The sequence below is a fragment of the Salmo trutta genome, chromosome 32 (assembly GCF_901001165.1).
Source record: "Salmo trutta chromosome 32, fSalTru1.1, whole genome shotgun sequence".
NCBI lineage: Eukaryota > Metazoa > Chordata > Actinopteri > Salmoniformes > Salmonidae > Salmo > Salmo trutta.
The window spans coordinates 10053408-10197586 of record NC_042988.1 but is presented as its reverse complement, the minus strand read 5'-3'; the positions used below and the strand labels follow the sequence as shown (position 1 = coordinate 10197586).

General features: G+C 44.1%; 2 protein-coding genes across 2 annotated transcripts; both read left to right on the top strand.

The window, feature by feature from the left end:
* Window positions 1–58629: 58629 nt before the first annotated feature.
* On the top strand, window positions 58630–125258 carry LOC115171029 (junction plakoglobin). Its single transcript, XM_029727482.1, has 16 exons — window positions 58630–58760; window positions 101459–101513; window positions 101905–102069; window positions 102522–102775; window positions 106646–106884; window positions 108043–108244; window positions 108923–109067; window positions 109203–109306; window positions 109986–110324; window positions 116446–116598; window positions 117546–117665; window positions 117834–117984; window positions 120532–120653; window positions 121392–121434; window positions 123361–123510; window positions 124039–125258. Exons 2-15 carry the CDS (start codon window positions 101498–101500, stop codon window positions 123495–123497), a joined length of 2190 nt encoding a protein of 729 aa, XP_029583342.1. The 5' UTR covers window positions 58630–58760; window positions 101459–101497; the 3' UTR covers window positions 123498–123510; window positions 124039–125258.
* Window positions 125259–130013: 4755 nt separating this feature from the next.
* Window positions 130014–138040, top strand: LOC115171028 (WAS/WASL-interacting protein family member 2). The gene is made up of 8 exons (XM_029727481.1): window positions 130014–130273; window positions 131072–131184; window positions 132618–132750; window positions 133002–133130; window positions 133695–134369; window positions 134794–134991; window positions 135407–135508; window positions 135691–138040. The coding sequence occupies exons 2-8, from the start codon at window positions 131119–131121 to the stop codon at window positions 135729–135731; spliced, it is 1344 nt and encodes a 447-aa protein (XP_029583341.1). The 5' UTR covers window positions 130014–130273; window positions 131072–131118; the 3' UTR covers window positions 135732–138040.
* The last annotated feature ends 6139 nt before the right edge of the window (window positions 138041–144179 follow it).

Genomic DNA, 144179 nt, shown 5'->3' with positions numbered 1-144179 from the left:
TACCCAATCTGTCCTTACCTCGCACCATATGGGTAATTCTTTTGAAAGTGTACCAACCCAGTTATTCTATTAGCACTGCTTTAAATCAACCATTTGTTTCCTGCATGTTTTCTCAGTACTTTGTCTTTTTTTACAATGGGAAGACCCATGGGAGACATTTTGGTCCAGGTGGTTTTCTCAGATTTAGGCCTTTAATATATGTGTAAAAACAGTTAAGACAATGGGAAGAAATCCTAATGGTGCAGTTTCAAACACTGCACACAGCTTGGTAAATAGTGAACACTATATTTTTGTCTTCGTGATGCTGTTTGGACCTGCCAGCGCCAGACTGCATGACGCAGCTCAAATACGCCAAACCAATGTACTGTTATACTATGCATTCTCACTTGGGGGCACTATAACAGCAGAGTTTCAATCTTTTGTTTTTAAAATGGACTTTAATCAATGCCAGCTTCAGTACTCGGTGTTACAAATAGTCTTGAATTGCTGTAGCTGTATATTTCCAAATTTCCCCTAGCCATAATTTTTATCTGCTTTTGGTTTCACATTTTCTACACTTAGTCAAATTGCAGACTCCAGGGCCTTTCCAGTGTATTATGCTGCATTCGTAACCAGGTGGGAATTCAACTGTTGGGAAGTCATAAATACCAGTTGGATGCATTCATGTGCTTTGAACTCATTGAGAAACACAGATTGACTAATGGCTAACAAGCTGTGTAAACCATGAACTGAAAGTACATCTATCTCACTTGTAAACAAATTATAGTGTTAAAAAACCTAATGAATTGCTTTTTATAAATAATGTTTTGTTGCATTTGCTGAAAATGCTGTTATCGAGGTCATTTCCTTTGTAGGTGATGTCAGAGAGCAGCATGGGGAAGCTCAGGATGATGGACGAGTTTCCCACTGGTAATTACCAGTTGGAGGGTTGTTCAAGTAGATTTTTCCCAGTTGTACATTGTGGTAAATTGCCACTTGGTTACGAACGCAGCGTTGGGTAGGAGGAGGGGGGCAATTCCACGGTAACAGAGTGATGCTGAGACTCACTTTAAAATGTAAAACAAGCAAAAACCATTGATTGCAAAGTTTAACAAACCATACACCTATATGCAGAAGTAAACTTTTAACAATTGCCTCTGAAAATTGTACTAAAACACATTAACTTGATGAACAGTGCAGATGCAAAGTTTGGTAACAGAATGACTGTAAAATCTCCCTCAGTTTTTATGTGACCACGTTTTCCAAAAATGGTGTAACATCTAATCCGAATTAAGATTCAAACATGTTTGCAGAAAGAATGGGGTGTCAGCTGTGATATAACATGGGGGGCTCTGTTTTAACAAATCTAACGCAATGGTAAATCTTAGCACTGGCGATCTTGCTATAGGTTAATAGGTTCGGGGTGTGTCAGAAATATTTTTGCTACTTTCACAACCGGAATTATGGGCGCAGTAGCTGGCGGTGGTTGTGGGTATGTCAAGGCTTGACACCTCAGTGGCCAATCAGAACGTGCTCCATGGATAAATATAGTTGTGTTAAGTTGTGTATTTACAGTCTTTTATGTATTGCATTGTCATCAATTCCAATTTGAATGTTAGTTTGTTAGCCTGCCCCATGCATTGCTTCAATATGGAAATGCTGTATATTGTTAAACATAGACGCTAGACGACGGGAAAAACTCCCTTTAACATGCATTGATGGATCAAAATCTAATCTGATAGCATTCACACTGATATAGGGCCTAGGCCTACTGTAAATTGCAGTCTGGACATGAACATGTTAAACATAATCAATAAGCAAGATTACATTCACTAGGCTATTGATGAGGCCTAAGAAGAGAGTGTATAATTCGAATCAAATTCGAATAAAAATGAAGCAACATGTCTTAATACAGTTACAGGCACCATAATTACTCCCTGTGGGCATATAATACAGACAAGGCAACTTAGGCTATGGGGGGTTTTACGCACATCCAAACATTTCACAGGAGCTGGACCAAGATCCAATATAAAGAGAAACCTCATGGAACCAATTTACAGATCATATTTGCACTTCTCCAGAAATAGCAGACAAAATTGCATTGCATTCGAGCCATGTACGTTTTCAACACAAGCCCACGGATGGGGAATCTTTCAAATTACAAAAAAAAAAAAAAAAGATCAAATTAAACAAAAACAATCATCTGTTAAATAAATAGGATCAGGTCAGAAGTATGATATCATAATTCGCGGCTCTCGTCCCATGAGCATAAGTCAATGTGTGCACACAGTCCTAAAGGCGTCTGCATACATAGGTTCAGTTTGCTCCTAGTAGAACTCAGCTTGGCGAATATTCCCTAAAGACCTGCTCTTGAAAAACAAGAAAAAGGCGCCAATATTACTGTTCTTTGTCCCTCTTCAGCCACTGTAGCAACAACATAGCCAGAAACACTTCCTCAAAAAAGTCAGAATTAATCTAAGATAAATCAAGAAAACTGTCATTAATTTTGACATTTTTTCCTAGGAGGTCTTAGTCGCGCAATTTTACATCTAGGTAAGATGTTTGGTGCAGTATTTCTTCATTGAAAAAATGTGCATGAAAACTATCTCTCTCGTTGAATGACAAGAAACACTTTTTTGAATAATCCCGTACATAATTCCCGCTCTTACTAGGACCAGTCACCGATGGAGGGGCATAGACTTTGGCTACTGAACTTCGACTTACCTCAAGAAAGAATGTTGTGTGCAAGGAATAGCCACAAAAACCGCTGCTAAATTCCAAAACGAAGAAAAACCTCACAAAATGTTACCATTATATATGCGCAAACTGTTTTGACTGGGAAGCATGCCACTATCCAAATCTTATGCCATTAGTAACCCTAACATGTAATCCACATTGCTTAAAAATACGTTTTTAAAGTATGTACATAAAAGTGTTTTATATGTTTTATTCTTGGTCATGATCTTCAATCAAAACCTAATATTAGATCAAGTGAAAGTCCAGACCTAATCCCAGTTGAGATGTAGTGGCAGGACTTGAACCGTAGCAGTTCATGCTTGAAAACCTATAAATGTTGCTGAGTTAAACCCGTTCTGCATGCAAAAGTGGGCCAAAATTCCTCCACAGCGATGTGAGAGACTGATCAACAACTACAGGAAGCATTTAGTTGCAGCCATTTCAGCTAAAGGTGGCACAACCAGTTATTGAGTGTAAGGGGGCAATGACTTTTTCACACAGTGGCATTGGATGTTGCATCAATTTGTTAATTAAATAAATAAAATATGTATCATTTTTTTGTTGTTGTTATTTTTAAACTCTGGTTCCCATTATCTAATATCAGGTTTTAGTTGAAGATCATTCAATATCAAAAATAGAGAAAATCAGAAAGGGGGCAAATTGTTTTTCACAGCACTGTATACCACAGCACTGTTACTTACCCACACACCTAAACCCAATTACTCACACACCCCAGCCCTGTCACCCTATGCCCTAACCCTAACACCCATATGCCAATACCCTAATATTGATACAATCATGTACAGATACACCCATATCCTAGCTCTAAATGCCCTATTTGTTACTCTGTTCCTTTGCCAATATACCTCATCCCTGTTACTTGCCAATCTCAGCCCTCTTACCCACTTTCTTTAGGCCTGTATTCCCCAAGTCACCAACAGTAACCTACAGTGCATTAGGAAAGTATTCAGACCCCTTGCCTTTTTCCACATTTGGTTACCTTATAGCCTTATTTTAAAATGGATTTAAAAAAAAATCCTCATCAATCTAAACACTATACCCCATAATGACCAAGTGAAAACTTCAGCTCCAATTTACATACCCACAAAGTCTGCGCCTGTGCTTGAACACAATTAGTCAACTAAGCCAGGTCTAAATGTGCTGAAGCCTGAATACTCCTAAACTGTTAACCAGGTCTACCCCCTGCACCTCAGCTCCAGTACTCCTACAAACCTGGTCTACACCTTTGACTGAGTCCTAATACTAACATAAACCAGATTTGCACCTGCATATCTCAGCCCAAATACCCATACCAACCAGGTTTATTCCTGTGTCTATGTCCCAATACTCTGATAAACCAGGTCTACCCTTGTGACTATTTAACAAAACTCACATAAACCATGTTGTGCAAGAGAAACTAAACAAACCTATTGACATTAAATATTTGTTAAGTTATTACACTAATTCAGTTTATGGGTCTATACATGGCCAATTCCCCCTGAAAATATAGAAATATGTCGTTTTTTTTTCAAACTCCCTGATTTGAGCATATGTAAAGGCTAATGGATAATGGAACATCATTTGTAAAATCATCATGATCAAATATATCCATAACCAAACTCAACTTCAATCTACTGAAAAAAGAAATAATCTGTACTGAACTCTACTCTACTTTTTTTTTTTACTTTACTTTACTGTACTTTACTTTACTGTACTCTACTTTACTGTACTCTACTTTACTGTGCTCTACTGTACTGTGCTCTACTTTACTGTGCTCTACTTTACTGTGCTCTACTGTACTGTACTCTACTTTACTGTGCTCTACTGTACTGTGCTCTACTGTACTGTGCTGTGCTCTACTGCAAATGTGATTTGTGACTATTATGATTTCCCATTGTGGCCAATTCAATCGCAATCATTCTATTACTCATTTTTCGGTCACTCTGTTACAGATTTGGTTATCACTTAATAATTATATAACAAAATTGTTATCAGTTAAAACACAAATTAATTGGTAGGTCTACCTTTACTTGTTACTTCTGTGAACTTTCATCATCCTCCCTCCTCATCAGATAGAAATGTGAAAATATATTAAAGATATGTGAGTTTTTGGTAACAGAAAGACAACACATTAGGTAATAGTTCTTAAACTTACAAAAGGAAAATAATCTCTGCTAAACTAAATTTAAATATGAATATTGGCATGGGTTTTTCTTCAACATTATTCTGTTTTGATGTATTTCTAATACCCTTTAAGACTTTTTCTAGTAGATAAAAAAATAAAAAATAAATTCTATCTTTGAAATCAAAAGCTTCTGCTTATTCCTCATTTTTTGGATGGAAAAATGTTGAAAAACATATTTATGCCTTAAATTCCCTTAAATATAGATTCTTGTCTTTCATTTGACACCAAATTTCATATGCTCCTATGAACTTCACATGTTGGTGCTCATGGGTCCTTTACATGGAAATGACCAGGAGGAGAAGAGAGCAGATCTCGGTCAGAGATAGCTACACTTTGAATTGACAGTGATAGGTGAATGCTTCCATATAGCCGTTACCCAGTACCCTCTTAGAAAAAAGGGTTCCAAAGGGGTACTTCGGTTGTCCGCATAGGAGAACCCTTTTTGGTCCCAGGTAGAACTTTCTGTGGAAAGGGTTCTACATGGAATGCAAAAGGGTTCTACCTGAAACCAAAAAGGGTTCTTCAAAGGGTTCTCCTATGGGGACAGCCGAAGAACCCTTTGAGGTTCTAGATAGAACCTTTTTTTCTAAGAGTGTAGGTAGTATAAAGTATAGCACAGAGAATTTTCGACCAACCTTTACTTGGCGATACTTCCTCAATTCCCGACTGGAAAGACAACACATATCTTCTAAACTTCCATGTCTAGTTGCAGGGGGTTCGTACGAATTTATAAAATGCTCCATTAATAAATTAAATATATGTTTTGCTCCATGAAGTAATCCAGCAATGTGTATGCCGCCATCTTGTCTATTTCAAATCTTCTCAATGATCGAGAAAGGTGAGTGTCATCATGATATGCATCACTTTGGGGTGGACACCCACCTGTCTCAATCAATGAGAGAAGATTAGGAATGCACATATCACCAACTGTCCCTTCCCTTACATTTAATGTGACACCATGTTCTAACAACATGGTGGATGTCCGCGCCTCAAAACAAATCACCCAGCTCAAGGACCAGCTTGTTTTGCTAGCTCTGGGGTTATTGACTGCTACAAAGTGTTTGTGTGAGCTATTAAGAATTTTTCTGAAAACTGCTTGACCAGGACACTTTTTGATGTGGAGAGAGGTAGTTTGTCACAGGAGAGTGACACATACCAGTGATTTGGCTGGTTTCCTAGGGCCACTACCAGTCATAGGGTGCTTGCTGCTATGTTGAGGGCCCAGGGCCTCAACCCTCTGTTCAGAGAGTGCCACGAGTTGGGTGAGCAGGCTCGCCTCTAGCTGTAAGGGAGTGGCAGGAAGTCTGAAGGAGGGGGACCTAACTGTTGTGACAATATACACATTGACGTAGTTTGGTCAGTATCGCCAATATTCAAGCATTAAAAAACACTCACCAAGTGACTTGCTATTAGTCTTGTTTTGGCACTGTAGATGTATAATCTGGTCTCGTCATCTAGTAGGGTATCTCTATAATACTTACACTATCAAATCCAGTATATGGTCACGATATGCACATACAGTGTATTTGATTTGCGTTCTGAAGTCCTCCGGATACAGATCCTAGTTCTGATAAATGATAAATAGTTCTGCTAAATGACATTAAGCGTGAAAGGCTGGTTGGCTATCGAGCTGGGAAGGTAGTAGCAGTCCCAGCAGCTTTTCATCTAGGTATTATCAGTGTTCGGTACACTACACAGCCATGGCCTCTGGGTTCAAACCAAAAGTAATTGGCTTGAAAAAGATAAAGCCATCTGATATTTAATTGTCACTGATAAAATGTGTCCTTTTAAGTGGCTTACGCCTGTGATCTCTGCTGTGTGATCCAGAGTGTGTCTGATTTACTTTGAGCAGTGTATCATCTATCTAATATATGATCTGCAAGAACGCATAAATAGTGTAGATTCTACTATATTAAGAATACAAATACACATTGTATACATTAATGCCATCATTACGATGATACTGCTGATGAGGATGCATTGTTGATGACGACGATGATAACCCAATGGTGCAGCGGCTTCAGATAAGTTAACTCTCTGGTCAACAGGGTTGGGGTGAAAAACAGATGCTTCTCACCAGCTCTGCTCTGCTCCCATCCTTCACGTCTCATGATGATATATAGGGATGGGAAAAGATCTTCTATCTGTAGCTTTTGCCAGGCAAAGACAAAAGGGAGAGAGTGTGAGAAACGCCAGAGGAGTCCAGGGAGTCCAGGGACACCGAGATCAGAGTGGTTGTACTCTTTCATGTCTTGCCTTATTTTCCCCTCCAAGTTCATTTGATTCTTTTCTCAAAGAAAAAGCATTTGGCATCTTATGCATGATCTTGTCATCACAATAAAGCTGTTCCTCTGTTGGGACTGTTGTGGCCTGGCCAAACTGCCCGCCACATTCAGAATTCCCTAACATCACCGTGCAAAGCCTCTTAGTGCCATGGCAACACAAGAGACTGTGATTTGGACTGAGTTCGATATGTGGATGTGCTTTGTAGCCACTCCGTTGATGAATGGGATCATCTCCTGAAAGGTCTTACAAAGTTGTGTAACATTCTCTGTTGCTGGCTGAGTGCTTGAGTCAAAAAGTCTGTGCTGGCTATTTTAACTTGATCGTTTTGCGGAGGAAGCATAGACGGGCTGACAGACAGACAGCTACATACATGGAAGCGCATGCACATAAATACTCCCATGAGTATTAACAACTACTGTGCCGCACGCACGCACGCACACGCACACACACACACACACACACACACACACACACACACACACACACACACACACACACACACACACACACACACACACACACACACACACACACAAAAAAAAAAAAATGAGGCTGAACTGAGGTTTGGCCAGAACAGGTGTCTGTTCCATTTGTTTCAGGGAACGCCAGACAAGGGGTGATGAGTCCAGACAGGGTTCCACATGTAGCCCTCCTCAGAGATTCCTAATGAAATCCCCAAGGTAACAGTTAGGCCCAACTCCTTTGCCCTCCCCTCCCTCTATCCTCTCCACTGGCCCTATTCCCTGGGGGACAGGTGACAGCAACACCTGGGTTTTGATGGGTGCAAGGTAGAGCCAGAAAAATAGTCTCTTACTCTCCTCTCCACTGTCATAGCAGAAGGCAGAGGTGAGCATTGTGACACAAAATGGCTGCCGTGTATCATTCAGCTGGGTGCTAGAGATGGATGATGGATGTGGGAAGTTACCCCACAGTGAAAACCAGTGTATCCCCCAGAATAAAGTGCCTTTGACATATAGTGAGAAGACCTAACCTAATGCAACCCATTCTCACTGTTATTTGTTATTAAGTGTGCGTGAGTTCAAGGGGAGGAATTGGGTAGGAAAGAGAGGTTGAAGGGCATCAAATGTATATTTATTTTATTTTTATTTCACCTTTATTTAACAAGGTAGGCTAGTTGAGAACAAGTTCTCATTTACAACTGCGACCTGGCCAAGATAAAGCAAAGCAGTGCGACACAAACAACAACACAGAGTTACACATGGAATAACAAGCATACAGTCAATAATACAATAGAAAAAGTATATATACAGTGTGTGCAAATGAGGTAGGATAAGGGAGGTAAGGCAATGAATAGGCTAGAGTGGTTAAATAATTACAATATAGCAATTAAACACTGGAGTGATAAATGAGCAAAAGATGAGTGTACAAGTAGAGATACTGGGGTGCAAAGGAGCAAAATAAATAACGGTATGGGGATGAGGTAGTTGGATGGGCTATTTACAGATGGGCTATGTACAGGTGCAGTGATCTGTGAGCTGCTCTGACAGCTGGTGCTTAAAGCTAGTGAGGGAGATATGAGTCTCCAGCTTCAGTGATTTTTGAAGTTCGTTCCAGTCATTGGCAGCAGAGAACTGGAAGGAAGGGCGGCCGAAGGAGGAATTGGTTTTGGGGGTGACCAGTGAAATATACCTGCTGGAGTGCGTGCTATGAGTGGGTGCTGCTATGGTGACCAGTGAGCTGAGATAAGGCGGGGCTTTACCTAGCAAAGACTTATAGATGACCTGGAGCCAGTGGGTTTGGCAATGAATATGAAGCGAGGGCCAGCCAACGAGAGCATACAGGTCGCTGTCACGCCCTGGCCATAGAGAGGGTTTTGTTCTCTATTTTGGTTAGGCCAGGGTGTGACTGGGGTGGGCGTTCTATGTTCCTTTTTCTATGTTTTTGTATTTCTTTGTTTTGGGCCGAGTAGGGTTCCTAATCAGAGGCAGCTGTCTATCGTTGTCTCTGATTAGGAATCATACTTAGGCAGCCTTTTCCCACCTGTGCTTTGTGGGATCTTGTGTTTGTGTAGCTGCCTGTGAGCAGCCCAGAACGTCATGCTTCGTTTTCATTTGTATTGTTTGGTGAGTTTCATATTTATTAAACATGTGGAACTCTAAGCACGCTGCGCCTTGGTCTACTCCTTTAGACGATCGTGACAGAAGATCCCACCAAAGAAGGACCAAGCAGCATGCCCAGGAGGAGCAAGGATCCTGGGCCAGGGAGAGAAAGGACTGGACATGTGAGGACATCCTGGACGGCAAGGGATCCTACACTTGGGAAGAGATCCTGGTCGGAAGGGATCGCCTCCCATGGGAACAGGTAGAGGCACTCAGAAGAGCGGAGGCAGCAGGAAAGAAGGACCAACGGCAACGGTATGAGGGAACACGGCTGGCAAAGAAGCCCGAGAGGCAGCCCCAAAACATTTTTTGGGGGGGCACACGGGGAGTGTGGCAGAGTCAGGTTGGAGACCTGAGCCAGCTCCCCGTCTTACCGGAAGCAGCGTGGTACTGGTCAGGCACCGTGTTATGCTGTGAAGTGCACGGTGTCACCAGTGCGCGCACATAGCCCAGTGCGCTATAGGCCAGCCCCCCGCAAGTGCCATACTAGAGTGGGCATCGAGCCAGGATGGGTTGTGCAGGCCGTGCGCTCCAGACCTCCAGTGCATCTCCAGGACTCGGTCTATCCTGTGCTTGCGCCCAGAGCCAGGCCTCCTGCATGTCTCCCCAGCCTGGTGAATCCTGTGCCTGCGCCCAGAGCCAGTCCGGAGCCGCCAGAGCCGCCCGCCAGTCCGGAGCCGCCAGAGCCGCCCGCCTGTCCGGAGCCGCCAGAGCCGCCCGCCTGTCCGGAGCCGCCAGAGCCGCCCGCCTGTCCGGCGCCGCCAGAGCCGCCCGCCTCTCCGGCGCCGCCAGAGCCGCCCGCCGGCCGGGCGCCGCCAGAGTCGCCGCCAGTCCGGGACCCACTGCGAGGATCCCCAGTCCGTGGTCGGCGGCATGAGATCACGCTCTAGGGGAGCCATCTAAGTGGGCCAAGCCAAAGGTGGAGCGGGGTCCACGTCCCGCACCAGAGCCGCCACCGTGGAGGGCCCACCCGGACCCTCCACTTTAGAGTCAGGTTTTGCGGCCGGAGTCCGCACCTTTGGGGGGGGTACTGTCACGCCCTGGCCATAGAGAGGGTTTTGTTCTCTATTTTGGTTAGGCCAGGGTGTGACTGGGGTGGGCATTCTATGTTCCTTTTTCTATGTTTTTGTATTTCTTTGTTTTGGGCCGAGTAGGGTTCCTAATCAGAGGCAGCTGTGTATCGTTGTCTCTGATTAGGAATCATACTTAGGCAGCCTTTTCCCACCTGTGCTTTGTGGGATCTTGTGTTTGTGTAGCTGCCTGTGAGCAGCCCAGAACGTCACGCTTCGTTTTCATTTGTATTGTTTGGTGAGTTTCATATTTATTAAACATGTGGAACTCTAAGCACGCTGCGCCTTGGTCTACTCCTTTAGACGATCGTGACAGTCACAGTGGTGGGTGGTATATGGGGCTTTGGTGACAAAACGGATGGCACTGTGATAGACTGCATCCAATTTGCTGAGTAGAGTGTTGAAGGCTATTTTGTAAATTACATCGCCGAAGTCAAGGATTGGTAGGATAGTCAGTTTTACGAGGGTATGTTTGGCAGCATGAGTGACGGCTGCTTTGTTGCAAAATAGGAAGCCGATTCTAGATTTAATTTTGGATTGGAGATGCTTAATGTGAGTCTGGAATGAGAGTTTACAGTCTAGCCAGACACCTAGGTATTTGTAGTTGTCCACATATTCTAAGTCAGAACCGTCCAGAGTAGTGATGCTGGACGGGCGGGCAGGTGTGGGCAGCGATCAGTTGAAGAGCATGCATTTAGTTTTACTTGCATTTAAGAGCAGTTGGAGGCCACGGAAGGAGAGTTCTATGGCATTGAAGCTCGTCTGGAGGTTAGTTAGCACAGTGTCCAAAGAAGTATACAGAATGGTGTTGTCTGCGTAGAGGTGGATCAGAGAATCACCCGCAGCAAGAACGACATCATTGATGTATAAGACTGAAAAGAGTCGGCCCGAGGATTGAACCCTGTGGCAGCCCCATAGAGACTGCCAGAGGTCCAGACAACAGGCCCTCCAATTTGACACACTGAAGTCTGTCTGATAAGTAGTTGATGAACCAGGCGAGGCAGTCATTTGAGAAACCAAGGCTGTTGAGCCTGCCGATAAGAATGTGGTGATTGACAGAGTCAAAAGCCTTGGCCAGGTCGATGAATACAGCTGCACAGTATTGTCTCTTATCGATGGCGGTTATGATATCGTTTAGGACCTTGAGCGTGGCTGAGGTGCACCCATGACCAGCTTGGAAACCAGATTGCATAGCGGAGAAGGTACGGTGGGATTCGAAATGGTCAGTGATTTTTTTTGTTAACTTGGCTTTCGAAGACCTTAGAAAGGCAGGGTAGGATAGATATAGGTCTGTAACAGTTTGAGTCTAGAGTGTCTCCCCCTTTGAAGAGGGGGATGACCGCGGCAGCTTTCCAATCTTTGGGGATCTCAGACGATACGAAAGAGAGGTTGAACAGGCTAGTAATAAGGCTTGCAACAATTTTGGCGGATAATTTTAGAAAGAGAGGGTCCAGATTGTCTAGCCCGGCTGATTTGTAGGGGTCCAGATTTTGCAGCTCTTTCAGAACATCAGCTATCTGGATTTGGGTGAAGGAGAAATGGGGGAGGCTTGGGCAAGTTGCTGTGGGGGGCGCAGGGCTGTTGACCGGGGTAGGGGTAGCCAGGTGGAAAGCATGGCCAGCCGTAGAAAAATGCTTATTGGAATTCTCAATTATCGCAGATTTATTGGTGGTGACAGTGTTTCCTAACCTCAGTGCAGTGGGCAGCTGGGAGGAGGTGTTCTTATTCTCCATGGACTTTACAGTGTCACCGAACCCAGAAATATACTCCCCCGGGGTGCGATTTGAAAAGGACTGGATATTTCCCGGACAGTGAGAGAAACACATTCAGTCAATTTGTAAATTCACACGCAGGACATGGTTTGTGCTAGTGCCTGTGCTTTTTTTCTGGAGGCTCGTGAGGGCCAATGCCAGGACAGTTCCAACCTGGCAGCTTGATGGAGTTCAAATACGCCTCCAGAGTTTTTACAGTTTTGCAGCTTTTCTGGGTTTGTGACCCATTAATACATTGGCACGGCCATGTATCACTTTGCAGTGGAATGCTGGCGAGCCAGAATGGTGGATTTATACATACCTCACTAATTGGTTCTAATGGAACGTAATCACAACAACAGTGATATGACTCACAACTCACCTCTGACACGCAGGGAAAACGACTGTTGTGGTACATATTGTGGTAGAGATTAGGGTACAGCTGAAATCTCTTCAACAGGGATGAATCTGTTGCAATAGCAGTATTTCAAAGTTGAAGTCACAAAGGTAAGGGGACTTTAGTGTGACCGTTAAAGTTACAGCAGAATGTGTGGTGTCACTAAAGAGGTATTAATTCAAGGCGACGGAGGCCAAGTTGAGATTCTGCTACAGGGTTGAACAGTATGCTAGACTGAAAATGGCATGTTAAAATCATAAGTGGCCATTTTGCGATATAATCTTACAAAAAAAGCACTTAATCGAGCCATGTCTTAGAACAAATTACTACAATTTATGGCCAAATTAAATGTCTCAGAAGGAAATGATGGGAAATATTTATTATGGGCTGAAGTGGATGAGGTAATAAACTAAGAGGGATTATGAAGAAACATCACATCTTGTCTGCAGCGGCTTCCCCAACATAGAGATAACAGTGCAGATAATGAGGGATTCAGAAAACAAGCGACTAAAATGTGTTCTAAACCAACAAAGTACACACAGTGGCAACAGTGTCTTTGATTGTAGAGTTGACCTTATTGTTCAGTTGCTGTGTCTTCGGCCAACATTATGGTCATCCTTGGCCTCCTTTTTAAAGTGCTTGCCGAGATAACAAAGTCAGAGCTTCAATATCGCTATCTATGTAGCAGAACGACTTGTTTTGTGACAGAACAATTTGTCCGGGAGGTTTTTCTTTCCTGTGGGACAAATACAGTATATCTAAGTGTTTCACCATTAGACCTTAACAAAAAGGCTTGCTCACTGCAACAGCGTAAATTGGTAGACCATTGCTAATCTGAGTTGAAAGTCTTTTTTCATTGAAAGTATAATATTATTTAACTCCTCTCTATCTCTTTCTGAAGCCGTTATTAGCCTAAATCTGCTCTGCATGGTGTCTCTTGCCATATTCATCTATGTCTATTAGTTAGGATTATGGTCTGCAAGAACTTTGCACTTAGAGGTCAATTGCCACAAACTATACTTTATTGAAATACTGTGTTCTATAACTACTTCTACAAGCAAGAAGGATACACATACTAATTTCCAAGAGACCATAACAGCACAACAGCATAGCAGACCATAAGAAAATGTGAAACAAATGCACAGGATAGAAAAAGATCCATTGTCCTACTTTGAATAAAACAACAAGCTCCATTAGAAAGGAACAAATAAAACACTCACAGCCTCATCTGATCCTGTCCCTCCACACTGTTTCCCCACCACACACACACACACACACACACACACACACACACACACACACACACACACACCCCAAACCCCCTGCAGCCAACGAGCTGTTTTAGCAGGAACAAGCTAAAGCCCACCGAGGCGGGCCACTTCTCTGACCCAGAAAGGAGCTGCAGGCACCGGGTCCGGAGAGGGCCCAGGCTACCTGCTACTTTCTCTCTCTCTCATATAACAGACTACACATCAGCATCCCCTGCATAAGCCACGAGTGTTTAGGGAGTGGCAGTGGTTTCCATACTAATGTTTTTCTTGGTTAAATTATGTTAATGGTCACGAAGAGGAAGATTTTAGAGATGCAAGGTTAGGAGGATGTAATGCCAGATGGAATGACAATGGAGTTGTCCCTGCATTTTGCATCAGTGTAGTGCAGCAGCAACTTTAGCTGACTGCTACAGAGTGTCTATTTGGAACAAGAAGCTTCCCAGCTAACAACAAACGTTCCCACAACTTTAGAGAACGTTCTCTTAAGAGTCTCATTAGGTTATTTTTAACTAGCATTAATGAACGATAAGGAATGTTCCCATGATGTGCAAGGAATATTTCCAAGAGACAATTCCCTTAAAACTGGAAATCTAATTAACATAATAAAAACATCCCCATCAAAATCTGTCTGTTTAAGCTAGAGATATCTGTTTTTTGCATGGGCTGCATCTCAATCCACCACATCCGCTGATATCGCCCTTCCGCATCTGCAGAGCTAGAGAGGTGTTTGTCAGACCATGAGACATCCCAAAAATTCATCTTCTCACAAAAATGTCTGTAGCATAACAAACACTGTTTTGCTCTAGGATGCCCACAAGCCGCGTCTGAAGTTGATACAGCCTCTTCTGCCAACTTCCATCTGTAGCGTCCGAACGGTTGAGGATACAAACTAATATGACCCCTCTGTGGACAACTGAGACTCTAACAAACACGATGGTGTTCTCTGTTTTGCTCACAAGACTTGTCTGAAGGTCCCCGGTACCAATTTAAAAAATATATGGAGATAGTTTGGTGCCAAAAATAAGGGGAAAAATACATTAAATAAAAAAAAAATGTTTCCTGATCTTTCTTATATCTATCAGATATAGGACAGACACTTCAGAACAAACTTCTTTTAGATATTTTGGGGGGACTATCCATGTAGTTGTTCCATGTAGTGAATATGTTATTCAATGTGTTTTTGGTTGGTTAATAGCAATAATAGCAAATTCAATGTTTCATCCAATCATTTTTTTCATATCGTTTTTTGATACCTTAAGGGGTCTTAAAATTCAACATCAAATAGCTAAATGATCCTTGGTATGACCATCTTAAAACAATCCCATATGTTAGCTTATCTTTATTATTGTCCCACCAAACATACACAGAACATGGTTGCCATGTTCTCAGAATATAAGATATAAGATAGCATGTTCTAGACACGTTTCAAGGGAACATTTCTGTGTATCAGAGGGGTCATAAACGTTCTCCCCCCCCCCCCCCCCCCCCAGAAAAGTTACTTTACACATCAGACCTTGTTACCGTGCCAATCAAGGCACTGATCCATTGTCTGTTGGCAAGGTTAGGAACACTCACACAGAGTGCTTTTAACATAGTGTTTTTAATTGACATATTTGACTATATTGTGCATGTTCATTTAAACAGTAATTCATATTCAACGTGTCCTCACAGCCTCTTGGTTTACAGTACTCCAATCTTCCCGCTACGCCACTATGTCAGTGTCAGGTATCGCTTAATCTGACTATTCTCATCATTGATTTGATTGACTTATTTAATCAATTTAAGAGTTTTCTGTATAGTTGTCTAACGTTAGTGGGGCATGCTAACCTGTTTTAATGATACTCCTGAATCACTATGACAAATAAAATCGTTTTTTCTTGAATGTACTTTTAACAGAGCTGAGATTTATTTCAAAGTGCATTCACCCTATCGCTTACACCTATCACGTTTTTTCAGATCTACATACGTGAGAGGAGGGGTTAGGGTTTCTTCTGGACAGGGCCTAACTATACTGGCCCAATAAGCACATGTTCTAGAAACATCCCTTATTGGGACAGTGGTTAGGGCGTTCGCCATTGGTGCTGGTGACCTGGATATGAGATCCTAGTCTAGGGCTTAAGGCCTAACCTAGCCTCACATTCTTAGCAATATATGTTCGTCATTATTTGGCAACAGTTACAACACACCTAGCTGATCTAACAAAACATTTAAGTGAGTTTTTAGCTGGGTTACCGCAGCACTATCATCCCAATCTCAAATAAGATATTTAACAATTGGGAGGGAAAATTGGCGACTGTATGGCAGGAACCTAGTCTGCAAATGCACCATTTTAGCTTGTTCACAAAGCCTTATGCTAGCATAATAATTATGGGGGGGATTTATCTTCTGTTTGTGCTCATATTAATTAAACAATAGAGAAACTGGGGATTCTTGATGCAGCAAAGGGACTCTTCTGCACAGTTTAAACCTACAAACCAGTGGCAGTGTCACTGTTGTCGCGCCATCCGGGTCTCCATGGACACTGCGAGAGTCACTCATGCATCACCTTTTCTGTTATTTCCATTTAATCCCAATTAATTCGCCTCTCTTTGAATACCTTTTTCAATGATAGACAGCAATTCCCAGGGAACAGCAGCAGCCTCCATCTCATGAATCAGAACTAATGTATAGGAGGCGGCGTGGGGGACATTGTATGGGTGTATAACTGGAAATACCATACATTACGCATCAAAGCGACCATTATTGGATCACCTGTATAATATAAAGCAAAGATAATTTGTGTTAATCTGAAGAGTTACCATCCCTTGGCCTACACCAGTATAGATATTTAGTGAATGTATTGTACTTAAATACGTTCTCAGATTATATATATATATATTTTGGGGTGTCCATTTGTCTCAATAATAATGTTGGATATCTTCCTCTCATCCTCTTCCTCTCTTTCTCTCTCCTTATTTCTCTCTCGCTGTTTAGCTTTTTTGTGCTTATAAGCAGTATACTCTGAGTCACTAGTACCATCCAGGTGTTGATTGGGTGGGCACAGTTCCTAGAGTCTTGCCAAGCAATGTGGCCAGCATCTAAATATTGGAGCTGTCATGCAGGAAGAGGGATGTAATGTAACAATATGACAGGCAGCTTGGAGGCATCCCTCAAAATTGACAGAAATGTGGATGGGGCTTGGGTTGACAGTGGGCTGGGCTAGCCTCAAGGCGGTAGGGCCTAACATGAATATACAGCATCTTTGTAGCCTATAAACTGTACATTAGAACTGCCGTAATGTATCTGTCATATAAGAAACAAAGTTAGTCTCTCTTCATAAAAACATGTTCTCAGCTAATGAATAATATAGCCAAAGTAACATTATTTCACCCGTCTAATGTGGTTTACATGTGAGCCTAGAGTTAACATTGAATTTCCACCCATGATTCTCAAATACATTTTGAATGACTGTCGTCAGGTCAAGTATCAATAATCCTTTTTTTGTTGTTGACAACCTCGGCTCGCTTCACGGAAGCGTTGCCAATCTTAAATGGTCCTCATGGGAGTCGGTCGTTGGTCGAACAAGGCCTCATCTGATTGGTGGATGGGCGGTTTCCGCTATCTGACAGCATGCTAATGTTGAATAATAGATATGCGTGAGCAAGAGCCAAGCTGCATTTGAATCAATTATTCAAACTGCCTCCATGCTCTCCTCCTCCTTCTCCTCCTCCCTTCCTCCTCCTCTTCTTCTCACCCTCCTCCCCTGCCAGCTCTATTATGCCCGCCAGTTTATTTATTTAATTCTCGACACGTTTGTCGCTTCTGCATGAGCAATAGCAGGGACACGGCCCTGCGGAAGAATTTGAATATGAGCTTTCTTATCGAACGATGAGGGAGCCTGTCATTATTTTTCTCCCTTTCTCCTCCAGTTCGCCCCCATCTCGCTTATCTGGGGCTCCCACACGCCGAACTGTGTGGACGTGCACTCTCTCCGAGACACGCTCGCACTGACTCTTCTGTTTCACACTCACTCACTCTCTCCCTCTCCCTCTCCTTCTCCTTCTCTCTCTCAACCTCTCACTCTCATTCTCTCTTCCTTCTCTCTGTTCGCTTGTCCTACATCCCTCTTTTTTTCTCTCTCTCCCTATTGTAACTGTCTCTTGATATGTATCCATCTGTTTATCCCTTGTTCACTGTCAGTTTTGGCCCCGTATCTCCGCGTCCATCCCCATGTTCCCATTATATTTCTCTTGCTCATTTTGTAGCTATATCTCTGTGACATCCCCTGTGCCTCCCAATATGACTGTGTAGTGTCACCATGTGAGTGATGTACAGTAAGTCCCAGTGAATTTTCCCTATAGGTTCTATAAAGCTTTTTCCAACAGCTTTCACTTTCACTCAGCAGACGACCCTCCCACTCTGTCTGCTGTATTTTCTCTCTTTGCTCTTGTTTCCTTATTAGGATGCCGGTGGGCGGAATTGGGAGGGTCGTCAGCTACATGGGAGACACCTGGGCCCGGGTGTGTCCCAGGATAAATAGACCTCTTCCACAGTGATTGGGGAGACTCTCTGCATGCAGACACCTTGTTGATTTTGGTTGTAGTATTTTTGTGGCTTTTTGCTTTGGCACCTTTCAACACTCTGCACTATTACATTCAGGCATGCAAAACGCTCACTTACACTACTGATTACTGATTACACGCACCATTGTTCATTGTTTTTAGTTACTTTACTTAATAAATATATATTTTGATATTCCTTGTCTCCACATTGTCTCCCTTTTGTTGCGAACTCTGAGCCGGTTCGTAACACTGTACACAGACAAATTTACATGAAGACTCATACCAGCTGCAGTAATAAAAAGGTGACTAATGGGAATAATCTGTCAGAAGTTTCACTCTGCTTGAGGCTGATCAGGTGATTTGATGATGGGAGCCATCCCTTCCCTGTGAAATGTATTAGATCATATTGAAAACTGCTCAAATCCATCAGAAGCCTCCTTCTACAGGTATTTCATTACACTATTGCGACCAATCGTTTCTATATTGAATCAAGAGATGCGACACAGTTTCAGTGATGCCCTTGAAATTACATTTTTGTTCAGTAGCTCTTGCTTAACGCGCCATCAGTGTTTGTTCACAACGCTCAAACCTTTGGTTGAAAAATAAATATATTGATGGAGTCTGAATGGCTTCAGAAATCCAAGTTTAACAACTTAGTCATTACATTAGCCTTACATGTCAAAGTGAAATGGAAATGGTTTGATGGCCCTGCAATAGGAGGCTAAAGGAGATGAATAGATAGACAGTTTTAGAATGGAGAAGTAAAGGGAGAGTCTTTACCCTTGGAGCTCTCTCTCACTCACTCTCTCACACACTCTCTCTCTCACACACACACACACACACACACACACACACACACACACACACACACACACACACACACACACACACACACACACACACACACACACACACACACACACACACACACACACACACACACACACACACAGAGGGCCGAAGGCAATAACAGGGCTTTATGATCCGTGAAAGAGGCCTTATCACCAGGTGAGTTATCACCCCCAGGACTAGGCCGTGTCCTGGAAGACGCCCCTCCCCCATTCCCTCCCTGTCCTTCCCAGTGTCCCCAACCCGCTGAACAGCCTGGAAAACAGACCCAGGTTAGGGGTCACCTCCATGTGTAATGCCTGCCAAGGTGCACTGTTATTGGGCAGTGGTTGACAAATGACGACCCTAAGTCTCGTTGGACACTGGATGACTGAGTCAAATCTTCCCACTGGTTTCATTTCAGATTGTTAAATGTTATGGAAGACACTGTTCACTTCACCTGTCCTACGTGTCATTGCATACAGCTAGTGTGGCATTAAAGGAGAATCATAGATAGTTTTATTTAATAAATGTAACGAACAGGAACAATAACGGTTGCATGGGCAGAAATGGGTAGTATTTCTGTTACATGTATTTGAAATACGTATTTCAATTACTTTGAGTATTTTGTAATTTGTATTTCACTGGCCTGAACTACAATCCAATGTATTTTGCAACAAGATACTTTTGAGACCTGTAATATGTATTTTTTTTGTGTGTATCGGTATCAGATGTCTGATGGTAGTATGGTGTGATAAGAGTGTCTGATAAATGACCAAAATATAAATGTTAAAATGAACACTTGCAAAGCATGGGCATTATTGTAATGAGCCCTACTCACGAAACAAGGCCAATAATAATTTTTGCAATTGTACATTTTTACATAAACATTTACATTTTGGTCTTTTAGCATACACTCTTATCCAGAGCAACTTACAGTCAGTTCAACTAATGTAGATAAACAACCACATGTCACAATCATAACAAGTAAGACTTTTTTTTTGTTACTGTTGCTGAGAATGTTGTTGTAGTGAAGGATTGTACTTGCAAACAAATTACAGTATTTTGATTAAATACAATACTTTGCAAAATATTTTTTGATTTTATTATGATTTTATTTTATTTATTTCACCTTTATTTAACCAGGTAGGATAGTTCAGAACAAGTTCTCATTTACAACTGCGACCTGGCCAAGATAAAGCAAAGCAGTGCGACACAAACAACAACACAGAGTTACACATGGAATAAACAAGCGTACAGTCAATAACACAATAGAAAAAAATAAAGTGTATATACAGTGTGTGCAAATGGCGTGAGGAGGTAAGGCAATAAATAGGCCATAGTAGCCAAGTAATTACAATTTAGCAAATTAACACTGGAGTGATAGATGAGCAGATGGTGATGTGCAAGTAGAAATACTGGTGTGCAAAAGAGCAGAAAAGTAAATAAAAACAATATGGGGATGAGGTAGGTTGATTGGATTGGATGGGCTATTTACAGATGCGTTATGTACAGCTGCAGCGATCGGTAAGCTGCTCAGATAGCTGATATTTAAAGTTAGTGAGGGAAATATAAGTCTCCAGCTTCAGCGACTTTTGCAATTCGTTCCAGTCATTGGCAGCAGAGAACTGGAATGAAAGGCGGCCAAAGCAGGTGTTGGCTTTGGGGATGACCAGTGAGATGTACCTGCTGGAGTGCGTGCTATGGGTGGGTATTCTTATTGTGACCAGTGAGCTGAGATAAGGCAGAGCTTTACCTAGCATAGATTTATAGATGACCTGTAGCCAGTGGGTTTGGCGACGAATATGAAGCGAGGGCCAGCCGACGAGAGCATACAGGTCGCAGTGGTGGGTGGTATATGGGGCTTTGGTGACAAAATGGATGGCACTGTGATAGACTGCACCCAGTTTGCTGAGTAGAGTGTTGGAGGCTATTTTGTAAATGACATTGCCGAAGTCGAGGATTGGTAGGATAGTCAGTTTTACGAGGGTATGTTTGGCAGCGTGAGTAAAGAATGCTTTGTCGCGAAATAGGAAGCCGATTCTAGATTTTATTTTGGATTGGAGATGTTTAATATGAGTCTGGAAGGAGAGTTTACGGTCTAGCCAGACACTTAGAATATGTGGACAACTACAAATACCTAAGTCAGAACCGTCCAGAGTAGTGATGCTGGACGGGCGAGCAGGTGTGGGCAGCGATCGGTTGAAGAGCATGCATTTAGTTTTACTAGCGTTTAAGAGCAGTTGGAGGCCACGGAAGGAGTGTTGTATGGCATTGAAGCTCGTTTGGAGGTTTGTTAACACAGTGTCCAAAGAAGGGCCAGATGTATACAGAATGGTGTCGTCTGCATAGAGGTGGATCAGGGAATCACCCGCAGCAGGTGCAACATCGTTGATATATACAGAGAAAAGAGTCGGCCTGAGAATTTTACCCTGTGGTACCCCCATAGAGACTTCCAGAGGTCCGGACAACAGGCCCTCCGATTTGACACACTGAACTCTGTCTGAGAAGTAGTTGGTAAACCAGGCGAGGCAGTCATTTGAAAAACCAAGGCTGTTGAGTCTGCTGATAAGAATGTGGTGATTGACACAGTCGAAAGCCTTTGCCAGGTCGATGAAGACGGCTGCACAGTACTGTATTTTATCGATGACGGTTATGATATCGTTTAGTACCTTGAGTGTGGCTGAGGTGCACCTGTGACCAGCTTGGAAGCCGGATTGCACAGCGGAGAAGGTACGGTGGGATTCGAAATGGTTAGTGATCTGTTTATTAACTTGGCTTTCGAAGACTTTACAAAGGCAGGGCAGGATGGATATAGGTCTAAACAGTTTGGGTCTAGAGTGTCACCCCCTTTGAAGAGGGGGAGGACTGCGGCTGCTTTTCAATGTTTAGGGATCTCGGACTATACGAAAGAGAGGTTGAACAGACTGGTAATAGGGGTTGCAACAATGGCGGCGGATCATTTTAGAAAGAGAGGGTCCAGGTTGTCTAGCCCAGCTGATTTGTAGGGGTCCAGGTTTTGCAGCTCTTTCAGAACATCTGCTATCTGGATTTGGGTGAAGGAGAAGCTGGGGAGGCTTGGGCAAGTAGCTGCGGGGGGTGCAGAGCTGTTGGCCGGGGTTGGGGTAACCAGGAGGAAAGCATGGCCAGCCGTAGAGAAATGCTTATTGAAATTCTCAATTATCGTGGATTTATCGGTGGTGACAGTGTTACCTAGCCTCAGTGCAGTGGGCAGCTGAGAGGAGGTGCTCTTATTCTCCATGGACTTTACAGTGTCCCAAAACTTTTTGGAGTTAGAGCTACAGGATGCAAATTTCTGTTTGAAAAAGCTAGCCTTTGCTTTCCTGACTGACTGCGTGTATTGGTTCCTGACTTCCCTGAAAAGTTCCATATCGCGGGGACTATTTGATGCTAGTGCAGTCCGCCACAGGATGTTTTTGTGCTGGTCGAGGGCAGTCAGGTCTGGAGTGAACCAAGGGCTATATCTGTTCTTAGTTCTACATTTTTTGAAAGGGGCATGCTTATTTATGGTGAGGAAATTACTTTTAAAGAATGACCAGGCGTCCTCGACTGACGGGATGAGGTCAATATCCTTCCAGGATACCCGGGCCAGGTCGATTAGAAAGGCCTGCTCGCAGAAGTGTTTTAGGGAGTGTTGGACAGTGATGAGGGGTTGTCGTTTGACAGCGGACCCATAGCGGATGCAGGCAATGAGGCAGTGATCGCTGAGATCCTGATTGAAAACAGCAGAGGTGTATTTGGAGGGCAAGTTGGTCAGGATAATATCTATGAGGGTGCCCATGTTTACGGACTTAGAGTTGTACCTGGTGGGTTCGTTGATTTTTTGTGCGAGATTGAGGGCATCTAGTTTAGATTGTAGGACTGTAGATATATATATATATTTTTTTTTTATAAAAAAATATCCCAGTTTAGGTCACCTAACAGAATGAACTCTGAAGATAGATGGGGGCAATCAATTCACATATGGAGTCCAGGGCACAGCTGGGAGCTGAGGGGTGTCTATAACAGGCGGTAACAGTGAGATACTTATTTCTGGAGAAATTATTTTTTTAAATTAGAAGCTCGAACTGTTTGGGCATAGACCTGGAAAGTATGACAGAACTTTGCAGGCTATCTCTGCAGTAGATTGCAACTCTTCCCCCTTTGGCAGTTCTATGTTGACGGAAAATGTTGTAGTTGGGGATGGAAATCTCAGGATTTTTGGTGGCCTTCCTAAGCCAGGATTCAGACACGGCAAGGACATCAGGGTTGGCAGAGTGTGCTAAAGCAGTGAGTAAAAAAAACTTAGGGAGGAGGCTTCTGATGTTAACATGCATGAAACCAAGGCTTTTTCAGTTACAGAAGTCAACAAATGAGAGTGCCTGGGGACACGCAGGGCCTGGGTTAACCTCCACATCACCCGAGGAACAGAGGAGGAGTAGGATGAGGGTACGGCTAAAGGGTATCAAAACTGGTCGTCTAGTGCGTTGGGGACAGAGAATAAAAGGAGCAGATTTCTGGGCGTGGTAGAATAGAGGCATAATGTATTCAAGGCATAATGTACGGTGGGGTGCGGGTACTGTGGAGGTAAACCCAGGCATTGAGTGATGATAAGAGAGGTTGCATCTCTGGACACGCTAGTTATGCTGGGTGAGGTCACCGCATGTGTGGGAGGTGGGACAAAGGAGGTATCTGAGGCATGTTTAGTGGCACTAGGGCCTCCTTAGTAATCCAATTTGAGAGAGACATAAAGCGAGGCACAAAGCAATCACAGGTGTTGATTGGGAGAGCTAGCTAAGACAAAATGATATATTGGTCTTTAGAGTATTTTGTCATTGTAACAAGATATTATCTTTGCCCATCTATGTGGATGGGTAAAGTGATGCTTTGCTATAGCCGCTGGAAAATGTTTGGGGGTGCGGGTACTGCAGCGCCCTCACTACCCCTACTTCCCGCGGCTACAATGAGGGAAAAAGTATTTGATCCCCTGCTGATTTTGTACGTTTGCCCACTGACAAAGAAATTATCAGTCCTATAATTTTAATGGTAGGTTTATCTGAACAGTGAGAGACAGAATAACAACAAAAAAATCCAGAAAAACCCATGTCAAAAATGTTATAAATTTATTTGCATTTTAATGAGGGAAATAAGTATTTGACCCCCTCTCAATCAGAAAGATTTCTGGCTCCCAGGTGTCTTTTATACAGGTAACGAGCTGAGATTAGGAGCACACTCTTAAAGGGAGTGCTCTTAATCTCAGTTTGTTACCTGTATAAAAGACACCTGTCCACAGAAGCAATCAATCAATCAGATTCCAAACTCTCCACCATGGCCAAGACCAAAGAGCTCTCCAAGGATGTCAGGGACAAGATTGTAGACCTACACAAGGCTGGAATGGGCTACAAGACCATCGCCAAGCAGCTTGGTGAGAAGGTGAAAACAGTTGGTGCAATTATTCGCAAATGGAAGAAACACAAAAGAACTGTCAAACTCCCTCGGCCTGGGGCTCCATGCAAGATCTCACCTCGTGGAGTTGCAATGATCATGAGAACAGTGAGGAATCAGCCCAGAACTACACGGGAGGATCTTGTCAATGATCTCAAGGCAGCTGGGACCATAGTCACCAAGAAAACAATTGGTAACACACTACGCCGTGAAGGACTGAAATCCTGCAGCGCCCGCAAGGTCCCCCTGCTCAAGAAAGCACATATACATGCCCGTCTGAAGTTTGCCAATTAACATCTGAATGATTCAGAGGACAACTGGGTGAAAGTGTTGTGGTCAGATGAGACCAAAATGGAGCTCTTTGGCATCAACTCAACTCGCCGTGTTTGGAGGAGGAGGAATGCTGCCTATGACCCCAAGAACACCATCCCCACCGTCAAACATGGAGGTGGAAACATTATGCTTTGGGGGTGTTTTTCTGCTAAGGGAACAGGACAACTTCACCGCATCAAAGGGACGATGGACGGGCCATGTACCGTCAAATCTTGGGTGAGAACCTCCTTCCCTCAGCCAGGGCATTGAAAATGGGTCGTGGATGGGTATTCCAGCATGACAATGACCCAAAACACACGGCCAAGGCAACAAAGGAGTGGCTCAAGAAGAAGAACATTAAGGTCCTGGAGTGGCCTAGCCCGTCTCCAGACCTTAATCCCATAGAAAATATGTGGAGGGAGCTGAAGGTTCGAGTTGCCAAACGTCAGCCTCGAAACCTTAATGACTTGGAGAAGGTCTGCAAAGAGGAGTGGGACAAAATCCCTCCTGAGATGTGTGCAAACCTGGTGGTCAACTACAAGAAAAGTCTGACCTCTGTTTTGGGGGTTTTGCCACCAAGTACTAAGTCATGTTTTGCAGAGGGGTCAAATACTTATTTCCCTCATTAAAATGCAAATCATTTTATAACATTTTTGACATGTGTTTTTCTGGATTTTTTTGTTGTTATTCTGTCTCTCACTGTTCAAATACACCTACCAATAAAATTATAGACTGATCATTTCTTTTTCAGTGTGCAAACGTACAAAATCAGCAGGGGATCAAATACTTTTTTCCCTCACTGTATGTGCTTTGCTACTAAAATGAGTAAATCATGGCCGAAGTAGACTTCTAAAGGATACATACATTTGTGATTCAATTCTAGACAGGATATACTATAAATGGTGAATATTGAATAGCGTAATCAGAACCTGTATGTGCATCAGACACCCTCAACCCACCAGATGAAATACTCAGTGGCCTTTTCCACTCCTCCACATCCTTACCCCTTCAATAGGCTTGATTAGAGGGTACTGATCTTTGGGCCTCTTCCGAAGGTCAATTTGCCGCTTTCTGGATGAGGCCACTTAAATCACTTCTCCCATCTCCATCCCCGTGTCCTTACTCATGGAAAAAGGTTAAATATTTCAGTCCATGTGCTGTGACCCCTCTATAATAGAGTACATATATAAGAGTAGTCCTACATATAAAAAGTACATGAGTAATGGTACTGGCTGTTCTGATGCAACATGTGTGTCTAAATACTGTATAGTAAGAGCTCTGATACAGATATAGGATCTTCATTTGAGCCAGTTTGCTACAGCAGGAACATTTTCTTGCACCAACAGGAAATGTGAATTATTATGTGGATTATAATTCATGGACATTTTTTGTAGGGGTTAATACATTTTTCATCCAGTGTGCCATTTTAAAGTGGAAATTACAAACTTTTGAAGGCTTTTTAAACCTTGAATACACTACAAGTTTGCATTTCCTGCTGTGTACGAAAATTCACAGGCAACAAAAGAGTGATCAAATTAAGATCCTACATCTGTTTGTCAATGTACTGTATAATTATTGTTTAACTAGACTACTGTATAAGAGACCACGCTACTTAAAATTCCACTTATAGTGGAATTAATACAGAGTGGCAATAATGTATTCAATAATGATGCTGATGCAAGATGCCCAATTAAGTTGCGTAACTCTTGCATTCTAAACTTGCGCTGCATAACAGTATATTTGCTATGTAACAGAGCATTTTCATTTAAGCTGCCAAAAAGTCACCCTCACTCAGCCTGAAATAACACCACTGCCAGTCCGCTGTGTGTGTGTGTGTGTGTGTGTGTGTGTGTGTGTGTGTGTGTGTGTGTGTGTGTGTGTGTGTGTGTGTGTGTGTGTGTGTGTGTGTGTGTGTGTGTGTGTGTGTGTGTGTGTGTGTGTGTGTGTGTGTGTGTGTGTGTGTGTGTGTGTGTGTGTGTGTGTGTGTGGTGCGTGTATGTATGTATGTGTGTGCTGTGTGTGCATGCGCGTGTGTGCATGTGTTTGTGTGTGTAAGCACTAAACCCCTGAAGCCCTAAAGCCTAGGCCTGTGTGTGTATTATTAGTGGAGTGTTTTAAGTGGAGTGGATGTGTTGCCGGGGGATAGACTCTAGGGACTAGTCCATTTATTCACTCTGAGTGTGGACTCACTGTGCTTACGTTCCATGAGGGGAGTCCAGGGATGTTTCTGCCATAATGTCACCATAAGGAATCTAAAGGTCTTTCCCCACACTGTACTATAGTGGAATGGCATTTCACAGCCTGCCTGTAGCTACTTTTGAACATCACAACATAACATGGCCGTCATCAATAACCACAACTGTTATCCCCTATGCATGAAGAATATGATCGTTATGATTAAGAGAACAATGGGATTATATGTTTTCAGATGTGATGTGTACCTATGCGTGTGTGTATGTTGTGTGAGTGCTGGTCTAGTCTCCTCTGAAGGAATGATAGAATGCGGGGTGGCACGTATTGTATGAGTAGAGAACTGTCTGGCCTTGCAGAGTCCATGTCCCAAATAATACATCACATCAGTGTTTACAGAGGAGATGGCCCGATAAGATCATGATCTCTATCTTTCAAAGCTCTCTCTCTCTCTCTCTCTCTCTTTCCTTCAATTTCTCCTCCATCAATAACCAACATTGTCTGTGTGATTATGACCAGTGGCCTGGAAAGACAGTGTCTGTCTTAGGGCCCCCTCAGGTAATACAAACAACATTATCACCCTCCCATTATAATCATCATCATTATCATTATCAGGGCCATAATAATTCACCTTTATAAACTGCCATAAGGGAGTACCGGAGTTCATGAAATGGCTGTCAAGAATGTCCACTGTATTCCAAATGTTCTCCTCTCCCTGGGGATAGCTAAGCTTCCCAAACAGGCACATGACCCACACCACGCTGTATCCTGGAACATGATGAACATTATGATGACAGCAGCAACACAAACTCCAGAAGCCTGCAGCTCACCTAGTTAAAAGAGCAAGAGTATTTCCCTTCGCTTCTTTAGTGGCATTTTCCATACTCAGTAAGGGTCTACTCAGAGAAAATGCGCTGGGGTCCACTCCTGGTTGGAAAACTATAAATAGATGAAAATATGAAAACATTGCGGGCTACAGAAAGGCTGAGCTGAGGACGACGTCAGGGCCAGCAAGCCAACTGCATCACCTGGCAAATCAAATCAAATCAAATTGGTCACATACACATGGTTAGCAGATGTTATTGCGGGTGTAGCGAAATGCTTATGCTTCTAGATCCGACAGTGCAGCAGTATCTAACAGGTAATATCTAACAAATCCCACAACAAAACCTAATACACACAATCGAGTAAAGGAATGGGATAAGAATATATAAGTATAAAATATATGGATGAGCAGTGACAGAGCGGCTAAGATGCAATAGATACTAAAGAATAGATAGTGAAAAATAGTATACATTATATGTATATATGAGATGAGTAATGTGAGATATGTAAACATTATTAAAGTGGCATTATTAAAGTGACTAGTGTTCCATTTATTAAAGTGGCCAATGATATCAAGTCTGTAGGTAGGCAGCCACCTCTCTGTGCTAGTGGTGGCTGTTTAACAATCTGATGGCCTTGAGATATAAGCTGTTTTTCAATCTCTCTGTCCAAGCTTTGATGCACCTGTACTGACCTCGCCTTCTGGATGATAGCGGGGTGAACAGGCAGTGGCTCGGGTGGTTATTGTCCTTGACTATCTTTTTGGCCTTCCTGTGACATCGGATGGTGTAGGTGTCATGGAGGGCAGGTAGTTTGCCCCCGGTGGTGCGTTGTGCAGACGGCACCACCCTCTGGAGAGCCTTGCGGTTGTGGGCGGTGCAGTTGCCATACCAGGCGGTGATACAGCCCGACAGGATGCTCTCAATTGTGCTGCAAGCCAACTGCATCACCTGGCATCAAATCAAATCAAATTAGCATCACCACCATCAACCATCATCTAACTCAGTTTAGGAGCCTGAGATCCCTGATTTACTGAGGGACTCCTGGTCTATGGCTATGACAATGTTGTCCTGTCCTTTGTTCTGGTATGTGTTCTATGTGGAACCCAAGTAGGCTAAGTCTACCGTGTAGCCTAGGACTACTATATTTACGTTTGTGCATTTTATAACCATTTATTTAGAGTACCGCAATAGAACTACGTTTTCTAACTTTTTTTTGTGTCATCCTTATCACGACTCAGGATATGACCCAGATGCAGACAGAGGAGGCAGATACAGTTCTCATAATATGTATTATACAAGGGGACAGGCAGAGGTCAGTAATCCAGGGCAGAGTCAATGAGGTACAGAACAGCAGACAGGCTCAGGGCAGGCAGAAGGGTCAGATCCGAGAAGACTCGAAAACAGCAACTAGACCGACTCGAAACCAGGGAAAACACGCTGGTAAGACTTGACGGGACAAGACGAACTGGCAACAGACAAACAGAAATCACTGGTATAAATACACAGGGGATGATGGGGAGAAATGGGAGACACCTGGTGGGGGGAGGAGACAAGCACAAGACAGGTGAAACAGATCAGGGCGTGACAATCCTCGATGATTTGAAATGCTTTATCCACATGTGTGGTTGTATTGTGTTTGAAACGGTCAAATAATATATAGGGCTAAAAGGTTTCATTGGGGTTCGCAGTATGATAAAGCATTTTTATTCAAACCTTAAAGAGGTCATGTATTTTGGGAGGTGAGGTATTTTCATAATAACTGTCAAGGGAATTGAGACAGGTAACATATTTTCTCACTATAGAAACCATCCAAGGTTGCTAGGCAGAAGTAGGTTCTAGTCATTGAAAATAATATTTCTATTAATACACTATAAACGATCCTGGTTTTGAAACCGAGGTCAGCGCCAAACAGACAGACATCTACAGGAACTAAGATTGTAATGACATAAAGACGTCATTAGAGTTACAAACAGTTCGTTAGATTGAGAGAAATGGCTACATTGATCTGTTCCAATAAAAGTCGATGTTGCTAGATAGACCGGGGTAGCTAGATCCTATAAATAGAAATCTACAGAGAGAAGTTCCGCTGATCAGGATCATTACTGTTGACTTGAAAGGTGGAGATACTCTCATTGATACAGACTGATGTCAAAACGTCACATCACTGTCAGTTTCCCGTTGCTGCATCCTACAGCCGACTTGTCAAGTTGTTACCCTCTTGTCTATTTACACGTTCTCTCCCCGGCTTTTTAGATGTCTCCCGCCGCTTCGCACCCCCCCCCCCCCCCCCCCCGTCAAATGACAGAAACAAACCAATCAGGAGCAGGTTGGTCTCTGTGACCTGCTCTTATCTGTTCTACTGTTATGTTTCTGTCTCTTGAGTTGAACCGTGTTGTAATTAGTCAACTTCAGATGACTAAAAGTCCCGTTTAAGCTTTAACGTGATCACCATGCAAGAGTATAGCATATTTAGAGGCTTTGTAAATACTTTATGATAATCTCACATTTTTAGCTGTTCACTGACAGACAGCTGAGTCACCACATCAGGACCCACTAGAGTGGCCTAAGATCACATGGGTATCATACTGATTGACTATGCATTGAATACAGAATTCACTGTATTGATATTGGTAGATTGATTCTACTGCATCTCACTCTAGGGGACTTGATTTCCCTTCTACAACTATGATCATGGATCAGCGTTCAGACTTCTTTACACCAGTGATTTGATGCATTTTGAAGCTTGCATTTACCTGACAGAGTAAATTAAATTATACACAGGGATAATGATAAGTTAGACTGCTACCAAATTGTTGTATCGTGCTTGAAATGCAATTCCTTGCTCCTGACATTCTGTAAGAGGGTGTATTATACTCAAGGCTGTCTCTATCTTTTTGGCTGTCGCTTTGTTTCTATCTCTTCATGCCTGGCAGTCCATCCGTCTGCCACTTTGTCTGCCTCCACTATCTCTCTGTCAATATGTCTGTCTGGGTTTTGGTTGTTTCTCTGTCTCCGTGTCTAGTCACCTGTCTGGCTATCTGCCCGTCTACCTGCCTGCCCCCCACTCTGCTGTCTGTCTGTCTGTCTGTCTGTCTGTCTGTCTGTCTGTCTGTCTGTCTGTCTGTCTGTCTGTCTGTCTGTCTGTCTGTCTGTCTGACCCTTTTCCCTGTTTCTTTGCACATGGATGCCTGTTCATCTGTCTATAGAAATGCAGCCTTGTTGTTTCATCTAGCCATGGCCCATCCACCCTATTTTGTCATTCCTGTTTGCCCCCATTCTTCCCCTTGTCAGGACTGCTGCACTCTCACAGCGAACCCAGAAATCCACCCCCAGGCAGTGGCAGGCACACTCATATTCCACTGCTGGTGCTGTACTTTGGCTGGCTTCTATCCTCCCATTAGAATAATTTTTGTTTGTCTCATTCCTTTTTCTCTCTCCCTCTCCCTCCATCTCTCTCTCACTCTGCCATACACTTACTTTACCTCTTTGTGCTATTCATTATTCCCATACACCCCCCCCCTCTCTCTCTCTCTCCCCATCTATCCCTATCTCTTTCTCTCTCTCTCTCTCTCTCTCTCTCCCTCTCTCTCTCCATATACCTCTCTGTCTTAGGGTGCATTTTCCTGCCAGGCTGATGAGTCCAGTTGTCAGTCTGCAATGGAAAGGGGAAGGGAGTATCAGCTGGAGGGGTGGTATATATACTCTATTCTAGTCAAGGCAATTCTGTTCAACTATTGCTGTACATATACATTCTATTCTACGTATTCTTCAGATATACTACATATTCTATCCACATCCTGTCCATAATGTCTATACATCCCATATACTCCAGACTCCAACATTGCTCATCTTAATATTTCTATATTTCTTAATTCCATTCTTGTACTTGTAGATTTGTGTGTATTGTTGTGTACTGTTAGATATTACTGCGCTGTTGGAGCCATGAACACAAGCATTTCACTACACTCGCAATAACATCTGCCAAATGTGTGTACAACCAATAGAATTTGATTTAATTTAATTTGATTGGGAAAGAGTGTGTGTCTGTGTTCCAGTGTGTGCCCAGCAAACTGGGTACATTCCCAGAACATTAGCTGATGGCCTTGAGACATTCCCATTAAGTTATAGTTAGGTTTTGAGCTAACATTAGGATGATAGCGTGCCACAAACATTCAAAGAATGTTTGGCAAAACATTCTACTGAAATATCCGTGGAATGTTCTCCTAACATATGCTACAATGATCATAAAATCATAAAAACTACCACAGAACATTCCCCTGAGGTTCTCATTAGGTTGCCAGGGAAAGGGAACACAATGTTCCAGCAATGTTTCTTTAAACATACTGCTGCAACAAAATGTGGGAACAATAGAAGTGGTTCTGAGGAACCATTACAGGAACGTTCTGCTAATGTTGATGATATGTTACATTTTATTAAGGTATTGCCCAAACATACAGTACCAGTCAAAAATTTGGACACCTACTCATTCCAGGGTTTTTCTTTATTTTTACTATGTTCTACGTTGTAGAATAATAGTAAAGACATCAAAACTATGAAATAACACATATGGAATCATGTAGTAACCAGAAAAGTGTTAAACAAATCTGTCACACCCTGATCTGTTTCACCTGTCTTTGTGCTTGTCTCCACCCCCCTCCAGGTGTTGCCCATTTTCCCCACTATCCCCACTATGCATTTATACCTGTGTTCTCTGTTTGATGTTGCAAGTTTGTCTTGTCTCGTCAAGCATACCAGCGTGTTTTTTTGTACTCCTGTTTCATTGAGACCCTGTTTTCTAGTTTTCCCGGTTTTGATCATTCTGCCTGCCCTGACCCTGAGCCTGCCTGCCGTTCTGTACCTTACGGATTCTGCCCTGGACTACAGACCACTGCCTGCCCTTGACCTGTCCTTTGCCTACCCCCTGTTTATACAGTTGAAGTCAGAAGTTTACATACACTTAGGTTGGAGTCATTAAAACTCATTTTCCAATCACTGCACAAATTTCTTGTTAACCGCCCTGGGCTAGGTGGGACACTTGCGTCCCTCCTAGTCAACAGCCAGTGGAATCGTGTGGTGCGAAATACAAATACCTAAAAAATGCTATAACTTCAATTTCTCAAACATATGACTATTTTACACCATTTTAAAGACAAGACTCTCGTTAATCTAACCACATTGTCCAATTTCAAAAAGGCTTTACAGCGAAAGCAAAACATTAGATTATGTCAGGAGAGTACCCTGCCAAAAATAATCACACAGCCATTTTCAAAGCAAGCATATATGTCACAAAAACCAAAACCACAGCTAAATGCAGCACTAACCTTTGATGATCTTCATCAGATTACACTCCTAGGACATTATGTTATACAATACATGCATGTTTTGTTCAATCAAGTTCATATTTATATCAAAAACCAGCTTTTTACATTAGCATGTGATGTTCAGAACTAGCATACCCACCGCAAACTTCCAGTGAATTTACTAAATTACTCATGATTAACGTTCACAAAATACATAACAATTATTTTAAGAATTATAGATACAGAACTCCTTTATTCATACGCGGTGTCAGATTTTAAAATAGCTTTTCGGCGAAAGCACATTTTGCAATATTCTGAGTACATAGCCCGGCCATCACAGCTAGCTAATTTGACACCCACCAAGTTTGGCCCTCACCAAACTCAGATTTACTATAAGAAAAATTGGATTACCTTTGGTGTTCTTCGTCAGAATGCACTCCCAGAACTTCTACTTCAACAACAAATGTTGTTTTGGTTCCAAATAATCCATAGTTATATCCAAATAGCTCTGTTTTGTTCGTGCGTTCAAGTCACTATCCGAAGGGTGACGCGCGAGTGCATTTCGTGACAAAAAAAATCAAAATATTCCATTACCGTACTTCGAAGCATGTCAAATGCTGTTTAAAATCAATTTTTATGCTATTTTTCTCGTAAAATAGCGATAATATTCCAACCGGGCGACGTTGTATTCATTCAAAGGCTGAAAGAAAAAAAATGAGAATTCTCATGAACGCGCATCTCCAGTGTCACTGTTCCCAGCCTGACCACTCACAAAATCTCCTGCTGTTCTTCGCCCAGAGACAGGAGACACGTCATTCCACTTTCTGGTCTTCTGAGAGGCAATGGAAGCCTTAGAAAATGTTATGTTACAGCAGAGATGCTGTATTTTCGATAGAGATGCAACAGAAGGATAACAAATGGTCAGACAGGGCCTTCCTGTATGGAATCTTCTCAGGTTTTGGCCTGCCATATGAGTTCTGTTATACTCACAGACACCATTCAAACAGTTTTAGAAACTTTAGAGTGTTTTCTATCAAAATCTACTAATTATATGCATATTCTCGTTTCTGGGCAAGAGTAGTAACCAGTTTAAATCGGGTACGTTTTTTATCCGGCCGTGCAAATACTGCCCCCTAGCCCCAACAGGTTTTAACAAACTGTAGTTTTGGCAAGTTGGTTAGGACATCTACTTTGTGCATGACATAAGTCATTTTTGCAACAATTGTTTACAGACAGATTATTTCACTTATAATTCACTGTATCACAATTCCAGTGGGTCAGAAGTTTACAATTCCAGAAAATGATGTAATGGCTTTCGAAGTTTCTAATTTGAGTCAATTGGAGGTGTACCTGTGGATGTATTTCAAGGCCTACCTTCAAACTCAGTGCCTCTTTGCTTGACATCATGGGAAATTCAAAAGAAATCAGCCAAGACCTCAGAAAAAAATTGTAGACCTCCACAAGTCTGGTTCATCCTTGGGAGCAATTTTCAAATGACTGAAGGTACCACATTCATCTGTACAAACAATAGTACGCAAGTATAAACACCATGGGACCACGCAGCCGTCATACCGCTCAGGAAGGAGACGCGTTCTGTCTCCTAGAGATGAACGTACTTTGTTGCGAAAAGTGCAAATCAATCCCAGAACAACAGCAACAGACCTTGTGAAGATGCTGGAGGATACAGGTACAAAAATATCTATATCCACAGTAAAACGAGTCCTATATCGACATAACCTGAAAGGCTGCTCAGCAAGGAAGAAGCCACTGCTCCAAAACCGCCATAAGAAAGCCAGACTATGGTTTGCAACTGCACATGGGGACAAAGATCGTACATTTTGGAGAAATGTCCTCTGGTCTGATGAAACAAAAATACAACTGTTTGGCCACAATGACCATCGTTATGTTTGGAGGAAAAATGGGGACGCTTACAAGCCGAAGAACACCATCCCAACCGTGAAGCACGGGGGTGGCAGCATCATGTTGTAGGGGTGCTTTGCTGCGGGAGGGCTTGGTGCACTTCACAAAATAGATGGCATCATGAGGATGGAAAATTATGTGAATATATTGAAGCAACATCTCAAGACATCAGTCAGGAAGTTAAAGCTTGCTCGCAAATGGGTCTTCCAAATGGACAATGACCCCAAGCATACTTCCAAAGTTGTGGCAAAATGGCTTAAGGACAACAAAGTCAAGGTATTGGAGTGGCCATCACAAAGCCCTGACCTCAATCCTCATTCGAAAACATAATGTTAAATTTCACTGCTATGCGGACGACACACAGCTGTACATTTCAATGAAACATGGTGAAGCCCCAAAATTGCCCTCGCTAGAAGCCTGTGTTTCAGACATAAGGAAGTGGATGGCTGCAAATTTTCTACTTTTAAACTCGGACAAAACAGAGATGCTTGTCCTAGGTCCCAAGAAACAAAGAGATCTTCTGTTGAATCTGACAATTAATCTGGATGGTTGTACAGTAGTCTCAAATAAAACTGTGAAGGACCTCGGCGTTACTCTGGACCCTGATCTCTCTTTTGAAGAACATATCAAGACTGCTTCAAGGACAGCTTTTTTCCATCTACGTAACATTGCAAAAATCAGAAACTTTCTGTCCAAAAATGACGCAGAAAAATTAATCCATGCTTTTGTTACTTCTAGGCTCGACTACTGCAATGCTCTACTTTCCGGCTACCCGGATAAAGCACTAAACAAACTTCAGTTAGTGCTAAATACGGCTGCTAGAATCCTGACTAGAACCAAAAAATTTGATCATATTACTCCAGTGCTAGCCTCCCTACACTGGCTTCCTGTTAAGGCAAGGGCTGATTTCAAGGTTTTACTGCTAACCTACAAAGTATTACATGGGCTTGCTCCTACCTATCTTTCCGATTTGGTCCTGCCGTACATACCTACACGTACGCTACGGTCACAAGACGCAGGCCTCCTAATTGTCCCTAGAATGTCTAAGCAAACGGCTGGAGGAAGGGCTTTCTCCTATAGAGCTCCATTTTTATGGAATGGTCTGCCTACCCATGTGAGAGACGCAGACTCAGTCTCAACCTTTAAGTCTTTACTGAAGACTTATCTCTTCAGTAGGTCCTATGATTAAGTATAGTCTGGCCCAGGAGTGTGAAGGTGAACGGAAAGGCTGGAGCAACGAACCGCCCTTGCTGTCTCTGCCTTGTCGGTTCCCCTCTTCCCACTGGGATTCTCTGCCTCTAACCCTTTTACAGGGGCTGAGTCACTGACTTACTGGTGTTCTTCCATGCCATCCATGGGAGGGGTGCGTCACTTGAGTAGGTTGAGCCACTGACGTGGTCTTCCTGTCTGGGTTGGCGCCCCCCCCTTGGGTTGTGCCGTGGCGGAGATCTTTGTGGGCTATACTCGGCCTTGTCTTCGGACGGTAAGTTGGTGGTTGTAGATATCCCTCTAGTGGTGTGGGGGCTGTGCTTTGGCAAAGTGGGTGGGGTTATATCCTGCCTGTTTTGGCCCTGTCCGGGGGTATCATCGGATGGGGCCACAGTGTCTTCTGATCCCTCCTGTCTCAGCCTCCAGTATTTATGCTGCAGTAGTTTATGTGTCGGGGGGCTAGGGTCAGTCTGTTACATCTGGAGTATTCTCTTGTCTTATCCGGTGTCCTGTGTGAATGTAAATATGCTCTCTCTAATTCTCTCTTTCACTCTTTCTTTCTTTCTCTCGGAGGACCTGAGCCCTAGGACCATGCCTCAGGACTACCTGGCATGATGACTCCTTGCTGTCCCCAGTCCACCTGGCCATGCTGCTGCTCCAGTTTCAACTGTTCTGCCTGCGGCTACGGAACCCTGACCTGTTCACCGGACGTGCTTGTTGCACCCTCGACAACTACTATGATTATTATTATTTGACCATGCTGGTCATTTACGAACATTTTAACATCTTGACCATGTTCTGTTATAATATCCACCCGGCACAGCCAGAAGAGGACTGGCCACCCCTCATAGCCTGGTTCCTCTCTAGGTTTCTTCCTAGGTTTTTGGCCTTTCTCAGGAGTTTTTCCTAGGGAGTTTTTCCCAGCCACCGTGCTTCTTTCACATGCATTGCTTGCTGTTTGGGGTTTTAGGCTGGGTTTCTGTACAGCACTTTGAGATTTCAGCTGATGTACGAAGGGCTATATAAATAAATTTGATTTTGATTTGATATAGAAAATTTGTGGACAGAACTGAAAAAGCGTGTGTGAGCAAGGAGGCCTACAAACCTGACTCAGTTACACCAGCTCTGTCAGGAGGAATGGGCCAAAATTCACCCAACTTATTGTGGGAAGCTTGTAGAAGGCTACCCAAAATGTTTTACCCAGGTTAAACAATTTAAAGGCAATCCTTTCAAATTCTAATTGAGTGAATGTAAACTTCTGACCCACTGAGAATGTGATGAAAGAAATAAAAGCTGAAATAAATAATTATCTTACTATTATTCTGACATTTCACATTCTTACAATAAAGTGGTGATCCTAACTGACCTAAGACAAGGAATTAAATGTCAGGAATTGTGAAAAACTGACTTTAAATGTATTTGGCTAAGGTGTATATAAACTTCCAACTTCAACTATATTTTTACCACTACATCACTGATATTAATACAGAATCGTAAGTAATATTCTAGTAACCTATGTGAATGTGATAATAAGATAATCTGTGCTCCATTGACGTCTGTTTGTGCGGAGATTGATTAGTGATCCATATGAATACAAATGTGAACGCTATGTAATTTCAGAAAACAGATATCTATGTAAAGAGTTGATGATTTTATGCAATTCATCATTACAAATGATTGAACAGTTGCTCATCCTACTTGTCAGTGTGATCATTTCAATTTTTTCCCCCTTTTAGGGGTATAACATTACAATTGTATAGCTAATAGGCTATGTGTTTGTAGATCGACTGAGGTGAACGATCCTAATGTTTCTAGTGGATTTCCCTTTTTACTGAAATCCTTAAATTATTATCCAAACTATGGCTATATGTCTTAGTACATATGCACATCTACTGTATGTACACCTCACTGCATTCTGCCAGGCAATAATTGAACATTATTTCTGAAATCAAGATCGTAGGGAAAATAGAACTCAAAACATATCAACTTTACAGTATATAAAGAAGATTAGCGGAGTAAGAAATAGAGGATACTTCATTTCCTAGATTTAGTTATCATCTCTTTTGCATAGACAAAGACCACAACCTGGAATTCAGATGATATTTGTCTTAGTCTCATCCCAGTGGTGCAGTGGTTCAATTTCAGAGAATAACATTCCAAAGCTCCCAAGTTCAATCCCTGCTTGCGACTATCAACAAAATACAGTACAACTATGTTTGTACAGTAATTGTCATGTGATTCCAAATAATTAGGGTTTCTCAGCGAAGTTATTCTTAGATATTTTTTTTCTTGATCAGGTCAAATAAGCATAGATTGTTATTTTGTTTCCAATTTTGCACACAGAAACTTGAGGCTATGAGTAACTTGGTGAAAAAGAATGGCCCCGATCGGCCTATAGGTGGCGCTGCTCTAAGCAGTCTCACTTAAACCCTCATATCCACCGCCCAGTTTGATCTAGTGACCTGAAACTATGTATGTAAAAGAGACACAGGTGAGGACAGTTGTCTTACCTCATGCTGAACAACTTGCCTCAACTTGCCTCAACGACCTTCATTAATTCTGAATGGTTGATTTTCCTCCATCTTGAAAATGTTGGAGAACCTTTGGAAAACATATTCTCATGAACCATAAGTCCAAATAACAATTCTGTATGTAGGCTCATGGTACAGCTCTTAACTTAGTTTGAGAAAAGCTAGGGGTTTGGTTAAGAGATGGCTGAGTTGTTGATAAATCAGGAAATCAGATTTTACTTGTCCATTAAAATCCTTTGTAAATCCACTTCACAATGGCCCCGCAACTTGAACAATGACATGATTAACTATGTTAAGTTTGGCATTAGTATCTTAAAATATAAGGAAACTATTAACAATTCACTTTTTTGTAACACTTATGCTTAAAATAATTTTTAAATCTTCTCATGGACTAAAAGTCAGATTCACTCCAAATTTGGTCTTTGGACTCATCACAAGAATCCCTAAAGAGTTTGAGAAAATAACTATGATGCATTCAAAGGTGGCCACATTATACCAGTAGATACATATTAGCACATAATGTTAAAATATGCACAACAACATAATTAAAAAATCTTCTTCTCATGAATAATAGAACCAAATAACACAACATGTGGAATGTAGGCCCATGTTACATGTCTTAACTTAGCTTTTCTCTAACTAAGGGATTGGTCAAAAGATGGCGGAGTCCCCACAACGTTCCCATCAGACTTTTTCCATAACATAATAAAACATTCTGGAAACATTTAAAGAACAGACTAAATGTGTTTTGGGAACGTTTCAACGCCAGGCGAATGTTTCATACAATCATCAGCACAACTGGACAGTTTTTGTGTTATGAGAACATTTGCCGAAACCTAACAAATGTTCTGTAACGTTCGTCGTTATAGAGGGACCAAGGCGCAGCGGAGGTTTGGTTCATCATCATTTTTATTAGAACGGTGAACCAGCAAAACAATAAACGATACCATGAACGAACAGCTTCACAGGCTACGAATAGCAATGCAAATACAATTCCCCACGAACAGCGTGGGGGAAAATGAACTTAAATGAGATCCCAATCAGAGACAACTAGCGACAGCTGTCTCTGATTGGGAAGACAGAAACCAACATAGAAATACTCCCCAATAGAGCCAACACAAGGCTCCAACGCAAAACAGAAAACAAACACAGGAAAACCACCCAACATAAACCACCCTGACCCAAAACACCCGAGTTCACCCGGTCAGGGCGTGACAGTACCCCCCCCTCAACGGTGCGTACTCCCGGCGCACCAAACTTAAGTCTATTAGGGGGGGGAATCCGGGTGGGCGCCTCACCCTCGGTGGAGGCTCTGGCCCCGGGCGTGTTCTCCCCCCCGCCTCCACCTTAGCCCTACCCCTCTGGCCCGGACTGGACCACTGTGGAGCGGCATGCCCAGGCTCTGGAGCGGAGCCGTCGCCCGGAACAGGATTGGGCACCGGTGGACCGGACCCGGGCCGTGCCGGACTGGGAACACGCACCACTGGTTTGGTGCGGGCAGCAGGGACGGGCCGGACAGGACTGGGGACACGCACCACTGACTTGGTGCGGGGAGCAGGGACGGGCCGGACAGGACTGGGGACACGCACCACTAACCTGGTGCGGGGAGCAGGAACGGGCCGGACAGGACTGGGGACACGCACCACTAACCTGGTGCGGGGAGCAGGAACGGGCCGGACAGGACTGGGGACACGCACCACTAACCTGGTGCGGGGAGCAGGGACGGGCCGGACAGGACTGGGGACACGCACCACTAACCTGGTGCGGGGAGCAGGGACGGGCCGGACAGGACTGGGGACACGCACCACTGACTTGGTGCGGGGAGCAGGGACGGGCCGGACAGGACTGGGGACACGCACCACTAACCTGGTGCGGGGAGCAGGAACGGGCCGGACAGGACTGGGGACACGCACCACTAACCTGGTGCGGGGAGCAGGGACGGGCCGGACAGGACTGGGGACACGCACCACTAACCTGGTGCGGGGAGCAGGAACGGGCCGGACAGGACTGGGGACACGCACCACTAACCTGGTGCGGGGAGCAGGGACGGGCCAGACAGGACTGTGAACACGTACTGGTGCCCTGAAGCGTGGAGCCGGTTTAGCCACTCGTCCTGGCTGGATGCCCATCCTAGCACGGCATGTGCTGGGCATGTCCACCGGACGTACCGGGCTGTGCGGGCGCACTGGCGACACACCGCGCAACTCCGCTTCCCGTGGCCTGGAGCGGGGAGCAGGGACGGGCCGGACAGGACTGTGGACACGCACCGTGGGCTTGGTGCGGGGAGCAGGGACGGGCCAGACAGGACTGTGAACACGTATAGGTGACCTGTAGCGTGGAGCTGGTTTAGCCACTCGTCCCGGCTGGATTCCCATCTTAGCACGGCATGTGCTGGGTCTGTCCACCGGACGCACTGGGCTGTGCGGGCGCACTGGCGACACAGCGCGCAACTCCGCATACCAGGGCTCCTCCTCCAGATCTTCCCTCTGCAGGTCCTCAATCAACTGCCTCATCCTCGTCTCTTCCTCCGCCGTCATCCCCCACGAGAGCAGTGGTCTGGGCTCTTCCTCTGCCCTACCGGACCACCCCATTAGCCCCCCCCAAAAATTTTCTTGGGGCTGTTTTCCGGGCCTCCTCGACCGCCGCCTGCGACTCCGTCTACCGGCTGGCTTTTCCTCCTCGACCTGGGAGTCCGTCCGCCAGGGTCCTTTCCCCGACATGATCTCCTCCCAGGTCCAGAACTCCTTTCCCTCGCGAGCCCATCTCTCGCGCTCCTTTTCCTCCCGCTGCTTGGTCCTGGTTCGGTGGGGAATTCTGTAACGTTCGTCGTTATAGAGGGACCAAGGCGCAGCGGAGGTTTGGTTCATCATCATTTTTATTAGAACGGTGAACCAGCAAAACAATAAACGATACCATGAACGAACAGCTTCACAGGCTACGAATAGCAATGCAAATACAATTCCCCACGAACAGCGTGGGGGAAAATGAACTTAAATGAGATCCCAATCAGAGACAACTAGCGACAGCTGTCTCTGATTGGGAAGACAGAAACCAACATAGAAATACTCCCCAATAGAGCCAACACAAGGCTCCAACGCAAAACAGAAAACAAACACAGGAAAACCACCCAACATAAACCACCCTGACCCAAAACACCCGAGTTCACCCGGTCAGGGCGTGACATGTTCTAGGAACTTTCATCGAACCAATTTTGTTTTGCTGTGTGTGTGTGTATTTGAGTTGCATTTGAGGTTATGCTGGTTCTTTGAATATTTATCTGTGAACATGTGCGTGAGTGTGCAACAAGATCTCATGGTTTGACCAATTTGACTTCAGATTCTGACATTTTTCCACCTTTCTCCGAACGTCAAATCTCTAAGTTGCTCTAGTGAAACATTCTTTACTGGGTTGCTCCTCCTGCTATGGCTCCCCCTTCATTAATTCTGAATGGTTAAGTTAAGGGTTAATAAGGTTTGGAATAGGGTAAAAATGTATACAAAGAACGAGTGTCTACCGCTTGGATTGAACACGCGACACTCGGAGCTGGAGCTTGCGGCTTACGTCCATCTACCATCCCCTTCCATAACGACATAGCAAAACCCAAGCCTACTTGATGGTAATAAACCTCAACCTTGCCCCTAGAGGCAGGTTTTGAAAGCATCTCCTGACGTCCTCGGGACATGCATGAACGTCCAATTTCGAAGTGAATCTTGAGCGAACTGGCTGGAATGTGACAGTTGATGGCTTATGTTTGAAAGCATGAATATGTGAGTGTGTCTACAGGTGTTGTATGTGTGAGCGTTGATGTATGTTCGAGAATTATGTGCGTGTGTGTGTGTGTGTGTGTGTGTGTTTCGGAATAGAGGCTGTGGTTCCAAGCACATCCACTCAGCCTCTCTGTTTCTGATGGCTTTTAACCGAGAGCACTGACTGCACGGCACAGCACGCCATGACACATTTCCTGTGATAATCATGACTCTCTCTGATGGACGCAGTGGGCTTCGTTGGGAGCACTCTGACATTACACTCTGTGAAATGTGTTTGGGTGGATGCGGCACATCTTTTCAACCCTAATGCAACGTTTTCATGCACACGCCCTCTCCAACAGCTCCTACTGTACTGCAGCACAAAAAAATCCTTATAGTGTATAATTTAAGAAACACAAAAAAAAGCTTAAGTCTTCATGTGTAACCATGGTGACGAATAAAATTGTCAGCATGTGTTTAAGGAGGTATCAAAACAATCATCTTCAATCGAAATGTGAAAATAATTTGAGGCCTGTGTTCACTACAACAACAAGAACACAGAGTGCATCATGGCATGAGGCAGCAGTATCGTGTCCATATGGTCCATATTGTGTCCACAAAGCTTTTACTCCCATGTGTATCATTTTCTGCTTCAGTCCCATTGTGACTGAAATGTTTTCAGCCTGTGTGTGTCTGTGTGTGTGTGTGTGTCTGTGTGTGTATAAGCTGCATTCTAAAAGACTGGGTCTGGTGCTGTGAGTGAGCAGTGCGTATAAGGGGACATTGTCCAGAGACGCTAATCAACCCCCTTCTGTCCCAATCGTTCCTAACCTCCATCCGTCACACCCGCACAGACTTTATGGTGAGCCAGACAAAAAACAGCTGCTGTACTGGGGTTAAACAGGCCCTGTTGTGTAGGGTAGTGGTGGGGTGTCAGGGGGTTGCTGGTGGTTGGTGGACAGTGGATGGCTCATAGTCAACAGATAGCCAGCTATCCATCTGCCTGGGAACACAAAGCCTGTTCTCAGTGTAACCTCTCTGAGCTGGACAATGGGCAGCCCTCCATGGCCGGACCCCAGGCAGCTGCTGGTTCTTCCGGCCTCATGTCCAGGGAAGGGACACTCTGAGTGCCTGTGGGTGGATGGGGGCCCAGATGGGGATTGGATGGTGAAGGGGAAGGGGTTAGAGCCAGGGTTGGACAGTTCAAATGGCATTGGTGTTCGGGAGCAGCAGCATTGTCAGTCCATTAGAACAGCTGCTGAACAGGTTGTGGGTTCTCCAGCCAGAAACAACAGGTGCCAAAACTTGGTGTGTGCGTGTGTGTGTGCACATGCCTCCTACTGCACAGCTGTGTGAATCATACAGGAGGGGAGGAGCGCGTAATCAATAATAGCATCATAAAAGGTATGGAGACTGAAAAGATTTGGCATGGGTCCTCAGATCCGCACCATCGAGAGCATCCTGACTGGTTGCATCACTGGCAACTGCTCGGCCTCTGACCGCAAGGCACTACAGAGGGTAGTGTGTATGGCCCAGTACGCAGATGCAGGAATGCCCACACGCAGGAACACCCCTAATTGCGGGCCTCAATTGCACTCTTTTACTGTCAGACGTGATATACTATCATCCAGAGGTGGGACCAAGTCATTGTTTTACAAGTCACAAGTAAGTTTCAAGTCTTAGCACTCAAGTCCCAAGTCAAGTCGCAAGTCAAGACAGGCAATAGCGAGTCAAGTCTCAAGTCAAGACCATCAAGTATCAAGTCAAGTCTCAAGTCCTAAACTTTGAGTTTCGAGACCTAAACAAGTCATAATGTGCTCTTCATCAAATGTAATACCATTTCATATTTTGAACAAGGTGCTTTTAAAAATATCTATATATTTATTACTTTCCAAATAAACGTTATATTTCCATAGAAATACATGGGTAGCCATGAGAAAGACCCCCCCCCCCCCCCCAATAGTGATCGACTATCGAGGATCACTATGGGGCCCAATCGGGCGATGTAGGCTTGTACCCAATCGCCCAACCTTAACACACACACACACACACTCTCTGTGTGGTTACAGTAGGCTAATGTATGTCAATGGTTTTAGGAACAGCAGTAACATCAGGCAGGATTTAGGCTGCCAACTGCCCAGCCAGTTGTAGCTCAATCTTGGGTGCAATGATCACGTCCCGCACTGACTGACTGTGTGGAGGCTCATTGATTTAACGTTACGTTAGCCTACATGATACACCAGTAAAGTAATAAAATATATAGCTGTCGGCTATATTAGCTACGACTTACCGTTCTTTGTGCAGCTTCAAATGTCGAACAAAGTTGGAAATTGTTGCGCCTCCGTCTGCAATTTTCTTCCCGCATGTTTTGCAAGTTGCAATCCGTTTTTTGTTGATACAGTGTCGTCTTTATATCCTAAAATAATAATTTGGGGTATCATGTTTCCAAGGGCTCCATCTGAATTCACCCGCCAACGTTCCTCTGCACTGCCACGCACAACTTTTTCTCAGCTGGTACAATTTGATTGGCTGCTGTCCGATTCAAACTGCAATCCGTTAAATGAAGAGTTGATGCACTGCACACTTTTTTAATAGCATCATTTTTAATATTTGGGCTTGGGGAGGTTATCAAGTCAGGTCGAGTCATAAGGCTCAAGTCCAAGTCAAGTCACGAGTCATTGGTGTTAAAGTCAAAGTCAAGTTGCAAGTCATCATATTTGTGACTCGAGTCTGACTCGAGTCCAAGTCATGTGACTCGAGTCCACACCTCTGCTATCATCTGTGAGTCCTGCCACAAGTTAATATGTAGCCTTTAATGAAGACAGCAGTGTCACATTATCACACGCACACACACACAAACACACACATCATTAGAAACAACAGATCATTTGTTGTGGAGATCGACAGGAATGTCAGGAAAAAGAGTCAAAACAGATATTTTATTCATTATCCGCCCAAAGGCACTCATTACCTGTCCCAAACTCCCTTGTAGTAAAGCAATGATTCTTCTAAGGATTCTGTTTGAGATGAGCTTATACTCTTTAATGCCTGCACCATGTCTCATAGAAGGTCCTCCTAACCTTGAACTGACAAGTCGTGTTTGGGTTGATTTCTATGCTTGGCACCATATAAGACATATATATATATTTAACCTCATTTAACCTTTATGTAAGCAAGGAGTCATGCTGAGACCCCGGCCTCTTTCACACAACATGAAAAGCAAAACACAATCATATGAAATAAACATATTCTTCAGTATAAGGCTCTGCAACATCCACCTCAATTCCCCAATAGGCACCAACTCCACCAACTTTAAGGAGTTTTAGAGATCATTCCACGTAATAGGCGCAAAAAAACAAAAAGCAGTTGCAGATTAAAGGTATCTCCAGCTTAGCCATTCCTGAGTCTGGGTCTGGTAACTTATACGTCTGAAGGTTAACAATGAGGGAAGGTATGATGGAAGTTTTTGCAAGAGGGCTTTATAGACAAAAAGAGCGCAATGCGTTGATCTACAAGACATCATAGGGGGCCAGCTTACATTCTGATACAAAATGCAACGATGTGTACTGAACCTATTGCCCGTAATAAAGAAGACACCATACAAGACATCTAACAACCAGCTGAGAATGTGCAGATAAGCTAGGTTGGAGTGAAATCGAACAAGCACTTGCTTTTGAATGGCAAGAACTCCATGTTCTTTTCCAATAATTTCTAATATAATATCACATCACAGTTTATATTATTTACTTGCATTGACTTAGCGTACGTAAACGCATGTGGTTTTAAAGTGGAAGTCACCGCAGTGTTGAGCACTCTCTGAATCCGACATCAATCAGGTATTGGTTCTCTGCCATGAGACACAACAGTAACCCATCATAGAGGTCTGACACTTTACAGTGAACAGTGCATGTTCCACTGTGTCAACTCTCCCTTCATTCTGAGAAGGATTTGACAGCTACATTCCTTTCAGACCCTGTGTGGAAACGGAAGACGTGAAGTTAAAGAAGTCTACAGTTGGACAGGAACAGTATAATATAGGCTACAGTCTGATGCTGTATATTACCTTTATTCTAAGGGAGTATGTATCAATACTATGAGTATATATACAGTATACATAAATATAAACAGAGACTCATATATATATATATATACTGCTCAAAAAAATAAAGGGAACACTTAAACAACACAATGTAACTCCAAGTCAATCACACTTCTGTGAAATCAAACTGTCCACTTAGGAAGCAGCACTGATTGACAATAAATTTCACATGCAGTTGTGCAAATGGAATAGACAACAGGTGGAAATTATAGGCAATTAGCAAGACACCCCCAATAAAGGAGTGGTTCTGCAGGTGGTAACCACAGGCCACTTCTCAGTTCCTATGCTTCCTGGCTGATGTTTTGGTCACTTTTGAATGCTGGCGGTGCTTTCACTCTAGTGGTAGCATGAGAGTCTACAACCCACACAAGTGGCTCAGGTAGTGCAACTCATCCAGGATGGCACATCAATGCGAGCTGTGGCAAGAAGGTTTGCTGTGTCTGTCAGCGTAGTGTCCAGAGCATGGAGGCGCTACCAGGAGACAGGCCAGTACATCAGGAGACGTGGAGGAGGCCGTAGGAGGGCAACAACCCAGCAGCAGGACCGCTACCTCCGCCTTTGTGCAAAGAGGAGCAGGAGGAGCACTGCCAGAGCCCTGCAAAATGACCTCCAGCAGGCCACAAATGTGCATGTGTCTGCTCAAACGGTCAGAAACAGACTCCATGAGGGTAGTATGATGTGTAGTATGGTGTGGGGTGGCATTTCTTTGGGGGGCCGCACAGCCCTCCATGTGCTCACCAGAGGTAGCCTGACTGCCATTAGGTACCGAGATGAGATCCTCAGACCCCTTGTGAGACCATATGCTGGTGCGGTTGGCCCTGGGTTCTTCCTAATGCAAGACAATGCTAGACCTCATGTGGCTGGAGTGTATCAGCAGTTCCTGCAAGAGGAAGGCATTGATGCTATGGACTGGCCCGCCCGTTCCCCAGACCTGAATCCAATTGAGCACATCTGGGACATCATGTCTCGCTCCATCCACCAACGCCACGTTGCACCACAGACTGTCCAGGAGTTGGCGGATGCTTTAGTCCAGGTCTGGGAGGAGATCCCTCAGGAGACCATCCGCCACCTCATCAGGAGCATGCCCAGGCGTTGTAGGGAGGTCATACAGGCACGTGGAGGCCACACACACTACTGAGCCTCATTTTGACTTGTTTTAAGGACATTACATCAAAGTTGGATCCGCCTGTAGTGTGGTTTTCCACTTTAATTTTGAGTGTGGCTCCAAATCCAGACCTCCATGGGTTGATAAATTGGATTTCCATTGATTATTTTTGTGTGATTTTGTTGTCAGCACATTCAACTATGTAAAGATAAAAGTATTTAATAAGATTATTTCATTCATTCAGATCTAGGATGTGTTATTTTAGTGTTCCCTTAATTTTTTTGAGCAGTGTATATATATATATGTATATACTGTACATCTTGTCTGTGACTCAACTGGGTGATAATGTATGCTATGGAGGTTTAACTCCCAGCTAATGAGCACTGCTTCATCTCTGTAGCGATCGTGACCTTCCAGTTCATTGTCCTATCACCAACCATTTGACCTCTGACCTTCTCCGTGGCCGATGGCTGATTTAAAAAACGTTCTTGTGACGAGTTACTTGTAGCACGTGTATGATGAGAAACCTAATTTGAGCCTGGTGCTGGTGGTAGGCTATAGAAAATCAAACTTAGTTCATTCTTCTCCCTCCCTTGGTTGGCTTGTGATTGTCTAACCCGGAGGGTATTGGGAGAGATGTGCATTGTTGCTAAATTTATCGGCCAGAGGAATGGGCTCCTGTTTAATCTCCTGAGACCCATGCTAGCGTGCCCGTATGTGTGTTTGTTTGTTCAAGCATGTGTTTATATTTGTGTGTTTGTTTGTGAGTGTGTACCTGCATGTGTGCCTGTTTGCGTGTGTATATAAACAAGCGTGTTTTTACACACTTACAAGAGCGATCTCATTCTCAATGTGACGTCCTGATAAAAAAATAAGTGTGTACGTGTATACGTGTCATGCATACATCTGTGTGTGTGTGTGTGTGTGTGTGTGTGTGTGTGTGTGTGTGTGTGTGTGTGTGTGTGTGTGTGTGTGTGTGTGTGTGTATGTGTGTGTGTAGCGCCACAGTCCTACAACACGGTTGAAGCCTAATCTCCCTGATACCACCATACATATAAGATAATGCTGGTGAGCTTGAAATGCCTCAGGGCTTATCGTCCTCACGCTTCTTTCACTCTCATTGGCCTTTTGTTGTGTCCCTCCCTCCCTCACATTCACACACACAGACGAACACACACACACACACGCGCGCATACACACACACACACACACAGTTTTTCATTGTAGCCGTTACTAGCTGTCATATGTGTTGAGTCTCTGCGACAACAACAACAACCATGTATTCAGAATGACTAATGTATTCAGCAGTGCCTCAACAGGATTACTCATATGTCACTACCTGCAGGGCAGCTGTGCTGCTCTGTTCTAGTATTCGGTGTGTGTCTCACTTGTGAAGTAGAGGCAGAAGATGAGGATTACAGCTGCTGATGTGCTAAGTGATAATGGCAACGTATGTTGATCCTATTTGATTATTTACTTATTTGCTTAGTGGATAGAAAATAATAACATGCGGGGAGGATGGGAAGTCGACAAACAAAATCTCTTACTCACTTTGCACATTCTGACTTACCGAATTTCCACACGCGCACACTCGCCCACACACATGCACGCACACACACACACACACACACTGTTATTATTTTGCCTCAGACACAAACTGACAGACAAGGCTGCATCCCTCCAGGCTTCCTGCTCCTCCTCTCCTCACCTTCTGACTGAATGATATACACCTGTGACCATAGAGTGGGAGCCAGGAAGAAGGATCCTGTCAACGTCTGTCAGGTAGACGTCCTGCTGTGACTTAAAGGTCACGCTTAGGTGCTTTCACGCATAAATTCCCTCAATCACTGAAACGGACTCACACACACGCACGCCCACGCATGCAAAACTACACACAAATACATACCTATGCACACATGCAACTCCACATACACACGCACAGGTCTGCAGAAGTGCACGCAAGCATATGTTCATGAAATTCACAAGCTGCTGTATAAGGCTTGCAGACCTGGCTGCTTTTCCTCCACAATAAGCACTCAAGGATTTCGGCCCCATTTCTCTTATTCCATCTTTAAATAGGATGCAGATACTAGTCACTCTTCATGTTTCATTTGGCTTCCTATGCACTGCAGCACAGGTAGAAAAGCCTTAAAGGGGAAGGATACTTTTTCTACCCTCAGCACTGACTCTGTACTGTAGTTACACTGCCTAAACCTTTTAACATAATAATGTACATAATATCATAATATACTCTGCTTCTTTTCTTCTTTTTTTACAGTGCTCCTCATTAAAGGGGCAAGAGGACCTGAATCCAGACGCTTTAGTGGGCCCCTAGTATTTTGAAGAGCCATCAGGAGAACATGGTTACTCCAGTCAAGACTCTGATTCATCTTGATTGGACATTTAAAAGTTTAGTGGGGCCAAAATCCTTCAGTTTTAAGATCCACTCAGGAGATGTGAACTGTGGTTTCTTAAAATGGCCTTGAATGCAGCTTGATAATGAGATCATGCATAATTACCTTTAGCAAAATTGATTGGAGGTAATCCACAGATACTCTGACAACAGTGGGGGTGGTATGTACTCTCTTAGATCAAACATACAATATCTGGGTCATATCTTAGTTATAGTAAAAAAAAATGAAATAGAAATTCGAAGGGGTAGATCAGCTTTAATATCGGAGATAGATTGTAGTTTCCGTCAATGTAATTGTCTGCATAATTTCCAATCCTCCATATATATTTTTTGTAAATATATACAGTTGAAGTCGGAAGTTTACATACACTTAGGTTGGAGTCATTAAAACTTGTTTTTCAACCACTCAACAAATTTCTTGTTAACAAACTATAGTTTTGGCAAGTAGGTTAGGACATCTACTTTGTGCATGACACAAGTAATTTTTTCAACTATTGTTTACAGACAGATTATTTCATTTCACAATTCCAGTGGGTCAGAAGTTTACACACACTAAGTGGACTGTGCTTTTAAACAGCTCTGAAAATTCCAGAAAATTATGTCATGGCTTTAGAAGCTTCTGATCGGCTAATTGACATAATTTGAGTCAATTGGAGGTGTACCTGTGGATGTATTTCAAGGCCTATTTTCAATCGCAGTGCCTCTTTGCTTGACATCATGGGAAAATCTAAATAAATCAGCCAAGACCTCAGATTTTTTTTTTAGACCTCCACAAGTCTGGTTCATCCTTGGGAGCAATTTCCAAACGCCTGAAGATACCACGTTCATCTGTACAAACAATAGTACGCAAGTATAAACACCATGGGACCACGCAGCCATCATGCCGCTCAGGAAGGAGACGCGTTCTGTCTCCTAGAGATGAACGTACTTTGGTGCGAAAAGTGCAAATCAATCCCAGAACAACAGCAACAGACCTTGTGAAGATGCTGGAGGAAACAGGTACAAAAGTATCTATATCCACAGTAAAACGAGTCCTATATCGACATAACCTGAAAGGCCGCTCAGCAAGGAAGAAGCCACTGCTCCAAAACCGACATAAAAAAAACAGACTACGGTTTGCAACTGCACATGGGGACAAAGATCGTACTTTGTAGGAATGTCCTCTGGTCTGATGAAACAAAAATAGAACTGTTTGGCCATAATGACCATTGTTATGTTTGGGAAAAAAAGGGGGAGGCCTGCAAGCCGAAGAACACCATCCCAACCGTGAAGCACAGGGGTGGCAGCATCATGTTGTAGGGGTGCTTTGCTGCAGGAGGGACTGGTGCACTTCACAAAATAGATGGCATCATGAGGATGGAAAATGATGTGGATATATTGAAGCAACATCACGAGACATCAGTCAGGAAGTTATTAAAGCTTGGTCGCAAATGGGTCTTCCAAATGGACAATGACCCCAAGCATACTTCCAAAGTTGTGGCAAAATGGCTTAAGGACAACAAAGTCAAGGTATTGGAGTGGCCATCACAAAGCCCTGACCTCAAAATTTGTGGGCAGAACTGAAAAAGCGTGTATGAGCAAGGAGGCCTACAAACCTGACTCAGTTACACCAGCTCTGTCAGGAGGAATGGGCCAAAATTCACCCAACTTATTGTGGGAAGTTTGTGGAAGGCTAACCGAAACATTTGACCCAAGTTAAACAATTTAAAGGCAATGCTATCAAATACTAATTGAGTGTATGTAAACTTCTGACCCACTGGGAATGTGATGAAAGAAATAAAAGCTGAAATAAATAATTCTCTCTACTATTATTCTGACACTTAACATTCTTACAATAAAGTGGTGATCCTAACTGACCTAAGACAGGGAATTTTTACTAGGATTAAATGTCAGAAATTGTGAAAAACTTAGTTTAAATGTATTTGGCTAAGGTGTATGTAAACCTCCGACTTCAACTGTAACTATAGGCATAAAGAGGTACTAGAAAGCTTTCTAGTGTGGTAGGAAGGAGTCCTCGTCAAAAACAAAGACGGTAACACTTTACACTAACTTGCTCTATACCTGTGTAGTAACACTGTAATTACAGTAGCAACATTGCACCAAGTTTTTTAGCTTCAAAAAGAGAGAACTGTTGTGTCATTGAGACACACATATCTTGAATACTTTCTGGTCGTGTTTCCAGATGTGCAAATGAACTCTTCAGTCCACTCATTCCTGTGGAACAAGCATGGTCAGAACAGTACACACTGCTATTTTATATTCAGGAGTAGCAAACCAAAGAAAAACCTAAAACAGAAAAATGTATTTTGAACAATTGACTCCAAAACAATCAATGTGTATTCAACACAGCTGTTGCAGTGCACAGTAATTTCAATACATACAAAATAGCCCATGGGTATGGGAACCGGGAACAGTGTTAATGCACAGTGTTTTCAGATGTGGATAATGGCGGTAATACGTGCTCCTGCCTCCTGCTCCTCCCATTGGTTTTTGGGCAGAAAACAACAGTGAGTGTGAGTCTCCCTCCATTGCGCTACACTGTGGCTGGATGTTAATTACAATGATAATGGCTCCTATCTGCCAGCTGCCAAACTACAGCCTGTTTTTTTATTTCAGTTTTTCATTTCATGAAGCAGGCGTGGGAGGACAGCCTGATAGTGGCTGTTGTTGTTATTTTCCGCTGCGAACAACAGTTGCATTGATAGCAATGAGTCCTAATTAAAATAATTTTATTAATCATGCAAATTGACGACGTCTCAAAAAAGACGCTGCTTCCACAGACTGGCAACAGCGATGACAGCCACTCCCAGCTCCCCTCTATAGCACTGCAAGCCAGTGCTGTGATGGCAGGAGCCCATAGGCATGCCGTGATGGTGATTATGGATGCTTTGCCTGTTATTCTCTAATGCAGAGGGGAAGTTTTTTTCAGAGTGTGCCTCCAGTTCAGTCAGTGATTGCAGCAGAGGTGTTTGCTGGCTGTCTAGACTGGGGGTGTGATAATAATGGATTAACAGCATTTATAGCCAAGCGCTTTCCACTGGGTCTCCAAAGCACTTCACATCACATGGGGGAGCTGACCCCATCCACCACCTGGCTGGAATAGCTAGACAAATCATTAGTCGTAATACACCCAATACTGTCAAATGTATCCTTTATTTAACCTTTATTTAACTACTCAAGCCAGTTAAGAACAAATTCTTATTTTACAATGACAACCTATCCCGGCCAAACCCTCCCCTAACCCGGACGGGGGAGGGTGTGCGCCGCCCTATGGGACTCCCGATCATGGCCGGTTGGGATCCAGGATCAAACCAAGGTCTGTAGTGACGCCTCTAGCATTGAGATGCAGTGACTTAGACCGCTGCACCACTCTGGAGCCCGAATGGAGACTCTTTGGTCTTCAACATAAGTTATTGTGTTTGTAGCAGGAAGAGAAGCAACAGTTGGCCAGTGGACTAATAGTGGTACAACTACAGCACTGCATCAACCACACATTCAGACAATCTGTTTCAAGTTGCCTCTTCCTACAGCCTCTCTCTGTGAAAACAGTCTTATTGAACACCCCTCAAAACTCCCACAATCCACTATCCTTCCACTCTCATATTCAACCAAGCACACTGACATCGCACTGTCCAAGGTACATTTAATTAACTAATGCCAATCTCCAACAATGGTGAGTTCACCTGCCGGGACTAATGTGTCTTTGATAGATACGTATAAAGGCCTCATCTGCCCAACCAATCCGGACACAATTAAGACAGTAATTGTCCGCAGGCACAGCGAATAGAATTGCCCCACTCCGGAAATGAAGTTACTTTTGAAAGCATAAAGAAATAGAGAGAGAGGTCTTCATACGACCCTAGCTGCTATCTCCTCACAGGCAGGGAGTAATATTCCTCACCATGGCAACAAAATGGAGGCCTTTCGTCATGCTTAGCCAGCCATGGTAATCAGGGGAAACTTCCTCCGCACCTTCAATAATCATTGGGAAATTCATCTTTTTGTGCCATTTTGTGCCGTCATAGGACTTGTACAGGAGAGATGATTGTGTCGAGTCCTCCATGTGTAAGCTGAATGAGGCAGCTAGTCTCCTACTATCTGGTGCATTATGAGTTTGGGAACAGCCTCATTCACGACTGGGTTTTAAAGTAAAGCCCCTGCTGCTGACAGAAAGATATTGCTCAATCTGTTCCAAAAACAGGGCAGTAAATCTAATGGGACTGGAAGCTCACCAAGATCCACACAACTGTTGGGTATTGTCAGGGGCAGACTGGGACCAAAATCGGCCCTGGCATTTCTAACACATCGGCCCATTGCATTCCTTGAGGCCCCAATTATTAACCAGATAATGATCATTTTGCACCAAAAAATATATATAGTTAGACAGGCAGACTAGGCTAAAACCGTTCCAGCACATCTGGCATTTGCCCGAAATGCCAGATGGCCAGTCCGCCACTGGGTATTGTTGTGAAGTCTGGTCTAGAAGTAGAACAAATCCCTGTCCTCACCCCAACCCCAGAGGTTTGGGCAAAATGATTAGGTCTTACCATAAACACAGTATTTAATTAACAGCTAACACAAGCCAAAATGTTGATGTATTGTCTTTATCGTCTTTCTATTGGACTACCACTCAGGATATATTTACTGCAATGCATTTCATTGCACAGTTCACACAGTATCCTGTGCATATATGATGAATAAACTTTGATTTGACTGGATTTGGCTTCTTCCTCCATTACTTTTTAAACTACCAGACTACCAGAGTAGTAGCCTTGCAGGGGCACTGCACTGCTGCTGACCGTGTCCTCCAACCTCTCTGTGTGTGTGTGTGTGTGTGTGTGTGTGTGTGTGTGTGTGTGTGTGTGTGTGTGTGTGTGTGTGTGTGTGTGTGTGTGTGTGTGTGTGTGTGTGTGTGTGTGTGTGTGTATGTGTGTGTGTGTGTGTGTGTGGGTGGGTGTGTGTGTGTGTGTGTCTCACAGGGGTTAGGATAAAGGAAAGAGACCAATCTCAGTGTCTCTGTGATAATTGAAAAAGTAATTTTCTTCTTCATTCATATCTCACATGGCCTTTCCATCACTTCCCTAACAACTATGAACTATGACCACAATTAGATGCCAACATAAGAGGAATGTACATTCCCAAGCGGATAGCTCAAAGAAAATCCTCATAACTTCACCCACACTGTCACATTTGGCATTAAAACCCCTGAAAATGAACTGAAAATGGGTTTGAACGTTCACTAAATAATGAAGTTGGACAGAGACGATATGAATGGCATAATTTGTTTTCTGAGCCAATCCATCGTCCTATTGTTGGTGTTCATTTGAACCCATTATGAAGTGTGGTTTTCTCTCACCTTTCGACATCTATCTACCCTTTAAATCACTTTCTCATTTATTCAGAGAAACATGTCAAGTAGCAAAACAATCAATGTCTCAGCAGATAACTGCCAATTAAATGAGAAGGAAGTCACAAGGTCGAGCACAGTTCTTAAATGGGCACCCCAGTGTGAAATTGGTTGAGTTAATTTCCTCAATCCAAGTCACTGTCATGGGCCAACCCACACAAATACACTATATATACAAAGGTATGTGGACACCATGCAATCTCCATAGACAAACATTGGCTGTAGAATGACCTTACTGAAGAGCTCAGTGAATTTCAGTGTGGCACCGTCATAGGATGCCACATTTCCAATAAGTCCGTTTGTCAAATTTCTACCCTGCTAGAGCTACCCTGGTCAACTGTAAGTGCTGTTATTGTGAAGGGGAAACATCTACGAGCAACAACAGCTCAGATGCAAAATGGTAGGCCACACAAGCTCACAGAATGGGACTGTCAAGTGCTGAAGCATGTAATGCATAAAAATAGTTTGCCTCTGGAAGCAACGTCAGCACAATAACTGTTCGTCGGGATCTTCATGAAGTGGGCTTCCATGGCCGAGCAGCCGCACACAAGCCTAAGATCACCATGCGCAATGCCAAGCGTCGGCTGCAGTGGATTAAAGCTCGCATCCATTGGACTTTGGAGCAGTGGAAATGCGTTCCTTGGAGTGACGAATCAAGATTCACCATCTGGAAGTCCGACGGACAAATCTGTGTTTGGCGGATGCCAGGAGAAAGCTATCTGCCCTAATGCATAGTGCCAACTGTAAAGTTTGGTGGAGGAGGAATAATGGACTGGGGCAGTTTTTCATGGTTTGGGCTAGGCCTCTTAGTTCCAGTGAAGGGAAATCTTAATGCTACAGCATTCAATGACATTCTAGATGATTCTGTGCTTCAAACTTTGTGGCAACCATTTGGGTAAGGCTCTTTCCTGTTTCAGCATGGCAATGTCCCCATGCACAAAGCGAGGTCCATACAGAAATTGTTTGTCGTGATCAGGGCGGAAGAACTTGACTGGCCTGCACAGAGCCCTGACCTCAACCCCATCGAATTGGAACGCCGACTGCGAGCAACGCCTAATCGCCCAACATTAGTGCCGACCTCACTAATGCTCTTGTGGCTGAATGGAAGCAAGTCCCTGCAGCAATGTTCCAACATCTAGTGGAAATCCTTCCCAGAATAGTGAAGGCTGTTATAGCAGCAAAGAGGGGACCAACTCCATATTAATGCCCATGATTTTGGAATGAGATGTTCGACGAGCAGGTGTCCACATACATTTGGTCATGTAGTATATGTTGTCAAAGATTGTGGATTTCTCTTCCAGTACACTAGCTGCAAACCTCTTATTCTTCTAATTCAACTATTCTTCTTCATATTAGCCACACGAAAGACTGTTGTCGGAAACAATGATTGATTCATGGTCATTTTGTGACTAGATCTCATACATGTGTTGTCATATTTTCAGAAATACGTCCAAATGTCATAACAGATGCCTGATAGACAAACCAAAATGGTTACTCGTACGCCATGTGAAGAAGTGCCAGGTCAGGAGAGGACTGAATTCAACCTCTTAGATATAGCCGTCATAGAGAACAGAGACTTGTCACTGGAGTTTTTCTTTCACACATTCTGCCTTGTGTGGTGAGCTGGTGGTTTGTGGTCCAGTTGGTTATGCCCTAAGTGTTTTTCAGTGTACAGTATGTTCTCTGGTCAATGAAGTGGAACACATGACAGGAACACATATATGGAGTATGAAGGTGGGTGCAGAAAGACCAGGTTAGACTGACATTGGGTGTCCCTGGCCTAAACTGACCCGTCTGACCTCTGAGCTCTCTTAACCTACGCACACACATGCACATATACACACTTGCATGCACACAACTACACAAACACTTATTTTTTTTACCCTCTTTTTCTCCCCAATTTCCTGATATCCAATTGCGATCCAATTACAATCTTTTTTCATCGCTGCAACTACCCAATGAGATCGGGAGAGACGAAGGTCGAGTCATGTGTCCTCCGAAACATGACCCGCCAAACCACGCTGCTTAACACCCGCCAGCTTAACCCGGAAGCCAGCCACACCAATGTGTCGAAAGAAACACTGTTCAACTGACAACCGAAGTCAGCCTGCAGGGGCCCGCCACAAGGAGTTGCTAGAGCGCGAGGAGGTAAGTAAAGCCCCCTCGGCCAAACTCGCTGAGCCAATTGTGCACCGCCCTATGGGACTCCCAGTCACGGCCGGTTGTGAACGAACCCGGGTCTGTAGTGACGTCTCAAGCACTGTGATGCAGTGCCTTAGACCACTGGGCTACTCGAGAAGCCCTCACACACACTTATAAGGCACATTCTGTATAAGACACACATTGATTCATTACTTTCACAACGCTTCTCTGTTGCCTCAGTGACAATCACACATCACAATCTTCAAGTCGAGAGGCTGGCTGAGTATAGGAGTTAAGAGGGATTATTTGGGCATAACTCTCTAATGAGGGCACTGAAAGTTTAATTAGATTAGATTTACATAAGAAGAGTTAAATGATATTGCCCACGTTTCATTTGGGTGTAATTATAGTGGCAGGTTCTGGAGATGTATGGGTGATAGGAAAGCAGAAATGTTAATGTTGGCTTTTTGGCTTAGATTGAAAACAAGTATTACATTTGGTGAATTTCATATTAGATATTCTGTTCTTAAATTGTTCTTGAATGTCTCTTGATGATAGTTATTCCTCATGATGTATCACAATCTATTTCATAATTGCGCAGGGCGAAACATAAAGGAGAGGACATACTGTATTTAGGCTATTCCTCACTCCAGAACGAATTGAAAATTGTTACCGATATTGCTCATACTTTTCAATTAACTTGTAATAACACTCTATTTGTTGATTTAGCCAATGACCGTTTCAACGACCCGCCTATTGGGTCTCTCTTTGTGCCATGGGTGGAGACTCCACGAAATTGACGTTGTCACTGAACCGTTGCTCAACACATTCCCGACTTGCTTGGAACGTAGGGCTCCAGAACGAGCAGGCGAACACGGGGTTTAAGAAAAGTTTATGCTCGGAGTGCTGCGCGCAAGAAGGTCCTGAAACCGGCGATTTAATTGCGGAAGGTAACCAACCTGTCAACACATTGGCGTTCTGGGGCGTCGCTTCAGTCGCATGCTGTAACCTAGTGGAGTTTATATGAGATAATGTCATGTTTTGTAGTGTTCTGAAAGCGAATGTTCTCTGTTCCGATCAAAGATATTCGAGCAACAGTGTTTTCTCCAACAAGATGCTGTGATGTGTTGTGAATAGGTATGGTAGCCTATTGATCAGATGTAGTTTATAGCATTATCAATACCACGTGACATTCCTTGCCAGCTACTGAGACTGATAAGCTCCCTCTGTGTCGTGTTTGTCTGGCATCTTTTATTGTGTCCGTGAATGTAGCCAGCCAACCTTCCTGACATTCATTCCTATGATACGTAGCAGATGAGCGTTTCAGTCTTGCCAGATGTGGTACATTTTGTTTCTGTCGAATAGGCTACGCATTGAGCTATATAATTGTTACCAGAATTGTCTCACACTTGCTTTTGAATCGACATTCTTTGGCTGTGACATACATGGGTGTACGCAACAACCCATCGGTGTCGGTGCGAGTGACTGGGCTAGGAGAAACTTGACTGTTTATTGATAGGAACTCAGGAATAACGGTGTATGCACCTCTATCTCCAAATAGGGATGTATGAGAGTAGAATAGCCTAGGCATGACTAAGTTTGGTATAAGTAGCCAAGACTATTGTTTTAGCTCATTCTAAAACATGAAACGCACCCTGTTGTCAATTCACCAAATATTTGAGTGGTTATTGCAATATGCTCAGTCTTACCGTATGCTACACTTGTGTCCTCTCGTGCGTTGTGCGTGGCTACCCGGACGATGCCGTCACGGTAATTAAAATTACAGTAGAAGTTATTTTGTAGTGGTGTTCGTTGTGAAAATCGATACGTGAGTGAGTCCCATAAGTGCCACACCTATATCAAATTCTCTCACACGAGGACTCATGGTGAGCGTCAGTCATGTTTCCTAATTGTAGACTAGGCTACGTGTAAAAGGGATTGGAGTTCTTGCTGTTAGGGAAAATCAATGTTTAACTTTCTGTTTCAGAGCCAGGGTTACCAGGTCTTAATACCATTTCTAGCCCAATGACACCTCAAAACCTGCACAAAAAGCCTGAAAAGTAGCCCATTTTTCTTCAGAGCAAGACAGGAGAAGGGATATCGACGTAAATTGTAAAGACATTAGATGCAAAATTCGGTTTTCATCGAAATAAAAATTATTGCAATTGTAATTAACGAATTCGATATGTTGCAAGAGAAAAGATAAGTTGCCCTTATTAAACTCGCCAGATCATTTTCCATCAATGGAAGTCGATGTAACTTGTTTGACTGCTATGATTAAGCACAATGGTGTATGGTATATGGCCAATATAACACGGCTAACAGGCTGACTACACCGCTCGCGTTGCGTGCTCTAGCGTTGCAAAATACATTTAGAAATCTATATTATTCAAATATTGCAAACTGCTCGCGGCGCCAACGACTTTCTGCGTTGCCAAGGGCTAAAATGAAGTCAGTTCCATTTGTGATGCAGATCGCGCTGCAAGTCCTGCCTCTCCCATCTCCTCATTGGTTTATAGAAGCAGGTACCCACGTACCATCTCCTCATTGGTTATATCCACGTGGGTGACTGAAAGATGAACGAGGTCAGTGGCGGTAATGCACCTAATTTATGAAAGTTGCCAATCACAATATAAAGTCAAGAGAAGAAAAAGCCTATGAGGAGAGATGACTAGAAACAATTCAGTTGACTGTTTTATGTGTGGATTAATTGTCGAAGTAGAGGACCTTGTGCATTTCAGGTAAAATAACAACTCAATGTTTATATCCCAAGACAAATTAGCTAGCAACAGCAATCTAGCTAAATAGGACAAATTAGCTAGCAAGTGCAAGCTAGCTAGCTAAATTGCCATAAATGTTTAATGCTTTTCGACCAGTCCCCAAATTAATGTAATTGGTTCAGAGTTTGTTTTGATATTTTAACCTGCGTGTCGTGATCGCATTTGGTGTAGGGGGACAAAATTAATTTATGCACGACGGCGCACGCGCGCAGCACATTTGGGTTCCGTGTAAGGGCTGTTCTTTAGCACGATGCGACGCAGAGTGCCTGGATACAGCCTTTAGCCTACCATCAGTTATAAATGTCCCATTTACGAGATTGACTTGTTGTCATTTCAATAGGCATAGGCTACAGACTAAAATCTGGGTTTATGATTGTAATTCAACTTTGCCATGGTTTGCTTAGATAGATGCAGCTAGCCTATTGCCCCTGATAGGCCTACATCTTATTTCAGATAGTTTACAGTAACCTAGGCATGATATAAGCAAGATGTAAATTGAACATTTTAGCAGCTTGCTTAGTTCAAATTAACATGCTAATTCATTCAACATTAATAGCTTTACGATTTTGAAGTAAGAAGTGCTTGTGTTTCCCAATAGCCTGCTGGAATAGGCTACTGAGGATGGGGTCATAATTTCAACCACTGAATTAAATACTAATAATATGTATACGAACTGAACTGCATGTCAACAACAGCCAGTATTTTTTTTAACCTGTAGCCTAATCTGACTGACTGTTACAGTCAATATAATGCGTTCTAACAACTGATCGGCAACTGCGATAGAGCTTTTATAACTTCCAAGTTAATTAACTAAACATGGCCATTTAATAATAGCATAATAACACAAGGTTACAAAAACAATACACTGAAGTTATAGGCTATTTATTACATCTGTTTGCCAGCTCCAGGTAGGCTACACAAGTGGCAGAAATTGATTTGCAATGGTAGCCTACAGTAGCCTACAATGGCATATAAATGAATAGGCTACTTGATGGCCAACAGATGCAAATGTATCATTCTCCACATTTAATGTCAGTTTCATTGAGGACATTTCCCCATAACAGAAGCACACCAGGGAGTTCCATAACTTCCACTTCAAATTTCCACTTGCGCATAATGACAACTTAAAGAGCCTACCTACAACTGGTAAAAAGTTGTCACAATGTGCAGGTTTGCTGCTGTCTCCTCTCACTCACATGACTCAGCCAATAGTGGACTAAGCGGCATACTGCAGTGCTCTCTCAACACACACACACACACACACACCCCTGCTTCATTGCCTGATAGTCAGCAGCAGCAGGTCACAATGAATAGATTTGTATTTTTTGAAGAGAAATGCCATGGCGGCCACCGTGCATGTCGTAGTAGCTCAAAATCCTGCAACCTACGACCAATACATTTTCACCCCCGACAGCGTTTTCAAAGTAGCCCAATTTGCTGGAATACTACGGACATGGCAACCCTGTTCGGAGCACATTGGGTGAATGGAATTTGATTGAATTTTTGGTGTATTCTGAAAACGCAACCTGGTCTTAGATCATTTCATATTATTCTGTATGTAAATCCAAGACACTCCATTTAGTTTGATGTGTTACGTTTTGTATGGTATGTTACAAATGTTACTAATTACAATTCGTATTATATGTTACGAATTTACAAAATGTACAATATGTTAAGAATTTGCAAAACATATGATATGTTACGAATTCTAGCTAGGTGGCTAACTTTAGATAGCTGGCTAATGTTGACTAGGCTAGGGGTTAGCGTTAGGGGTTAAGGTTAGGGTTCAGTTTAGGAGTTAGGTTAAGGGGTTAAGGTTAGCGTTGAAACTATTCCTTTGAAGTTTTTCAATACATTTTAATATTTGTAGAGACTTAAGTAAATACCTGTAGTCAACTTGTGCAATACCTTGGGAGATAAAGCAGATTGCGTACTTCATTTCACCTGTCACATTATTTTACATTATGAAGATTACGTAGATCCCCAGAACAGTTGAGCCAGTCACGTGTTCGTTTGTAAATAGCACCAGGGGAGAAAGCGGAAGCAGGTGAGTCAAGCTGTGTATTGACGGGTCGTGTTTAATAATGATAGTCAAGTGTTTTTTTTCTCTTCAATAGTGTGATCAGGGACTTGCAACTATAGTTTTCCTTCACAGAAAATACATTAGTGCAACACATTCAGCAGAAAATAGCTTAATTTTCATCAAATGGCAGCAGAAGTGCAACACTATTTGACTGGCAGGCACACAAGTAAATGAGCTTACAAAGAAAAAGCAAGGTATTTTTTGCAAAATCGATGCATAGCCATCATATTTCTAATGTTTATCATAGAAAGAATATAGCCAGCTACATTTCCTAATGTTTTGCTTAAAGATAATCTTGCATTTAACCGAGAAAGGTTGTCTGGCTACACTGCGAAAGTACTGGAGAAAAGTAGCTACATGTCAGTCATGGCGCTGTCTGCTGATAGAATGCCTGTTCGTGAATTCTCCTCCGAGTGGAGAAGGGCAACTGAAGCAGAAAATTAGTCTGATGCCGAACAGAAATTCCAATAAGAAGCATTTTACGCCTGCATTTACAAAACCCCGCAAAATATGCATAAAAAAAATCTGTGTGAAAAACACTGAATTTTGCATTAACCCGAACCCTATATTTAACTTGCTAGTTCATCTAAGTTTCAGAAGTCAAATCCATTTGGATTATTTATTTGTACAGCTGCCACTATCTTGATTTTCATACGTTTTTTTCTCCTCTTTGTTTTCGGCCCATCTTCTCCTCCCCCTCTTCTCTGAGCAGAGCAGGGAGGCCCGTTGCCCTAGAGACTCCAGATTCCACAAAGACACAGGGTGTACACATGCTGCTCCAGAGCCAGTACTGTTCTTCCTTCAGACAAGCATGCGTCAAAACGTTGTTAATTTGCACGTCTCTCATTCACATTCGCTTTTAAATGTCCAAACTCACCAAAAATGACATTTGGTAGCTCTTACCTATATATGTATAACTTTGGTCTTTGCAATTTGTTTATTTTCGTTTGTGCTCGTTAGCATATTTAGCGATCAGCCTCCATGGAAATTCACTATTATTTGTGCTAATTTTGTTAGCATTCTGGTAATAGACGCCCAATAGGCTTTTTTTTTTTTTTTGGGGAGCTTCCTAAGCCGGTAATACCATATATCCCAGTATAAGAGAAGGACGGTATGATGCTATGATAATCTGGATACTGCCCAATCCTAGGTTAGGGGAAGGGTTAGCTAAAAGGGTTAAGTTTAGGGTTAGGGGAAGGGTTAGCTAACATGCTAAGTAGTTGGAAAGTAGCTAAAAAGTAGTAAGTAGTTGAAAAGTTGCTAATTAGCTAAAATGCTAAAGTTGTCCGTGATGAGATTCGAACTTTAGCTTGCATTATATGCCTTCCCTGTAGCTCAGTTGGTAGAGCATGGTGTTTGCAATGCCAGGGTTGTGGGTTCGGTTCCCACGGGGGGCCAGCACAGAAAAAAAATGTATGAAATGTATGTATTCACTACTGTAAGTCGCTCTGGATAAGAGCGTCTGCTAAATGACTAAAATGTAAAAAAAATGTAAAAATTATACGCCGGCCAACCACCCTTTTCCATCTGTTTTATGTAACCATACCAAACGTAACATATCATACTAATTTGAGAGTCCCGGAATATTTTATTTTTTTAACCTTTATTTAACTAGGCAAGTCAGTTAAGAACAAATTCTTATTTACAATGACAGCCTACCGGGGAACAGTGGGTTAACTGCCTTGTTCAGGGGAAAAAACGACAGATTTTTACATTGTCAGCTCGGGATTCAATCCAGCAACCTTTCGGTTACTGGCTCAATGCTCTAACCACTAGGCTACCTGCCAATTTTCATTTACTATGTTACATCTAGTCTATGAGATTAGGCTGGAAAATGAGTTGCTAAAAGAGCTTGTGACAGTGGATGCTCTGCTTTGCTGTCTACAAGCCCCCATCAAGCACCTATCAACTGCCACCGCTCACTTCATCTCGCGCGGACCTACTACGGCCACTTTAGTTGTTAATAATTATACCCTTTATGAAAATAGAGTATGGTCATTTTCTTGTCCAAATGCTGTAAAATTGCCGTCATTCAGTTGCTCATTCAGCAGCTCTCATTTCCCTCCTCATATTATGCCTGTGATGTATAGGCTACAGCATTTTTCCCTCTCCAAATAGCTTTTTTCTTCTCCCCATAGACATTTCCATGTGGCAAACTATTCCTCTTCTTTGAATTACTATCATAATGGTTTTCCTCCTTTCCCCCTTATTACATCTTCACGTGCATCTTGGTCGGCAGTAGCCTTTGAAGACATTAAGCCAGGTTGCTATGGGTGCTAATGAAATCTCATTTCTAACTGGTTGGTTGGCAACTGACGTCAAACTTGGGCAGATCTCAACACCCATGATAGTTTTCAGGTTATCAGGTGAATCCAGTCGTCCGTATTTCAATACCTAGATGGCTGAATGCTTATGTGAAGTGTCAAATATAGCCTACCACGTCACAAGATGGATTATAGCCTAGTTATCTAGGGACAACCTGAGCCGACTGAAGCCCGGAGACAGGTTTTTACCCAGGTGACTGACATAATGTGTTTGTCAGGTGGAAAATTGAACCAACTGGAAGTTCAAACGTAAAGCTTTTAAAGCAGTGGCTGCATCTTGTTGCATTAGCTATTCCTTCCATCCTCCTGTTTCTCTCCACTTTGCTGATCAAGGCTTAATGTACTGGGAAACTATCAGAAACATGCCTATAGCCCCATCTTGCCCTCTATTAAGTGGAGTTTCATATTGCCTTCCGCCATTTCAGAGTAAAATGTAGCCAGATTCTGTGTATAGCCTTGATCAGTGGTTCCCAAACTGCTTACAGCACTTTTACAGTTGCCTTGCAGTGTTTGTTGACACTGTTGTTGAAACTGGCCATCAAAATCACTTCTCTTCAGAGGGGTGTGGCGTCTTGCCCATATGCCAGAGCAGGAGGAAGTACTGCCAGGGCCCCGGGTTCACATAGGTCCACAGGACTGGCAGGGGATAATAGTTATAATAAGGTATTTGAGTGGGCAGGAGTCTGTGTGTGTGTGTGTGTGTGTGTGTGTGGGAGGGGGGGGGGGGTTCTTCTATCCTTGTTGGGACTTAAAATCCTCCAAAGTCCCCACAAGGATAGTATAACAAGGAAACTTCTCCCCATTTCCCACGTCCCCATGAGGACAAAGGTTATTTTAAGCTTCGGGGTTAGATTTATGGTTACAATTAGGGTAAGGGGTTAGTGGTTAGGTTAGGGTTAGGAGTTAGGTTTAGGTTTATGGTTTGGGTTAGGATTACGGGTTAAGGTTAGGGTTACGTTTAGGGTTAGGGGTCAGGAAAAACAGGATGTAAATACATTTTAGGTCCCCATGAGGATACAAGAACTAAACGTGTGTGTGTGTGCGTCCGTTCGTCCGTCCGTCCGTCCGTCTGGCGTTTTGGTAGTTGTCTCGTGTTGGGGGTTTAGTTTGTTAATTAGTACTCTAATTATACTGTCACGCCCTGACCGTAGAGATCCTTATTATTCTCTATGTTTGGTTAGGTCAGGGTGTGACTCTAGTGGGGAAGTCTATGTTTTCTGTTTCTTTGTTTTTGGGCCAGTGTGGTTCCCAATCAGAGGCAGCTGTCTATCGTTGTCTCTGATTGGGAATCATACTTAGGCAATGGGCAGGCGGGGGCTTCGGGTACTGTAAACCAGATGGCTATTGTCAACAACATCCCTCAAAGGTCAAGGAAGATTCACTAGGTCAGGTTCAAAGTTAAACTCAACTACAAACAACGCCAAGGCCTCCAATTTAAAAAAAAACATCCCAATTAATAAACAAGCTCATCAAAGCGAAGATAATGTCCATATGAGCACAGCTTTAGCCCTGTAAGTGCAGCTCTGTGATGGTCCTTAGGGTATTGTTCAATTTAAGGATCACTTTGCCTTTAAAGCGGCTGAATGTCAGGAGCATACTAATTGCATCAAATGGGAAGCAAAGGCACAGTGTGATACGAGTCCTGCATGCGCCTCAGTGCCAGAACTGAAAGACTATACTTATTCAACGAAAAAAATACATTGCAGACACTTTTAAGGTAAGCTGCTATTCAAGATGAAATCGAAGGCCCCTTCCTCTTATGGTACCTCTGAAATCATGAGACCATTTTTTAAGGGAATATGTCAGTGGTTGCCATGGAGAATTTCAGCACATTCCAGCCGCAGGTGTGAGTGAATGTGATTGAAATTGGACCACTCAGAATTGCTTAGAAGTGAAACCCTTCAAACAAATACACCCCCCCCTTCTCTCCCCTCCTTTCACTCTCTACCTTATCTACACACATTCCAACCATCCATCCAACTGCTGCCAGCAGTGTAAGAGCGCTAGCCAACATTATCTTTCTGTTTCTTTCGCCCATATCATCAGGGAAAACCTGCAGACGGAGCCTGACACGCTAAAGGCATTTCCCCTGTGGAGCCTTTCTGCTTATCCCCTACCAGCTGCTCACGTCGCGATATCACCGACTCCCTTCTCCCCCCTCCCCCCTATTCTTCACACTCCCCTCAGCGAAGCTTCAGGGATATTGCAGCCCCACTACTGCCTGCCAACACGCCCCCCCCCCACCCCACCCAAGCCCTCACCTCCCTTGACAAGCCCCCAAACTCTCCAGGATTCATCAGTGGAGTGTGTCAATTCTCTCCCTGAGTGAAGCGGGTGTAATCGTGAGCGGCAGATTCATGACAGTGTCGGTTTAATAAGTGTCCTCTTGTCGTCAGGTTTGGACCATGACAGTGACAGTATGATAGGTGTTACGGTTGGTGTAAGTGGTGGTGAAAAGGAAACTGGGTTGTGTGTACGTGAGTGGAGAGTGCTTTGCTTTGCCTGGAAGATGAGGTTTATAATAGACAGGTTCTGTTAAATATGCTGGGCTAACCGTCAGGGGTGTTGGGCGAAGGTTTGACGTTCCGCAAGGCTCAGGCTGACAGCAGTCTGGTCCTTTCAGAGGAGACTGGTTTGAGGCAGTCAGCCTAGCTAATCTCATTCCTCCACCATAGTGGAAGTCCAGACTCTCTCTTTGTCTCTCGTTCACGCTCTCTTTCCATCTCTCTATGTCTCTCTCTCTCTTCCTCACTCCATCTCTCCCCTCCAACCCATCCCTCACCATGCTGGAATTGCCTACTCTCTTTTTCTTTCTTTTTCTCCCTCACACACTCTCCATCTCTCTTCCCTCTCCAACCCTGCTGCTTGTACTCTATCTGTCAGGGACCAGTGAGAGAGATGGCAGGTTACACCTGGAACAGCTAGTCCTATAGTCTCCCACTGAGAGTGAGGTCTGCTCTGGTCCTCTTCCTTGCACGCAGTGTGTGTGTGTGTGTGTGTGTGTGTGTGTGTGTGTGTGTGTGTGTGTGTGTGTGTGTGTGTGTGTGTGTGTGTGTGTGTGTGTGTGTGTGTGTGTGTGCGTGCGTGTGTGTATGTGGCCTTGTCTGTAGAGGGCACACATTTGAGGGCACACATTTGTGTGGGTACATGTGCTCTGCATGCCTGTTATTATGTGCGCATGTATTTTACGATGCATTTGTGTTTGCGTATGTGCTGATCAGTGACAGAACTGGCAGTGGATACTGGACATGACCACTGTTGTCAAAAGCAGGTGTGTTATCCCTATGGTTATGTAAGGCCCAATCATTATACAACCTGTCAGTTTGGTGTTTTTCTCTACATCCCTCCGACCAGGATTTCTCCCCCGTGCTCCGAGCAGTATTGTCCCACATCTACTGTTGTCTGAACACTACACTGCCCTCGATAGTCTGACCCAAATACTCTATGTATTCAAAGCGACACTGTTGTTCAAATACCTTGTAGAACATTCTAGTGCTGTGCATAACCACTTAACTATGCGCTTTATACACTAAAGCTAGGCCTTTTTGCAATAGTCTGAACACTCCTGATATTTTAAACATTGTCCTGCATATAGTTGAAACACTATACAAACACTATACACAGCGATTAAAGAGTGACTGAACGCACCGATTCTGCATGTTTTTCTGTTGCTCATTAAGATTTTAGTCTTGGGGGTGTGGTTCGATGTGGCAGTTACTTACGTTTGCCCCTCATTGGACATCATAGGAACAAAGCCAGTATCACTTCCTCAAAATAGTCAGAATGAATCTAAGATAACTCAAGAAATCTGTAATTCATTTTGATGTTTTTGCCTAGGAGCTTTTAGTTAGGAATTCTACTAGCTAAGGTTTTTGGTGCAGTATTTCTCAAGTCAAAAAATGTGTGACTCTTGTCTTATGGAAACAAAGTTTGATCTGTTGTGCTGCTGGCCAAGTCTGTCTCACTGTCTGTGTGCAGCTGTACGATTGGATAGACCACAATCACCGCAACTGTTTATCCCATGGTAGTCGGCAAGTGGGTATTGTCGAAATCAAAACCCAACCCTTAAGTAAGTCATGACTAACTCATGTACATAAATCTCACAAAACTCTCTTTTGAATTATACTGACTTTATGACAAAAATGTAACTATTTGCACTTTTTAGTCAATTTTGGCATTGGTATAAATGTTTCTGGCTAATATTGATGTCACATATGTCATTTTCAACTAGAGAAGTTATTTGAGTTCAGTTCTGCATTAAAGAGTGCACTACATAGTCGTCTTCAGAGTTAACTGTACCCTTTATTCTGAATAGCACAAGGTAGTTCTAGTGCAAAGACTTCACAGCATCATACTGAAGACATGACACTCTTGACACTCAACTTGACATCTTACAGCAGTCAAAACACTCCTACTACTCGCGCTAGTCAAAACAACACCAAATGATTTATAAAGAAATACATGCAGTAGTGAAAATGCTGCTTTGCCCACATTAGTTAAAACATATTCTGGACTCACACACCATCAAATGGCACCCTAACAAGAGTAATCTTCAATGAATCTTTAAAGGAGAGAAGTGGTTGATTATTTCAGCCTCTGTATTTACAACACAATATACTGAGCCAATTCCTTCCCCCTGTTTCTAAGAATGCTTTTCAATTTATTTCTTGACTTCCCCTCCACCTTTCCTCCTTTGTGTTTACATATTGATTGTTTTGACATAAGCCTTCATTTATTTGAATTATAGGGGATGGCAACCTAATTGAATTGGCAGATTGTGGTATAATGACGGTAGCTCAAGGAACAGAACAATGAGGCGCTCTCGTCAACGTGCATCGATTGGAACATGAAAAAATTTGAACTGACTGACTCATCCGAAATGGTTTGCAAACAATCCACTTTAGCCTTGAATGACCACATCCGTTTCTACACTTGCTATGTCAATGTATAGGGCCCCCCGCTTGTTGCACCCCCGCTTGGTTTCTTCCCCCTCAGCTCTGGGCAGTTTGATCTGTTAAGTTACGCAGGGCTTAACGGTCCCCTGTTTCTCAATTCAATTCAAGGGGATTTATTGGCATGTTAACATTGCCAAAGCAAGTGAAGTAGATAATATACAAAAGTGAAATGAACAATACAAATGAACAGTAAACATTGCACTCAGAGAAGTTCCAAAAGAATGAAGACATTACAAATGTCATATTATGTATATATACAGTGTTGTAACGATGTACAAATGGTTAACGTACAAAAGGGAAAATAAATAAGCATAAATATGGGTTGTATTTACAATAGTGTTTGTTCTTCACTAGTTGACCTTTTCTTGTAGCAACAGGTCACAAATCCTGCTGCTGTGATGGCACACTGTGGTATTTCACCCAGTACATATGGGAGTTTATCAAAATCAGGTTTGTTTTTGAATTCTTTGTGGATCTGTGTAATCTGAGGGAAATATGTGTCTCTAATATGGTCATACATTTGGCAGGAGGTTAGGAAGTGCAGCTCAGTTTCCACCTCATTTTGTGGGCAGTGTGCACATAACCTATCTTCTCTTGGGAGCTAGGTCTCCCTATGGTGGCCTTTCTCAATAGCAAGGCTATGCTCACTGAGTCTGTACATAGTCAAAGCTTTCCTTAAGTTTGGGTCAGTCACAGTGGTCAGGTATTCTGCCACTGTGTACTCTCTGTTTAGGGCCAAATAGCATTTTAGTTTGCTCAGTTTTTTTGTTAATTCTTTCCAATGTGTCAAGTAATTATCTTTTTGTTTTCTCATGATTTGGTTGAGTGTAATTGTGTTGCTGTCCTGGGGCTCTGTGGGGTGTGTTTGGGTTTGTGAACAGAGCCCCAGGACCAGCTTGCTTAGGGGACTCTTCTCCAGGTTCATCTCTCTGTAGGTGATTGCTTTGTTATGGAAGGTTTGGGAATCGCTTCCTTTTAGGTGGTTGTAGAATTTAACTGCTCTTTTCTGGATTTTGATAATTAGCGGATATCGGCCTAATTCTGCTCTGCATGCATTATTTGTTCTACGTTGTACATGGAGGATATTTTTTCAGAATTCTGCATGCGGAGTCTCAATTTGATGTTTGTCCCATTTTGGGAATTCTTGGCTGGTGAGCGGAACCCAGACCTCACAACCATAAAGGGCAATTGGTTCTATAACTGATTCAAGTATTTTAAGCCAGATCCTAATTGGTATGTTGAATATTATGTTCCTTTTGATGGCATAGAATGATTTTCTTGCCTTGTCTCTGAGATCGTTCACAGCTTTGGGGAAGTTACCTGTGGCGCTGATGTTTAGGCCAAGGTATGTATAGTGTTTTGTGTGCTCTGGGGCTATGGTGTCTAGATGGAATTTGTATTTGTGATCCTGGCGACTGGACCTTTTTTGGAACAGCATTATTTTGGTCTTCCTGAGATTTACTGTCAGGGCCCAGGTCTGGCAGAATCTGTGCAGAAGATCTAGGTGCTGCTGTAGGCCCTCCTTGGTTGGTGACAGAAGCACCAGATAGATCATCAGCAAACACTAGACATTTGACTTCAGATTCTAGTCGGGTGAGGCCGGGTGCTGCAGATTTTTCTAGTGTCCTTGCCAATTCGTTGATATATATGCTGAAGAGGATGGGGCTTAAGCTGCATCCCTGTCTCACCCCACGGCCCTGTGGGAAGAAATGTGTGTGTTTTTTGACTATTTTAACCGCACACTTGTTGTTTGTGTACATGGATTTTATAATGTCGCATGTTTTTCCCCCAACACCCCTTTCCATCAATTTGTATAGCAGACCCTCATGCCAAATTGAGTCGAAGACTTTTGAAATCAACAAAGCATGAGAAGACTTTGCCTTTGTTTTGGTTTGTTTGTTTGTCAATTAGGGTGTGCAGGGTGAATACGTGGTCTGTCGTACAATAATTCGGTATAAAGCCAATTTGACATTTGCTCAGTACATTGTTTTCACTGAGGAAATGTACGAGTCTGCTGTTAATGATAATGCAGAGGATTTTCCCAAGGTTGCTGTTGACATATATCCCACGGTAGTTATTGTTGTCAAATTTGTCTCCACCTTTGTGGATTGGGGTGATCAGTCCTTGGTTCCAAATATTGGGGAAGATGCCAGATCTAAGGATGATGTTAAAGAGTTTTAGTATAGCCAATTGAAATTTGTTGTCTGTATATTTGATCATTTCATTGAGGATGCCATCAACACCACAGGCCTTGGTTTTTATTTTGTCCTGTAGTTCATCCTAGGTAATTGGAGAATCCACTGGGTTCTGGTAGTCTTTAATAGTTGATTCTAAGATATATGTTTTTGCTGTTTGTTCTTTGTTAGAGTGCCAAAAAGATTGGAGAAGTGGTTTACCCATACATCTCCATTTTGGATAGATAATTCTTTGTGTTGTTGTTTGTTTAGTGTTTTCCAATTTTCCCAGAAGTGGTTAGAGTCTATGGATTCTTCAATTACATTGAGCTGATTTACAGTTCCTTCTTTTTCCGTGGTGTATTTCTGTATTGTTTTAGTGATTCACCATAGTGAAGGCGTAGACTCAGGTTTTCCGGGTCTCTATGTTTTTGGTTGGACATGTTTCTCAATTTCTTTCTTAGATTTTTGCATTCTTCATCAAACCATTTGTCATTGTTGTTCATTTTCTTCAGTTTTCTATTTGAGATTTTTAGATTTGATAGGGAAGCTGAGAGGTCAAATATACTGTTAAGATTTTCTACTGCCAAGTTTACATCTTCACTATTACAGTGGAATGTTTTGTCCAGGTAGTTGTCTAAAACAGATTGAATTTGTTGTTTCCTAATTGTTTTTTGGTAGGTTTCCAAACTACATTCCTTCTATCTATAGCATTTATTTATATTACTGAGTTCCTTTGTCTTTGAAGAGTATTGCTCTGTTCAAGTAGACTGTGATTTTGCTGTGGTCTGATAGGGGTGTCAGTGGGCTGACTGTGAATGCTCTGAGAGACTCTGGGTTGAGGTCAATGATAAAGTAGTCTACAGTACTACTGCCAAGAGATGAGCTATAGGTGTACCTAACATAGGAGTCCCCTCGAAGCCTACCATTGACTATGTACATACCCAGCGTGCGACAGAGCTGCAGGAGTTGTGACCCGTTTTTCTTGGTTATGTTGTCATAGTTGTGCCTAGGGGGGCATATATTGGGGAGGGAATGCTGTCTTCTCCAGGCAGGTGTTTGTCCCCATGTGTGCTGAGGGTGTCAGGTTCTTGTCCAGTTCTGGCATTTAGGTCGCCTCAGACTAGACTTAGACTTCATTAACATATGGGGATTCTAGTGGGGGGGAGGACATTTTTCTCTGTTAAGATAATTTCCTTTTGAATTTCAAGCCAGATGTAAAATGTTCCTGTTTTGATTAATTTAATGGAGTGAGTTAGGTCTGCTCTATACCAAATTAGCATACCCCCTGAGTCCCTTCCCTGTTTCACACCTGGTAGTTTGGTGGATGGGACTACCAGCGCTCTGTAACCTAGAGGGCAACCAGTGGGTCTGTCTCCTCTATACCAGTTTTCTTGTAGGATGACAATGTCTGTATTTCCGATTTCTTTGATTAAGTCCAGGTTCCTGCTCTTTTGGCCAAAGGCAGATGACCTCAGGCCTTGGATATTCCAGGATGAGATAGTGAAGGCTTTGTGTTCCATAAAGTGTCCAATGTTGTTGGTCGTGTGGTTTGGCCTCAGGCCAGAAAGTGTGAGCAGAGCCTGCTGAGCATCTGGTACATGCCATTGGCTTGGGCCTGTTTGCCCACTCACGGCCTGGACGAATGTGTGACTTCCATGTTGAGGCCCTCTATGCAGGGGTGCGGTGCATGGGGTGGGCAGGAGGGGCATAGGTCTGATCTGAGGGGGCCTAAATGGGGTGTGGGCATGGTTGACTTTGGGGGGTATTGATTAGTTGGGGTGGGGGTGTGTATGAAGCTGGTGGTGTTGTGGTCTGGATGTAGGTCCTCTTGGCGTGGGTCCTCTATGTGTAGGTCCGGGGGGGTCCCGCAGGTCTGGGAGAGTGTCTCGCTGGTCTGGGTGAGGTGTCTATTGATCTGTTGCTCCTGTGTGAATTGTTGGGGCTGCGTTTGAGAGCGAAGTCCTTTAGAGTCCGGGTGAAGGTGGGCACTGCTACCTTCTATAGGTGGACCTGGTCATAAAGGCTGTTCAAGTCCAGGGTGGAGTGGTGAGCCAGGAAAACATTCGGTTTTGAGGCACAGTCATGGGAAATACTTGCGTTTTCCCACTGTATGGTAGCAGGGTGGAAGTCTTTTCATGGTAGCAGGGTGGATATAACCACTTGTGCATTGGGGAAAGTAGAAGAAGCTTTTTCAATCACTCCCTTCAGTGCTGTGGCCACCCTTTCCTGCTGTGCTCTCAGGTCGTTTGTGCCTGTGTGTATTATTATGTGGCTGGGTGACCTTAGTTGGTCCTCAGACAGAATTTGTAGGGCGCGCTGGGTGTTTGGACACCAGAGTTTAGACACACTGGGTTTGGGACAACATTTCTTTTCTTGTATTTATTTCCCATTTAAGTCCATAAGGAGTACAATCTGTGTCTTGTGTATGTCCTCAGTGGGTGTGGGGGGTTGTCAGGAGGTCTATCAGGGTGGAGGACAGGGGGGGTGCTCAGAGGGGGTGAGATCCCCTGGGCTTGGGGTTCTTCATTTGTCTGTTCTGCTGTGATGTCGAGGTGGTCAGGGTCTGGGGTGGACTGTTCTGCTGTGATGTAGACACTATGGTCAGGGTCTGGGGTGGACTGTTCTGCTGTGATGTCGACGCTATGGTCAGGGTCTGGGGTGGACTGTTCTGCTGTGATGTCGACGCTATGGTCAGGGTCTGGGGTGGACTGTTCTGCTGTGATGTAGACGTGGTCAGGGTCTGGGGTGGACTGTTCTGCTGTGATGTAGACGTGGTCAGGGTCTGGGGTGTACTGTTCTGCTGTGATGTCGACGTGGTCAGGGTCTGGGCTGGACTGTTCTGCTGTGGTGTCTACGCTATGGTCAGGGTCTGGGGTGGACTGTTCTGCTGTGGTGTCTACACTATGGTCAGGGTCTGGGGTGGACTGTTCTTTCTTCTGTGATGTAGACGTGGTCAGGGTCTGGGGTGGACTGTTCTGCTGTGGTGTCTGCGCTATGGTCAGGGTCTGGGGTGGACTGTTCTGCTGTGATGTCGACGTGGTCAGGGTCTGGGGTGGACTGTTCTGCTGTGGTGTCTACGCTATGGTCAGGGTCTGGGGTGGACTGTTCTGCTGTGATGTAGACGTGGTCAGGGTCTGGGGTGGACTGTTCTGCTGTGATGTAGACGTGGTCAGGGTCTGGGGTGGACTGTTCTGCTGTGATGTAGACGCTATGGTAAGGGTCTGGGGTGGACTGTTCTGCTGTGATGTCAACACTATGGTCAGGGTCTGGTGTGGACTGATCTGCTGTGATGTCGACGCTATGGTCAGGGTCTGGGGTGACTGTTCTGCTGTGATGTCGACGCTATGGTGAGGGTCTGGTGTGGACTGTTCTGCTGTGATGTCGACGCTATGGTCAGGGTCTGGTGTGGACTGTTCTGCTGTGATGTAGACGCTATGGTCAGGGTCTGGGGTGGACTGTTCTGCTGTGATGTCGAGGTGGTCAGGGTCTGGGGTGGACTGTTCTGCTGTGATGTCGACGCTATGGTCAGGGTCTGGGGTGGACTGTTCTGCTGTGATGTCAACACTATGGTCAGGGTCTGGGGTGGACTGTTCTGCTGTGATGTCGACGCTATGGTCAGGGTCTGGGGTGGACTGTTCTGCTGTGGTGTCGACGCTATGGTCAGGGTCTGGGGTGGACTGTTCTGCTGTGGTGTCAACACTATGGTCAGGGTCTGGTGTGGACTGTTCTGCTGTGATGTAGACGTGGTCAGGGTCTGGGGTGGACTGTTCTGCTGTGATGTCGACGTGGTCAGGGTCTGGAGTGGACTGTTCTGCTGTGATGTCGACGTGGTCAGGGTCTGGGGTGGATTGTTCTGCTGTGGTGTCTACGCTATGGTCAGGGTCTGGGGTGGACTGTTCTTTCTTCTGTGATGTAGACGTGGTCAGGGTCTGGGGTGGACTGTTCTGCTGTGGTGTCTACGCTATGGTCAGGGTCTGGGGTGGACTGTTCTGCTGTGGTGTTGACACTATGGTCAGGGTCTGGGGTGGACTGTTCTGCTGTGATGTAGACGCTATGGTCAGGGTCTGGGGTGGACTGTTCTGCTGTGGTGTCTACGCTATGGTCAGGGTCTGGGGTGGACTGTTCTGCTGTGGTGTCGACGCTATGGTCAGGGTCTGGTGTGGACTGTTCTGCTGTGATGTAGACGTGGTCAGGGTCTGGGGTGGACTGTTCTGCTGTGGTGTCGACACTATGGTCAGGGTCTGGTGTGGACTGTTCTGCTGTGATGTAGACACTATGGTCAGGGTCTGGGGTGTACTGTTCTGCTGTGATGTCGAGGTGGTCAGGGTCTGGGGTGTACTGTTCTGCTGTGATGTCAACACTATGGTCAGGGTCTGGGGTGGACTGTTCTTTCTTCTGTGATGTAGACGCTATGGTCAGGGTCTGGTGTGGACTGTTCTGCTGTGATGTCAACACTATGGTCAGGGTCTGGGGTGGACTGTTCTGCTGTGATGTCGACGCTATGGTCAGGGTCTGGGGTGGACTGTTCTTTCTTCTGTGATGTAGACGCTATTGTCAGGGTCTGGGGTGGACTGTTCTGTTGTGATGTTGACACTATGGTCAGGGTCTGGGGTGGACTGTTCTGCTGTGGTGTCGACACTATGGTCAGGGTCTGGTGTGGACTGTTCTGCTGTGATGTCGACGCTATGGTCAGGGTCTGGGGTGGACTGTTCTGCTGTGGTGTCTACGCTATGGTCAGTGTCTGGGGTGGACTGTTCTGCTGTGGTGTCGACGCTATGGTCAGGGTCTGGTGTGGACTGTTCTGCTGTGATGTCGACGCTATGGTCAGGGTCTGGGGTGGACTGTTCTGCTGTGGTGTCGACGCTATGGTCAGGGTCTGGGGTGGACTGTTCTGCTGTGGTGTCGACGCTATGGTCAGGGTCTGGGGTGGACTGTTCTGCTGTGATGTAGACACTATGGTCAGGGTCTGGGGTGGACTGTTCTGCTGTGGTGTCGACGCTATGGTCAGGGTCTGGGGTGGACTGTTCTGCTGTGGTGTCGACGCTATGGTCAGGGTCTGGTGTGGACTGTTCTTTCTTCTGTGATGTAGACGCTATGGTCAGGGTCTGGGGTGGACTGTTCTGCTGTGGTGTAGACGTGGTCAGGGTCTGGGGTGGACTGTTCTGCTGTGATGTAGACGTGGTCAGGGTCTGGGGTGGACTGTTCTGCTGTGATGTAGACGTGGTCAGGGTCTGGGGTGGACTGTTCTGCTGTGGTGTCAACACTATGGTCAGGGTCTGCGGTGGACTGTTCTGCTGTGATGTAGACGTGGTCAGGGTCTGGGGTGGACTGTTCTGCTGTGATGTAGATGTTATGGTCAGGGTCTGGGGTGGACTGTTCTGCTGTGATGTAGACGCTATGGTCAGGGTCTGGGGTGGACTGTTCTGCTGTGGTGTCAACACTATGGTCAGGGTCTGCGGTGGACTGTTCTGCTGTGATGTAGACGTGATCAGGGTCTGGGGTGGACTGTTCTGCTGTGGTGTCAACACTATGGTCAGGGTCTGCGGTGGACTGTTCTGCTGTGATGTAGACGTGATCAGGGTCTGGGGTGGACTGTTCTGCTGTGATGTAGATGTTATGGTCAGGGTCTGGGGTGGACTGTTCTGCTGTGATGTAGACGCTATGGTCAGGGTCTGGGGTGGACTGTTCTGCTGTGGTGTCAACACTATGGTCAGGGTCTGCGGTGGACTGTTCTGCTGTGATGTAGACGTGATCAGGGTCTGGGGTGGACTGTTCTGCTGTGGTGTCAACACTATGGTCAGGGTCTGGTGTGGACTGTTCTGCTGTGATGTCGAGGTGGTCAGGGTCTGGGGTGTACTGTTCTGCTGTGATGTCGACGCTATGGTCAGGGTCTGGGGTGGACTGTTCTTTCTTCTGTGATGTAGACGCTATGGTCAGGGTCTGGTGTGGACTGTTCTGCTGTGATGTCAACACTATGGTCAGGGTCTGGGGTGGACTGTTCTGCTGTGATGTCGACGCTATGGTCAGGGTCTGGGGTGGACTGTTCTTTCTTCTGTGATGTAGACGCTATTGTCAGGGTCTGGGGTGGACTGTTCTGTTGTGATGTTGACACTATGGTCAGGGTCTGGGGTGGACTGTTCTGCTGTGGTGTCGACACTATGGTCAGGGTCTGGTGTGGACTGTTCTGCTGTGATGTAGACACTATGGTCAGGGTCTGGGGTGTACTGTTCTGCTGTGATGTCGAGGTGGTCAGGGTCTGGGGTGTACTGTTCTGCTGTGATGTCAACACTATGGTCAGGGTCTGGGGTGGACTGTTCTTTCTTCTGTGATGTAGACGCTATGGTCAGGGTCTGGTGTGGACTGTTCTGCTGTGATGTCAACACTATGGTCAGGGTCTGGGGTGGACTGTTCTGCTGTGATGTCGACGCTATGGTCAGGGTCTGGGGTGGACTGTTCTTTCTTCTGTGATGTAGACGCTATTGTCAGGGTCTGGGGTGGACTGTTCTGTTGTGATGTTGACACTATGGTCAGGGTCTGGGGTGGACTGTTCTGCTGTGATGTCGACGCTATGGTCAGGGTCTGGGGTGGACTGTTCTGCTGTGATGTCGACGCTATGGTCAGGGTCTGGGGTGGACTGTTCTGCTGTGGTGTCTACGCTATGGTCAGTGTCTGGGGTGGACTGTTCTGCTGTGGTGTCGACGCTATGGTCAGGGTCTGGTGTGGACTGTTCTGCTGTGATGTCGACGCTATGGTCAGGGTCTGGGGTGGACTGTTCTGCTGTGGTGTCGACGCTATGGTCAGGGTCTGGGGTGGACTGTTCTGCTGTGGTGTCGACGCTATGGTCAGGGTCTGGGGTGGACTGTTCTGCTGTGATGTAGACACTATGGTCAGGGTCTGGGGTGGACTGTTCTGCTGTGGTGTCGACGCTATGGTCAGGGTCTGGGGTGGACTGTTCTGCTGTGGTGTCGACGCTATGGTCAGGGTCTGGTGTGGACTGTTCTTTCTTCTGTGATGTAGACGCTATGGTCAGGGTCTGGGGTGGACTGTTCTGCTGTGGTGTAGACGTGGTCAGGGTCTGGGGTGGACTGTTCTGCTGTGATGTAGACGTGGTCAGGGTCTGGGGTGGACTGTTCTGCTGTGATGTAGACGTGGTCAGGGTCTGGGGTGGACTGTTCTGCTGTGGTGTCAACACTATGGTCAGGGTCTGCGGTGGACTGTTCTGCTGTGATGTAGACGTGGTCAGGGTCTGGGGTGGACTGTTCTGCTGTGATGTAGATGTTATGGTCAGGGTCTGGGGTGGACTGTTCTGCTGTGATGTAGACGCTATGGTCAGGGTCTGGGGTGGACTGTTCTGCTGTGGTGTCAACACTATGGTCAGGGTCTGCGGTGGACTGTTCTGCTGTGATGTAGACGTGATCAGGGTCTGGGGTGGACTGTTCTGCTGTGGTGTCAACACTATGGTCAGGGTCTGCGGTGGACTGTTCTGCTGTGATGTAGACGTGATCAGGGTCTGGGGTGGACTGTTCTGCTGTGATGTAGATGTTATGGTCAGGGTCTGGGGTGGACTGTTCTGCTGTGATGTAGACGCTATGGTCAGGGTCTGGGGTGGACTGTTCTGCTGTGGTGTCAACACTATGGTCAGGGTCTGCGGTGGACTGTTCTGCTGTGATGTAGACGTGATCAGGGTCTGGGGTGGACTGTTCTGCTGTGGTGTCAACACTATGGTCAGGGTCTGCGGTGGACTGTTCTGCTGTGATGTAGACGTGATCAGGGTCTGGGGTGGACTGTTCTGCTGTGGTGTTGAGACTTTTGTCGGGAGCTGAGGTGGGCTGTTCTGCTGCCTTCTCTGCAGGGGTGGCCACCTCTCTTGTGGATAGTTCTCTGTCACTTCTTTGATTAGGTAAAAGTCCAGCTGAAACTGTTTGGTGTTGCCCTGTACCATTACTGTTCCAAACTTATAGAGATTTATATTAGCTGATTCAGAGTCCTCGTTGTCTAGTATCCTGAGTTTCCACCCCTCGTTAAAGCCCCCCCTCTTAACAGAGGGGTAGTGTGCTAATATAGCACTGTACCATGCCAGGGGGTGGTCTGGCTAATATAGCACTGTGCCATGCCAGGGGATGGTCTGGTTAATATAGCACTGTGCCATGCCAGGGGATGGCCTGTGTGGAAGATGAGGTTGCGGATGTTCCCATTTTTATTATAGTCAGCAAAAAGTGTCTCTTGATTTTCCATTAGACGCTTCATTTTGGGATCTTTTCTTGCCTAATCATTCTTTACATACACAGGTTACTGTATTTTAATTACCTCTCAACAGCGGGAGCCAGCTTCTAAATCCTCTCTATTTGGTTGGAGTAGACTGTGTGACTCTCCTGCCATCATTGGTCTAAAGGGCTTTGACACCTCTCACTTGACACGTCAGTGCTAATTTAAGTTGTATCAAGCTTGGCAGCCTACATTTAGCATTCAGTCCTTATAAAGTAATGTAATGTATTTTCTTCTTGGCTTTTGGAAATAAAATATAACTTCAGACTAAACATTACTCACTCAATTGCAGGTTGTATGGTGTTTTCGGGTTTCTGTTGTTTTCAAGAGCATTTGCTGTATAGCGTTGGAATAATAATCTTTGATAGTTGTAAGCCTTCCAGGTGATTCTGTAATTCCATCCAAAATCAGGTTGGAGGTTTTGAGTTTTGATTTGGAGTGAAGGTTATGTTGTAGAGGGCAGCATCCTGTATATGTTCCTGACAAAAAAATCCAAGTTTATCTAACTCTAAATCTATATTTTTTTAAGAACATGCTGAAAAATGCAGGAGCTCATCTGCTCATGACCTCTCTCTCTCTCTCTCTCTCTCTCTCGCTCTCACCCTGTTTCTCTCTGTCTGTGTGTGGAGGAAGAGTTCACTCAGTGTGCAGATTATGAGGCCGAGGGGGTGAGGAGAGCCCCGTCTGTCAGATCTGCCCTACGTTGCCTTGGGTCGGAGGGTGGGAGGGAGGGAGGGAGGGTGAAGCCGGGTGTCTGCAGGCTGTCAGGTCTCTGCCAGGTCTCCCCGCGACAGACCAGACCAGACCAGCTACATCTCCACAACAGCCAGCGCCTGTTGTTTTCTGGTTAATGTCTTATTCAAATGGCCTTTGCATACACTGGTCTTGTAGTCTACCGCACTCACTTCTCGATCTGTGTGTGTGTGTGTGTGTGTGTGTGTGTGTGTGTGTGTGTGTGTGTGTGTGTGTGTGTGTGTGTGTGTGTGTGTGTGTGTGTGTGTGTGTGTGTATAGGCTTGCTGAGCCATACAGAATACAGTTGGCTCCTGTGCATAAAGTCAGGATGACTGGAGGACAAGAGGGCGTAGGAGGGCCCAGGTTTTGGCCTACAAGCTTCTCTCTCTCTCTCTCTCTCTCTCTCTCTCTCTCTCTCTCTTTCTGTCTCTCTCGCTGTCTCTCTATCTCTGTCTGTCTCTCTCTGTCTCTCTGTCGCTCTGTCTCTCTCTGTCTCTCTCTGTCTCTGTCTCTCTCGTACTCTCTCACTCTTTCTTCTTTATCTTACCATCTATGACCCCCTTCCACCACTGATGCACTCTCCCTGTCTCTTCCCTTTTGTCTTCATTCCATCTCTCTCCCCGTCTTTTTCTCAGCCTCTCCCTCACTCTTAAAATGTTTCTCTCAGAGGTCCACTTATCTCTCTTTATCTGTACTGACCCTTAGTCTAGGAATGGCCTCTTGTCCCACTGGCTTTGTCCATATGTGACTGACCAGCTCGATGCGGTCCTATGTAGCACTTTTTTTTATTTTTACATTGGATAAAAGTAGAGACTTAAAGCTAGAAAGTGTATACAGTGCCTTGCAAAAGTAGAGACCAAAGATAAGCCTGAAGGAGCTGCAAAGCTCCACAGCGGAGATTGGAGTATCTGTCCATAGGACCACTTTAAGCCGTACACTCCGCAGAGCTGGGCTTTACGGAAGAGTGTCCAGAAAAAAATAAGCAAACATGTTTGGTGTTCACAAAAATGCATGTGGGAGACTCCCCAAACATATGGAAGAAGGTACAATGGTCAGATGAGACAAAAATGTTGCTTTTTGGCCATCAAGGAAAACGCAATGTCTGTCACAAACCCAACACCTCTCATCACCCCAAGAACACCATCCCCACAGTGAAGCATGGTGGTGGCAGCATCATGCTGTGGGGATGTTTTTCATCGGCAGGGACTTGGAAACTGGTCAGAATTGAAGGAATGATGGATGGCACTAAAGACAGGGAAATTCTTGAGGGAAACCTGTTTCAGTCTTCCAGAGATTTGAGACTGGGACGAAGGTTCACCTTCCAGCAGGACAATGACCCTAAGCATACTGCTAAAGCAACACTCAAGTGGTTTAAGGGGAAACATTTAAATGTCTTGTAATGGCCTAGTCAAAGCCCAGACCTCAATCCAATTGAGAATCTGTGGAATGACTTCAAGATTGCTGTACACCAGTGGAACCCATCCTACTTGAAGGAGCTGGAGCAGTTTTGCCTTGAAGAATAGGCAAAAATCCCAGTGGCTAGATGTGCCAAGCTTATAGAGACATACCCCAAGAGACTTGCATCTGTAATTGCTGCAAAAGGTGTCTCTACAAAGTATTGACTTTGGGGGGGAGGGGGGGAGTGGATAGTTATGCACGCTCAAGTTTTCTTTTTTTTGTCTTATTTCTTGTTTGTTTGACACCAAAAATATTTTGCATCTTCAAATTGGTAGGCATGTTGTGTAAATCAAATGTTTTTACCTAAATCAGGGATCGTCTGATTCATTTTCAGAGTCAGAGAGAGTCAGCATGGCACGATCGTCCTTCAGAAAGAATTCCATCACAACTTTTCCCCACTGATCTTTGTCTATAGTGCCTGTTAAATTCAGGGCAGCACTTTTTCAGTTCTTCATGACATCTTTCAAAAAAGACATGGTAGAAAGGATTATCTACACATACTGAGCAGCTCATGTTATAGACATAAGCGTGCTACATTGTAACGGCGTTGGTAGTCGGGTTGTTAGGAATGAGGCGCAGGAAGCAACGAGCACAGGGAGTGTTGTTTTTTAATAACACTTTGAAAAAAACAAAGTTCCCAAACACAGGGGAATAAATACAAGGTGCGACAATGCCAAGCCGACACGAACAAGACAGTCGATAACAATAATTAATCCCGCACGACAAGGAGCGGGCCAGCTAAACTAAATAGCCCCTCTAATGGCTAATTGACCACAGGTGTCTAAAATAAAAAAAGGGAAAAGCAAAAGGGAATCGGTGGCAGCTAATAGGCCGGTGACGACGACCGCCGAGCGCCACCAGAGCAGGAGGGGGCGCCACCTTCGGTGGGAATCGTGACATACATGGCATACCAATCTGAACTCATCTCTCGGCATGTCCAGCCTATCCATTATCTCAGCCAATAATGGCTAGCGGGAAGGTTCCTGACTTTTTCCATGGCTAAACCTACTAGGCCCGTAATTGAACAATTTTATTTGTATTTACAGATAGAATACAATTTTGTTATTAAGGCACATGAAAGTTCACATGTTCCAGAAGGCATTTTGATTAAAAAAAACTGTGTGTATATTATGGTCCAATGGATGTATGTTTTTGTGTGTATTTGTCAGTATTTTGTACGTGTGCATGTGTGTACCTGTGTGTGTGTGTTGTTGTTGTGTGTGTGTGTGTGTGTGTGTGTGTGTGTGTGTGTGTGTGTGTGAGAACAGAGCAGTGGCGATAGTGGTTAAGAGACATGACCTCAGATTATCCGGTGCTGTGTTTTGTGTGCTTATCAGGGGTTTTTGAAGGAAAGAGTGACGTATTGCAGGCCACAATGCCATCCCCTGAGGCTGTCTCTCTCTCACACACACACACACACACACACACACACACACACACACACACACACACACACACACACACACACACACACACTTTTACCTCTATCTGACAGAGCCAGTTTCTCTCTGGTCAAGGACAGCTCCCACATGATCTAAGAAGAAAGGAGGGCAGCAGGGAGAGATGAGTACAGAAGAGAGGAAGACAGGAGGAGATAGAGACAGATCTAGACAGGACAGAGAGAGAGCGGGAGATGGAGATGATCAGAGGACTTGGACTTGTTGAAAGAGAAATGAGGTGGTTGCCGAAGGAGGAAAACATGTTTTGTTCAGAATTATATATATTTTTTTCAATAATGTTTTGTGTGAAAATGTAGCATGCAATGTCAGTGGGGAACATTGCAGTTAGATATGCACCATTTGAATCACTGCTTTGTCACCGTGAAAGAAAAGTAGCGTGTGCATGTGTGTGTGAACATGTGTGTTTGCATAAGTGCATGGGTGTGTGTATGGTGTGTGTGTTCAGGCAGGCCCCAGTAGTCTATAACCCGTGTGTCTCCACTGAGAGGATGTGTACCGAGCCAGGCCCCTCCAGTGAGCCCGTCCACTCCTTTCAATTGACGCCTCGCTCGGAATATTGAAAGCCCTGTCTTCTTCAATTGCCGTCACTGTCTCCCCCCACCTCCTTCACTTTCTCACCCCTTCACAATCTCCTCCTCTCCTCTATTCATTCCGTGTTCCTTATCTCCTCTGCGTTTCTCTACCATTTTCCTTTCCTGCCTAACACTCTTTCTTGTTACTTTTTCATTCCTCTGTTGCGCCATATCCCTCCTTCTTCTCCTATTTATTTTTCTACTCATTATGTGCTCCCTTTCCCCCTTATTTGTCCAGTTCTCCTCTCTCTATCTCACCTCGCTTGCCCTCGGTCCTCACCTTCTTTGAACCGCTTCCACTTTCATACTCTCTCTGTTGCCTTGTCTTTTGCTCAGTCTGTCGGCGGCAGAGTTGGAATTGGCTGCATTGCTACGACATCATGTAGTGCTTCAGTATGCAAAGCTGAGAAGCTGGCTGGGTTTTCACACAGTGCAGCGACAGCATAATGTCCTCCTGGCATCGCACACCAGTGGATGAGGGGCTAAGTAGTCCCTGTTAGCAAACCAAGCTTGTTCATTTAGAAAACAAACCTGCATCTTTTATAGGAAGAACTGTGAGTTTTGGCAATAATAAGTTGCTTCCTGAATTCTGTTGTGCAGCTAAGACACACATTTTTGAAGGCCTCTCTCTCTCCCTCGCTCTCTCTCTCTCTCTCTCTCTCTGATCTTTGAGATCCATTTTCTTCTGGCAAGGCAGGCTAGTATCTTCAAGTGTTTTCTCCTGTGCATGTTATATTATTTTCCAGACAAGCTCAATAAGGATTTTTTGGGGATTTCCTCTGCTCCCTTCAAACAGAGGGAAAGTAAATTCTATATCCATCCGATATAGAAAATTGGATTAATGTTGCCTGTAAATGAAGGCTTTAGCCCTCCGCCTCCCTCTCCCTTCACTATTTCTGTCTTCCTCAGTCACTCTCACTCTCTTTCTGTCACTCTTTCTTTTCTATTCTCATCTCTCCAATTTTCCCGCTCCATCTCTCTTTCACCCCTCCCTCCTCTCTCTTTCTTTTCCCCTCTAGTTCATTCTTTATGTTTTATCTTCTCTGTATATATCTTTTTTCTGCTTCTTTGTCCATTTCATGCACCCCTTCTTTCTCTCATCTCATCTCTCTCTCTCTATCTCGCTTTCTCTCTCTCCCCCCATCTTTCTCTCTCTCTATCTGAGGTCTCTGTGGTTGGGCTCTGCTTTCCATCCCGTGGGCACAATTCCAAAGCGAGCCGTTTAGGCGCTCCGGCTGATTTATTTTACCGCCTAGTGTGTAATCGCCACATATTCGCCCCGCCCACCAAGAGCCAGCACTCTGTTTTTCTTCTCTTCTTTGGACTTCTGAGTCCTTCTCTTCATTTCTCTCTCTCTCTCTCTCTCTCTCTCTCTCTCTCTCTCTCTCTCTCTCTCTCTCTCTCTCTCTCCTGTACTAAGTTCAGAGTCCGTCCCCCTCTTATCTGTTGCTGAGCCTGGCAGGGATCGGTTTGTCTTATCCGTTTATCTGTTCCTCGGGGCTGTGGTAGGGGGCTGAGGGTAAAATGCAGGGAATGGGGGAACTAAAAACAACACATCAAGGGAAACCTGGAGAGGGAGAAAACATACATTTGGCTGCCACGTCTCGGTCCCTGGAGCTTTTTTGCTTGTATGAAGGAGGACTAGATAGATGGATAGACGTCTTATCCGAGTGTGGAGCGTGGATATAAGGTTCTGCTACAAAAAGGATGTTATCTGCTGGGTAAAAACGCTCGTCTCCCCATATCGCACAATCAAAGAAGAGGCTAGCTGTGGTTGGTACCAGGGGGAAGTAGCAAAACAAAGCTGGGGACGAAGCTTGAGATGGAGCTTGAACGTCCTGGTTGGAGGGTCGTTGTGAAACTCACACCACACAGCATTCCCCACAATGTTCACAATGTTATTTTCCCCTTTCTACTTTGCCATTGAAAGTAATCAAGCCACAAGAGTTCACAGAAGTGAAATTCTTTTCAACTTGGTTTAAAATGACTGAGTTGAATTTGGCATGTTATTTGGAGCATGCTCGCAGGGGTCCGTGCAATTTTGCCAACAAAATTATATTTGTAAGCCATATTTTTGGTTGCGTACTGGACTCTCGCATCCTAGTTATCCATAAAAGGTATTCAAAACCTGTGTGGAGAGAAGGATGTGGGGAAAACCTGGTATAAAACATGTCGGCAAATTGGCACCAATTTACTGAGCTCCTATCAGTGGTTATGGCCAGGGCACAACCTGTCCTCCACCCTGCCATGGCCAGGGCTTAACCTGACCCCACCCTGGCATGGCCAGGGCATAACCTGTCCCCCACCCTGGCCCCCACAGTCCTCCAGGCACTGCACTGTAGTGAGGAAATGCAATGGAGAATTTGGATTATTTGATTTATTGTTGTAAAGCCTGGCTTTCTCGCCCCGAACCTCATCCATTTGCCTTTTTTTCCCTTCTTGTGCTGCTGAGTCTGCTGTTTCTCCTACCAGTGACCTTTGTCCCCCTAGAGGCACTTTCTGCCATGTCCAGGCTTTTGATCTACTGACCTTGACCTGTGAGGGTCGGCCCTAGTGGTTCCATCCACACTATCTATCTAGCATTGGCTCCACTGTACCACAATGGCCTGAATTCCAGTCTGTGTCCATCCCTTCCCTGCTTTTCATTTCCTCAGCTTTAATCAACCTACAGTGAGCTAGCCACACACAACCCTCCCACTCATACTGTTTAAAGTCATCCTCCGTTGGCTCGGAGATCTCTTCCCATTTACTCGTAGCACAGGAAGGCATGCCAAAACGAATAAGGGATCTGATGAGTGAAGATAGCTCATACCCGCCGCCTTCTTCTCTCTGAAGACCTGATGCTTTGATCGTTCCCCTCCGTCAGCTTTGAGCCCGACCGTCTGGGCCTTTAAACCACGCTTCTCCCTCGTTCTCATTAACTGGCTTGTAAACGCACACGGACATATCCTCAAGTGCATTGACTGATACACACATAGATGCAGACACGCACGCACGCACACACACACACACAGACTACAGACTAGCGTGGGAGCTGCAGACAGGCCCACTCATTGCTTGCAATTATACAATGTCAGCAAACTTGCAGCTAGTGGCTAATGACTCACTCTGTCCATATCGGTGTGAGAGATCCTATAATGCTCATAGCACCGACAGAGAGAGAGCAAGAGAGAGAGCAAGAAAGAAAGAAAGAAAGAAAGAAAGAAAGAAAGAAAGAAAGAAAGAAAGAAAGAAAGAAAGAAAGAAAGAAAGAAAGAAAGAGAGAAAGAGAGAAAGAAAGAAAGAAAGAAAGAAAGAAAGAAAGAAAGAAAGAAAGAAAGAAAGAGAGAAAGAAAGAAAGAAAGAAAGAAAGAAAGAAAGAGACTGGAACGTATGATGGTGGTTAGGTTAGCATCTCTCCCACTCACTCTGTGCTTAGTTAAAATCCTACAGAGGGGACAGAGCAGAGGGGGTGGGTGGGAGGGGGAGGTTAAGAACAGAGGGAAATTCCTGCCTCTCTACTTGTAACACAACAACACACCATACCACAGCTGCAATGTCAGCCCATTGGGGAAAGAAGGCATGAGAGGACAATGGGAATAGTGTGGTATAAATTAGATGACATATTTGTTTTGTTCAGGAGACTATTATAGAATAAGCTACAGTCCAAGATGGAGTACATGTGATCACTATGTATGTTATGGTTTAGTGTGTCTCTGAGATGACTGCCCATTTGGTAGAAGGGAAGAGACCTGTGGTGGAATGGTAGGATGAGGGTTGTAGTCAGATTGCAGATGTGTTGTGTTTGCAGTTAAACTGGATGTTTTTTAGTTTTTTTTTATTATTATTTGAGAGTTTAAGGCTGCCTGACCAATCATATAGTGCAGCTTACGGTCCGCTGAATGAGAAGCTTTTGAAAGGGAGAGCTTAATCACTGTAAAGGTTTATTTCTATTGGCTCTCGTTCAGTCTCAATAGAGAAACCTTCATCCCTCAACCTTCCCAAGAGCACTTGATATGAGCTATTGAACTGGCAAATCACATCCAGAAACAAGGTCCAGAGGATCCATTCCAATGTCGACAACAAACAAATCGGATAAAAGAGCCCTTTGTCAACATTTACAGACGCAATAACCGCTTCAGAGGACCTAGACTAGTGTTACACTTAATAGTCTGATTGGGCTTCGTCATGGTCTTCCTCGCTCTCACTGTTTTCATTTCAGCACGCTGCTGCAGTGCACACACAGGAGAAGAATTTAGTAGAATATTTCCCATCTTCTTGAATCTTTGACTGGATATGTAGGCTAAATCATTTGGCTTTAGTTAGCCTGTGATTGGGTGTGCTTCTATCAGTGTCCGTAAGTACACCTGAGATTGAATGTGTGGCCATGTGTAAATTCCATTTCCACTATGTAGACTGGCACCTTTACGGTGTTGATTCGTGACCAGCTGTAGACATGTTCCTGATATAGACTCCTCTGTGCAATTCAATAATACGTGACTCTCCTCACTCTCTCTCTCCGTGTTTATGCAGCAATTTCATATTTCACGAGGCTCTGATACCTCCACATGGTCACTATGCAGTCGGAACAGAAAGAATTCAAGGTTTGTCAGAAGCTGCTATGTAAATCAAATGAATCACGTCTTGGTCAGAAACCACGATCGTGCCTCAACCATTTAAAGTGTTTATCCCGAATAAACAGACAGCCAGACATTGGATTGGATATGGATGGTGCTGTAAATGTCATCCCCTGCCTGATCTGACCCAGTAGAAATGACAGCGAGACTCCGCGACCTTCAACCTCCCTTATTTACTTTAAATGCAGGAAGTGTTGCTCCCCCTCAGGGCGTCAATTACATGCACGTTGAGATACCACAGTGCACTGCACACATACGCACTCCCTCACACACACACATTCACACTAACACACACACTTACTCTTGCAACACAGAAACAGACACCACAGCGCCCCAGCGTGACACTCACAGAATCCATCATGGATATTAGCAGGGGGTTCGATCTCTCCCGTGTTTACGTTTCATCGTTCTCTCATCATTCCCCGGGATCCCCATTCCCGCCGTCAGATGTCCTGATGTTCTGTGGGCTGACAGCCTCCATCCACCAGAGAGAAAGCAGAAGCACTATTGATCCCTGCCTTGCGTTCCCATTGATTTACCTGCAGGCAGCACTTTCCGGGTCTTATGGATTCAATAGGATGCCATTTGGCCTGTAGTAAAGACCACCTACAACAAACAAAAACATTTTGACTGCTCACTGTGAAGGTTATTAGACATTTTTTTACTCTGAAATGAATGTATTTACATTCGTAATGATGTCTGATGTAGCAATGGGTATTTTGGACTGTTCGAGTAATCTTGTTATTTATTTTTTGAGTACTCGGGTACTCAAATGAAAAAAATATATCATAAAAAAAATATATGTGTCGCATATCAGTTTGAGAACAATGTAAAAAAAAACAACATTTGAATTAATAAAGCCGCATACAAACATGGTCTCTTGAGTAAGGCAGCTCCAAAATGCAGGTGTTTCAGCCTAGCTCAGTGCTTTCTGTGGTGGTGGGACAGCCAGTGGAAAATACGGAACGTAGGTGTTGGTAATGTTCTCTAGTTGCACAGTGATTGGCTCAGTGTTCTGTCACACTTGGGGACACTACGTCACCGCCAAATCTACGGGGAGAGCTCGAAATGAACTCTTTCGCTGCCATACAAGGCTCAGCTGATAGCCAGGTGTAGCAGTGGTAAGGTGTTGGGACTGCTGTTGGAACTTTTTGTAGGCCCTAACAGTTTGTGGGCACCGTTTGTCACCTTTATAGTGCAATTCATGTATTGTTTAGTGTTGTGTTGTGTTGTGTTGTGTTGTGGCTTTGCTAGCATGCATCCCAAATTTTGGGGGGGAGTTTGCCCCACCAAGATTTACATGTTAAAATCGCCAGGGAACATGAAACATTCAGAATAATCCATTTCCTCTCCAACAACACTCTCCCACTCAGAATTCTACTCGGATGAAGTAATTGACCAATGTGTTTATTTTATTCCTGTATCTGACTTTCGAGGTTCCGTTTTTCGCAATAAACTTGTTTCAGTAGACCACAGCTTTGGCCTTGGCTGAACAGACAGCACAGTCTGAGGCTTGTGTTTTCAAAAGCATGGTTGGCTGAATATATTCCAGAAAGAGTTTTCATGCCCTTTAATTTGCATTTTATGTTTCACACTGTTGCACAGGTTTATCCCTCTTTCATTTGTTACTGTTGAGTGTACCTCATTTCGTTTCCATAACTGCATGTCCAACGGCAGTTTACCAAACCAAACACAGGCTACATCGTTCAGTATCCGTTCTTCCGTACTCTGATTCTCAGCAACCTCATGTAGAGTATTTCTCGAAACTATGAATAGCTTAGCTTGCAGACTCATAACGAGCGAGGGAGGCGTTGATAAGACAATGTAGACGGAAGTCTTGTTAGGCTCAAATACGTTTTGCATTCGTTAATTAGCGAGTTTCCTAGGGATTCATTCCCTCTCCGTGTCCCATGTGCAGAACTTGTCAAGATGAGAGGGATTGTTCTATTCGCCGCCTCTCAAGATCACCAGTCACAGCCATGCTGGCACATATCCGTCATCCCAGGGCCGCTATGCAACTCCCTCCCTCCGCTCGGCACTGCTAATAGCAGCGGATTACTGAAGACTGAAGATGAAAAGGCTTTCATTCCCCACAGAGACGTGTGTGTGTGTGTGTGTGCATGGCAGACTTGCTTGTCCTGTTGAACTGAAGCTACTGTGCTGGGATACAGGCAGGAGATAAGAGGAGGTCTTTTCTTTCAGCATCCCCTCCCCACACCTCATTAGCAAACAAGGCTTCCAGGGGACATCAAAGGCGCAACCATCACACAAAAAAAAACGCATCCCGATTCCCAAGGATTTTTTATCGTCTAAATTTAGATTGTAAAACCGCTGTTGAATTGACGCCAGCCGACATTTCATGACGGTTTTCAGAAGGGGATGATAATAGGATTTTTCACTTTCGATCATCACCCTGTAGCTCTGTTTTCCTCAAATCTTTGGTGTCTGTTTGAAGTTGCGGAATGTATCGCTCAACTGCTTAAAGCCACACTGTCTGTCTGTCTGGTGTCTTTGAAATGAGCCACCAGCTTCAGGACTTTTTTTGACGTCTTTAGAACAGAAAGCTGCAGTTGTTGTTGTTTGTTTTGCCTACGTTAAGTAGCCCATTAGGGGAATATTACGATTCTTGACAAAAAGTCGGAAATTGTTTTTCAGACTTCATTGAAAAGTAGGGAGGTCTCCTCTTGATGTTACTTCAGTCTAGTGGCTGAGTCTGGCTGGGAACTGGAACTGGGTGCGTTCGGAAGAATGGCCGACTAATGAATTCATGACACCGTCGTGACAGGATCCATTTGTTACCTGGCCTTGAAACGTTTGGCCCGATGGTGGCTTTTTACCTCATCTCTGCGGGGCACAGAGCTTGCCAGTGCAATTTAAGATTAGGAGAGAGGGAGAGAAAATAAGTTGTTCCTCATTGGGGGCATGTGAGGTTAGGCATGTCCTTTTGTGAACCCGAAAAAGCTGTTTTCGGATCTCTGATTCGACCTGTATCCGCCTCTCCCTTGTACTCGGGTTCCTTGTGAGCTGTGCCCACTTACGTGGCAGAGATGAGATAATTAGCCAGCCATGTGAGGCAACGCTACTACTCTTACAGGAACAAAGTCTCTGTAAATTACTGGGAAGAAATCATTTGCTGTCCTTTTGGTCTGCTTCATTTATCCTCTAGCTTTGTAGTTTGTAGCACACTAAGTTCTTATGCCAACTCATTATCACAGAAATGTATTCCGAAAACTCCTTTGAACAGCCAAACTCATCACTTTTATCGTGCTTGTGTGAAGGGCAGTTCTTTTGAACTAACATAATAAAAGTGAGAGCAAAAGGTAACTGGCTATAACGTCTTGGTTAGTTGGTCTAATATAATAGACCGTAATTCCTTTCTATCTGGTCTGTCACATCATTCCATTGAAATCAATGGAAATGTTCACCACTAGCCAGGAAGTTTTTTGTTGTGCTCAAATCATTTGCCGCCCTCTGCGACTCATTTGGAGACTTTCTTATGACATCTGGCCCTTGGCTGAGCTTTAAAAAGATACTGCATAGGGCTGAGCTACGGCAGAAATTAGCCTAAACCCTGCTGTTACCTCTTAAGTTTAAATGCTAGTCCACGTTGCTCTCGTTCACATGGAAACATGAGTGATGATGCTACGTTGATCTACTAATTCCCAATACTCTCCTATCCTATTCTGTGAGTGCACCATGTTTAATCACCTCGTCGATCTCCATAAGTACATTAGTGACATCCTTTCAGTTGATGATCACCCCGCCATCCTACAGTGATCAGTCTGTATTGATTGATGATGATTCATATTAGATCAGCTACCCTATCGTTAACTGCTGGAGTGTAGCCACTTGCAGAGGATGATGTGATTCAGCTAGACATGTTGTGTGCACTTGAATAGGTAGGCTAGATCTCTAGGAATATCTCGGAATGATCATTCCAAGTCATTTAGGATTTTTAATAAGCAGAAGCCTGAATGTTTAGAGTGAGACACCTCACTCAACAGAAGTTTGACCCACATATGTTTAGTTTCCCGCTACCCTACCTGTCTAGGCCTACATCCTGTGGAACTGCGCCTGTCATGGCTCAGTGTCTGCCAGTGAACTATCATTTCCTATAGGACCTAAAGGGCACTTCCGGCTGAGCACAGTATGTAACCTCAGATTTACTAAAGACTCTTTAGATCCCTGAGATCCCGTACATACTATACCCTCTGACTCAGAAAATACCTTATAGGAAGATAAGGGAGTGCTGCTTGGTTATAGAGTCTATAGAGGTACGCGGGGGAGAGGAGGGGAGCAGACGGCATTAAGGAGTTGTGAGAGAGGGAGATAGAGTAAATACTGCAGAGGTTTTGCAGTTTGACTCAGCAGATACTATTCTCAGAGAGAAATGGGGTTGGATGGGGAGAGAGAGGGAACTGAGAAAGGGTGGTTGGCCGCAAAGAAAGAGGTGGGTAATATTCTGTAAAGTCAGAAAAGGAAAACATACAGTTGCTTCTGTATAATTTGGGGAAAGAATGTGAGGGAGCAAGAGAAGATATTTCTTGTAAAGGCTTTACATATAAAAGGCTTCTTGTATACGTTTATCCCATATAAACAATATCTTCTCTGAGTACGGTTACATGCACACAATACTGGTACAGTGGGGGAAAAAAGTATTTGATCCCCTGCTGATTTTGTACGTTTTCCCACTGACAAAGAAAGGATCAGTCTATAATTTTAATGGTAGGTTTATTTGAACAGTGAGAGACAGAATAACAACAAAAATATCCGGAAAAACACGTCAGAAATGTTATAAATTTATTTGCATTTTAATGAGGGAAATAAGTATTTGACCTCCTCTCAATCAGAAAGATTTCTGGCTCCCAGGTGTCTTTTATACAGGTAACGAGCTGAGATTAGGAGCACACTCTTAAAGGGAGTGCTCCTAACCGCAGCTTGTTACCTGTAAAAAAAGACACCTGTTCACAGAAGCAATCAATCAATCAGATTCCAAACTCTCCACCATGGCCAAGACCAAAGAGCTCTCCAAGGATGTCAGGGACAAGATTGTAGACCTACACAAGGCTGGAATGGGCTACAAGACCATCGCCAAGCAGCTTGGTGAGAAGGTGACAACAGTTGGTGCGATTATTCGCAAATGGAAGAAACACAAAAGAACTGTCAATATCCCTCGGCCTGGGGCTCCATGCAAGATCTCACCTCGTGGAGTTGCAATGATCATGAGAACGGTGAGGAATCAGCCCAGAACTACCCGGGAGGATCTTGTCAATGATCTCAAGGCAGCTGGGACCATAGTCACCAAGAAAACAATTGGTAACACACTACGCCGTGAAGGACTGAAATGCTGCAGCGCCCACAAGGTCCCCCTGCTCAAGAATACATATACATTCCCATCTGAGGTTTGCCAATGAACATCTGAATGACTCAGAGGACAACTGGTGAAAGTGTTGTGGTCAGATGAGACCAAAATTAAGCTCTTTGACATCAACTCAACTCACCGTGTTTGGAGGAGGAGGAATGCTGCCTATGACCCCAAGAACACCATCTCCACCGTCAAACATGGAGGTGGAAACATTATGCTTTGGGGGTGTTTTTCTGCTAAGGGGACATGACAACTTCACCGCATCAAAGGGACGATGGACGGGGCCATGTACCGTCAGATCTTGGGTGAGAACCTCCTTCCCTCACCCAGGGCATTGAAAATGGGTCGTGGATGGGTATTCCAGCATGACAATGACCAAAACACACGGCCAAGGCAACAAAGGAGTGGCTCAAGAAGAAGCACATTAAGGTCCTGGAGTGGCCTAGCCAGTCTCCAGACCTTAATCCCATAGAAAATCTGTGGAGGGAGCTGAAGGTTCGAGTTGCCAAACGTCAGCCTCGAAACCTTAATGACTTGGAGAAGATCTGCAAAGAGGAGTGGGACAAAATCCCTCCTGAGATGTGTGCAAACCTGGTGGCCAACTACAAGAAATGTCTGACCTCTGTGATTGCCAACAAGGGTTTTGCCACCAAGTACTAAGTCATGTTTTGCAGAGGGGTCAAATACTTATTTCCCTCATTAAAATGCAAATAATTTTATAACATTTTTGATATGTGTTTTTGTGGATTTTTTTGTTGTTATTCTGTCTCTCACTGTTCAGCTAAACCTACCCTTAAAATTATAGGCTGATCATTTCTTTGTAAGTGGGCAAACGTACAAAATCAGCAGGGGATCAAGTACTTTTTCCCCCCACTGTATTATTGTAAATAGTCAGATTAATATAATAGTTCAATTAAAATGTGTACATGCTCAGCAAGAAGAGCGATTTTCCTAATAATCCTGTTTACATGGATACATCTGAAATCAGGCAACCTGATGGCTCTTTGATAAACACAGAAAATTGCCAATCAAAATAAACGTTCTACATGTTATTTTTTAGAAGAATATTTGATTCTGAGTTCGGACATATAAAGTTTGTATGTGAAAAATATACTGAGCATAAATATAAACGCAACATGTAAGGTGTTGGTCCCATATTTCATGAACTGAAATAAAAGATCCCAGAAATGTTCTATACGCACAAATTGCTTATTTCTATCAACTTTTGTGAACATCCCTGTTAGTGAGCATCCTTTACCAAGATAATCCATCCACTTAACAGGTGTGGCATATCAAGAAGCAGATTAAGCAGCATGATCATTACCTTGTGCTGGCCACTCAAAAATATGCAGTATTGTCACAAAAACCAATCCCACAGATGTCAACATTTTTAAGGGAGTGTGCAATTGGCATGCTGACTGCAGGAATGTCCACCAGAGCTGTTGCCAGAGAATTTAATGTTAATTTCTCTACCATAAGCCGCCTCCAACGGCATTTTAGAGAATTTGACAGTAGGTCCGACCGGCCTCACAACCACAGACCACGTATAACCACGCCAGCCCAGGACCTCCACATCCGGATCCTTCACCTACAAGATCCTCTGAGACCAGCCACCCGGACAGCTGATGAACATGGGACCAACATTTTACATGTTAATTTTACATGTTCAGTATATTTTTTACCACGCATAATGCTGAAATAATCGCTGGAATTTTGTCACTCAAAACTGGAACTTTTTCCTCATGTAGTCTCACAGCCGCATCTTTTTCTGTTCTTTGCTGTAAAATGAACAATAAAGTTGCATTGTATTCCATTGGGCACTCGCAGATTGATTACCAGAGCCAAAAATAATAGTTTGAAGTGTTTTTGAGGAAGTTTGGGCTTGTAGTGCAGCATTGCTAACATTGTTTTGGCTGTTTACATTCATGAATTTTGACTATGCTTATACGCTAATTCGTCGCCATGGCAGAACTAAATAATGTATTCTTGTGGATTCTGTCACCATGGCCTTCAGACAACTCAGGTAAGGGTAATTCGACCCAAATATAGATTTGACCTGAACTATCCCTTTAAGTGACATTTGAGCTGCTGTCAGGGTGATGGTGACAGAAGGGTGTTGTAAACACCTGAATGATTTAGGTACAGAGGACAAAATCAGAACTCTGCACAGCATCCACGCTCCAAACTCATTTACAGCTCAGTGTGATGGTTTCTCTGGAGCTCAGTGTGATGGTTTCTCTGGAGCTCAGTGTGATGGTTTCTCTGGAGCTCAGTGTGGTGGTTGTGTTTCCACTGGAATAATTAGGTCAGCCTGACATATCAAGGTACTGCATGTTACTCTAACTTACTACCTCTACATCACAGTGGCACTGTCAGTCACCAAACAAGGGACCACTTCTTAACATGCAGTCAGCTCCTCACAGGTCTAGGAACAGAGGGTGAACAGAGCAACAGGGAGGGGACAACAACAGCAGCAGCAACAGCACTAGCACCTTTTCAAAGGTCTGAGAACAGTGGGAGCGTGTCAGTGAGTTTAGAATAACAGCAGCAGCAGCACCTTTTCACAGGTCTAGGAACAGTGGGAGAGCATTGGGAAGGGAACAACAGGACCAGCCCTAGGCCCTCTCTCTAAGATATCATAACATAGCTTAAGTCATGACAAAATGTGTAGAATTGCAGGAAACAAGCTACAAAATCACAACAAAAATCTCTCAAACCCATAGCACAATGTGTAGAATTGCAGGAAATGAACTCGAGAGCCTTTTTTTCCTCTGCACCTTCAAGAGTGGGGCCACTAAAATGATTTCCTGCTGGGGGGGGGATGAGGTGGCGTCAACACATTTTCATTTAGGGCCCACAAAAAGCTTTTCACCGGTCTGAGATCAGTAGCACAGCGTGTGGGGAAGGAAAGTTGGGAACGCTGGCTGGGTTTGTAATTGGAGGCTGACCGGGGGGGAGTGACAGTGTCATCAGATCCGCTCAAGGAGTTTGGCAAACACGGCGTATCTGCAGCCGACTGTGATGCCAAATAAACGGCCGCTGCTTTCATCTGCATGGCCCGGTGTGTATAGCGGTTAGAGAGAGAGAACGAGAGAGAGAATGAGAGAGAGAAAGAACGAAAGAGAGAGAGAGAGAGAGAGAGAGAGACTGTTATCTCATTATCAGATCCTGGAGATGAGTCAGCCATGGAGAGACGGGATGACCGTTGACCTTGTCTGCACACACACACACACACACACACACACACACTGTCAGTCGCACACACACATCCACAGTGAAGTATAAGTACCGAGGACCCGTGAGTCAGCCGTCAATACATTTGTGTGTCATCGACATCAATACGTCTTACACACATGCAAACACATCACACGCACTCTGTTGACCTGCAACCTACAAAACGCACACACACACACACAAACACACACAAACACACACTGCCAAACTTGCACAGACCCTTAAGGTCTAATAGAAGAGGGTAGATCTGCTGGTGTAGCGTTGTTCAGCTGTGCGCCGTCCATAAACATCCTCCCTGCGCCTCAGAGCCCTGGCAACAGCAGCCTTGATGTACTGTGTGTGTGAGTGAAAGAGAGAAATGTATACAAGAGATGAATACAAGAGAGAAGTAGAAACATACAGGGAGCGAAGCCAATAATTATTGATACAGCAAGCAGGGGACTTATAAAGGTGAAAGAAAGAATGGGATGGAGAGAGAAGGAAGGAGAAAAAGAGATTACGTTAATATAATCATGACCTTCACTGGGACAATGGACAGAAAACAGGAATTTCCCCTCTTCTGCTCTTTCCTGCCCAGGTTATTTCTGGCCTTGACCTATGGGGATACACACACACACACACACACACACACACACACACACACACACACACACACACACACACACACACACACACACACACACACACACACACACACACTTAATACTCTTCAAAACAACTGACCGAGATTAAACCCTGCAGTACGTGGTGTGTATAGCTACTTTAAGTAGTATCACAGTTGTATTCTAATGTAAAAGGAAATAAAATATATCGTTCTCTTTCTAAATCACAGAGCAGGGGCAACCGACAAGGTTTTTCCCTTTGAACCAAACCAAAGCCTTCAGATAAACTGAATGAGCGAACAGACCGTATTCATTAATGAAGAAGGTTCATCGAAGAGTATTATGCTAACCGTGTATTATTTCATTATGTCAAGGCAGTTCTGTAAAAAGACATTTTGAATTCCACCACAATGTTTTTAAGTGCTTTTTAATGAACTAAATACCATCCCTGGCCACCGTTGGCTAGACCAACTGGCTCTTGGGGCTTGTTGTGTGTGTGTGTGTGTCTGTGTGTGTGTGTGTGTGTGTGTGTGTGTGTGTGTGTGTGTGTGTGTGTGTGTGTGTGTGTGTGTGTGTGTGTGCATCAATATCAGACCCTCCATGGCCAGTTTGATTAATGACTTGAGGAAAACAGGCGGTGTGGCATCATAACAACAACAATTAAAAAAGCAATTTCCCAGAAGCCTTGTGTGTCCCCAAGCGACAGTGAGAGAGTGGTGGAGTTGGTTTTATCTTCTCCAGAATAAACGGAGCGAGAGTGGGGGGGGGAGACAGAGAGACTTTAGAGAGGAACAGTGGTTTGGAAAGAGGAAAAAGAGAAAAAGCATTTGGTGGAAAAGCAATTTTTTTATAGAGGGTTGAAGGAACGATTGAGAAAATACAACATAGAGAGTTTAATGGTGTGGCTAAAAATGAGCAAAGAGATTAGGTGTCCTTGGAGTGAGAACAGGAGGGATTGATAGAATGAGAGATAGGAAAAAGAGGTTGCGAGAAAAAGGCGCGTCCGTGGAGATTACAGAAACAAACTTAAGAATGACAGGAAAAGCAGCTTCTGTCAGAAACACCCTTGTGCTAAAGAGAATTGTCAGTTTGTCTTAGACAGTGGATGTTTCTAAATGTTTCATATCGAGTCCTCACGTTCAGGTTTTTCCTCTCAAGGTGCCGCTGAGGTAAACATTGAAAAATGAGGTAAACTTGAGAGAATGGTTCTCTGAAAGCCTGTTATGACAGTCCAAAAGCCCAAATCTGCTTTTTATGAGTTATGCTTCTGTTTTCATGTCACCCTGCCATTTTGTGTCAGACAGACAGGCTTCATTGTCTCTAAGTGGGGGTGCGGATCGAGGCCCTCAGTCAGTAGCATTGGCTCTATGGGAGATTGTGCAGTCGGTGTGGAAACTGGAGGTCTTTCATCTACCTGTCAGTCACGCGGAACTCTTCATTACATTGTGAAGGGGGTGATGATGAAATGTATGAAGCGTTTTCCATGCCTGGAGAAAAGCAGTTACGCTTTGCTCATTTGTTTTGTTCTCCGTCTGCCTTCCAGTCAGTTTAAGCTCAGTTAAAGAGAGCGTATTTGTCGTCATTTCTTAGCTAGTTCTCATTCGGTATGGAGAAAATGTGGTTTATATATAGGCTAGCATATTGAGTTTTAGATATCTCGCTTTGAACAAGATCAGCATCAGATACACATACATGGACAGTGGACATACACTACACACGCACACACACACACACACACACACACACACACACACACACACACACACACACACACACACACACACACACACACACACACACACACACACCTACACACACACGCACACACACACACTCATATTCCAAGTAGCCTAGATCACTCATTATGTATTTATCACTTTATTTTATGTGCTGTTCAGTAAGTGGGTAGCAAATAGATCTGAGCTATTTGGCAGAATAGCCAATTCAGACATTGATTAAACCCAGAGGAGAGCAAAAAAAAGGATTTCCCTCCCAAAATTAGGGTCAATAATTGATTTAGCTCCTTCCAGCGAGTACTTTGCAGCTATTTACGTCAGCAGCAAACACGCAGAAAACCTCTCTGTTGTCTCTTGGGGAATATTTGTCACAAACAGCAGGGGACAATGCTCTTTCCCATAATGCATTTGGATTATTTCTCTGCAACACCACTGCCACCCTCCTCCCTCTGTCGCTCATCTCCACCATTGGCCTAATTATAGTCATGAATTAAGCATTGTTTGGCGAACGGAAAGGAGAAACCTTTTCAGGGAGAGACGCTCACCACTTCTCAAATGTCACCGTCTTCCCCCCCCCACCCCCCCACCCCCACCGCCCACCCCCCACCCGCCCTGCAGTAGTTGGGTCGGGCTGTACCGAAGGGACGGATATGGAGTCTGTCCCATTTACGCCACTCTCAGTTCTTACTGTCGTGCTGCACAGACTTAGTTCCATTTTATGGGGACACTTAAAATTATATCGACATTACTGTGACATTTTACATCATTTGGAGTGTCTAGTTTAGTTGTGTCTCACTTACATGTAAGCATTGGACAAACAAATAAACAGCCAAAGGTGTTTTTAGAACTTTTCAGTTGTTACCAAGCAGATCATATTCTAGTTGGGTATACAATGAGTTATTCCAGTAGACGCTCCATTGTTCTTCCTTGAGTTATCCCGCAGGAATAAGGGCATTGTAATGTAAAGTTGCTCTGGATGCATTTCTTTTCGTTTTTTCTTCAGATTTATTAGCTCTCTGATGGTCGTTTTTCCATGTATGTCATTTAGCAGACGCTCTTATCCAGAGCGACTTACAGTAGTGACTTCATACATTTTCGTATTTATTCCTACTGGTCCCCCAGGAAGAGTAGCTGATGCTTTTGCAGCAGCTAATGGAGATCCTAATGAATACCAAAATACCAACCCACAACGCTGGCGTTGCAAGGGCCATGGTCTACCAACTGAGCCACACAGGACCATGATTCATGGCCTAATGTTCTCTCTTTCTATTTTTTCCTCTCTTCCAGAAAGTTTTCTCCAAAGGCCAGTTTTGAGACTGGACAGTGATGATGTCCATGCAAAGTAAGTATTTTGTTAAAGACTCACTGGCATCGTTTAATCTGCAAAGAATTGTCCTTGATTAACCAACGTTTGGAGCACGGTGCTGCTGTACCCTAGAAACACACTGGCAACCATCCACTCAGTGTCCCTTCGGAGTGGCTGAGCATAAATATAGTGTCTTGAGGGAAACAACGGACCACTGGCTCTCAGTCAATCAATCACACTATTTTTATTACCCGTTTTACATATCCACTCTGTCACAAGGTTAATCCAGGGTCTAGGATTGTGAAAATTGATACTTAGACGCTATGTCACTCTTCCAACCTGTCCCCTCTCTCTCTCTCTCTCTCTCTCTCTTCGCTCTCTCCTCTCTTTTTTTCGCTCTCACTTCTCTCTCTCCCTCTCCTCCCAGTGAACGAGGCAGAGGGCTCGGTGAAGGTGGCTGAGTGGCAGCAGACATACTACGCCCACGACTCCGGCATCCAATCAGGCGCCACCACCGTGCGAGATGACGAGGGCACAGAGTACAGCGCCAAGAAGTATGCCGTCACCACCACGTTGGTGGAAAACCCTACAGGTATAAGTTATCTCTCTATCTCTCTCTCTCCCTTTCTCTCATATTCCCACTTCCCCCTCTCTCTTTCCATCCCCCCTTTCTCTCTCATTCCATTGTTCCCTCTCGCTCTACTTCTCTTTCAGTCTCTCTACATCTCTTTCTCTTTCTGTACAAATAGGTCAACCCTTACTCATTCAATGTCATAATCATGCTGTGATTCACTCACTCGCTCATAGGCCATCACATACAGGCCAGTTTGGACTGGCTCCATGTTTTAAAATAGGCATGGTTCTTCTTCTGAAAAACTAGGGACTCACTGACTAGGGGCTAGAACCTCTTTCAAAATATCACTAGTTTGAAACACTATCTATGGATAAATCTATCCACGTATCCGTTGATCTCCCCCTCCTCCTCCCTTTCTCCTCCCTCTCTCATCCCTCTCTCATCCTTCTCTCATCCCTCTCTCCCACCAGAGGTGGAGGCCCAGTACACTCTGACGCGGGCCCAGCGGGTGAGAGCGGCCATGTTCCCAGAGACCCTGGTGGAGGGCGAGGCGGTGCTGTCCACTCAGACTGACCCCGGTCAGCAGACCAACGTCCAGCGGCTAGCCGAGCCTTCGCAGCTCCTCAAGACCGCAATCGTCCACCTCATTAACTACCAGGATGACGCCGAGCTGGCCACTCGTGCCGTGCCCGAGCTCACCAAGCTGCTGGCCGACGATGATGCGGTAAAAAACATCTAAGGGTTAACAGAAATTAACTTTGTTATAAATCCCATTTTCACAAAGCACAGATGTTAACACATGAATGCATTAAACAACAATATTTCCAACGTGCTCCTATTAAAAACAATCTGAACCTTCAATCAATATTAAGAGGTTAGTGATGCAGTTAATCAGTAGTGGAAAAAGTACTCAAGTAAAATTTTCTATCTAGATACCTTGATAGAAAATGACTCAAGTAAAAGTGAAAGTCACCCAGTAAAATACTACTTGAGTAAAAGTCTACAAGTATTTGGTTTTAAATATACTTAAGTATCAAAAGTAAATGTAGTTGCTAAAATATAAGTCAAGGGTCACACTCCAACAATCAGACATCATTTACAAACAAAGCATTTGTGTTTAGTGAGTCCGCCAGATCAGAGGCAGTAGGGATGACCAGGGATGTTCTCTTGATACGTGTTCAAATTGGACCATTTTCTGGGAAAATGTATGGAGTAAAAAGTATGTAATTTTATTTAGGAATGTAGTGAAGTAAAAGGAAAAGTTGTCAAAAATATAAATAGTAAAGTACAGATACCCCCCAAAACTACTTTAAGCAGTAGTTTAATGTATTTTTACTTAAGTATTTTATACCAATGCAGCTAATCAAATAGAAAATATGGCCTATGATTTCTAGATTAAAGACCTTCCAATGGATGACCTTGTCCTCACCCCCTCAACAGCCTCTTGCTGCCTGCTGGGAGCAATCTTTGATCAAACTCAATCACACTGTTAAAACAAATAGGCTGATTTGGAAATGATTCAGCAGTAACTATTGTAAGAGAAAAGTGTGTACTGTGTGTATCTAATGTACAGTGCCTTCAGAAAGTATTCAAACCCCATTACTTAAAATGGATTAAATTGCAACGTTTTGTAATGTCATGGCAATTATGTTTTTAGAAATGTGTACAAACTAATTAAAAAATGAAAAGCTGAAACGTCTTAAATCAATAAGTATTCAACCACTTTGTTATGGCAAGCCTAAATCAATTCTGTCGTAAAACGTTGCTTAACAAGTCACGTAAGTTGCATGGACTGTGTGAAATAATCGTGTTGATCATGATTTGTGAATGACTACCTCATCTCTATACCCCACACATACAATGATCTGTATGGTCCCTCAGTAGAGCAGTTGAATTTCAAACACAGATTCGACCACATCGATCACCAACCATCAACCACTGAGGAGCATGCTCTCGCTGCCCCGACAGGTGATATTCTGCCCAAACTCTATATACCATTGGCTTTCAAACCTTGTTCCTGCAGCTACCCAGTGCCTAATTTGGAAAACCAAGTGAAATCTGTTAGGGAACATCAATAGTAACATCTTTTCGCAACAAAACATATTTCACTAAACTGTTGACAGCCTGTCTGCGCGCTCAAGGAAAGGAATAAAGGTGAGAGTGGAGGAGATGGAAATACGTGATGGTGAGATATTCTGTATAGCTGAAGGTAATGTGACTCTCAATTAATTATGAAAGTATTTTAAAAATCCCTATTAGTAGGCTATTCAAAATCAGGCTAAATGTAAACCGCCCTGCACAAACAATGAACCAACAGCATCACCTAGGACTGGCTATATGTTCTCTCCCAGACTCATGGATAGACATTTTGGAGAGTAGCATAAGGTAACCAGCCCATCCAGTATGTATAATAATACGGTCCACACTCAAAGGCGATTATTCAAATTTGTTTAATTTTGGAGCATAAGCTAGACCAATTATGTACCAAGACATCTTAAATCAGTGTTTTTTATGTTTTTCTGCCATGCGTAATATGCGCTAGGCTATGTGTTGTATAACGCCGCAATCATCTTTTTTTTCAGGCTTGGGCTCATAGCCTCTGCGTAAGCTTTAATATGCATATGAGTGTTTTGAATTAATCATCACCTTAGAAAGGCTGTCCATTTTGTTGTGTTAGGCTTTCAAACAACATCCACAACAATCATGTGTTACACTGTTTCAACCTGCTGTTGAACTTCTTAGTTCAAATTGATCATCACAGTGAGGTGAGTTTTAAAAGTACGATAGGCCTACTGTTTTGATGATAAGTGTTTGATGTGCTTTTCGAAGCATTTTCATGGATGTCAGAGTGGTTAGAGGGACAATAGAGCCCTGAGTACCAGGCCATTAGGACCTGATGGTAGATGACAAATTGGGTACTACCAAAGCATGTCCAGAGTGCATAAAAGGAGATTAATGAGACTCAAGAGTCACATGGAATTTTACTGTGGTCTTGACTCATGACTGCCTGTGTGGCAGTAATATGGTCACTGCAACAGCCCAAGTCCTTCCTAGCTCAGTTGTCAGAGAGGAAGGAAACCACTCAGGGATTTCACGATGAGGCCAATGTGGGTTTAATGGCTGTGATAAGAGAAAACTGAGGATGGATCAACAACATTGTAGTTACTCCACAATACTAACCTAATTGACAAAGTGAAAAGAAGGAAGCCTGTACAGAATACAAGTATTCCAAAACATACATCCTGTTTGCAACAAGGCACTAAAGTAATACTGCTAAAAATGTGTCAACGCAATTCACTTTTTGTCCTGAATACAAAGTGTTATGTTTGGGGCAAATCCAATACAACACATTACTGAGTACCAATCTCCATATTTTCAAGCATAGTGGTGGCTGCATCATGTTATGGGTATGCTTGTAATTGTTAAGGACTGGGGAGTTTTTCAGGATAAAAAAATAAACGGAATGGCGCTAAGCACAGGCAAAATCCTAGAGGAAAACCTGGTTCAGTCTGCCTTCCACCAGACACTGGGAGATGAATTCACAGTTCAGCAGGACAATAACCTAAAACACAAAGCCAAATCTACACTGCAGTTTCTTACCAAGAAGAAGACAGTGAATGTTCCTGAGTGGCCGAGTTGCAGTTTTGACTTAAATCTACTTGAAAATCTATGGCAAAGACCTGAAAATGGTTGTCTAGCAATGATCAACAACCAATTTCCCAGAGCTTAAAGAATTTTGAAAAGAATAATGGGCAAATGTTACACATTCCAGGTGTGGAAAGCTATTAGAGACTTACCCAGAAAGACTCAAAGCTGTAATCGCTCTCAAGGGTCTAGAAAGTATGTAAATGAGATAAATGTGCAAACCTTTCTAAAAACATGTTTTCACATTGTCACTAAGGGGTATTGTGTGTAGATAGGTGAGAAAAAGGTTTATATTTAATCACTGTTTATTTCAGGACATAACACAACAACATGTGGAATAAGTCAAGTGGTATGAATACTTTCTGAAGGCACTGTGTCTCATGTACTATAGAAGTAATATTATGTCCTTAATAGTGACATTGACTCTGTCACTGTTGTGTGCTGTCCCTCCACACACATGAGCACCGTCCTGCTGACTAGCATTGATCCAGTTCCATGCTTGACTAGCTCCTAGCTCTCTGTGACTCTGGCTGTGCTTGTCAAGGTCGTGACTGAGCCCATTAGATTGGACACCGATTAGGACTACCCCAGAAACAAATCCTCTCTAGGTTTATATTGTAATTTAACATCATTTCAGCTGTCCTTACGTGATTCAGTGGACAACATTGCTTGAGTTGAGGCCTATGTGGTCAGTTCTGATTGCGATTGAAAGTCATGATGGACCCAGTCCTGCTCTGTCTTCTACTCACAATTCAAACTCAAGACGTGGTCTGTTCCTAAATCTTGTTATCAATGACCATGTTCGATGTACCAATGAATTGCTGAAGTGCAACGTTTAAAAAAGCCATAATCCTAAAGAAATGTGCAGACCTAATAATGGGTCCCAACCCAATGCCACCATTTTGCATGCACAGAAATGGACAAATATGCAACGTCTCATTCCCCACAGGTGGTGGTCAACAAGGCGGCCATGATCGTGAACCAGCTGACGCGGAAAGAGGCGTCTCGCCGGGTGCTGATGCAGTCCCCCCAGATGGTGGCGGCGGTGGTGCGGGCCATGCAGAACACGGGAGACATGGAGACAGCCCGTTGTGCTGCCAGCATCCTCCACAGCCTGTCCCACCAGAGAGAGGGCCTGCTCGCCATCTTCAAGTCCGGGGGCATCCCCGCCCTGGTCCGCATGCTCAGGTAGGAGAGGAGGGAGGGATTAGTGGGTGGATGGATGGATGTTGAGGGGTAGATGGGAGTGGATAGATGGAGGGAGGGAGGGAAGTGTCGACAGATGTTTGGATAGATTGTTGGTAAATGGTTTGATGTGAAGGAGTAGGTATGGATCGGTGGATGGAAGGATCGGTAGATGTTTGGATACTTTTATGGTTAAAGTGGAGAATGGACTGGTTGGGGTGAACATACATGGATGGATGGATGGATGGATGGATGGATGGATGGATGGATGGATGGATGGATTTATATTTTTTATAGGCATTGTAGGTTGGTGGTTTGATGGGGAGTGAATTAGTGTAAGAAAGAGAGAGAAAAAGCAAGGGGGTGAAAGAGAGAAAAATAGATACTTGTAAGGTAGAATTCAGTGTTAGAAATAAAGGGATTTAGGCACACACTGTTCTGGCCTGTTTCTGCATCTGCAGTTGTGTACATGCTGTGTGTGCTCATTTGTGTGTGCGTGTGTGTGTGCAAGCATGGGCGTGTGTGTGTATGTGTGCGTGCGTGCGTGCGTACATGCTTATGTGTGTGTATCCAATCCATGTCCACTACTGCCTGAAGGCTAAGATATTCGCATAACACATTATTAGCCATCAGAAATGAGGTGTCATCCTGTGCTCATTAACTTGGCCAAACTGGTTTGCACATCATTTCAACCTGACCACCAGGCTCATTTTAACCTCACGATAAGTGGCGGCCATTTTACATAGTCATTTCTCAGGCAGAGAGTCCCTTTATCTCTGTTCACACAGTATAAACCCTGTATAACAGTCTAGGAGGCATCAGACAGAAACTAAATTAAGACATTTAATTAATTCAGAAACAAAATTTACATAAATACAAATGGACAAACCTCCCTGTACAAGACTGTCAAATAGGGACTTAGATGCAGATCCATGAAAGAGAAATATGTGTTTTTTTTAATGATACAAAGAGCGGCAAGGGCAAATTTTAAAAACAAATTAAAGCAAATGAAATTCAGAGAGAACTAATTGGGAAAAGAAAGGTCATGCTAATTTCTCTCATACCTCCCTCTCTTCATCTGGTCTCTGCCTCTCTATTTCCCTCCCTCTCCCCTCTCTCCCTGCTTCCCTCCCCTCCCCCTCCCCTTTCCTCTTCCCTCAGTTCTCCCATGGAGTCAGTGCTGTTCTATGCCATCACCACCCTCCACAACCTGCTACTGCACCAGGAGGGAGCCAAGATGGCGGTGCGCCTGGCTGACGGCCTGCAGAGGATGGTGCCCCTGCTGAAAAAGAGCAACCCCAAGTTCCTGGCCATCACCACTGACTGCCTGCAGCTGCTCTCCTATGGAAACCAGGAGAGCAAGGTGCGTGGTGGGGGGGTCTTTGGCGTGTGTGCATTTGGATCATCATATTTAGCATAGTGGTATTGGCACGGACTACCTGCATCCCTTCACTGCAGCCAGGGGAGAGTGTGTGTGTGTGTTTTGGCGTGTATGCGTGTGGATAATGCTTGAGACACCATATTTGGCATAGTGGTATTGGCACGGACTACCTGCATCTCTTCACTGCAGTCAGGGGAGAGTGTGTGTTCTTGCAGTGTGTGTATGTGTGTACTTGCAGGTCTGGATTATGCGTGATCCCTTTTAGTGCCACCTGCAGCAGCACTGCAGGGGAGCAAGGGTGTATATGCACGTGACGTGTGTGTGTGTGTACATGAACACAGACACGTACACTGTACATGGCCTTACCACTGGCTGCCTTCAGCTGCATTGCTACAGAGTTTGGACATTACATTACATTACATTATGAATTGTCTCAAATATGATTGTTAGAATAATAATACTAGTGTCAGTAATACCCTGTATTACATCAGTAATATACTGAATATTAAGTGAATATAATTCAATCAAATACACATACTGCTATTATTATTCAAACAATCATATTTGAGACAATTCATAATGCAATGTAATGCAATGTCCAAACTCTGTAACGATATTTCATTGTATATGACAGTGTTTTTTCATTGTTATTCCTCTCAGCTTATTATCCTCGCCAACGGGGGCCCTGAGGGGCTGGTCTTCATCATGAGGAACTATAATTATGAGAAACTGCTGTGGACCACCAGCCGTGTGCTAAAAGTTCTCTCAGTGTGCCCTAGCAACAAGCCCGCCATAGTGGAAGCTGGTGAGTGTGTGTGTGTGTTTTTAGGGTGGGTGTGTGTGTTATGTGTGTGTCCGTACGTATGTGTGTGTCTGTGTGTGTGTGTTGTCTCATCCTATCCATAAAGGAGCCATCTTTAACCTCCTCTCATCCTTCCAGGGGGCATGCAGGCCTTGGGACAGCACCTGACGGGCTCCAGCCAGCGCCTCACACAGAACTGCCTCTGGACCCTGAGGAACCTGTCTGATGCTGCCACTAAACAGGTCAGGAAACCATAGAGTCCATTTTGAATCAGCATAGACCGTACCATAGACTAATACCGAGAGTTTATAAAGAACGATACAGTATGAATGAACAAAGTCATCGATCACGTGACACCATTTATTCCTATGTGAAGACTCCATATCGCATTGAAGCCAAATGAAGTTGGTTAAGATGGCGTCTTATGGAGACGTACCATGCACAGTTTGAGCTACTCCAGGAAGTGACGTTGCAGGCTAGCTCAGTGCTGCCCCATTTCATTGAGTAACTCAAGTTGAAAGCCGACCAGGGTACTGCTGGCTGCCATTCGCAACTAAACTATCCTTATAACTTCTTCTGTGTGCGATTTTAAGATAATCGGTACAAGGACATACATCTGGTGTATTAGAAAGGCAGCTATTGGTGCCATGATTGCCTTTTTTTTATGTATGAAAATTGACCATGAAGAGGCTCATTTTTCCATTCACCATAATGGGAGATCCTGTTTTCTGCTAACAATCCTGTGGTTGGCCTTGAAATTCTTTGGTTTCAAAGAGGCAGTCGTTGTCCCATGATGAAGACAGTACCATCGAGTTCTACAGAGACAGTAACATAGTTGGAGTTCTACAGTAAAACATATAATGAACAAACAAAGGACGGACAAATAAAGAATTCTCGACCCGCCTCTCTCTCTGTCTGTAGGAGGGCCTGGACGGCCTGCTGCAGGTGTTAGTGGGACAGCTGGGTTCAGACGACGTCAACATGCTGACGTGCGCCACGGGGATCCTGTCCAACCTCACCTGCAACAACTCCCGCAACAAGGCCCTGGTCACGCAGTGCGGCGGCGTCGAGGCGCTCATCCACGCCGTGCTGCGGGCAGGAGAAAAGGAGGATGTGGCCGAGCCCGCCGTCTGCGCCCTGCGCCACCTGACGTCGCGCCACCAGGACGCCGAGCTGGCCCAGAATGCTGTGCGGCTGCATTATGGTATTCCTGCCATCGTCAAGCTGTTGGGGCAGCCCCACTACTGGCCTGTGGTGAAGGTGAGGGGGGAGATAGTTGGTTGGGGAGGGGATGGGAGTGGGGAAGAGGTGAGAAAAAGGTATACTGTGCTTGTTTTGTCTGGCTCATTGTTTTGTCTGGCTGGTAGCTCCATTACTGAACTTTGGTTAAGTTGAAGGTGAGGGGTGAAAGATCAAAGAGTGAAGTTTGCAGGCTGGTTGTGGTTGTTTTGTCTGACCAGTTGATCTTTTGTTTATTGTTTTGTCTGGCTTGAGTGTTCGGTTGTTTTGTTTGGCTGGCTGTTTTGTCTTTGTGATTGTTTTGTTTACCTAAATAACCGGTTGTGGTACATCCATTTATTTATGTGTCTATATCCAGCAGCTGCAGTCAGTCTTTAATGATGCCTCATTTAACGGGTGCTTGAGTGAGGTTAAAATCATTACATACAGCCACCACTCATTGTCCCCTTCTTTGCAATGTATGATGCACCTTACATATTAATTAAAAAATAATTTAGACTTGAATTGGAAACGACATGGCTCTATTCAGTTCGCATTGCGGAAGTTCAGGTTTACAGCGTTATTGAATGTTCCCGCTTTAGTGGAGGCAATGTTCCCGCTTTAGTGGAGACTTTATTCATAGTAAACATTCCATATGTCGGCCCAATCAGAAATGACCTTAACATTTCTATTGTGGAATCTGTAACGCTTCAGCGATACATATTGAATAGAGCCCTTAATTTAGTTGGAACTGTTTGAAAATTGTAGTACTTTAATAAAGGATTACTTTTAAATGAAAGCAGGTCAGAGGGGATGTTTTGGAGAATGTGAGACCTGCAAATGGGAAGAAGTTGTTCACTATGCGAGATCTAGTGCAGGCAGGGTACTGGGCTGTACCCCGAGGCAGGGCACAGGACGTGCTTCCCATAATCCCGCTGGGTTGCTCTGGAGACCATTCGGCTGCCTCGGACAACACCCGCTGGCTCCCACTGTCCCCTCTCTGGCTTTTTGGTTTTGTTTTGGAGAAAACGAGGGAGGGAGGGAGGGAGTGAGAGAGAGAAAATACACAAAGATGAAGTAAAATAGAAATGGCTAATTTGAGTGAGTGAGTGAGTGGGTGGGTGGGTGGGTGAGTGAGTGAGTGAGTGAGTGAGTGAGTGAGTGAGTGAGTGAGTGAGTGAGTGAGTGAGTGAGTGAGTGAGTGATACTGGATATTGGCAGGGCAGAATTAGGCCAATATCCACTAATAATAAAAACTCAAAAAAGAGCAATTAAGTTTTGGAAACATCTAAAATACAGTGACCCCCTCTCATATCATTACCAAGCCCTGCAATGCCAAGAGCTGAGCAAAGAAAAGAGTCCCCTCATCCAGCTGGTCCTGGGGCTGAGTTCACAAACCTGTTCTACTAACACACTGAAGCCTCAGGACCAGAACATCCAATCAATCAGAATAAACCAAATTACAACACAGTCAAAACAAAACTACATTGCTTATTGGGAAACACAAGCACAAACACAAAGCAAAATGCAGTGCTATCTGGCCCTAAATCGACAGTACACCATGGCTAAATATTTGACCATGGTTACTGATAAAAACCTTAGAAAAACCTTGACAAAGTACAGGCTCAGTGAGCACAGCCTTGCCATTGAAAAGGGTAGACACAGGAAACCCTGGCTCCCTGTAGAGGAAAGGCTGTGCAACCACTGCTCAACAGCAGAACCTGAGACGGAGCTGCATTTCCTGACAAAATGTCAAAAATATAAAACAATTAGAGAGTGTCATTTCCCCAAATTTGAAACCCTTATTCAAGGTTTCAAAGACCTCTCTGATGAGGATAGGCTACCCGTCCTGTTGGGGGAGGACGCAGAGAGCTGTGGGTTGGCAGCGCACTACATTGCTGCCTGCCATAAGATGAGGAACAGTGTCTGACAGACCAATAAACCTGCACATGTCCTCTACTGTTTGGCTATTGTTATTGTTGAATGTATGGTTATTTTGACCCATGGTTATTGTTGTTACTGTTGTCCCGTTGACAATTTTGATTCTCATTTTTATTTATTTTTATATTGTAAATATCCAAAATAAGCTTTGGCAATATGTACATTGTTACGTCATGCCAATAAAGCGAATTGAATTGAATTGAATTGAGAGAGAGAGAGTGAGAGAGCTGCTCACAGGCAGTAAGTGTAGCATGCTTCACACAACAACGTCACTGTGGAACAATGATAACATCGTCCGGGATTTGCAAGGCCTTCGATGTCATTTTTTAGCAATGAAAACAAGATTGGTTGGATTTTTTTCTGAATCCAGTGGCTACCTTATAAATTCATATCAATGTGTTATCGTTGTCTGTTTCATCAGGGAATAGTGCACACCCATCTTTGACAGCAGGTGGATTTAAGGATAGCAAGAGAGTTAAATGCTCAACTTGCCAGAATAACCACTCTCACAACGAAATAAATCAAGCTAAAATGTCAGCCTAGTATGAGGGTAAACCAATGTCTAACATTATTAGCTATGCTATTTATATACAGTAGATATAGTAAGATGATAGTAGGCATAATAGTAATATCAATACTAATACAGTATAGCAATAGTTGGATACTAGTAATATCAATGGTACGTTATCATTGTTTTAATGTCATCTTTGCTTTATGAGTGGTAGTTTTCCTCTCTTGTGATCTAGACAGTCAACTAGTATGATAAGGAACGTTACGTTCCCTTCCCCCTCCAACCCCGTGCTGCAGTCTCTGGTCTCCTCTGATTCGCTCCCAGCAAGCAGCATCCGTGAAGCACGCTTGAGTTCATGCCAATCGGATCAGAACACTTCAATGGTCGAGGGTATGTGTGTGTCCTGCTGTCCTGCTCTGTCGTTCCCATGGGCACTGGTCCACAAGAATGGCCCTTTATTTTTACCCCGATGTGCACTAGCCTCTCTGTGTGTCGTGTTTGTGTCCCAATAGTCCATCGGCGTTCTTTCCTTCAATTCTGATCTGAAAGTATTTGATGAGGGAGGGAAGGCGGTGTGATAGGCACCTATCTAGTGTTTTCACCTGTCATTGGTCTTACATGACAGAGGAAAGTCATCCATTTAAGAGTATTTGTACCCACTCTGTGTGTGCATGTAGCCTATGCATGTGCACTTGGCAAGTGGCCATGTGTGTCTTCATGACTCCAGTGACACGTCCCCCATCTGTAGCAGCAGGTAAACATTGACATCTCTCATCCTCTACTTCAACTGACAGAAAGGTGTTGGGGTTTTCTTAGGCCTATTGGCAGCCAGCTATCCATGTATTGGCAGCCAGCTATCCATGTATTGGCAGCCAGCTATCCATGTATTGGCAGCCAGCTATCCATGTATTGGCAGCCAGCTATCCATGTATTGGCAGCCACCTATGGGCAGCTTGTTGCTGATTACTTGACCATATATACAATACTTCCCATTTTGGGGGGTATTAGGCTTTCTGAGTTCATTAGCTCTGATTGTATTTAGTTCCCACACAAAGAACATGAATGACCCACACTGTGCTCTCTCCCTCACACACACACACACACACCTCCTCTATCTCTGCCTCCTTCTGCTCTACGTCAGCCAAAAGGTTTGTCTGCACCAAGCTGTGCCTAATCACTCATTTACACATTCTGAATTTAAACCTCATACTGTGTGTGTGTGTGTGTGCGCGCGTGTGTGCGCGCGCGTGCGCGTGTGCTTGTCTATCCAAACTCATATGAATAAACAGAGAGAGCCATATAAATATGTATGCTGGAATGCACACGTGTGTATGTTCATCTGTGTCTGCATACACATACATGTTCTGTGCACAAGCAGGATCTAATCATTCATTTACAGGCTGAATTAGCCAATCGTTCCGCCCTCTCCCTCTCTCTCTCTCTCTGCGCGGTGTGGAGGCAGACGCTACGGGCCATGCCTGAATTCTCCTCCTGATCTGCACTCCTCACTGACAGACAGCAGGGGATTTGTGTGTGTGTGTGTGCGTGTGCGTGTGTGCGTTGGCGTGTGCGTGTGTGGAGGATTAGGCAACCAGATCTCCATCACAGCACACGCCAGTGGAGGATTCTCAATCCAGCCGGAGCTCTTTTAATAAAGGGGATATTGTTATTTAATGATGTGAAATGAATGATGAGGTTTTTAAAAGGGGACTATATAAGATGTTATTGGCCCCTGTTGGGGCTAGGGGTCGGGGTATGGGAAATGGGAGGAAACAGGGCAGAGTTATGGTAAGCCAGACCATCATTTCAGGAGATGGCATCTCACGTTCTGTTAAATGTGATGCAGTTACATTGCTGCAGCGTGCATCACTTGCGCAGTCGCACATATACAGTGGGGGAAAAAAGTATTTAGTCAGCCACCAATTGTGCAAGTTCTCCCACTTAAAAAGATGAGAGAAGCCTGTAATTTTCATCATAGGTACACGTCAACTATGACAGACAAAATGAGAAAAAAGAATCCAGAAAATCACATTGTAGGATTTTTAATGAATTTATTTGCAAATTATGGTGGAAAATAAGTATTTGGTCACCTACAAACAAGCAAGATTTCTGGCCCTCACAGACCTGTAACTTCTTCTTTAAGAGGCTCCTCTGTCCTCCACTCGTTACCTGTATTAATGGCACCTGTTTGAACTTGTTATCAGTATAAAAGACATCTGTCCACAACCTCAAACAGTCACACTCCAAACTCCATTATGGCCAAGACCAAAGAGCTGTCAAAGGACACCAGAAACAAAATTGTAGACCTGCACCAGGCTGGGAAGACTGATTCTGCAATAGGTAAGCAGCTTGGTTTGAAGAAATCAACTGTGGGAGCAATTATTAGGAAATGGAAGACATACAAGACCACTGATAATCTCCCTCGATCTGGGGCTCCACGCAAGATCTCACCCCGTGGCGTCAAAATGATCACAAGAACGGTGAGCAAAAATCCCAGAACCACACGGGGGGACCTAGTGAATGACCTGCAGAGAGTTGGGACCAAAGTAACAAAGCCTACCATCAGTAACACACTACGCCGCCAGGGACTCAAATCCTGCAGTGCCAGACGTGTCCCCCTGCTTAAGCCAGTACATGTCAAGGCCCGTCTGAAGTTTGCTAGAGAGCATTTGGATGATCCAGAAGAGGATTGGGAGAATGCCATATGGTCAGATGAAACCAAAATATAACTTTTTGGTAAAAACTCAACTCGTCGTGTTTGGAGGACAAAGAATGCTGAGTTGCATCCAAAGAACACCATACCTACTGTGAAGCATGGGGGTGGAAACATCATGCTTTGGGGCTGTTTTTCTGCAAAGGGACCAGGACGACTGATCCGTGTAAAGGAAAGAATGAATGGGGCCATGTATCGTGAGATTTTGAGTGAAAACCTCCTTCCATCAGCAAGGGCATTGAAGATGAAACGTGGCTGGGTCTTTCAGCATGACAATGATCCCAAACACACCGCCCGGGCAACGAAGGAATGGCTTCGTAAGAAGCATTTCAAGGTCCTGGAGTGGCCTAGCCAGTCTCCAGATCTCAACCCCATAGAAAATCTTTGGAGGGAGTTGAAAGTCCGTGTTGCCCAGCGACAGCCCCAAAATATCACTGCTCTAGAGGAGATCTGCATGGAGGAATGGGCCAAAATACCAGCAACAGTGTGTGAAAACCTTGTGAAGACTTACAGAAAACGTTTGACCTGTGTCATTGCCAACAAAGGGTATATAACAAAGTATTGAGAAACTTTTGTTATTGACCAAATACTTATTTTCCACCATAATTTGCAAATAAATTCATAAAAAATCCTACAATGTGATTTTCGGGAATTTTTTTTCTCATTTTGTCTGTCATAGTTGACGTGTACCTATGATGAAAATTACAGGCCTCTCTCATCTTTTTAAGTGGGAGAACTTGCACAATTGGTGGCTGACTAAATACTTTTTTCCCCCACTGTAGATGTATATCTTAGGGTACATATGTGTTCTTTCACATGAGATCCACACTGCAGTGCCAACTCCTTAATAGATGTGTACTGTATGCTTTCATACATGCACTCTCATAATCAAGTAGTATATCATGTATTTCTTCATATGGTGTTGTAGCAGTAACAGAGATAATATTGGTGCTTTTTCCATACAGCTACGTTCAACCCGCCCCCTCTCTTTCCCATAGGCCACGGTTGGCCTGATCCGTAACCTGGCGCTGTGCCCAGTCAATCAGGCCCCACTGAGGGATGCCGGAGCCATCCCTCGATTGGTCAACCTGCTGCTCAAGGCTCACCAGGACACCCAGAGACACACCTCCAGTTCTCAGCAGACATACCAGGTCAGTCACGACACCATTCAACACATAAGACTCACTATCACAGGAATGCCACTGTCATAATCCATAATGATAGAAGTTATGTCACCTTCACCACAAATATGCAAGTCACTCACAGTTACAGCACATATACAGAGTGAGTCACCTCTGATGTAAACCCACATACCACAGATGAATCCAGTCCATTACATGCTAGCCATATCACACAATTCAAACACACTGAACATCCCAAGGCAACATTCTTTCAACACGATACACATCAAATCACAAACATCCCAAGACTGCATTCTCTGTGTTTGAAACAGTTCCTCACACTGTAAAACAAGTAGGTTGTATTTCAGACTCAGTAAAAGGGTGCCATGTGCCACACAGGGTCCCAGCAGGATAGTCCATGTGGTCACCACCACCGCTCCAGCTCCAGCACACGCTCCATCCCAGAACTCTCCAACCCAGTGTAGGCCAGTTGGCTTATGGGGAGACTTTGTGACAGAGATCCATTTCAGTCCACTGGCCCACTTTGAACTCTGAGCTGCACAACAATACTCACACGTATAGACAGAGAGCTGTGGTTAGAGGGAAAATACGAAATGTGAGAGACGACCAGGGAGTTTTTCACTGATTCGTTGTCTGTAAATAGTTTACTTAAACTTGAGGCAGGATACGCACACATACACACCCTCTCAAGTCTATTACTAATTTTATGCGGTTTTGAAGCCATTGGGAGCTTGGCCAAAGGATTTGGGATACAGTGCTCTCTGTATGATACAGTGCTCCGCTATTGTTAAGATTGTCAAACCAGCTTACATGAAGTAGATCAGACACACACACACACACACACACAATGTTAAATGATGAAAACAAACCCATATATCAAAGTATCGTCACAGAGGATTTCACAAAGTCACACACACACACACAGTTCCTAACTCTCTTCCCCACTCTCCTCCCAGGATGGTGTTCGTATGGAGGAGATAGTGGAGGGCTGTACAGGAGCCCTGCACATCCTGGCTAGAGACCCCGTCAACAGGGGAGAGATCGCCAGCATGCAGACCATCCCACTCTTTGTACAGGTTAATGTCTAACACATTGAACTCTCAGTTGGTGTTGTATGCACTTGTGTGAGAGAGAGAAAGTGGGGAAAAAAAGAGTGAAAATGAGCGAGTGTGAGTACTTGTGAGTTTTGGTGTATTTTAGCAGATGTGTCTGAGCTCTCCCTCCCTCTCTCCATCCGTCCGTAGCTGTTGTACTCGTACGTGGAGAATGTGAAGCGTGTGTCAGCGGGGGTGCTGTGTGAGCTGGCCCTGGACAAGCAGTCTGCGGAGATGATCGACGCAGAGGGAGCCTCCGCCCCGCTCATGGAGCTGCTGCACTCCAATAACGAAGGCATCGGTCAGTCTCTTCATAAACAGCAGCTTACGCTCTAGTGGATTTTATACAGCTCTCTTTTTTAAACAAACACTTGGGCTTTCAACAAACAATCATATATCTGTGCTTTAAACAAAGACTTGGGCTTTCAAAACAGTCCCATGTACAGTGCATTCGAAATTATTCAGACCCCTTGACTTTTTCCACATTTTGTTACGTTACAGCCTTATTTTAAAATGTATTTAAATGTTTTTTTTCCTCATCAATCTACATACAATACCCCATAATGACAAAGCAAAAACAGGTTTTTATAAAGTTTTGCAAATGTATTAAAAATAAAAAACGGAAATATGACATTTACATAATTATTCAGACCCTTTACTCAGTACTTTGTTGAACCACCTTTAGCAGTGATTACAGCCTTGAGTCTTCTGGGTATGACGCTACAATCTTGGCACACTTGTATTTGGGGGAGTTTCTCCCATTCCTCTCTGCAGATCTTCTCAAGCTCTGTCAGGTTGGATGGGAAGCGTTGTTGCACAGCTATTTTCAGATCTCTCCAGAGATGTTCGATTGGGTTCAAGTCCGGGCTCTGGCTGAGCACTCAAGGACATTCAGAGACTTGTCCCAAAGTCACTCCTGCATTGTCTTGGCTGTGTGCTTAGGGTCATTGTCCTGTTGGAAGGTGAACCTTTGCCCCAGTCTGAGGTCCTCAGTGCTCTGGAGCAGGTTTTCATCAAGGATCTTTCTGTACTTTGCTCCGTTCATCTTTGTCTCGATCCTGACTAGTCTCCCAGTCCCTGCCGCTGAAAAACATCACCACAGCATGATGCTGCCACCACCATGCTTGACGCTTGGCATTCGGGCCAAATAGTTCAATCTTGGTTTCATCAGACCAGATAATCTTGTTTCTCATAGTCTCAGAGTCTTTATGTGCTTTTTGGAAAAACTCTAAGCGGGCTGTAATGTGTAACATAAAGGCCTGATTGGTGGAGTGCTTCAGAGATGGTTGTCCTTCTGGAAGGTTCTCCCATCTCCACAGAGAACCTCTAGAGCTCTGTCAGACTGACCATTGGGTTCTTGGTCACCTCTCTGACCAAGGCCCTTCTCCCGATTGCTCAGTTTGGCCGGGCGGCCAGCTCTAGGAAGTGTCTTGGTGGTTCCAAACTTCTTCCATTTAAGAATGATGGAGGCCACTGTTCTTTGGGACCTTCAATGCTGCAGACATTTTTTTGGTACCCTTCCTCAGATCTGTGCCTCAACACAATCCTGTCTCAGAGCTCTACAGACAATTCCTTCGACCTCATGGCTTGGTTTTTGCTCTAACATGCACTGTCAACTGTGGGACCTTATATAGAAAAGTGTGTGCCTTTCCAAATCATGTCCAATCAATTGAATTTACCACAGGTGGACTCCAATCAAGTTGTAGAAACATCTCAAGGATGATCAATGGAAACAGGATGCACCTGAGCTCAATTTCAAGTCTCATAGCAAAGAGTCTGAATACTTATGTAAATAAAGTATTTCTGTTTTTGTATTGTTAATAAATTTGCTAAAATGTCTAAAACCTTTTTTTCGATTTGTCATCATGGGGTATTGTGTGTAGATTGCTGAGGATTTTTTTTTTAAAAATCCATATTAGAATAAGGCTGTAATTTAATGGCATTTGGAAAAAGTCAAGGGTCTGATTACTTTCCGAAGGCACTGCACATACAAATAGACACACACACACTCACGTGCCTCTCCTACACTCTTACAAAAAAAGGTGCTATCTAAAACCTAAAAGGGTTCTTCAGCTGTCTCCATTGGAGAACCCTTTGTAGAACCCTTTCCACAGAGGGATCTACCTGGAACCAAAAAGGGATCTCCTATGGGGACAGCCGAAGAACCCTTTTGGAAACCTTTTTTCTAAGAGAGTGTACACACAAACCTCCTCACTTTCTCTCTCTCTCTCTCTCTCTCTCTCTCTCTCTCTCTCTCTCTCTCTCTCTCTCTCTCTCTCTCTCTCTCTCCTCTCTCTCTCTCTCTCTCTCTCTCTCTCTCTCTCTCTCTCTCTCTCTCTCTCTCTCTCTCTCTCTCTCTCTCTCTCTCTCTCTCTCTCTCTCTCTCTCTCTCTCTCTCTCTCTCTCTCTCTCTCTCTCTCTCTCTCTCTCTCTCCTCTCTCTCTCTCTCTCCTCTCTCTCTCTCTCTCTCTCTCTCTCTCTCTCTCTCTCTCTCTCTCTCTCTCTCTCTCTCTCTCTCTCTCTCTCCTCTCTCTCACAAGCATATGCACACAGACCACAACCAAATATGACATCTTTCTCTATCTCTCCCTGTGCTCTCTCCATATCCTTTTAAAAATGTGTGCTGACTAATCAAACATGATATCTTTGCCTCCCATCTCTCTTTGCCCATCTCGTTTTCTCAATGTTGTCTTATGTACCTCATTAGCATTTTGGGTAATCATCATAACTGTCATAGCATAGAGGCAATGACAAACAACTTCTTGATATCTCTTCCTTCTTCTCTCCCTCCCACCCCCTCTTTCTCCCACTCCCTCTTTCCATGTCTCCCCGCACCTCTCCCTCACAGCCACCTATGCAGCAGCCGTTCTCTTCCGTATTTCGGAGGACAAGAGTTCTGACTACAGGAAGCGTGTGTCCGTGGAGCTCACCCACTCACTGTTCAAACACGACCCTGCAGCCTGGGAGATGGTAAGCCTCTGCCTCTGACGCCGCCTACAGCCTGGGAGCGATCAGTACAAGGATCAGTAGTGGCTGGCCCTGTTTGAACACCTTTAAGGTTCATCTCAGTTGTTTATAAGGGCTTGACTGGCTTCCACCCTTGGATTGCTTTAAACCAATCCAATATTTCTCAGAGCAGTCATTGCTTCAGGGAAGAACTGTATCAAAATCCAAATACACACAAGTGGACACGACACAATCGATACCACTCAGTAATCTATCTGTATGTTTACCTTTCATGCTCGCATTACCATAAGAATGAATCCCCAATAACTAACTCTATCTAGTGTTTGCACATCATTTCAAAACCTGCATGCCTAATGCGCTAAGTATCTCCGAGCCCCACACATCGCCACAGGCTCCCAAAGCTCATTGGATAATTACCGCCATCGAGGCTCACCGATTGGATTAGTGGCAGATCTGGCATAGGTTTTAATCAATCACATCGAGCTGGGAACCTGCTGACTCATCAGGTTGTCAAGGGGAACAGAGACAGGGAGGCCCAAAGCAGACAGGTCTACTGTTTACACTACATCCACCACGAGGAAGTATTGAACTCCAAAGGGAAAGATTTACTGACACCAGATGTAAAGTTATCGTCTGCCTCTGTCGTTTTTTAGAAGGGCATTATCCGATAAAAGTATAGTGTTGAAGTTAGAATGGTACATGTTTACTTCAATATTTCTCAATCTCGCTCTTTCTCTCCAGGCCCACAATGCTGTACCCATGCAAGCTGCATACTTGGCGGATGGTGAGTGTGGACCAGTCCTATACTACAGTACAGTACACCAATGTAACACCACTGTTGTATACGATGCTAGATTATAAACCAGGTGGTTCAAGCCCTGAATACTGATTGGCTGAAAGCCATGGTATATCAGACCGTATACCATGGGTATAACAAAAAATGACTATTTACTGGTCTAATGGCGTTTGAAACCAGTTTATAATAGCAGTAAGGCACCTCAGGGGTGTGCGGTATATGGCCAATACACCACGGCTAAGGTCTGTATCCAGGCACTCCTCGTTGCGTCGTCGGTAAGAACAGCCCTTCGCCATGGTATATCAGCCATATACCACACCTCCTCAGGCCTTAATGCTTAATTATACTACTGCAACGAACATCTTACATTACACTACTGCGTTTCACCAAAAAATGGCGAGAGAGAGATAGATCGATGAACCAGAAGAGAGAGAGAGGCAAAGATGATTTGACACCCACACACACACACCAGAGTCAGACCTCATTTAGGTTAAGTGCCACTTGATTGGTTTCCTGTCACAGTGGCTGTGACGAGTGACAGTGGACTGTGTGCACCAGAGGGTGATCATTAAATCAACGTGCAAGCATTGTCACAGCAAAGTCTGCCCTCGTCTCACTAGTCACGCACACACACATACTTGAACATGATTGGGGGGGGGGAAAAAATCGCAAATAATTGAGTTTCTTTCTCATGTACACACATACAGGCACAAACACACACACACACAATAGTGAGCATCAGAGAAGAGGAGGAAAAGGAGAGGCACGTGTCTATAGATAGCCGGAGCAAGGTCTTGTCCTTTTCCCCTGAGCAATCCTTCAGACCCAAGGGAGTGTGGGGGACCCCTGCTGTTTATATAATCCACTCGGCCCCCTGGCCGCACTCCAGAGAGTGTGTGTTTGTGTGTGGGTGGGTGGGTGTGTGTGCATTCATGTGCGTTCATGTGTGTGTTTCTCTCTGATGTGTCTGCTCCCGCCATGCCCTGGAGAAGGGGGAGGGTGTCAGGGGGGTGGTAATGGGGGGAGGAGGGGTACACTGTAGGATGTCAGCGGGGATGTCATTAAATTCACGGAGGTATCTGTCTATTTCCCCTCTGGTCACATTTCCATGTCATTTCCATTTCCATTAACTGGCCATCTATCGTCGTCAAGCGATCTCAAACACTCTATCCCGCTCTCTCTCTCACACACACATGCTGCTGAGTTGACACCCACTCTCTCTTTTCCACTGCTCGGCTAATTCTCCTTCCTGTGATTGCGTAACACTTCTCTATAGAAAACACTCTCTGGGGAATTTATATTTGTTTTTTTCCCGAGCTCTATCGGTCACTACTATCTCTTTGCCGTCATACAGCGGATTTCTCTAGCTAATCTTAGGTCTCTGTCATATGTCCTAGTTGTGAATCTCACTCTGTCTTCCTCTCCTCTCATCCATCCCTCTCTCACCCATCCCTCTCTCTGCATACAGTAAATCCTCCTCATTTCAATATCTTTAATTATAATTCTGAACTCTATCCCTCATATATCCCCCAGTGTGTGTGTGCCGTGCGCGCGTGCGTGTGGTACACTAGTCACCATCCTTCCAGAGCACTGTGTCCTTTCGATGCTGATGCTTAATCCATAGCGCAGTGCTCACATTATTAAACAGGGTATGAAATAGCATTAATGGAATAGAATAGAGGTGAAGGTGAAGAGATGATTATTCCTGTTCTTCTTTCCATCCGTCACAGGAAAACGTCTGCCGATGGGAGCAAAGCTCATTTCTGACTGCCTGTCTAATAATTTGGATGCTTGTCTGTCAGTGTCAATACTCTAAATGAGCTTGCCTCTCTGTTTGCCTGGGTATTCTATAGTTGTCTAATTTCTCTCTCTTTCCCTCTCTATCTCTCATCTCTCTCTCCCTCCTTCCCTCAGAGCTGGATGGAGGCTACCCCCCCTATAGCTACTCTGACCTGGGCATGGGCGGGATGCCACTGGAAGCAGAGATGCATGAGCAGTACATGCCTGAGATGGTCTACGATCCCCGACAGGCCTACCCAGAGCCCCTTTAACACACAGGGCCAGGTCAGTGATGTAATGCTACCCAAAGCCCCCTTTAACACACAGGGCCAGGTCAGTGATGTAGATGCTACCCAGAGCCCCCTTTAACACACAGGGCCAGGTCAGTGATGTAGATGTTACCCAGAGCCCCCTTTCAAACACTGGGCCAGGTCAGTGATGTAGATGCTACCCAGAGCCCCCTTTAACACACTGGGCCAGGTCAGTGATGTAGATGCTACCCAGAGCCCTCTTTAACACACTGGGCCAGGTCAGTGATGTAATGCTACCCAAAGCACCCTTTATCACAGGGCCAGGTCAGTGATGTAGATGCATACACACAGCTACACAGAGCTCCTCTAATGCACCGACTCAGCCCATACTTTCCCCCAGTACACACATACACACAGACACTCACACGCCCAGAATGGCTGTAAAACACAGCTCTGTAGTTATATAGTACACAAATTAATAACTCAACATACCATAATTGCAACGTTTTAAGACCACACGAAACATTGGATTATGTCTAAATAACTGCCTCTTCCATTGAAGGCACAAAATGGAAAGGGTGAAATTGGCGTGAACACCATGGAGGGACAGCTGAACGAGGATTTCACCACAAAGGGAAACTCCTATTTCATGGGGAGACATTGGCCAATCAGGGGCTGTTGTCAGAAAACACAAGAAAAAGAAAAGAAAAAAACAATAACAAGAATTTAGTGTTCCTCAAAATGAAAAGTTGCTTTGTTACAGTTAATGTGGAGGGAAATCGAACTTTAACTTGTAGATGCTGTGTTGGTTTTAGGCGTTTCCTTGCATATTTACATTGCAGGTTATTATTATTTTTCTTCATGTGTATAATTTACATGGCGGTATGCAGAGCCACATACAGTAGTCCTCAACAATAACCAGTAACATTGAGTTCAGACAAGAAGTCCTGTTCGCCACATTATGAGACCGGTGGCTAATTGGAACAGCAGCAGTCCCTGTGCTGCCTATAACTGTCTATCCCCCAGTCCAGTCCATGATCCAAACTGCTGCTGGGTCTGAGGTTCCGAGACAAGCACCCTGTCCCCTGAATGTGTGTCCACAGCCACTCTCTCCCAGCCGAGTGGTCTCCCAGGCACACTAAACTACAACTTCAGCTGGTGCGGTTGGTTCACCTCTGTTCCTGTGGACCGGTCTTGCTCACCAACAGTTATAGACACTCAACCGACACAGTATACATATGCATCGCGGACTAATACATTGTGCTTCAACATAAAACGTGTGTATGATCCAAAACGTCATGTCTGGCAGGCCCGCACCCTTTTACAGCTACTACAACTGACGTTTCCTCAAAGTATGTGCGTCGTTGTGGAGGTGTTTTTTTTTTATGTCTTGATTTTTTGCGGGGGTTGGGGAGGCGGGTGGGGGGTTCTGAGGTAAGAGGCAGGGGAAGAATGCCAAAGAGATTATTTTGTGACGATGATAATCATATAGCTTTCTGTTTATTTTCTATTTTGATTGGGTGGGGGGGGGTTGTGTGGGGGGAAGCAGTAATCGTGATCCTGTTGTTTGTAGATTGTGTGTTCTATAGCGACCCCGCTGCACATTCCTACCTTCCAAACGATAGAAAAGGCAAAGAGAAACGAGGGATGATAGAAGGATGATGTTGATAAGCGATGAGTGTACCATACGAATAAAGGGGAAATTAACACTATGAATATGAATTTTTACAGAACATTTTTAGTTTGAAACTTTTTTTCAAATAAAACAAACTATATTAACTAGCCTGTCTCCTGTGTATTTGTATGGCTAATTGGATCCTATTTAGCCCTGAGGTCATTGTTGCTTTCACTCACTTTCAGTCAAGCAAGGTCCAAAACCCAGACTATAAAAACCATTGCAGGCTGGTGGTGAAGAATCCAAATGAAACTCTGTCTCACAGCGCCCTCATGTGTCCCTAAAAGGCAGGATATCTGCCCTCTCAGAGTACCACATTCGGGTTTCAAATAGTAATAACAACCCAAAGCTTATGATAAATATACTGATAACTGACCCCTATGCATCTGTGCATGTAACGGAGGGAGATCGTGCCGGAAATACTCAGCCACAGCTTGAAACGGTGCCATTGAATCGGACCCGGGTTACGTCTCCACTGTAACCGCCATTACTGTGCGTCACACATGCCAAGTGGGAACCAGTATGAAATAAAGTATATAAAGAGAAGGTAGAGATTCAGCATTGATTATAGGGATAGGATTTCTGGGACAACATAAGAGAAAGGAGGCAGTCTGTCTGTGTGTGTGTCGACTTCATATAGTATAGGCCTACTGCCACCAAGTGGTAGTTGTGATAATTCACAGCTGGGCAGGGTGTCTGACATTTCCATCTCACACCTGACTCCTTACTATTTGGAAAGCATGAAATTTAAGGAAAAAGTTTACAGTGCACCCCAGAATATGAAGATAGGTACAACTAGAAGTTGCCCTCTTGCTTATTAAAGATAGTGTTTTAGTTACACATAATGCAGATGCTTAGATGATGTGTGGTATAGTGTCTTCCAATCCTCCCCCAACCTTGCATTCAAGAACAAGATTTTCAGCCAGAATGATTGTTGCTGTCATAAGAATGTATAAATCGCCTCATGTAACACAGCATAATTCGATACCATTACAGAGAAGTTCTTCTAGCCTGCCTCCATTTTGATGTACACTCCAAGATCGTGGATAAATGAAGATGTCTTAGTCAGGCAGTTCACCAGTGGAGTTGTCATAATACCCATTAAACCTAGCGGTCAAACAGGGAAATGATTCCAATCATTTTCCCACCATACATTTTTCCCATAGGGGATTTTAGAAACACTTAAAATAAGGGCTGTGTTTCATGTAGGCTTACCCTGGCCTGACGTTTTGATAACCATATAAATCTCTCTCGGGCAAGGTGACTTTCATCAATATTTTTGGCTCTATTTACTCTCAGATTCCAAAATGCAAATTATTATCAAAGTAGACTACAAATCCCTGCAAGCTCCTGCACGTCATCTCTAGCTGACACCTTTGCTAACAGGTATCGTGTCAATTTAAAACTTGCACAAGACACTTCACAGAATTGTCCAATGAAAGATTTTTTTTCAATTTTGTGGTATCCAATTGGTAGTTACAGTCTTGTCTCATCGCTGCAACTCCCTTACCGACTCATGAGAGGAGTCCTGTGTCGGGCCGGGCGTATGCCTGACACTGTCTCCAGGTTTACGGTGTGTTTCGGAGGACGCACGGCTCTCGAGCGTGAAGGGACAAGGACATCCCTGCCGCCCAAACCCTCCTATAACCAGGACGACGCTGGGACAATTGTGCGCAGCCCCATGGGTCTCCCGGTCGAGGCCGGCTGGACAGAACCAGCTGCGACTCGAACCAGGATCTTTAGTGAATTCATTACTACATTTAACTAACATTAGATGGCATATCCTTTTTGGTGTGTAAATACAGGCAAATAGATTGATTAAAGTCACCTTGTCCTAGAGAGATTTACAGTTATCAAAAATCTGTCAGAAAAAAAGGGGGAAAGCTTGAACAAAACACCCATATTTTAAGTGTTTCTAAAAACCCCTATGGGAAAAATTAATGGTAAAAAAAAAAACGATTGGATCCATTTCCGTTTGACCGCTAGGTTTTATTGGTATAAAACTAATTGTACGCTGTACAGTAATATCACAGATAGATGAGACAGATATTTTACCGGATGTATAAATGTGAGACATCCGGTTGGCGTTTCCCCTCACTACCAAATATTGTAGCGAGACGAAGCCAGTTTGCCGGCAGTGGGAGAAGATTGAGCTAGATGGATTTTGGCCGACATTCTGCTAATTTCTCATCAATGAAACATTTGATCTTCATACAGTTTTCTGTTTCCAAAAATAGAATCTATAACAAACAGAGTGCACTAAATTTCGTAGATTTGACTTACCTAATTATTTATAGAGATTACTTTGTTTAGGACGAGTGCCCTAGATAGTGGGCGTTTTCCTAATGAACGTCATGCAAATTCAGTAAGGCACAAATGGTCTTCATCCTCTTCTTGGCGGTAGCTAGCTTGTCCCAAGTAGATATGTAGCTGGCTAGCTAATTCACAAAAAAAATAAAAATACGTACTTGGCTTAAATAGCTAGAAATCGATTTCTTTGCAAGTTTCCCCACTCCTAGTACTCCTTCTGTGAATCAACTTGTATCATGATAAGAAACATATGTCATCAATAAATACCTTGTTGACTGTAAAATGGAAGGAAAGAAAATCCCCTTTCCAGTTTCCAACAGACGTTGAAAGGTATGTAATAAATAATAAAGATGCATTTGGAGTAATTACTGCATGGTGAGCCACACGTCGGTGGTTGTGTAATCAGTAGTGCTGTATCCATGACTACCCATCGAATCAATCAAAGCAATGTTCACTGATAGATAAAACATGCTAGCTACCAGTAATGAAACAAATCTATAGCTGGGTTTAATACGACTAGCATGAGGCAGAATGGCCAGCTAACATTACTGTAGTTTACCAACGTGCCCAGCCATATTACATTCAAGGTCATCCCAGGGTATGCTGCACAATCAATAGAACCCATCTGTGACACTGGGTCATTGCAAAGTAATTTATCGAGTTGTAGAACACCATTAAGTACCTCTTAAATTATGTTAGATCTCTGTAAAACATTTTATAGGCAACTACGTATGTTCTGTTGCCCTATGATCCGATTAAGTAAGAATACCACAAAATATAGTCTACTATAATTATATGCATCTTCAGAAAATTGACCAAACTCAAAAGGTTGTACATTTATTAAATGCCTGTTAACATGGTGAAAAATGTAGAACATATCAAAACCATGAAAGTAGAGCATTTCCTCACATTATGCATGCATCCCTTCAATGGGATAATGGTACAAAAAAAACATACACCATGTGTCGCATTAGCGGAGAGCTTCAACACATCTATCAGCTTTAAGATGGCAGCAACAGAAAATGTTTCATAGGATAAAGTGTGTGTCTTTATTCTAAAGTACTGTAGAGAGTACATTAATTCATACAAACGCTGTTCGTCCGTGCTCATCCATGTTCTAGCGAGTTCTAGCTCTTCGAGTAAACAAATAACTTACGTCCAGTTCTCTCAGATGTGCGGTCCTGAATGATTAGCTAGCTAAACTAGCTAGTTACTCTGCAGAATCGGATTTATTCAGTTACAGTTAACGTTAGCTGAGAAATATATAACAGTGTATATATCGAGCTAGCTACTATTCCTCTCTTCTTGCCCATGAGAAATTATAACATGTACCGTATTAAGAGAAGAGTAACGGGTTAGCTATTAATAACCTCACTCAATTACAGTTTACCAATAGTCTCCACTATTGATTCGCAAAATGACAACTGTTAACTAAGTTAGTCGTCATCTAGTTTCTTACAGCTAATTTAACGTTATTGATTTAGCTAACGTTAACTGTTAGCTAACTTAACGTTACTGTTCCTCAGCATGTTTTAACGGAAAATAGCTAGCCAAACAATTAACGCCCACTACAAAATGTTTTAATATCTAATGTATATAACATGTATAACAATAAACTATATATTTGTAACTTACTTTTCTATCTTGGTGGCGTTCTAACAGTCTCAACAACAAATAGTTACTTAGTTAGCTACATCAACTCAATAGTCACATGCAAACAAGCATACATACAAACTATTTACATTGCCAGGAATCCTAAACAAACAAATCATATTCATTAATAATACAAGTTTTAACTGCCTTTTTGTTTTTAATTTTAGTTAAAGTAGTGCCATATTGTTTAAATTAATTTATAAAGTGAAAAAAGTTAGGTTTTGTTTTAGACCATTTGCATTTGTGAATATGAAATGTACGTAATATTATTAGCAGTTAAATTGCAGTTAGCAGTTAAATTAAATTAATACTACATCTTTATCAATGTCAGAATTTCTGAAATAAATCATTAATTCAAAACCATTTCACTGTCTTTTTTATTTCTTTACTTACCTATTGTTTAGCTAATACCTTTTTTGCACTGTTGGTTAGAGCCTGTAAGTAAGCGTTTCACTGTAAGGTCTACACCTGTTGTAATAGGCGCACGTGACAAATAAACTTAGATTTTATCGTCTGCATCTCATTTTGAACTTAATTTGAATATGATAACGATGTATTTTATTGACGCCACGAAGCCATCTGACTGACCAAATCAACGCAACTTTGAAAAACCCATCTCGACACTTGATCCCACCTACTCGGCTCAACTGTCCTCCCACTGGAAACGACAGGATTTTTTCCCCCCGACAGGACGTGGTCTATCTCAGTAGAACATCTTTGGTAATATTGCTGTCGCTAATATGTATTATCACAACGGGTGATTGCATTGAGAATTCACTTCCTGGAACCACTCGTTGGTGCCCTATTGTCCCCTCCCTGCTCTCCCCGCCCAGAAGATGTTTCGCCTCTGCCCCCTCCGCGGGGCGGGGGCAATAGGTAGCCCAGAGTGGCTCCACCCCGAATAAATTAGGGAGTGGGGTGTCTCGCTTTCTTTGCCATCTCTGGTACAGTGTACATTTTACATCTGCACACTTCCATCTTCACTGCTTCAGCAAATCTGTGCTGCAAGTGAAGGGTGTGAGAGTGAATGCAAGAGTGGAATATCAATGGCCAGCTTGAAAGGTATAATACACTGCAGATGAAGGAACTACCGAGAACGAAGAAACAAATATGAGTTGAAACGTCAAATATCAAGCGAATGGGCTGCTAAGAAATTCAAGTAAGTGAAGCAATCTAGCTAACCTAATTAAGCTAACTTGCAAGGGTTGCCAACTCTGGCAGGCTAACCCAGCTAGCTAGCTCGCTACAGATCCTGCAGTTAGCTAATATGACAGCCATTAACACATTAGCCGAACATGATAGCCATGATGAGCTCGCGTCATGTATGTCATTTATATAGCTGAGATTCATAGCTAACGTTACGTTTAGTTAGGATGTATCGTAGCCATGCTTTATTACAAGATGCTAGCTAGTTGAGCTGTTGTGTATGGAGCTAGCTAGTTATCCTTTTGCAGCAGGGCCGCCGCGACGGCTTCAAGTTTGTATGCTAATTGGTTAACTAGCTAACGTTAGTTTGTCAGCATGCTACCTAACGTTAGTCAACTAATTGTTATGCTAACTATTGGCTAATCTGACCTAGCTACCGATGACCAGGTTTATTTGGAGATTTCACACGATTGGATTACTTAACGCTATCTACAGTCGGCTCATTTACATTCCACAGCAGCACTGACCAAACGTTAGATCTCTGCTAACTAGATAGGCCAACTTGCTAACGAAATGAAGACGTCATCAATAACAATGTCACATGAGCCCAGAAGGTTAACATTTATTAGATGGCTAGCTAGATACGTGGTTTAAAATATATTAATAATAAGGGAAGCAGTCAAATCAAAGGGGACCACCTCTACTTAGCTAACTGTTCTAGTTGACAAATTCATGCTAGATAACATTATCAATGGATGAGACTGAAATGTCACTAGATGACTCTGAAACATGTTTTAATGCATTATTGCAGGTGGTGACAGTTTGTATCTGAGAACAAGACTTGTTCAGTGGGTCAAGATGCCGATTCCTCCCCCTCCCCCGCCACCCCCTGGAGGCCCCCCTCCACCCCCCACCTTCAGCCAGGTAAGAACTTATTGAAGCCTGGAATGTGTCACCTGTAAATGTTTCCTGTGCAACTGTATGGGTCTAAGAGAGAACTGTATCATTCAAACCTATGATGGGGACATATTTAATGGGTTTGAGCCATGATGAAGGCCTAGCTCCCAAACCATGATGTAGGCCTAGCTCCCAATCCATGATGTAGGCCTAGCTCCCAATCCATGATGTAGGCCTAGCTCCCAATCCATGATGTAGGCCTAGCTCCCAATCCATGATGTAGGCCTAGCTCCCAATCCATGATGTAGGCCTAGCTCCCAATCCATGATGTAGGCCTAGCTCCCAATCCATGATGTAGGCCTAGCTCCCAATCCATGATGTAGGCCTAGCTCCCAATCCATGATGTAGGCCTAGCTCCCAATCCATGATGTAGGCCTAGCTCCCAATCCATGATGTAGGCCTAGCTCCCAATCCATGATGTAGGCCTAGCTCTCAAACCATGATGTAGGCCTAGCTCTCAAACCATGATGTAGGCCTAGCTCCCAAACCATGTTGTAGGCCTAGCTCCTGTGTAGTTCATATGAATTAGTGGTCCAACCAACTTGACATCTCGTAGGTCCCTTTTTCAAAGGGATTCATATTCACTGGTGTTGTGAAGCTGAATTTGTTTCACCTTGTGCGGAGAGCACTACTGAAATCTGAAAAAAAGCTGTTCTCGTGGCCTGTGATTGTGCGTGCTATCCTCTCCCTGACAAGCCCAATCAGAGGCTGTGTCTCAAATGGCACCCTATTCCCTTTTTATAGTGCACTGCTTTTGACCAGGGCCCATAGGACTCTGGTCAAAAGTAGTACACTATATAAGAAATAGGGTGCCATTTGCGATGTACTCAGAGCCCTTCTGGTTTATTCAAGTGATTTAGCGCTGCTCGCTCAAGTAATCATCCTCAACATCTAATTCGCATAATGAGCAGTGGACGAACCAGGCCTATGCAGACAGGGATGCATAACGCGATGGATTTATGCAATGGGCAACTAATTAATGACTTGATGTGAAGGACTCACGAAATAGAAATCTTATTCAAATGAATTGTGCTGTTAGCCCCTATCAAGAACAAGTTCTACCCGGCTAATTCCCTTGCACCAACTGTGACATGGCTTTCTGCAAACTGTTACCAGTCAGGCTATGTATAATCTCGGTTAGTTACGGGCAAGTCTATGGGCCAAATAACCCCTTCCCCCCCAATCCCAAATTGCCTGTGAAATCGTGATTCGTCCAAAGCACCCAATCTAATGCTGCTCATTATCTCACGCATCCCGTTGTATCATAACAGATCTACTGTACCGTTTATCTAGTCTGTCCACGAGAAAGGAGGTTATGTACTCAGTCTGTTCTCCGGTAGCATAAAGTGTGCTGTGGTGAGCAGAGGACACACTCTCTCTCTCTTACCCTCCCTTCGCAGGCCAACACCATCCCACCCAAGCTCAATCGAGATGAGGCCAAAGGCAGAGGAGCCCTGCTCGGTGACATCCACAAAGGGGCTAAGCTGAAGAAGGTCGGCGTGGTCAATGACAGGAGCGCACCCATCTTAGAAAGTAAGGCCACAGCACCACTAAGGTTCACCCTGGTGTCTCAGATCTACTATTCTGGTGGTGTTTTACTGACTCATCTGATTGGATGGAAGTAAGAAGCACAGAACTGATGCGGCTAGGGTAGTGCATGGAGCACACTCGCTGGGGGTCAAGGTTTATTTCGCAGGAGTGAAATGGGAGACCGTGAGGGTAATTATACATGTGATAGGTTACTATTGTAATGTATGTAATTGAACCTTGTTTTCCCTGTCCAGAGCCTAAAGGAGGAGGTGGTGGTGGTAGTGGTAGTGGTAGTAATGGAGGTGGAGGAGGCTCGTCAGGGGCCATTCAGCCAATGGGAGGTCTTTTCCAGGCAGGTGTGCCTAAATTACGACCAGTCGGAGGCAAGTATTTAATATCCTAACTGTTATGGTGTCACTTACAAAGATTTCCCCCAAAAATCTGGACCGCTGAAGGACTGGTCCGTTGAACTTATATCGGGGGGAGGGTTTAGAACAGCAATTTAATTCCCTCCCATTATATTTATTGCTGACAAGTTTGGGAGCAAGCTAGTGCGTCAAAGCACGATTGCAATAGGTGAGAAATGAGCACTGGTTTTTGACTGCGTAGGTAGGGCAGACCGTCAGGTTTCAGGGTTGTCATTGGGCAGGGCTGTAATAGATCTGACACAGGCACGGCTGAAGGAGATTTGCTGATTAACAATGAGTTCCCTAACCTGCACGTCTGCATTGATCTTAGATTTCATCATATGAAGGGCAGGGCCTTACCATCTGTCAGGGTGAAAATATTAGAAAATGGATTATGATGACTAAAATAACCTAATAATACACTACCGTTGTGTATTTACTCTGCACTGAGACATGTCCTCATGTTTCTCTGTTCATGTATACATTTATCTTCATATAAATTGCTGATGACGTGACGTGACACTTATTTTTTTGGTGCAGATGGCTCGGTTGGCAGGTCAGCCCTGACGCCTCCTGGCACGCGCCCCGCTGCTCCTCGTCCTCCTGTTCGCCAGGACAGCACAGAATGCTCAGCCCAGCAGGCCTCTCCCCCGGAGCACTCCCGATCCCAGAGGCCCTCCCTCCCCGACCTCTCCCGCCCCCTCAGCGGAGGCAGCCCAAACAGTGGCATGAAGCACAGCTCCTCCGCCCCTCCACCTCCTCCCCCTTTTTCTCGCCGGGGCAATGCACCCCCTGCCCCGACTCAGAAGGCGGCACCACCTGCCCCCTCCTACAACCGGGAGAAGCCCCTCCCTCCCACGCCAGGACAGAGGGGGACTTCCCCGGTGCCGGCCCGCAACAGCGCCCCTCTGCCTCCTTCTCCCAACAACAACCGCCGGCCCCCGACGTCAGGGGGCTCCTCAGCCTCCTCCTCTTCCTCCTCTCTGGGTCCACCACCTCCCCCGTACCGCCAGGCCATGACCAACGGCCCCTCCAGCCCAGTTAACGAAGCCGCCCCGGAGCTACCTCAGAGACACAACTCCCTCAGCAAGAAGCCATCGCCCGGACCTGGACACACTCCAACCCGGGGGCAAGCTCCACCCCCTCCCCCCTCCCCCTCCCCGCCAGGCGGACGCCCACCCCCTCCAGTCCGTGAGCCCCCCGGCAGAGGAGCAGGTATGTTCCTACTATTGCTCTCCTTGTTCCTCTACCTGTAATAGGGCTGGGTTAGGGCCAGCTTTAATGCTTTCTACTGTTTATGTTATGCATAGTTCAGTTACATAATTCGGTCACATTCTCGCTGTGCTGTGTCGCACTTTTATTTATTTATTTATTTAACCTTTATCTCCTCTTGTCAATCACCTATCATAATGTGAGGCAAGCGAGGAGAGGTGATTTGTTTATTAGTGTAGAGATGAAATGACTGTTGAAAAAGCTGTGGCAAGGCGTGGCGCCTACAGTCAGTATGGTGGCGTGTCATGACAGGCCTACAGTGTTTTTCTAGCGTTCCTGTCTTGCTGTTGTGTTGTAATGACTGCTGGTTAGCCAGTGTGGCTGCTCTGTTATTCCTTAATGACCGTATCGTTTGTTGTCTGTACAGCGCCACCCCCGCCTGGGTCGACTCAACGAAACGGGGGTCGGGATGCCCCCCCTCCACCACCCCCCTACAGAGGTAGCCCCTCAGAGCCTCATAGCCGTGGCAAGCCCCCCCCTCCTCCCTCCCGTACCCCTGCCGGACCCCCGCCCCCTCCGCCACCTATCCGCAATGGACACACTTCCATTTCCCGCTCCTTTGTAGGTGAGTCGTCTTCCTCATACTGCATCACCTGACCTCAAATTCGGTTTCCCTCTACATTAACAACCAACTCTCATTTTGTTAGTCAATCTACTTTGGAGACTTTTGGAATGTATAAAATGTTGCAGTCCTAGTAAGTATTGAATCTGTAAAAGTGAAGGGAAAACTATACATCTGAGTTTGGTAAAGGGTAAACTGGCTGTATTTTATTTGTTATATAATACGTTTTTTATTGGCTCCTTCGGGTGGATGACATTTTGAATTGGATCAATACAAAAGAGAGGAATGAACTACCATCACTTCACACTCTTCCCTACTGTTCTTTCCGTCCTCTCCCTCCCTCTTGCCCTTCGTTGACCTTCAATGGCCTTGACCACCAACCCTGACCTGTCATCTTCCGAACCTTCTCTCCCTACAGATGACTTTGAGTCCAAGTATTCTTTCCACCCACTGAATGACTTCCCTGCTCCGGAGGAGTACCGGCAGTTCACCAAGATCTACCCCAGCAAAGCCAACAGAGGTGAGGGCTCACTTATCAGTGTGACACAATAATGCCAATAAATAAAATACACACATTTTACACACACATTTTCTGGTGCAGAGTACAAAAAAAATGTTTACATGAAAGGAATAGCAATATTTTCCCATAGGCCTATAGTTTATTGTAACAGCTTCTTATTGTTTTGACTGTGTCTTTGGCAGTGATGAGGGGAGCTCCTCCTGCACCGCCTGTGGGAAGGTGAACACTGTGAGACCACTTCACTTCTACTGTACAGGAGACAAGGGTTATACACACACACACACACACACTACTTTCTCACATAGAACCTACAGCATATAACATACACTGACACGCTTCTCATTAGATAACATTCCATTTCACTTAAGCTCCATAAACATTCACTCACACGCTCGCCCTTGAGAATAGCCCAGGAATTTTTGCTATGGCAGTCATGCTCCATTTTGAAGGTGGAGTTGGCAGCTTACTTACGCCATTCCCAGCCTGTGTCCGGGTGGGTGAACTTGACGTGTTTTGTCACAAAGGCATACTTAACCCATTGATGGTGTTTCCAGGCTCGTGTGTGTGTGGGCGGGGAACACTTTGACACTGGTATAAAAGACATTCACCTCTATACCACACAGACTGTTGCGATGGGGGGAAAAAAGGTCATCAAGAGTATGCACTGTGAGAGCCCACATCACCATGAAACGGGAGAACACCAGTGACTCTACAGCCTGGTTCTAAGTGTCTAAAGGTGATTGACTTTTTGTGTCCACTGCACCCCTTGCTGATGTAGGGAACTGCTACTGTTTGAAAGTTCTCTCAGGTATACGGTTTGCGGAACAGAGAACTGGAGATGATGATGATATTGGAAAGGCATTATTAGATGAGATTCTCTCCAAAAGTGCCAACTGAGTCGGACCTGACCTGGGAACAGCACATATCCCCCCCCCCCATCCTTTCTCCCTGCTGCAAGGCTGTCATCGTTTCTCTTATGAATGGTGGAATGGACTGACAAAAGCAATAGTTTCATACGTTCTCTGTGAAAGTTGGCAGTAATCAACACCTGTGACAGTGACGATGGTTGGTTTGTGAAAAAGTCTTCCTGTTTAGAATGATGATGCACATGTATGGGATCTTGCAGCGAGGAATCTCTCCCTCCCTTCCTCTCTACGCAGAAGAAAATACTAACCAGATAGATGCATGTTGTCTTTGTTTTCAGTTTGTCTGTCTTGACAAAATGCATGAGGGGTGAGCTTGTTAGTTGTCCTAAATGCACAGCAGAAAGTTATTATGCCTTCTAACACTAGTCTGGATCACTGAAACCATTTCACGACCACTAACTCATCCGAACACTACAACTCACTAGCTTAATGACAGAGCCTTTCCAATGCACTGCATGCTACAGGATGCTGAACCAGTAAGTTGACATGAAAATACTAAACCTGAACCCAGGCAATGAGTCGGAAGCAATCCAAGAGTTTATTGTTCAAAATTGATAGAGAGAAATTATGTTGAGGGGTAAGTAAATGTATGCTTTCAAATACAAACCTTATCCTGGAACTCGGCAGGATAGGGTTTGTTGATACCCACAATAGCCACTTGGTGGCAGTATTTGATGTTTTTCCATAGGGAGACGTGGGACCTACAGTATATGCTTGTACCCCTTCAATTTGTCTTTTTAAAAAAACATACAAAGTTGTGGATTTGGCCAATGTTGAGTGATGTCTGTGTACCGAATTTTGGGATCTTCTGCTGAGGGTCGAATGGACAAACTAATGACAACGGCCATGTTGTTCCAACTCAATCATAGTTGTCTACGTTCTGTTTTGAAAGAAAAAAAAATCGACTTGATTTCCCAGAGGAACATTTCTGTAATGTAGTCCTTACATTTCTTTGCTTAATGCACTTGTGACCACAAGCCTGAAACAAATGCACATTGTTACACAGGGACGTGAATCTTTAAGGCTGGTACCTGTGATTTTGTTCATGTGTTGTGTGGGTTTAGTCTTGTTCCTTATTTTAAAACGGCCCTGCACCGTGACCGAACCCCCTTAAACTCTCACTCTCTATTTAATTTTTTTTTCAACCCTTTGCAGGTCTCTTGCCTTATTATTCGCTGTAAGAGTCAATTCAGGATTTGTAAAAAAGAAAACAAACCTATTTTAAGTTTCTACACCTCATATGGGTAATACGGTAGTCATGGCTATTGTTCTACTTTTATGTATAAAGCTTGTAATATAGTGAATAAAACGGGGATAGAGAACGGCAGGCTTATGTCAGAATCCAGTGACAAACTGTTAGTCTTCTGCCTTCTGTCCCCCTTTAGATATTCCCTCTGTCACAGAGGGCCTGTGTGGCCATTCAACAGGAGCAGTATGTACTCACATTGTGTCTTCTTCTCATCCCCCATTTCATACTTTCATAATTAGCTTAATCCAGGCCCTGGTTCCTTCTGTACATTTCACCCTTCTGCGTCAGACATGTTGTACCAATTCAATGAAAATGTCAGTGATTGGGGGGGGGGGAATAAAGTATACTTTTCCTGTCTCTGTCCAGTCCATTGTCATCTGTTATTAGTGACGTTATGCAATAACGTGCCACAGGTTTTGGTTGAAGGGATAGTAAACCCACATTACAAAATTACATATTGGTTTTATTTTAGGGGGTAGATAAATTGTCTGCATTATTTAAAAATAAATAAAAAATGGCCTTTATGTTCCACTAATTGGAGTAAACTAATGGGCAACAACACTTAGCTTATACACAAGTATGTGGACACCCCTTCAAATGAGTGGATTTGGCTATTTCAGCTATACCTGTTGCTGACGGGTGTCTAAAGTCGAACGCACCGCCATGCAATCTCCATAGACAAACATTGACAGTAAAATTACCTTACTGAAGAGGTTGGTGACTTTCAAAGTGGCACAGTCATAGGATGCCACCTTTTCAACAAGTTTGTCAAATTTCTGCCATGCTGGAGCTGCCCCGGTCAACTGTAAGTGCTGTTAATTGTGAAGTGGGAGCTTATAGGAGCAACAACGGCTTACCTGCGAAGTGGTAGGCCACACAAGCTCACAGAATGGGATCGCCGAGTGCTGAAGCACGTAAAAATAGTCTACACTCTGTTGCAACACTCACTACCGAGTTCCAAACTGCCTCTGGAAGCAACGTCAGCACAAGAACTGTCCATCAGGAGCTTCATGAAATGTGTTTCCATTGCTGAGCAGCCGCACACAAGCCTAAGATCACCATGCGCAATGCCAAGCATCGGCTGGAGTGGTGTAAAGCTCGCCGCCAGTGGACTCTGGAGCAGTGGAAACGCGTTCTGTGGAGTAATGCATAGTGCCAACTGTAAAGTTTGGTGGAGGAGGAATAATGGTCGGGGGCTGTTTTTCATGGATTGGGCTAGGCCCCTTAGTTCCAGTGAAGGGAAATCTTACCGCTGTGCTTCCAACTTTGTGGCCACAGTTTGGTGAAGGCCCTTTCCTGTTTCAGCATGACAATGCCCCCATCCACAAAGCAAGGTCCATACAGAAATGGTTTGTCGAGATCGGTGTGGAAGAACGTGGCTGGCCTGCACAGAGCCCTGACCTCAACCCCATTGAACACCCTTGGGAACAATTGGAACGTTGTCTGCGAGCCAAGCCTAATCACCCAACATCAGTGCCCAACCTCAGTAATGCTCTTGTGGCTGAATGGGGGAGAGCAGACATTTCCATATATTTTTGTTAGCTGCATGTGTGACAACTCCATGCTATTAGTATATTTGAGTTTAGCCATAATGTTTTATTATTTGTTCTGTCTTTTCTCTTGGATTAAACTGAAATTAAAACCAACTTTCTACAGCTTATTTTAAAAATAGTAATATTTTGGAGATAATTACATTTTCAAATAACCAAAAGTGAGAGGTTGTAATCTGTAAAAAGGCCATTCTTGAACAAGAGGTGAGACATTCTACTAGTCTGTTAGAGAACCAGTTCAGATTTAAGTATAACTTTTGTATGACTGAAGCCTTTGGTGAGAGATCTAATGCTTTAATATTTAATCATTTCTGCCCCCCGAACCAACCGGTTAAGTGTACCTTGAATTCTAAATAAATCACAGACAATGTCACCAGCAAAGCACACCCACACCACCTCTTCCATGCTTCACGGTGGGAACCACACATGCGGAGATCATCCGTTCACCTACTCTGCGTCTCATAAAGACACGGCGGTTGGGAACCAGAAATCAAAAATTTGGACTCATCAGACCAATGGACAGATTTCCACCGGTCTAATGTCCATTGCTCGTGTTTCTTGGCCCAAGCAAGTCTCTTCTTATTGGTGTCCTTTAATAGTGGTTTCTTTGTAGCAATTCAACCATGAAGGCCTGATTCACGCAGTCTCCTCTGAACAGTTGATGTTGAGATGTGTCTGTGACTTGAACTCTGGAAAGCATTAATTTGGGCTGCAATCTGAGGTTCAGTTAACTCTAATGAACTTATCCTCTGCAGCAGAGGTAACTCTGGGTTTTCCTTTCCTGTGGCGGTCCTCATGAGAACCAGTTTCATCATAGCGCTTGGCGGTTTTTGCGACTGCACTTGAAGAAACTTTCAAAGTTCTTAATATTCTGTATTGACTAATCATGTCTTAATGATGGACTGTTGTTTCTCTTTGCTTATTTGAGCTGTTCTTGCCATAATATGGACTTAACTTTTAACAAGGCACACCTGTTAATTGAAATGCATTGCAGGTAACTACCTCATGAAGCTGGCTGAGAGAATGCCAAGGGCGTGTAAAGCTGTCATCGAAGCAAAGGGTGGCTACTTTGAAGAATCTCAAATATAAAATATATTTTGATTTAACACTTTTTTTGGTTACTACATGCTTCCATATGTGTTATTTCATAGTTTTGGTGTCTTCACTATTATTCTACAATGTAGAAAATAGTAAAAAATAAAGAAAAACACTGGAATGAGTAGGTGTGTCCAAAATGTTGACTGGTACTGTACATAACTTTAACCATTGTGTAAGAAATTCTCAAATTGATGTTCCAGGAATTTATAAATAAATTTCAGTTGTACAGTTGTACATTATTTTCAAAGTCAGCTATGAATACCAGGCCTGGTTTCCCAGATGTTGCATAGTGTTCTGTTGTGTCCATTATCTCCTATCTATCATCCATGTAAAAAACCTGTCTGATTAGGATTAATTACAGTGAGGGAAAAAAGTATTTGATCCCCTGCTGATTTTGTACATTTGCCCACTGACAAAGAAACGATCAGCCTCTAATTTTAATGGTAGGTTTATTTGAACAGTGAGAGACAGAATAACAAAAAAATCCAGAAAAATGCATGTCAAAAATGTTATAAAATGATTAGCATTTTAATGAGGGAAATAAGTATTTGACCCCTCTGCAAAACATGACTTAGTACTTGGTGGCAAAACCCTTGTTGGCAATCACAGAGGTCAGATGTTTCTTGTAGTTGGCCACCAGGTTTGCACACATCTCAGGAGGGATTTTGCCCCACTCCTCTTTGCAGATCTTCTCCAAGACATTAAGGTTTCGAGGCTGACGTTTGGCAACTCGAACCTTCAGCTCCCTCCACAGATGTTCTATGTGATTAAGGTCTGGAGACTGGCTAGGCCACTCCAGGACCTTAATGTGCTTCTTCTTGAGCCACTCCTTTGTTGCCTTGGCTGTGTGTTTTGGGTCATTGTCATGCTGGAATACCCATCCGACTCGTTTTCAATGCCCTGGCTGAGGGAAGGAGGTTCTCACCCAAGATTTGATGGTACATGACCCCGTCCATCGCCCCTTAGATGCGGTGAAGTTGTCCTGTCCCCTTAGCAGAAAAACACCCCCAAAGCATAATGTTTCCACCTCCATGTTTGACGGTGGGGATGGTGTTCTTGGGGTCATAGGCAGCATTCCTCCTCCTCCAAACACGGCGAGTTGAGTTGATGCCAAAGAGCTCCAATTTGGTCTCATCTGACCACAACACTTTCACCCAGCTGTCCTCTGAATCATTCAGATGTTCATTGGCAAACTTCAGACGGGCATGTATATGTGCTTTCTTGAGCAGGGGGACCTTGCGGGCGCTGCAGGATTTCAGTCCTTCACGCGTAGTGTGTTACCAATTGTTTTCTTGGTGACTATGGTCCCAGCTGCCTTGAGATCATTGACAAGATCCTCCCGTGTAGTTCTGGGCTGATTCCTCACCGTTCTCATGATCATTGCAACTCCACGAGGTGAGATCTTGCATGGAGCCCCAGGCCAAGGGAGATTGACAGTTCTTTTGTGTTTCTTCCATTTGCGAATAATCGCACCAACTGTTGTCACCTTCTCACCAAGCTGCTTGGCGATGGTCTTGTAGCCCATTCCAGCCTTGTGTAGGTCTACAATCTTGTCCCTGACATCCTTGGAGAGCTCTTTGGTCTTGGCCATGGTGGAGAGTTTGGAATCTGATTGATTGATTGCTTCTGTGGACAGGTGTCTTTTATACAGGTAACAAACTGAGATTAGGACCACTCCCTTTAAGAGAGTGCTCCTAATCTCAGCTCGTTACCTGTATAAAAGACACCTGGGAGCCAGAAATCTTTCTTATTGAGAGGGGGTCAAATACTTATTTCCCTCATTAAAATGCAAATCAATTTATAACATTTTTGACATGGATTTTTTGGTTGTTATTCTGTCTCGCACTGTTCAAATAAACCTACCATTAAAATTATAGACTGATCATTTTTTTGTCAGTGGGCAAACGGACAAAATCAGCAGGGGATCAAATACTTTTTTCCCCTCACTGTATATGCGCTATGCATTTTGCCAGAATTATTTGCATCATAACACTGAAGTGTAAGGGGCCTCCGATTTTTTTTAATGGACTGCATCTTTATTTTTACCACTTGGGTCCTGTTTCAGTAGTAATGAAATCAGACTACCTTGTTAAGTATCTGATAACCACTCCTATAAAAACGGTACATTAAAACATACTAATAAAGGTCCTCTGAGTACATCAAAAAAGGTTTGGTATATCTCAACTGCTATGCCATCCATCCCTGGAGTTTTCCCGGACTTAAAGGCTTTAATTGCATCAAGAAGTTCCTCCTCTGTAATTTGGCCTTCACATGAGTCTTTCTGTACAGATGTTAATTTTACATTATTAATAGGAAAACATCCATACAATATTAAAGCTGAGCCACCCCACAATTCTTTTAGTGGAGATGGAAGAGACAAATAAAAACATATGCTTAAAGTACTTTGCTTCCTCTTTCAAAATATGGTTTGGTGAATCATGACTGTTTGTAACAAGTTTCAGCGAATTATTTTTAGTAGCATTTCTACGTTGAAGATTAAAAAATAATTTGGTAAATTTTACCCTATATTCTATCCAGTTCACTTTATTTTTTAAAATATATTACACTTGATCTTTCTTGAATAAGTTTTTCCATTTCTTTTAATTTTTCCTCTAACTTATTCTGTGCCTCTATAGTCGAGTTTCTATTGCTATCTGTACTGTTAGTCCTATTTCCTTTGTTAATATGAACTCTTTTGACCTAAATTGCTTTTGTTTTAAAGATTAGTATTGAATTGCATTTCCTCCCAAAGGCACATTTAAAATAGTGTCCCATTCAATAAGGCTGGCCTTGTTAAAAGTTCATTTGTGGAATTTCTTTCCTTCTTCATGCGTTTCAGACAATCGGTTGTGTTGTGACAAGGTAGGGGTGGAATATACACTGCGTGCACAATTATTAGGCAAGTGAGTATTCTGATCTTATCATCAAAATGTAAAATGCCTTTCAGACGGATGCGACACTCTTTAAATAGCTAAACTATTGAGGTGTGACCACCGGACATTTGTTGCGAATAGCTAACTGGGGCGCAAAAAACGCATGGGGAAGAAAAGGCGCAAATTAACTGCAAAAGACTTGAGAAGAATTAAACGTCAAACTACCGGGAACACATTATCTTCCAGTGCCACCGTATTCCAGAACTGCAACCTACCTGGAGTGTTCAGAAGTACAAGGTGTCAAGTGCTCAGAGACATGGCCAAGGTCAAGAAGACTGAAACAAGACCACCACTGAATAAGATTCACAAGTTGAAGCGTCAAGATTGGGCAAAGAAATACCTGAAGACAGATTTTTCAAAGGTTTTATGGACAGATGAAATGAAAGTGACTCTTGATGGACCAGATGGATGGGCCCGTGGCTGGATCAGTAATGGACACAGGGCACCACCTTGAGTCAGGTGCCAGCAAGGTGAAGGAGGGGTACTGGTATGGGCTGCTATCATTGAGGATGAGGTAGTTGGACCTTTTCGGGTTGAAGATGGACTGAAACTCAACTCCCAAACCTACTGCCAGTTTCTGGAAGATTCTTTCGTCACACAGTGGTACAGGAAGAAGTCCTCAGCATTCTAGAAGGCCATGATCTTTATGCAGGACAATGCTCCATCACATGCATCTAAGTACTCCACTGCTTGGCTAACCAGCAAGGGCCTCAAAGACGCCTGAATAATGACCTGGCCCCCTTCCTCACCGGACTTAAATCCTATTGAGAACTTGTGGGCCCTTCTCAAACGTGAGATTTACAGTGATGGAAGACAATACACCTTTTTGAACAGCATTTGGGAGGCTGTGGTTGCTGCTTCAGTGAAAATTGATCGTGAACAGATCAAGAAACTGACAGACTCCATGGATGGAAG

Excerpts from the sequence above, each read along its gene's own strand:
- LOC115171029 (XM_029727482.1), top strand. Across the intron at positions 106,885-108,042 it reads GCCCTGGTCCGCATGCTCAG|TTCTCCCATGGAGTCAGTGC; the intron begins GTAGGAGAGGAG and ends CTCTTCCCTCAG. Across the intron at positions 108,245-108,922 it reads ATGGAAACCAGGAGAGCAAG|CTTATTATCCTCGCCAACGG; the intron begins GTGCGTGGTGGG and ends TATTCCTCTCAG.
- LOC115171028 (XM_029727481.1), top strand. The coding sequence starts at position 131,119 with ATGCCGATTCCTCCCCCTCCCCCGCCACCCCCTGGAGGCCCCCCTCCA. Across the intron at positions 131,185-132,617 it reads CACCCCCCACCTTCAGCCAG|GCCAACACCATCCCACCCAA; the intron begins GTAAGAACTTAT and ends CTCCCTTCGCAG. Across the intron at positions 135,509-135,690 it reads CCCCAGCAAAGCCAACAGAG|TGATGAGGGGAGCTCCTCCT; the intron begins GTGAGGGCTCAC and ends TGTCTTTGGCAG.